The 144,179-nt window shown below is 43.4% G+C and overlaps 1 protein-coding gene across 3 annotated transcripts; it reads left to right on the plus strand.

Moving 5' to 3' along the window:
* The first annotated feature begins 7,295 nt into the window (after window positions 1-7,295).
* On the plus strand, window positions 7,296-73,761 carry EIF4G1 (eukaryotic translation initiation factor 4 gamma 1). Of its 3 annotated transcripts, none has more exons than XM_044292501.1 (31): window positions 7,296-7,402; window positions 32,042-32,138; window positions 33,938-34,024; window positions 43,841-44,008; window positions 44,128-44,224; window positions 45,719-45,843; window positions 50,582-50,674; window positions 52,304-52,367; window positions 54,095-54,958; window positions 55,703-55,791; window positions 56,547-56,724; window positions 58,718-58,851; window positions 58,927-59,046; window positions 59,136-59,309; window positions 59,631-59,828; window positions 60,977-61,123; window positions 61,270-61,506; window positions 62,234-62,338; window positions 63,499-63,753; window positions 64,293-64,395; window positions 64,475-64,577; window positions 66,347-66,597; window positions 66,984-67,111; window positions 67,189-67,361; window positions 69,437-69,562; window positions 69,656-69,737; window positions 69,830-69,928; window positions 70,036-70,170; window positions 71,038-71,119; window positions 71,223-71,363; window positions 72,457-73,761. In XM_044292501.1, exons 2-31 carry the CDS (start codon window positions 32,076-32,078, stop codon window positions 72,645-72,647), a joined length of 4,812 nt encoding a protein of 1,603 aa, XP_044148436.1. In that variant the 5' UTR covers window positions 7,296-7,402; window positions 32,042-32,075; the 3' UTR covers window positions 72,648-73,761. The 3 variants fall into 3 exon arrangements, with proteins under 3 accessions (XP_044148436.1, XP_044148437.1, XP_044148438.1); XM_044292502.1 differs by having other exon boundaries at window positions 7,338-7,465; XM_044292503.1 differs by having other exon boundaries at window positions 7,381-7,487.
* Window positions 73,762-144,179: the final 70,418 nt, after the last annotated feature.

Here is a 144,179-nt window from a genome sequence, read left to right on the forward strand (position 1 = left end):
GAGACCTAGAGATATAGTGTGGCATAGATGACAGGGCTCAGTGCTTGGAGAGCAGCAGGAGAACACAAGTCCGGAGACCTAGAGATATAGTGTGGCCTAGATCACAGGGCTCAGTGCTTGGAGAGCAGCAGGAGAACACAAGTGCGGAGACCTAGAGATATAGTGTGGCATAGATGACAGGGCTCAGTGCTTGGAGAGCAGTAGGAGAACACAAGTGCGGAGACCTAGAGATATAGTGTGGCCAAGATGACAGGGCTCAGTGCTTGGAGAGCAGCAAGAGGACCCAAGTGCGGAGACCTAGAGATATAGTGTGGCCTAGATGACAGGGCTCAGTGCTTGGAGAGCAGCAGGAGAACACAAGTGCGGAGACCTAGAGATATAGTGTGGCCTAGATGACAGGGCTCAGTGCTTGGAGAGCAGCAGGAGAACACAAGTGCGGAGACCTAGAGATATAGTGTGGCATAGATGACAGGGCTCAGTGCTTTGAGAGCAGCAGGAGAACACAAGTGCGGAGACCTAGAGATATAGTGTGGCCTAGATGACAGGGCTCAGTGCTTGGGGAGCAGCAAGAGGACCCAAGTGCGGAGACCTAGAGATATAGTGTGGCATAGATGACAGGGCTCAGTGCTTGGAGAGCAGCAGGAGAACACAAGTGCGGAGACCTAGAGATATAGTGTGGCCTAGATGACAGGGCTCAGTGCTTGGGGAGCAGCAAGAGGACCCAAGTGCAGAGACCTAGAGATATAGTGTGGCCTAGATGACAGGGCTCAGTGCTTGGGGAGCAGCAAGAGGACCCAAGTGCGGAGACCTAGAGATATAGTGTGGCATAGATGACAGGGCTCAGTGCTTGGAGAGCAGCAGGAGAACACAAGTGCGGAGACCTAGAGATATAGTGTGGCCTAGATGACAGGGCTCAGTGCTTGGGGAGCAGCAAGAGGACCCAAGTGCGGAGACCTAGAGATATAGTGTGGCATAGATGACAGGGCTCAGTGCTTGGAGAGCAGCAGGAGAACACAAGTGCGGAGACCTAGAGATATAGTGTGGCATAGATTACAGGGCTCAGTGCTTGGAGAACAGCAGGAGGACACAAGTCTGGAGACCTAGAGATGTAGTGTGGCATAGATGACAGGACTCAGTGCTTGGAGAGCAGCAGGAGAACACAAGTCTGGAGACCTAGAGATGTAGTGTGGCATAGATGACAGGACTCAGTGCTTGGAGAGCAGCAGGAGAACACAAGTGCGGAGACCTAGAGATATAGTGTGGCATAGAGGACAGGACTCAGTGCTTGGAGAGCAGCAGGAGAACACAAGTGCGGAGACCTAGAGATATAGTGTGGCATAGATGACAGGACTCAGTGCTTGGAGAGCAGCAGGAGAACACAAGTGCGGAGACCTAGAGATATAGTGTGGCATAGATGACAGGACTCAGTGCTTGGAGAGCAGCAGGAGAACACAAGTGCGGAGACCTAGAGATATAGTGTGGCATAGATTACAGGGCTCAGTGCTTGGAAAGCAGCAGGAGAACACAAGTGCAGAGACCTAGAGATATAGTGTGGCATAGATGACAGGACTCAGTGCTTGGAGAGCAGCAGGAGAACACAAGTGCGGAGACCTAGAGATATAGTGTGGCATAGATTACAGGGCTCAGTGCTTGGAAAGCAGCAGGAGAACACAAGTGCAGAGACCTAGAGATATAGTGTGGCATAGATGACAGGACTCAGTGCTTGGAGAGCAGCAGGAGAACACAAGTGCGGAGACCTAGAGATATAGTGTGGCATAGATGACAGGACTCAGTGCTTGGAGAGCAGCAAGAGGACCCAAGTGCGGAGACCTAGAGATATAGTGTGGCATAGATGACAGGGCTCAGTGCTTGGAGAGCAGCAGGAGAACACAAGTGCGGAGACCTAGAGATATAGTGTGGCATAGATGACAGGACTCAGTGCTTGGAGAGCAGCAGGAGAACACAAGTGCGGAGACCTAGAGATATAGTGTGGCATAGATGACAGGACTCAGTTCTTGGAGAGCAGCAGGAGAACACAAGTGCGGAGACCTAGAGATATAGTGTGGCATAGATGACAGGACTCAGTGCTTGGAGAGCAGCAGGAGAACACAAGTGCGGAGACCTAGAGATATAGTGTGGCATAGATTACAGGACTCAGTGCTTGGAGAGCAGCAGGAGAACACAAGTGCGGAGACCTAGAGATATAGTGTGGCATAGATTACAGGGCTCAGTGCTTGGAAAGCAGCAGGAGAACACAAGTGCAGAGACCTAGAGATATAGTGTGGCCTAGATGACAGGGCTCAGTGCTTGGAGAGCAGTAGGAGAACACAAGTGCGGAGACCTAGAGATATAGTGTGGCCTAGATGACAGGGCTCAGTGCTTGGAGAGCAGTAGGAGAACACAGAACAAGTGTTGAGACCAGGCACAGACACAAGAAGACATAGCTATACCTGATGTCTAGCACGGTAAATACAGGGGAAAGGGGGAGGGACTGAAGGTGAAAGGGTGTAACAAACTAGTGCTCCAAGGGCTCTGGCCAGCCTCTTGATGCTCCAGTTTGGTCACTAGGAGAGTTGAGCAAAGTTGCTTCATTTAAAGCTCTGACATAATACTGTATGGAGATTTGTCTCCATACAGTATTAGAATGTATGGGGTCCGATGAGCTGAAGTAAGTTATTCCCAAAGTCGCACGTGAATAACTTACTTTTGTTCATCGGAGCCCATACATTTTAATACTGTACGGAGACGAATCTCTGAACAGTAATATTCCGAAGTTTTGAATGAAGGGACTGCGAATTAAGCATCCGAAGCTTGCTTCACTCAACTCTAGTCACTAGCATATAAATACAACTGTGCATGTAAATAAAAAATCTTCTCAGCAATCGGGCCACGGATATTTATAATAAAATACTGTTTATCAACAGGATCAACCCTATCAGACTGTATGCCTGGTTTAATAGGACTAATCATGCGGACAAACGCTTTTTATAGGGTTTCTGTCATCAGAAAAATGGGTATTAAGCTGGCTGACATCAGCGATGTGCTAATGTCAGCTGAACATAACTATATTAGTCCCATGTCACTATGTGCCGCCCTTATTCAGAAAAACAAACTTTTATTATATGCAAATTTGCCTTTTAGGAGCGGAGCGGGGGGGGGGGGGGGCGTTGCACCTGCTCCTAGAGGCTCCGTTCGCTCATCTCTTTCCAGCGTTGGTCTCCTGTCTGCCAGAGAAATCTCGCACCTGCACCGTCCCGTTCAGTATTCTGGGCAGGCGCGGTGAGGGAAGGACGTTCGCTGGCAGCCGGCTTCCTCACTGCAACGTAATCAGCGCAGGGGCAGTGAGGAAGCCGGCTGTCGGCAAATGTGAAATAATAATCGTGTGAAAGCCCCCCGATTCCATTAATGGCAGCCTAGTATTTGGAAAAGTCCACTGTACTATTGGCCTATACAGTATCATCTGCATAACAGATACAGAGAACCTTTGTTAGGAGCTATTAGATAAACGACAAAATGGACATTTATCAAAAATTAGCAACCAATCAGATTCCACCTTTTATTTTCCAAAGGAGCTCTAATGGTCAGCAGTTCATCCATGAAGATTTCTGTGAAGAATCCGTGTCTGATCCGTGTGTCCATTTTTTGCCATCTGCGTGTCTGTGTTCCATGGATACCACAAAGCTGCAAACTAATTTTTAGAACATCTCCTTTTAATGGTCCATGAAACACGGATGACATCCGTGTTTTTCACGGATGCATAGACTATAATGGGCTTGACGGACAAAACAGGACATGATTCCGTGCAAAAACACTGATGTGTGAATACAGGTCCTTCTAAAAAAATTAGCATATTGTGATAAAGTTCATTATTTTCTGTAATGTACTGATAAACATTAGACTTTCATATATTTTAGATTCATTACACACAACTGAAGTAGTTCAAGCCTTTTATTGTTTTAATATTGATGATTTTGGCATACAGCTCATGAAAACCCAAATTTCCTATCTCAAAAAATTTGCATAATTTATCCGACCAATAAAGGAAGAGTGTTTTTAATACAAAAAAAGTCAACCTTCAAATAATTATGTTCAGTTCTGCACTCAATACTTGGTCCGGAATCCTTTTGCAGAAATGACTGCTTCAATGCGGCGTGGCATGGAGGCAATCAGCCTGTGGCACTGCTGAGGTGTTATGGAGGCCCAGGATGCTTCGATAGCGGCCTTAAGCTCATCCAGAGTGTTGGGTCTTGCGTCTCTCAACTTTCTCTTCCCAATATCCCACAGATTCTCTATGGGGTTCAGGTCAGGAGAGTTGGCAGGCCAATTGAGCACAGTAATACCATGGTCAGTAAACCATTTACCAGTGGTTTTGGCACTGGGAGCAGGTGCCAGGTCGTGCTGAAAAATGAAATCTTCATCTCCATAAAGCTTTTCAGCAGATGGAAGCATGAAGTGCTCCAAAATCTCCTGATAGCTAGCTGCATTGACCCTGCCCTTGATAAAACACAGTGGACCAACACCAGCAGCTGACATGGCACCCCAGACCATCACTGACTGTGGGTACTTGACACTGGACTTCAGGCATTTTGGCATTTCCCTCTCCCCAGTCTTCCTCCAGACTCAGGCGCTTCTGCCGCTGTTTCTGGTTCAAAAGTGGCTTGACCTGGGGAATGCGGCACCTGTAGCCCATTTCCTGCACACGCCTGTACACGGTGGCTCTGGATGTTTCTACTCCAGACTCAGTCCACTGCTTCCGCAGGTCCCCCAAGGTCTGGAATCGGTCCTTCTCCACAATCTTTCTCAGGGTCCGGTCACCTCTTCTCGTTGTGCAGCGTTTTCTGCCACACTTTTTCCTTCCCACAGACTTCCCACTGAGGTGCCTTGATACAGCACTCTGGGAACAGCCTATTCGTTCAGAAATGTCTTTCTGTGTCTTACCCTCTTGCTTGAGGGTGTCAATGATGGCCTTCTGGACAGCAGTCAGGTCGGCAGTCTTACCCATGATTGCGGTTTTGAGTAATGAACCAGGCTGGGAGTTTTTAAAAGCCTCAGGAATCTTTTGCAGGTGTTTAGAGTTAATTAGTTGATTCAGATGATTAGGTTAATAGCTCGTTTAGAGAACCTTTTCATGATATGCTAATTTTTTTAGATAGGAATTTTGGGTTTTCATGAGCTGTATGCCAAAATCATCAATATTAAAACAATAAAAGGCTTGAACTACTTCAGTTGTGTGTAATGAATCTAAAATATATGAAAGTCTAATGTTTATCAGTACATTACAGAAAATAATGAACTTTATCACAATATGCTAATTTTTTTAGAAGGACCTGTACACACATTAAAATGAATAGGTACGTGTGCTGTAACTAACGTGAATTAAGCCTTATTTACATGTCAGTGATTTCCATCAGTGATTGAGAGACAAAACCAGGATCGGAGCCGCCACAGACATACGATATAAGGCCTCTTTCACGTGAACCTGTGCGCTCCGTGGCCGTATTGCGGACCGCATTTGTGGATCCGCAATACATGGGCACTGTTTCGCTGGCATTCCGCAGCACCGATGCGGAACTATTCACTTGAATGGGTCCGCAAATCCGGAGATGCGGAATTGTGCGAAACAGAAACACGGAACGGAGCCCTATGGAAGCACTACGGAGTGCTTCTGTCCCGTACTTCCGTTCCGCAAAAAGATAGAACATGTCCTATCTTTTTGCGGAACGGGCGGATCACGTACCCATTAAAGTGAATGGGTCCGCGATCCGCTGCCCCACAGTTGGTGTTCATGCATTGCGGCTCTCAATTTGTGGCCCGCAGCACGGCCACGGGGCGCACAAGTTTGTGTGCAAGAGGCCTAAGGGAAATATCTGCTCTTGTTCTGGGTTTCGAGCCGCACGTGCACCTGGTTTTGGATCACAATCACTGATGGAAACCACTGACCGAACACTGACTGTGTAAATAAGGCATAAGGGCTCATTTCATATCCGCAAAACACGGATACCAGCTGAGAGCCTTCTGCCATTTTTTTTTTTCCTGCAGAAATGTTCTACCCTTGTCCACAAAACGGACAAGAACAGGACATCGGCTATTTTTTTGCAGGGCTATGAAAAGGACTTATGGGTGTGCTGTCCACATCTTTTGTGCCCCCCCCCCCCCTCCCATTGAGAATAGTAGGTCGGCATCTGCTCTGCAAAAACTGTGGATCAGATGCGGACCAAAACTACAGCCATGTGCATGAGCCCTAAGGCTTGTGTTCCATTTAAACAGAGCAATCCCTATGATCAGTGGGGTCCAACCTCTGAGACCCCTACCAGTCCTGAGAATGAAACCAGCCCTGTGTTTTTCCAGCACGATCTGATATTCATGAGCTATCCTGAGGATATGTCATCAATAGTAAAAAAAAAACGGACAACCCCATTCATAATTTATTTTTTATGTTGCACACAGGGCAATATAAATAGTAAGTTAGGATCGTTAGGACTGAAGCGATATCAAAGATATATATTTTTTTAATTGGCTTTTGCGTCCCTCCTCGGTAGGATTGGGCGATATATATCTGTATCTTTGATATACCGCGATATTAAGAAACGGATATCATTATTTCTTATGTACTACTGTATTTTAGTGACATCATAGGGGCAGTTGTGCGCTGACCGTTTGTAAAACAGCTGTAGGCTGTGCACTCACATGGTGCTGCGTGTGAGGCGGCTACATCACCGCTATATCTGTCCCCCATGCCGTCTCCTTTCTCGCTTCCTGTTCACCACTATCTATGGCAAAGACCATAAACTGCAGCAGCAGACAGGAAGAGAGATGGAAGCTGGCACTGTGCGCGCCGTCTCCTCATACAGCTGATTGGCAGGGGTGCCAGGTGACTTATGCTAAGGATGTCATCAATATTCAAAGCCCGGAGAACCCCTTTAAACTGGTGCAAATGGCTCAGTTGCCCATAGCAACTAAAGAACTTTGAAAAAGGTAAGATGGAATCTAAATGGTTGCTATGGGCAACTAAGCCAGTTTTCCATCACACCAGTTTTGATAAATCTACCCTCCTGGGCCTCATCACACGGTGTGGCAGGGTTTCCAATTGGATCGCTCCATCACTGCTGGTCTGCCCTAGCTGCACAGTGCACACATTCAGGCGCCTGCATCACTAGACATGCACTCAGTACTTCCGCCGGTTATTAGTCATGTGACAGCAATCACGCCCTCTACACGCTTATGTCGCACACTCATCACGTGCCCGGCAAGGAAGGCGACGCAGCGTTTCTGACGCTCCTCCCCTTCCGTTCATTTCGGTCACGTGGACAGTGTGTGCGCCTGCGTAGTTCGGCGCCGGGATCCGGAAATGGACCATCTGGCTGGTGCGGCTGCGCCCGGCTGCGCGGACTGAGGAGAGCAGGTGAGACCTGGTGGGGCCCTGCTCGCAATCCATCACCATCCTTCGTCTCGTACGTTCCCACAGGTCCGAGGCAGCTGTCCGCCTGGTATTGCTTGGTTATGTGCCCAGTCCGGCATGATATGTGTGTCTTTTGTCGGTTATGTCCACCTTGTGTGGTGCGGGCCCTCAGCCCTGCCAGCCCTCAGTGTGGCAGCCGGCGTTTGTGCCCGGCCCCGGTATAGTAACTGTCATCTTGGCCGTTTTTTTCCACGTGTGTGAATAGTCTCCGGTGTGACCTCTGTCGCGGTTGGCCCCACCGTATGGCAGTGCCTGGCCATGCCTGCCGCGAATGAATGACATCACACGTCCACCATGACGTCATATGTCACCGCCGGGCTCTCATGGCTCCGCGGCTCCCCTGCAGGCATTACTGTGATCCCCGGTGAGGGTGACAGGAGGAACAATGGGGGCACCACAGCCGGCGGCAGGTGACTGTCACCTCTGGTGGGGCTCGCCATCCTCGTCACGTCGCTTTCACTCCCGGGTGAGGCCTGGGTGGAGCACCGGGCAGTGGGTTTAGATAGAACATGGGCTACCTGCTTGGCATCCTTTGTTTATAGTGGTCTAGCTGACCACTACAGCTGCCATGTGATGTACCGGCATGCCTGGTGGTGAGGCTGCTCTCCATGGGCATTACTGGTGTGCTGCATGCCAGGGCATGTGACCTTTCACCTCCTGGGTGCCCTCAAGTATCGCATGGAACTGCCCTTTGTGTTCAGCGTATGATGTGGGCATGCATGTCGGGCTCAGTATGTCGCTGCCCCCTCCTAGGCTTGCAGTGTGTAAATATGGGGGAGGGGGTAGAGTGCATGAGGATCTTTTCATTCTTTCCCAATAGCTATGTCTCGCAGTGAACGATCAGGATGTCTGATGGGAGTTGTTACTCCCTGCGTCTGTACCCTAGTTTTGTGTTTACCAGCGGGCTTTCATGACGGGCTGCACTGGTTTTTGCTGTGGACATTTGGTGATATGGCGGTATATTGGTGGCGCTGACATGTATCTTGGCGACTGCTGCAGTGTATTTTCTTACATTTTCGTGTAAGGGTACTTTCACACTAGCGTTTTTCTTTTCCGGCACGGAGTTCCGTCACAGGGGCTCTATACCGGAAAATTAACTGATCCGTTATATCCCCATGCATTCTGAATAGAGGGCAAACCCTTCAAGATGTCTTCAGTTAAGTTTTTTTTGACTGTTGAGGATGGAGATAATACCGCAGCATGCTACTGTTTTATCTATGGGCAAAATTCCGGAAAACTTGCCTGAATTGCATTAATGCCATCCGGAAAACGGATTCTGGATGACAACCAGAGACAGATCCAATATTGCAATGCATTTGTGAGACGATCCGCATCGGGGTCCGTTTGCATCCAGATTGTCGGAATCCAGCGCCGCTAGTGTGAAAGTACCCTAAGCTTTTCTTCCAGTCTGGATAGAACTCATTGCACGCGGCTATGTGCAGTGTAATGTGCACTTTCTTTTTCCTCCTAGCCATGGCTCCCACGACAGAGAGAAACTGATGTATTCACGTTTATTTTTTAGCAGGCTATGAATAACCAGCCGTCAAAAAATTGGATTCTTCCTATTTTTGTCCATTTTGATGGACCCCCATAAGAATTCAAAAGGCTCGTTTTTAACGGCCATTATAATGTTATCTAAATGGTACATTTTTAACAGCAGTTTTTAGCTTTTTTTTTTTTTTCTCATAAAACAGCCATTAGAAATGGTTCTCTTGAATTGTATGGCGGCTCTCATGAAAATAGACAAAATACAACACATACTATTTTATTTTTATTTTTTCTGGCAGTTATTCACGGTCCGTAAAAAAAGTCATGTGCATAGAACCCTAGACTGCAACAGTTCTGGAAACTGCCGTTAAAAAAAGGCTGCTTTTTCACGGTTTAATGTTTTCAATGTAATGTGCAATGTAAGAATCTAAAAAAAAAAAATAAATAATGCCCCCAAAGATGTACAAAGCTAGAGGTTGATGCTTGCCTCCTGTTGATGGGATTCGGAGAGCGGCAGAGATGGTGGCCAGCCAGTGAGGTTTTCTGGCTTATCTTCTATATACGTTGGGCATTCAGTATAGTCTGGGTTTCACTCCTCTTACTAGCACAGTGGGGTGGCACGTGTCTAGGAGGATGGTGGAGACTACAGAGTGCATGGTCAGCGTTGTATGGTTATCACAGTACTGCTACTAGTCTGCTTTCACTGTTAACATAGGTGGTCAATATTTCTCTAGAAATGGCGTCTTTAAGGGGTTTTGGTAAAATGGCGGATTGCAGGGTCCTGGTTTCCAGCACTGCCACAAGATATCAGCAGTACCATTTATATAATGGTGTGTAGATTTATAAGTTGGGAACTTTAAAAGGTCCCATCTTAGGCTATTTTCACACTTGCGGCAGTGTGATCCGGCAAGCAGTTCCGTCGTCGGAACTGCCCACCGGATCCGCCGATCTGGATGTGACTGAAAGCATTTGAGACTCATCCGGATGCAGATCCGTCTCTCCGCTTGTCATGTGGAAAGATGGATCAGTCTTGAATCTTTTTTCACATTTTTACCGGTCTGCGCATGTGCAGACCGGAAGGAGGGATCCGGCGTTCCGGTATTTTGAAGGCTTGATCCGGCACTAATACATTCCTATGGGGAAAAATGCCAGATCCGACATTCCGGCAAGTCTTCATTTTTTTTTCGCCTGAGATAAAACAGTATCATGCTACTGTTTTATCTTTTGCCTGATCAGTCAAAAAGACTGAACTGAAGACATCCCGATGCATCCTGAACGGATTACTCTCCATTCAGAATGCATGGGGATATGCCTGATCAGTTCTTTTCCGATATAGAGCCACTGTGACGGAACTATATGCTGGAAAATTAAAAACACTAGTGTGAATATACCCTTTAAAGTGAGGACTTGGTCCTAGGATATGCTCCTTTATTATCATTGGGAGTTTTACCCCTTGGGATCCCACTGATCATGAAGTACCCCACGCACCCACAACCCCATTTTAACAAGCAAGACTGTAAAGGGGGCCCAGATGGGGCTGTAGTTTTTGTAATACGTCCTGAGTAGAAGTGAGTAAATTGCAGAAAATTTGGACTGATTCAGGTCTAGATCAATTCTACCTGAATCTTAAATTCACAAAAAAATCTGGATTCCTTTGGCATTTTAATGTCAGATTGAACTCAAATTGAGTCATTCACCTTTTAATCCCAGATTTTATTTATTGTATCCGCCTTCATCAGCAGGCAGAGCAGGACATCCCTTTGGGGTGGTTTCACATGTGGCATTTTTAGAAAAGTACCACTGTTGTTTTTGAAGCCACAGCCAGATGTGGATCCAGCAGAGGAGGAGAAGCTCTTCTTTCTCTTTATATTTTCCATTCCTCTCTTTAATCTACTTTGGCGTTTTGCCTCAAACTGCAGTGGCATTTAACAAAAAGTGTGAAATAACCCTTAGGTCCCTTTTACACGGGCAAGTATTCTGTCCGGGTGCAATGCGTGAGGTGAACACATTGCACCCGCACTGAATCCTGACCCATTCATTTCTATGGGGCTGTGCACATGAGCTGTGATTTTTCACGCATCACTTCTGCGTTTTGTGAAAATCGCAGCAAGCTCTATATTCTGCGTTTTTCACGCAACGCAGGCCCCATAGAAGTTAATGGGGCCGCGTGAAAATCGCAAGCAAGTGCGTATGTGGTGCTATTTTCACAAATGGTTGCTAGGTGACGATCGAGCTGAGGACCCGATCTGTATTATTTTCCCTTAACATAGTTATAAGGGAATATAATAGCATTCTGAATACAGAATGCAAAGTAAAATAGTGATGGAGGGGTAAAAAAATTAAAAATGAACTCGCAGAGTCTACTTGATCGTGTAGTTGCGGATCTGTCTTTCATGTTGAGCTGCCGGCTAAGGACATGTGGTGACGTCGCATCACATGGTCCCTTACCATGGTGATGAACCATGTGATTAGACCATGTGATGAGCACAGTGACGTCATCAAAGGTCCTATTCCTGTGCACAGCAAAGAAGACGACAGAAGAGATGTCGGCTGCGCGATCAAGTGGATTAAGGTGAGTTAAAAAAAATCTAATTTTTTTTTTAACCCCTCCAGCCCTATTTTAGTATGCATTCTTTATTAAGAATGCTATTATTTTCCCCTATAACCATGTTATAAGGGAAAATAATACCATCTACACAACACCTAGCCCGAACTTCTGTGAAGAAGTTTGGGTACCAAACATGACGATTTTTCTCACGCATGCAAAACGCATTACAATGTTTTGCACTTGCGTGGAAAGAAATCACGTATTTTCCCGCAACACACCTGCATCTTATCCGGGCAAAAAACATGACGTCCGTGTGAAAGATGCCTTAGAGTTAAATCTGCACAAGAAAAACACAATTGACATGTTGCGGATTTCAAAATCTGCACATCGGGTCAATTTCTGTACTTAAGACAAAAAGCTAAGTGTACATGAGATTTGTCTAATTTCACCCACTGTTAGCACTGTATTACACGCTGTATCAGTATCAACAACAAAAAATCTACTCGGTTTACATTACCACTTGTGTTTTCTTCAAGCAGGGCCAAAAAGCTGGATGTCTATGGGACAAAAGGGGCAAAAAAGTCTGCAGTTCAAAGAAAACAAAAACAAAACTATTGCCCTCAAAGAAATAAACCACTTCAGAGAAACAAGTTTGTACTGTGCTGACGTTAGTGTGAAAAGGCTAGAAAAAACCCTCAAAGCCCTCTAAATTGCTTGCGGTATTTATTGCGTTATTTCAAGGCAAATGTATGGATTGTTATTTTTCAGGCTATTTTCCACCATAAAGATATTTTTAAAAATTTAATTCAAATCCCTTCCCCCCCCCCCCCCCAAATGAACCGTATTTTTTCCCCCTATAATACGCATCGGCTTATAATACACACCTAGGTTTGAGGAGGACAATAAGAAAAAAAAATATTTTTCATTAGACCTTAAATAAGACCCTCAATCAGACCTCTGCTCAGATCCCCATTGTAAATAACCACCATTTAGACCTGAGATAAAAGCCCCAATATAAATAAGAACCCCATTCAGACCTCAGAGCAGTACCCCCTACATGCCGCAGTACATGCCCCCTTGCTCAGATCACATACAATAAAAAAAATAAATCAACTTGCCTCTCCTGCTCCAAATGTTTCCGCTCCTCACCTTCAGCGCTCTCCTTCCTGCTGCAGCTGTGCTGTGACCAGACGCCGCAAAGCGTGAGGTTGCAGAACGCCCTCATGCTGTGCTCGGCAGAGGACCAGGGAGCGCTGCATTCAACTTTTCCCGGTCTTCCAGTACTAATGATCGCCTCCATAATGTAATCGCTCATAAGTATTCACCCCATAAGACGCAGTGATGTTTTCCCCCCACTTTGGAGGGAAAAATGTGCATCTTATGGGGTAAAAAAATATATAACTGTATTTCCATGTGCAAAAACGCCCATACTTTTAAAATAAAGATATAAAGGCAGGGAAAAGGGAGAAAGTGTTAAACGTGTTCCATGTAGGATATACTGGGGTGTCTATGTGCCTATTTCTCCAGAGATGTAGAGCCTTGCAGAATCGCTCCAACACTAGAGGGGAGATGCAAACAATCGGTAGGAATACATCCAGCCCAGTATACAGCCTGCACTGCCTGGGGTGTATACATGTGGGCCAGGCCGCACCAGTATACAGCCTGCACTGCCTGGGGTGTATACATGTGGGCCAGGCCGCACCAGTATACAGCCTGCACTGCCTGGGGTGTATACATGTGGGCCAGGCCGCACCAGTATACAGCCTGCACTGCCTGGGGTGTATACATGTGGGCCAGGCCGCACCAGTATACAGCCTGCACTGCCTGGGGTGTATACATGTGGGCCAGGCCGCACCAGTATACAGCCTGCACTGCCTGGGGTGTATACATGTGGGCCAGGCCGCACCAGTATACAGCCTGCACTGCCTGGGGTGTATACATGTGGGCCAGGCCGCACCAGTATACAGCCTGCACTGCCTGGGGTGTATACATGTGGGCCAGGCCGCACCAGTATACAGCCTGCACTGCCTGGGGTGTATACATGTGGGCCAGGCCGCACCAGTATACAGCCTGCACTGCCTGGGGTGTATACATGTGGGCCAGGCCGCACCAGTATACAGCCTGCACTGCCTGGGGTGTATACATGTGGGCCAGGCCGCACCAGTATACAGCCTGCACTGCCTGGGGTGTATACATGTGGGCCAGGCCGCACCAGTATACAGCCTGCACTGCCTGGGGTATTTTAGAAAGCGCAGAACTGAAAATATGATCAAACCATTGGTATAACACCCGGTGCTATGCCATGAGTCGCGCCCCCCCAAATGTTCAATTTAAATCAAGGTTAAATGTTCAATTTATCGCCCTTTTTTTTTCCCCTCTCCACAGCGTGCTCTACCTGGTGTTTTGTCACATGGACATCCATTGATGTAGTAATTTATGTTCCTCAAACTGCTGTACAGAGGAATTTTATTCTGTTGCCTGTGAGCAGCCATTTCATGCTGAGGAGAGGCGGTATGTAGTGTAAGGGTGTATTACACAGGCAGATTGTCCGCCAGATCATCACTAATGTAGCATTTGTAGGGGCTTATGTCTTTTGGCCCAGTCATTTTCTTAAAATCCCTGGGGAGAACTTCCAGCATGACCCAGGCGCTGGAGTCTCGATGTTCATGAGATGTGGCTGCCTTCCTGGATAATTGAAGCTTGCTACCTATACTGTGAGGACTCCTGAGCTCGTGCAGTGTGGGGCTTGTGTAACTTCAGCTAATGGCATTTATCATGTAGAGAAAGTTAATACAAGGCACTTACTAAGGCCTCTTTCACACTTGCGTTGTCCGGATCCGGCGTGTACTCCACTTGCCGGAATTACACGCCGGATCCGGAAAAACGCAAGTGTACTGAAAGCATTTGAAGACGGATCCGTCTTCAAAATGCTTTCAGTGTTACTATGGCACCCAGGACGCTATTAAAGTCCTGGTTGCCATAGTAGGAGTGGGGGAGCGGTATACTTACCATCCGTGCGGCTCCCGGGGCGCTCCAGAGTGACGTCAGAGCGCCCCATGCGCATGGATGACGTGTCCATGTGATCACGTCATCCATGCGCCTGGGGCGCCCTGACGTCACTCTGGAGCTCCCCGGGAGCCGCACGCATAGTAAGTATGCTGCTCCCCGCTACACTTTACCATGGCTGCCAGGACTTTAGCGTCCCGGCAGCCATGGTAACCATTCTAAAAAAGCTAAACGTCGGATCTGGCAATGCGCCGAAACAACGTTTAGCTTAAGTCCGGATCAATGCCTTTCAATGGGCATTCATTCCGGATCCGGCCTTGCGGCAAGTCTTCAGGATTTTTGGCCGGAGCAAAAAGCGCAGCATGCTGCGGTATTTTCTCCGGCCAAAAAACGTTCTGGTCCGGAACTGAAGACATCCTGGTGCATCCTGAACGGATTTCACTCCATTCAGAATGCATTAGGATAATCCTGATCAGGATTCTTCCGGCATAGAGCCCCGACGACGGAACTCTATGCCGGAAGAAAAGAACGCAAGTGTGAAAGAGCCCTAATGTATTGTTGTAGTCCATATTGCTTCATTTATTCACAATATACAATGTTCATATCCAGGAGTTACAGTAACTCCGTACAGCTCAGATACAAGGTGTCCACCAGAGGTCAGTGCTTTTTCCTCTAGTGTGCAAGCACGACCACTGCTGCTACTGGATTGCAGGGTGGTCATAACTAGGGATGAGCGAATCGACTTATGATTCGCATATTACTTTGTTTGAATACTGCATGTATTGGCTCCAATGAGCCGAAGTTATTACTTTGCGAAGTCTTGCGAGAGCATTCGCATAATAACTTTAGAAATTGATTTATACTGTAAAAAAAAAATCACGAACTCTGGTTCGGTTTCAAGGTACCGCTCATCGGAGCCAATGGGAGGCAGACACCTCTTGGCCACCGGCTGAATTTTGGTGCAGTGTCTGCACCAAAATTCCGTTGGCAAATTCCACTGAGAGTGGGCTTTTTAGGCCTGGTCAACACTAGCTGATATTTAGGGGCTTCACTTTACACGTAAATTGAGATGGTTAGTTTATTCAGGTAAAAGTAGTGACCGATCCTCGGGCTAGGTCATCATTATCACATCGGCGAGGGTCCGAGCCCCGATCTGCTGTTCTGGGAACCTCTGCTGCTCACCGGAGAAATTGTAAGTGCAGCCAGCTCCCAGCAGCTTTCCAAGCACAGCGCCCTACATGGTATGTATAGTGGCTGTGCTTAGTATTGCAGCTCAGCCCCGTTCACATCATTGGGAGTGAGCTGTACCTAGGCCATGTGACTGATGTATGGTGACTCAGTGCCAGCCTCTTCTAAAAGCTTATATTGACGACCTATCCTATTCATGACTAGTTGTTTCTTGTAGCAGGCAATTCTTTAAGATGTCGGCCAAGACTACCACATAAGACGTATGCTGCCTCTTGACTTGCTAGTAAAATCCAACTGCTTATTTGCCCACTAACAGAATGTCGGCAGCTGCTTGGCATGCTTGGTGTATTCTCCCAGACAGTTGGAAGCCAGTGACTTTTGTGCCACCCACGTGGATATGTTGATGAATTTGGGAATTTTTGTCTCCGTTGTCAAAATGTGGTAGCTAATTAAGATACTTCAGTGGTGAAAGTGGCACTCTCCTAATGGGGTTTCACTAAATTTCCCTAGCCCCTTTTGTTTACATGAAATATTCTTAGTAAAGGGTCACTTTCCATGACTTTATGCACTTCTTTCCAGACCGTTTAGTACACAAGATTATTTTCAGTTTATTTATGCTCATGAGTGTATATACAGCATAAATCAGTGGCCAAGAAGATGTACAATGACCTCCAGGTTAGTAGGTGCAGCTGGGGGCAGTTTTATTTTCAGGGTGATGCCTGAATGTATGACCCAAGACTGCTGAGGCCAGTGATTGGCTGCAGTGGTAACGTGGACATACATGATGTCATCACTGCAGTACAGGTAAACAAAGGCCAGACACTTGGATTCCTACTAATTTTTTAGGACTTTTGGAAAATGAAAAGAAGTAGTTTGGTAGAGAAGTGCAGCTACTCATTTAACTTCTTGGGCTGCTGAAAGGGGTTGTGCAGTGGTTTAATATTGATGATCCATCCTCAGGATAGGCGATCAATATCGGATCGGATGGCGATCTGAATCCCCTGCTGATCAGCTGTATGAAGGGGTAGCACCGCTTGTGCTTCCTCTTCAAAATTACCTGGGTCTCCTTTGTAGGAGGTAGAGCAGCGTAATTTCAACTGTTTGTCCCATTCATCAGTATTAGGCCTCATGCACACGACCGTGTTTTATTTTATTTTCGGTCCGCAAACAACGAAAGCTGTCCGTGTGCCTTCTTGCAATTTGCGGAATGGGCGTCCCATTGTAAAAATGCCTATTGTCCGCAAAACGGACAAGAATAGGACATGCTATATATTTTTATCTTTTTGCAGGGCTTTGCAACGGATGCGGACAGCACATGGAGTGAATGGGTCTGCATCCGAGACGCAAAAACTGTGCATGAGGCCTTAAGCCTCTGCACAACCCCTTTAAAGGTCCCTTTACACAGGACGACAGAGCAGCAGATTGTCGGGAAGGAAGTGTTCCTTCCCGACAATCTGCTCGCTGGTGGAGGAGACCAGCTCATTTTACATGCAGCAATCTCCTCCAGAGAATGGGTTGGAGCGATCGCTAAGGCACGATATGCCGCTGGTAGAGATGAGCGAATTTCATATTTTGAAATTTGCTCACGCTTTGTTTACTGGTAAAAGGTGAGTTGTGTTATGGTCCGTGGTAACTGAATCCATAACGCAATTGTATGATGGCATGCATAAGGGAATGCCTTTAGAGATATTCCGTCATTCATTCCGTCATAATAGAAGTCTATGGGCTGCAAAACAGATCCGTCCCCTTTTCGTTATGTAGGGGAGTCCTCTCCTGCGCAACGGAAAGCGGACGGATCCGTTACGCAGGCCATAGACTTCCATTATGCATTCCGTCATAGAATTGCATTATGGTCCGTGGTAATGAAATCCATAACACAATTCACCTTTTACCAGCAAACTAATTTCATAACCGGAAATTCGCCTCCTGCAAATGCAGATTTTTGTGTCTGCACAAACAATCGGATTACCCGATGAAGAAGCGTTTTGCTTGTTCATTGGGTAATTGGTAGTACACTTACACCACCAGATATATTGCTAACAATTGTCCCTATGAATGCTCGTTAGAGATTCTTTGACTCGGCCCATGTAAAGGGCCCTTTAGGGTACTTTCACACTAGCGTTATTCTTTTCCGGTATTGAGTTCTGTCCTAGGGGCTTAATACCGGGAAAAAACTTTATCGTAATGCATTCTGAATTGTTCAGGATGTCTTCAGTACAGTCCCTCTTACAGTATTTGGCCGGAGAAAATACTGAAGCATGCTGCTGTATTTTCTCCGGCCAAAATTCCATAATGCCGAATTCGGCATTTCCATTGAAATAAATGCCGGATCCGGTACCTAGTGTTCTGGCAAAACTGATCTTTAAAAATGCGAAAAAATTGATACCAGATCAGTTTTTCCGGAGAGACTGATCCGGAATTTCAATGCATTTGTCAGACAGATCCCCAAGCTGCGGTATTATTTCTGTCCAAAATTCCCGATCAGTTGCTGGAATGCCTGGCCTGCATTAATTTACATGGAAATGTATTGGTGCCGGATCCGGCATTAAAAATACCGCAATGCGCACACTGGTAGAAATGTGAAGAAAAAAAATATATAATGGATCTGTTTCTCCGGATGAAATCTGGAGAGACAGATCAGTTCTTCCAATGCATTTGTAAAACGGATCCGCATCCGGATCAGTCTACAAATGCTGTCCGTTTGGATGCAGATTGCCGCATCCGGCAGGCATTTCCGGTGACGGAACTGCATGCCGGATCACTCTGCCGCAAGTGTGAAAGTTGCCTTAGGCTACCTGCACTCGGGTGTGTATGCACAAAGAGAATTTCTGTGTTTCTGCAACAAAACCTGCTGGTTTTACATGCGGATTTTGTGGGTTTGATGCGGATTTGCCCCAATTGCATTGCAAATGGTGACATCTGCACTAATGATTATAAGCCATTGACATGCTGTGGATTGCAGTGTATGCAAGATGAGTCAAATCTCATTCACTTTGCTGGTACGGTATTAAGCTGCAGTTTCTCCACATAATCTCTACATAATCCACAACGTGTGCAAGTAGCCTAAGGCTGTGTTCACATCTGGCAGATTGGTTTGCAGAAAATTTCTGCAACTGAATGAGACCTGCAGAAACCCATGTGCTTCCTGCCAAAACAACCCATTCGGATGAATGGAACTGATTTTTATTTATTTTTTTCTCAGTCAAAGTCGGCTGCTTGTGAAGACATAACGTTCTCGGAGGAAATGCCTTTGTAGTGTGACCGTCTGATCTACACCAAAATATGTAGAAAATGCTAATATTTGGAGCTGGGATAAGCGGTGTTTGTGTGAGATGGTCCGTGTGGTGCGGCCGGAGTACAATGCACGCCTATTGTCATGCAAGGCTTTCTGTCCTATGTAATAATAGCCTTCTGTTATGTGCTTCAGAACTTTCTTTTACAGCTATTGAAAGCTTTAGAAACTTCCACAAGCACAATCTAAACCCCTTCATGCTTAGCACACATTTGGGTGACTGCTTTCCCATTGGACCTGGCCCGTTCCTCTGAAGACGTGTAATGTGTGAATAATATAGTATGGGAGTCATTCACTAATCTGAAATGCTTCTAATTTAACAGATGTTTTACATTTAGAACTGGCGCTGGATGCGCCAAAGTTATGGAGAGGCCGACAACTCTTCATTACTTTGGCGGAACCACCTCCAGCTATGGGCGTCTAAAATGCGGGTCTTAATAAATGTGCCCGTGTGTGTGTGTGTGTAAAATATATATTCACACTCGCTCATGTAAGATGGCTTCCGCTATTGGGGTCAAATGGGTGGGCTCTGATGCCTTTCTACTGATTGCACAAATTGTAGTGGTTAATGTCCTTAGAGGTGTATGTCCACCCCCCAAAAAAAGGGGAATTCTACTATTCTGTATAGCTGGCTAAACACATCTAATAGCTGATGACTTTATGGCCGATCCGATTGTCAGGAAGGAACACTTCTTTCCCAAACACCTGCATTGTCGCCCCGTACCGTGTAGCTTTACCCTGCCTATCCAGGGACTCGCCCTAAAATCACTGGACTGCTCTGCTGCTTTCCATGGTAGCCATATTTTACAGCTCCTGCATGTCCCCCTGTAGCCCTTGCCTAATGGTCCCTTTATTCAGGAAGATGTACAAGCAGATTGTTGGGAAGGAAACGTTCCTTCCCGACAATCTGCTGATCGCTAACAGAGGAGACCATTGTATTTACCTGCACCAATCTCCAGAGTATGGGGAGGAGTGATCACTGATGACATCGCTCTTCCACGGCAGGAGATCAGGTTTACACACCTCGGTCCGCCACTGGGAAACTATCTTTTGTGCTGCACAAAAGATACAATTACCCAATGATGTTGCCGATAATCTGTTTAATTGTCAGCCCGTGTAAAGGGCCCTTAGAGTAGTAATGCTTACACCACCTACTACAATTTACATGAAACCTTTAGGCCTCCTTCACAAGAGCAGGTGTTCACATCTGGACTACACCGAGATTGGCATCATCCTAAGGCCTCTTTCACACGGGTGCCCCTGGCTTTGCTCCGGAAGCGTCGCACATCGTTTTGATTGGGTTGCGTTGTTCAGTTTTTATCGTGCAGGTGCAATGCGTTTTGCACGTGATAAAAAACTGAATGTGGTACCCAGACCCAAACCCGGACTTCTTCATTGAAGTTTGAGTTAGGTGTTCTGTAGATTTTATTTTCACTTTAGAACATATTATTATTTTTTTTATTTTTTTTTTGTCTTTCTAGAAATCTAGGCTTGATAGAAGATCGATTTGATTAAAATAGCAATCCGAACTGGGCTTTTGTCCTGGCTGGTACCTTGATACCAAAGCTCACTTCAGATTGCTATTTTAAATTTCTTTTAAATATGCACATGTGAATACAGTAGGAATTGACCAAAATCTCGCGTGACTTCGGAGAAGAGCGTTGGTTTCATTGAGCCAATACATTTTAATGCTGTACGGGAACGGCATTAAAATCAAAGTATTTGAACCAATCTCCTTCAGATCTATGAGCCGGTGGTCAATTTGCTCAATCCTAGCGAAACTTATGGAAAAATATTTTTTTTTCCCTGCTAAATTGCTGCTAAAAAGGTTCTTGTAAGACATTTTATTGGCCTGCGCATATCCTCAAGCAGTACAAGACTGCTTAAGCTTGTGAGTGGCTGCAGCGGTGCTTATGACAAGACTGGATGTCACACTAATGGTCCCCAGGGGACTGGACCTCTAGCGCTGGATGTAGTGCTGGTGAGCAGGTGAATAGCTTTCTTTGCTGACATTAAACACATGCGTGGGCTTAGTTGAGTTTAACATGGGGCAGACAACCCCTTTAAGTCTAACATGTCTGTCTTGAGATGTTACCTCGCTTCTGTTATCTCTTAAAGGGAAACTGACAGGCCGTTAGAGCATATAAAGTGACATATATTCTTCTATTGGTCTTAATATGCTTAATTAAACGATACCATTATCACCCCTCGCTGCCTTTCCGTTACTGATGAAAAGTGGTTTTATCAATATGCAAATTACCTTACTTTGTGCCCAAGGGGCTGTCCCTCATTCAGTTGTGTGCCCAGCCGCGCCCCAACTGCCGTCTCCTAGTGCCGCCCAGCTCATTAGTATTTAATGCACTGGGCGGCTTTTTTCTCCCGACACAGTGAAATCCCGTGCATGCCCAATACTAGCTTTTACTGGAGCTGGAGGGTGCCGGGGACCTTATCCGGCGCAAGCACGGAGAGACAAGATGAAGCTGATGCCAGGAAGATAGTACGGGGCACGCGCAAGATTTTGCCGCGTCGGGAGAAAAAAAAGCTGTTCAGTGAATACTAATGAGCTGGGTGCCACTAGAAGATGGCAGTTGGGGCGTGGCTGGGCACAGAACTGTGAGGGACAGCCCCTTGGGCACAAAGTAAGGTAATTTGCATATTGATAAAAACACTTTTTATAAGTAATGGAAAGGCAGCGAGGGGTGTTAATGGTATAGTTTAATTAAGCATATTAAGACCAATAGAAGAATATATGTCACTTTATATGCTCTAATGGCCTGTCAGTGTCCTTTTAAGGGCTCATGCACATGACTGTTGGCTATTTTGTGGTCTGTAAATTGAGGATGTGCAAAACATGGATGCCTGCCTTGTGCGTTCCGCAATTTGCAAAATGGCCGGCCCCAATAGAACAGTCCTATGCTTGTCCATAATGCAGAAAAGAATAGTGTGTGTTCTCTAATTTTGCGAATGGAACGGACAAACGGATGCAGACAGTACACTGTACTGTCCGCATCTTTTGCGGGCCCCATTGAAGTGATGATGTCTGGCCTTGTCAGTCAAGTAGAGGGGAGGGTGTCCAGGTATGCAGAGCAGAGGCGTTAGGGTGCACTGAATGGCTATGGCCTGCCCTCTTTGCACTTAAGCCCTAATTAGCATTTTGTTTAGAACCTTTATTTCCCCTTAGCGTCAAACTGAATAAATAAAGGTATGTATTTAAAGGGAACCTGTCATCAACTTTATGCTGCCCCCCCCCCCCCGCCCCACCCCTCAAACACATTCTTTCCATTAGGCCACACCTGAAGCAGTACAGGTATTGACAACTTGGCCACCATCCTGCATCGGCACAAGCCACTGCCTAGAAAGTAATACAACTACCAACCATGGCAGTTGACAGTTGTAGCACGTCCTGTGCTGTCTGCCAAGTAGCATTTGCTGGTTCTGCTCTGTGGTCCGATCGTCAAGAGCAAGTCAGGCTTAGCTGTGGCCTTGTGGGGGTGATCTGACTGGAGGTGTCCAATCACCTTTGACCGATTTCACACAGAAGATGGCAGTCATTTTTGTATATGACAGATCAATTTGTGAATTGGTTAATTATGATTACTGCAGCCTTTTTTGCTTTGTACTAGAAAATGTGTAATGTGTTTGTGCTTTAGGTGAGTGTCACATGGCTGTGAAGCACCTATATTATAAGGTTCTTTATTATTCCCGCACCACTTGGCACTCCACGTTTTCTACTTAGGCTACTTTCACACTAGCGTTCGTCGGTACCCGAACGCCTCCGTCCAGCCCTGATGCAGTCTGAATGGAGCGGATCCGCTCAGACTGCATCAGTCTGGCGGCGTTCAGCCTCGCCTCCGCACGGCCAGGCGGACAGCTGAACGCTGCTTGCATCGTTCAGCTGTCCGCCTGGCCGTGCGGAGGCGAGCGGATCCGTTCAGACTTACAATGTAAGTCAATGGGAACGGATCCGCTTGAAGATGACACCATATGGCTCAATCTTCAAGCGGATCCGTCCCCCATTGACTTTACATTGAAAGTCTGAACGGATCCGCTCAGGCATCTTGCGCACTTAGAAATTTTTCTAAGTTATTAATGCAGACGGATCCGTACTGAACGGAGCCTCTGTCTGCATTAATATGATCGGATCCGTTCAGAACGGATCCGATCAAGCGCTAGTGTGAAAGTAGCCTTAAAAGGGGTTTTCGATAGGACTAGGTCATCAGTATCTGGTTGCTGGAGGTCCGACACCCGGGACCCCTGCCAATCGGCTGTTTGATCTGCCTCTACCGATCAGCTTTTCCTAGGCCGCGTGATGTCATGTTTATCAGTCATATGGTGCATGGCCATTGTAGTGAATGGGGCTGGGCAGCGATACCAAACACAGCCGATGTACGGCACTGTGCTTGGCAAGTTGTGAAAAGGCTGTGGTGCTTCTGCGGGGGTGACTGGTGTCTGACCTCAGAAGTGTGCTGCAATGATACTGATAACCTTTCGGTATACGGACTCCCGGTATACCTGCTGATCGGCTGTTTGGAGATGCTGTGGTGCTGCATCATCCTGTGTTTGGGGCAGTGTGATTACAACTTTGTCCCGTTCATTTGACAGGGTCCCCAGTGATCTGATATTGATGACCTATCCTGAGGACGGTTCATCATTATCAAACACAACCTCTTTAACCAAACTTTGATCATTGTAGAGCCCTTGGATGGTCTTCAGCTCAATACCACTGTGAGGGATCCGGTTGTAGTGCTATGTCATTCGGGATTCCTGTTCTCCACATAGGTCCAGGTCCCCCAAAAAAAGGAACCCACATTTAAGGCATATCCTGTGGATATGAAGTTGGTAATCCAGGGTTATCTGCAGTTTCTGGAGAAGGAATGCTTGCTCCATGACTGTTTTCTTGGCCTGGATCTTCCATGAAATGTTTGTTTTTGGGATGGGGGTGGGAGCCGTCTGCATATCCTGCTGCCCCTTTCATATGTAATGTACTCTCCCTACTACTTCTCCTCCCAAGTGCAGGCTGGAGGGGACTGCCTGCTGGGGGAAGGGACAGGCCTATATCAGCTTTCAGTGGATGAGTGTGGCCATTGTGGCCTCAGTTACACCGTGTGGAAGGAAAGATCAGCCTGGAAATGTAAGTGTGGGCATTCTGTGTTTGCTTGATACATTTTGTATGTTCTTTCTCTCTCCCACATGGTGGACCTTGTATAGCCTTCATGCATGGAACAGCTGATGAGTCCAGACCCTTTTCTGTCTGATCTTAGAACCTTTCCAGCTGATATCTTGTGGGTTGTCGGGTCACGTATCTGAAATATGCTGCCATGTTATCCAGCAGGAGCTGGTGGCATAGTTTTTGCCTGGTTCCCATATGTTCGTATGTTTCAGGCTTATCATTGTAGGTGATGTCCTTGTTTGTCCCTATTCCGTTGATTACCAGGCTGTAACTGACTGACAAACATTTTAGGTGCTGCTAAAATACGTGTACATGTCTTAGAAGTGATAAAAAATTGAGATACTGCATTTTAGATGTGGGAAGATTTTTCTAAACTTCCTGTGAGTAATCCTAGTAATGACCATTAGACTAGCTAAACCCACTGACTTCAGGGGCTGATCCTTCTGGGAAAAAAGGATCAGACATGTTGAATTTTCAGCATACCCGTTTCCTTGTTCTCATGGGAGATAAGCCAGCACATGAATGGTCCAGTATCTGCTTACTCCCCTTCCACCCTTCAGGGCAGAGACATGCTCACCAGAGAGTGTATGGGGAAGGGAGAGTTCAGCCTACAGCCATGAATGTGTATGGCCACCTTCTGCATGGTCTGCACCCAGGGAACGAAGAGTTTACAGTCAGGAGACGAGGAACTTTGGTGTAATATTACCTTTTACAGCGTTTTGTTGCATCACGTTTTTATCTAATACCATGGACAGGTAAATGCAGAATTCTGGTGGTTTCTGATCAGAGCTGTGATTTGTGGGAGCGCAGATGCTTTATTTAAAGGGGTTTTCCTCAATTCATATTTTGATTACCTATTCCCTGTGGCCTCTTAAAACGGCTGATTTGTGGGGATGCCAGTAGTCAGGTTCCCCCGCCAATCAGATATTGCTGACCTGTCCTGAGGAAAGGTCTGTCATCGGTATAGGACAGGGGAGGGCAACCTGCGACATTCCAGCTGTTGTGAAAGTACAATTCCCAGCATGCTCCACTTATTTCTGAGCGTTCTGTGAAGGTCAGCGCAGGTATGCATGCTGGGAGTTGTAGTTTCACAACAGCTGGAGTGCTACAGGTTGCTCACCCCTGGTATGAATTCCGTAAAATCCCTTTAAAGAGAGGTTCCCAATTTATGGTCTGTTACACAGGCCTGCAAGTGGGCAGTGATCTGAAATGAAGTTCCCTCCTGATTCCTGCCCATCAGTTAGGTGCATTTCCATGCAGCAGTGAGGGGTGACTTATGGGGATCACTAATGCGATCATTCATCCTTGTATGTTGGCAGCACATCTCTATTTACCCAGGGCCATGTGCTGCTCACAAACAAGTGTTTTATGGTGCCACGGTAATGCGATTTCCCCCTCAAATAATCTGTGACACCTTTATATGAGCCAGATGCCAGGAATGAGTGTCCTTTTGCAAGTGATACTTTCCGGACTAAATAGTGTATGTGCTTGTCTCGGTGGCGGTTACAGAAATGGCTAGCAAAGTGAATGGATCTGGCGTGGTACATGTACGATTACAGTTTTCTAGTATTTGCTGTATGCCCAGCATTAGGACTTCTTTCTAAAGTGTGCAGCCATACAATTGCAGATATCTCGTCCTAAGGGTAGATTCACACGTGGCAGATTTGTTGCAGTGTCTTCTGCACCTGAAGATTTTTCCCATACATGTAAATGGACTTGTTTCTGCAGCAGGCACCTGCCCCATGTGAATGTTGGCTTATGCACTGTTATGAAGTGGCGTGCAGGTAGTAATTATTGGAATGCAGGTCAGTTTGGGCTCATTTGTCTTTGGCTGCCCGTTGCTGTATTGCGGACCTCATTTGCCGATCCGCAATACATGGGCACCGTTCCGTGTGCATTCTGCATCACGGATGCGGACCCATTCACTTCATTGGGTCTGCAAATCTGGAGATGGGGGACGGAAGCACAGAACAAAGCACTACAGAGTGCTTTTTTGGGTTCCATTCTGTGCTTCCGCACCGCAGAAAAGATTGGACTTGCTCTATCTTTTTGCGGAACGGACGGCTTGCAGACCCATTCAAGTGAATGGGTCTTCGATTTCCCCATGCGGCTGCCCCACAGACGGTGCTCGTGCATTGCGGACCGCAATTTGTGGTCCACAGCACGCGCTTCACATGGTCGTGGGAACAAGCCCTTATGTTTGGTAACCTAGGATCCATCTTGTTGGACTTCAATTTCAAGCATTTTCTCCCTCCTTTTTTTTTTTTTTTTGTAGACCGCCCCCTAGCCCATTGTTTTCTGTAGGGCCGAGCTCACATCTGTATTGTGTGTGGATTGGTGTGCTTATTTATCATATTATGGCACACACCACTTGTCTGCCACCGCCACTGGATTTTCCACATGTAAATCCACTGCAGTAAATATGTGGCATGTATGGTCATACCCTTCATATGTGTGGAGGTTACGGTCCCCATATGTTGATGAATCCGGTGCTGCTACGAAGCTGTGAAAGGTCTCCTGTGTCATAGCTCACGGCTAATTGTGTTAGGCTTTTACTGAATTTATTTAGTTTGCCTTTAAAACGCTGTGACCTTGACGGTTCATAGCAAAGCATTCAAGTCTACATATACAGTGCTTTGGTCTTGGGCATTTTTGTGGCGCCCTCTTTCCTGCAGCGTTTTTTCCCCCAAATTGGTTTTATACATAGGCTGTTTTATAAAACTTCAAAGATGCTGGAAAAAGCACACAATGCTACAAAAATGGGCTGTGGGATAAAAAAAAAGCATTTTAAAATGATGAGCAACTAGGGATGTGATGCAACCTGTTAAAAATAATACTGTATTAATCCTTTTATGAAGTCCATAAGTCTCCATAGGCACCCTCTTAGTATGGCTATCGGTGAAGGCCTGCTTACATGGGTTTGTTACTGAGCCTTTAGACAAATCTGTCCTCAGCTGGCAACTGCTGGAATTGTCCTTCTCATGTAAGGGTACTTTCACACGTGCGTTTTTCTTTTCCGGCATAGAGTTCCGTCCTAGGGGCTCTATACCGGAAAAGAACTGATCAGGCATATCCCCATGCATTCTGAATGGAGAGTAATCCGTTCAGGATGCATCAGGATGTCTTCAGTTCAGTCGTTTTGACTGCTCAGGCAAAAGAGAAAACCGCAGCATGCTACGGTTTTCTCTCCGGCGAACAAAACGGAATACTTGCCTGAATGCCGGATCCGGCCTGCGCATGCGCAGACCGGTAAAAATGTCCAAGACGGATCAGTCTGTCCGCATGACAAGCAGAGACGGATCCGTCCTTGCAATGCATTTGTGAGATGGATCCGTCTCCTAAATGCTTTCAGTCAGCGGCGGATCCGGCGGCCAGTTCAGACAGAACTGCCCGCCGAATCACACTGCCGCAAGTGTGAAAGTAGCCTAACTTGGCGGTCATGCACATGAGATGAACAACAGTATTACAGCAAAGTTTTATGCGAATCGACTTCGTATGAAGCAGCCGAAGTCGATTCACTCATCCCTAACAGCGATCATCTCACTGTGGATAAGCATTCGTGGCCAGGAGGAAATTATTTTTAGTCGTTTTAGGGTACTTTCACACTAGTGGCAGGACGGATCCGACAGGCTGTTCACTATACCATACTTGTGGACGGGGAGGAGCTCCGGGGCAGTTCGCAGTGAGAGGCCATGCAGTACTTTTAGGTGAACAGCCTGTCAGCTCCGTCCTGCCGCTGGTGTGAAAATAGCCTTATTGCTTGACGGTTTTCCAAGGGACGATAACTTGGGCATTTATCTGTAAGGAGCATTACAATAATTGCCCTTTGTAAAGGTGCCACCCTTCTCCAGCATTATTGATGTAGACGCCAAAATTGTTGTTTCTGGGCCCAAGTACGTTCTGTTTAAACAGGTATCTGCTTCCCAGAAACTGTGAATCTGTATGAGGATCATTCACTGTAGCAATCGCTAGTCTCCATACAGTGGGGGTGATGGCTGTATGTAAATACAGCTCTCACCTCTGCTCCTGATCAGGCAGTCATTGGGGCAAACTGGTCATTCTTGATTGCCTGTACAGTTGGTCCTTGAAAGACATTTATTAATGCATATTGATGGGATATCCTGAAAATGCCACCTTTTTCCAGAACGGGTTCCAGAAAACAATCTGCCCAAGTGCGGCTTTAATAAAGATGGATGGGATCTGCACCTATCGGTCATAAAGGGATATTTCTATCAGGGACATTTAACACCTTGTATGCCTTGCTTTGCGGTAAATGGGTCATATTGCGTTAATGTGATCTGCTGTCAGCTACTTTATTGCATGGAATTGGTAATGAGACGGAGAATGCTTTGGGATATGTCAGAAAGCCGCAGTGGAGCAGTACAAGAGGTTTCTACTATCTTGCGTTTTTTTATATATTTTTTTTACTTTGTCTATATTGTTGCTTTTGCGATTAAGTTAACCTTTGTTTGCAGATGCAAACCCTTCCCTTGTACAATAGCAGCGGGATGCCTTCCACAAATGTTGTGTTACCATTTGTATGGCTAGGTGAGATGTCTCCTGCTGGGCTTCAGTTAGTGGTCTCTGGGCGGATCTGCACGAGAATAGGCTCTTGGGGGAATCCCTGGTTTGCATGCACTGCTGTAGTCTAGCTCCACTTGCCTGTCCAGTCCTCTATTTCCATGAAGCGTGGCCCTTTGTATACACGCACACACTATTCTACCACGTGATTATTTGCCTCATGTCCAGTCGTGAAGGAGGCGTGCGGAAAACTATTTGCATAATACAATTATTTCATTTTGAGATCCAAACTACATTGTGGTTGCACGTTCCTTAGACCCTAGAAATTCTGAATATATGTCCTTGATTGACACCTCTTAATTTCAGCATTTTTAGCATTCCTCAAGATGATTACTGAACCAGTTGCATACCAATGTTTATAGCCTCCCTTGGTGATTGGATTTGGCTTCCTAAAGTATCTTGTGAGGTTGTTTAATTATTCAGGGTGGCTTTTAACCCCTCAATGACAGTCCTCTTTGACCAGTGTGTTTTTTTTTTTTTGCTTTTGTGTATTTCAGCATCAATTTTGTCTTGTCCATTAGTGTGGTCGTATTTTGGTTGTATGCAAGAGAAGTTACATTTTTGTAATTGTGTGTGTGTGTGTGTGTGTGTGTGGGGGGGGGGGGGGGGGGAACGGACATATTAACTACTATGTAATTTTGTATAGATTTATATGAATGTAGTGAAAAAACATTGTGCTCTTTTTACAACCGTCATGTCATTGTGGCCAACTTTAAAAAAAAATATAAATACAGTGGGCCCAGTGAAAATTGTGGGATGCACGTGGTCCAAATCTGTTATTTGTGGACCGCGAAACAGATACATTCATGGCGCCCATGCAAGCGCTGCTTACTCTTCAAAACTACCTTGGCGTTGGTGCCATAGTGTAATTATAAGTACTCCACTCCATTCAAGTGAATAGGACAAGCAGCCACTACAATTGAGACGACGCACGGGTAATGTCTGAAGAGGGAGCAGCGCTCGCTTGATCGGATGTCGCCAATATTACAAAACTGCACAACCCCTTTAACATCTTTATTTGAATTTGCTAATGTATTGGCATGCTGCAGCATTATGATCTGTCACTGACACTCTGTGTTAGTGTGCCCTAACAGGCTTAACGAGCAGCTTTGGGGTCCTTTCTAGGTCCCCCGATTGTGTCACCAGGAAGCCCTGCGACCTGATGAAGGGTGGGAGCCCTCTTTGTTCATGCTGTGGTCACTCTTAACTTCAGGGAGATAAAACAGTTGTAGAATAAGGGTACATTCACACGACCGTATGTGTTTTTTGCGGATCCGCAAAACACGGATACCGGCCGTGTGAATGTAGCCGACCCTATGATAGAAATGCCTATTGTCCGCGATTGCGGAAAAGAATAGGACATGCTCTCTTTTTTTGCGGGGCAACGGAATGGATCTACGGATACATTGAAATGAATGGGTCCGCACCCGTTCCACAAAATTGCGTAATGGACGCAGAGCCAAAAATACGGTTGTGTGAATGTACCCTAACTGAAAAGGTGTATTGGCATTAGTTAAAGGGTTAAATATATACTACTTGGACTTCTTAGAATAGCACCTGTGGGAAGAACATGTTGCTCCAGATTTACTAATGTCTGCCTGGAATCGGTGGGCGCAGCTAGGGTATCTGCAACCTTTTCAGAATTGCCATTTTGCATCACTAGGGGGTGGGTCCTAACATGCAGTTGTGCATTACAATTCTGGCATGAAATATGGTCTCAAAGTGAGCCAACCAATAGTAGTCTAGGTGCACCGCATTTCTCATCCAGCTTGAGCGCCTGTGATAAAGGTTGTGCATGTGTAGACAGCTGGGTGAAATTTACGCCATCAGTACTTACTGTAGATAAACAAGAAATGGGCCTATCTGGTGTAAATGGAACTCTAGGAGCAGGCAGGAGTGTGTTAAAAAAATCCCGTCTCTGCACCATGTTCAAGTACTGCACCTCATTGCAGCCGGTCCATGGCCTTGGCGGTTACATGTGCAAGGACGGCATGCCATTGCTCAGGCACAGCTGTCGCATGCCATTCTTCTGGGTCTGGACGATGCACTGGATGAGGCAGTTGGGTCATACAGAATGTATAACTCCCCCCAAAACCTTCATGATTGGTTGTATTTACATATATATCATATTTTGTGTTGATCTGTTAATGCTGGCAGTGCTTGAGTCCAGATTGCCACACTCCCAGTTCACACTTGGTCAATAGGCCAGAGTCCTTGAAGAGCTGTTAGCAGCCAGTAACGCAGTAAAACACATGCTTCAGTGCTTTTGCTGTTTCAGTGCCTTTCTTTCACCATTAGAATGGTAAAGGCTTGTGCTGCATGTGAATACTTTATCAAAGGACTCATGCACACGACCGTTTGCCCTCCGAGACATACGGTCCGTGAGCTGGCCATATGTCCCGGAGGAGCACACAGCGTCATAGGTTACGTTGATACTGTGCGCATCGGACCGCCCACGGGACTTGTTCTGTACTCAAATGATCTTATGAGTGCGGGACAATAGCCCCGTATGTCTCGGAGGGCATATGGTCGTGTGCATGAGCCCCAACTGGGATTTAAAGAGAATCGGTCATCATGAAATGCAATCTGTAGCATGTTATGGCGGTGCTGAGCAGATTGGTATTTAGTTTTATGGGAAAACATTCAATAAAACTTGTAATTTATCCATTTAAATCTCTACTTTCTGACTTCAGTGTACACGGTGGAGATATTATAGTGACTTACAGCTACCTATGTATACGCACACAGAATGTCACTGATAACACCTCCCCTATCTATGGATACACACTTACAGAGCATGCCATGTCTGTTCCTGGTATTGCAGCTAGGGTTCATTCACTTGAATGGGTTTGAGCTGTGCCTAGTCCATGTGACCGATGTAGAGTCATCACTAGCCTATGAAAAGGCTTACATGCTCACGGAGAGCTCTGGTCTCTTTGAACGGCTGATCGGTGGGGATGCTGGGACACGGACCTCCGCTGATCTGATATGGACCTATCCCGAGAATAGGCAATCAGTATAAAATTCCCAGATAACCCCCTTTAAAGAAATTGTAAACCTAGTATTGATTGCCTTGACAATCCGGTGTTTGTCAGTTTGCATTCTCTTGTAAGCAAGGCTTAGTATAGCTGGGTATCTCGCCCAGGCTTGGCGGTGGAAGTTTTGTGCTACAGTCATTTACCTTAGTCAGACAAGTCTCATTTGTTTTGTATATTTATCATGAGTTATGATATCAGTGTTTTTATAGGTCTTTTTAAAAAAAAAAAAAAATATGTAGCTGTATCTGACTGTGCTTTTTTTTTATTATAGACCTAGTGGGGGACCCTATGCAGCAGCACATGAGATGAGCAAAACCACACAGCCTATAGGAGGACCCCCTACAGCCCCTTCCCCTGGACTCCCACAGGTATGTGTCCCTAACTTTCAGCAGAAAAAAAAAACCTTAAAGGGGATGACCCAGTAAAACAACTTATCACATAGTACAGAAGGTAGGTTATTGATTTTGCAGCATAATGATGCCCCGGGGAAATGCATGCTTTCCTCCAAGAAAGGGGACAGTATTTTCGGACTGTTTGATCTGCGTTTTTTGCAGATTGCATGCAGATCCCTTCATTTTTATGGGTGAGCAAAAAATGCAGACAGCACATGAATGTCATCTGTGCGCCAGAGCCGCAAATAATAGAACATACCCTATTCTTGTCTGTTTTGTTGACAAGAGTAGTAATATTTTCAATGGGGCCTGCAAAATGTGCAATGCACACAGACCACATCTATATTTTGTAGATCCCGGACTTCAAAACCTGATAAGGTTGTGTGAATGCTTGTTGCATAGACAAGCCATACTAAATATGTACAATGTGGGTACTTCCAAGAGGTGGTGCTGGAGAGATGGTTCTCTTCCTTGGGAGATACCTCTTTGCATGGAGCACTTTCAGTAAGTCTTCTTACAGGGCTGGTCTCTTTAAAGTGTAAACTGCCTTCTCATTTTTTTTATATCCTAATGGTATAGTACACCCTGCTGTATAAATGCTTTTGTGCTTTAAAATGTAATCCTTTTCAGTTTACCTGATAAGAACTCCCACAAATGTGCACTACTTTCCTATTCTGCAGCCTCTTCTCACAGCATTGTCGTGTGCAGCCGTCTCCTCTGTATTATAAACAAGAGACGGGAGAGCACCCTGAGTGTCTGGGCTCGGGCAGAAAGTGGAGGGGGGAGGGCTGCTTTAGATGGTGATATCTCCTGAATGGTAGCGGCTAGAAACATGCAACTGGCAGCTAAAGTCCAATCAACAGAGGAGAAATCACTGTTAGAAATCGAGTCAGGAATAATCGCAGGTAAAATTTGCATTTATTTTCACTTTCTTCTTTGTTCACAGCATCCCGATTTTCTATCAGCGATATCTTCCTCTGTACTGAACATATTGCTCTCATTCTGGTATTGTCTGAAAGTTTAGAATGTCAGCTTCCCCATATCTCTAGCTGGTACCAAACTTAGAGATATAAGCAGTGTGGAGGAGAATAAGTGAGCAGCTGCAGAGCTGACAGGCTGCAGAAGTTGAGAAAAATATATGAAAATGTGACATCATCAATATAGTGACCCACATAATAAAATCACGTTATTTTTACCACACAGTGAAAGCTGTAATCTTTCCCCCCTAAAAATAAATGAAGTTATTTAATACTAAAATGGTTCCTAAAAAACTTTAAATCTGACTATTAAGAGGCTAAAACAAATTCTTACAGATTTTCATGTTATTGCAGGGCTTGTCTCTGGTTAGCTGTATGTGAGATGATGCACACTGCTCTGGGGTAGTGGGGGAGGTTATCTGCATTCTGATTGGTCCTGCTAGTTCATGTGAGGATAGCATGGGCTTATGGGAAGTGAGGGAAATACAGGATGGCATCAAGGACAGGGAAAAGTTCACCACAGGAAGTGCAGCAGAGGAAGTTGCTGAAATAGAGGCACAGAGAAATATTTCAAAGGGCTGAATGCAAACATCAGAAATATAAAATTAACTGAAAAATAAAGCTTCATGATCATCTTCCCTTCAGCATCACATATGTTAGGAATTTCATTTTTGGTAGTGAAATGGCAGTTACACTTTAAGGAGGTTCAGCACCGTGTTTAAGCATATGAGACAGGAAAGTACTTAATCTTGTGTGTAAATGTAATTTCTAATTCGTTTTTCTCTTGATTTGTCTCAGTCAGCATTCCCCTCTGCACCCACGGCCCCTGTGGTGTTTGGGCCTCCACAAACTCCACAAATGAATACACAGTCTCAACCTCGACAGGTAAGTAGTTTGACTCTGGGGGTAGAATATTTATTATTATTTTTTTCCTCTGTTCCTCATTCAAATGATGTGGTTGCAAAAAAAGCGATAGAAATGTGTTTGCCATATTGTCAAACCTCCCTTTGTCTTCTCTACCCATGCTTCGATGCCAAGTCAGCCTGGAGCTTACATTAAAACTGGAACTGAAATTTGAGCCCATCGTTGTCAGTACTGGTTATGAGCTGACCCTCCACGTGTAGAGGCAGTATTGATATCGGTAATCATTTGTTGAGGGCACCAAATCATTTGGGGTAAAAGCTGAAATGTTTCGAATTTTTTTTTTATTTTTATAATTTTATTTATTTTTATTTATTTATTTTCCCCCCTTAACCACTTAAGGACCACAGGTTTATACCCCCCTAGTGACCAGGCCCTTTTTTTACAAATCGGCACTCCACAACTTTAGCGGTTTATTGCTCGGTCATGCAACTTACCACCCAAATGAATTTTACCTCCTTTTCTTCTCACTAATAGAGCTTTCATTTGGTGGTATTTCATTGCCGCTGACATTTTTACTTTTTTTGTTATTAATCGAAATTTAACGATTTTTTTTTGCAAAAAAATGACATTTTTCACTTTCAGCTGTAAAATTTTGCAAAAAAAACGACATCCATATATACATTTTTCGCCAAATTTATTGTTCTACATGTCTTTGATTAAAAAAAAATGTTTGGGCAAAAAAAAAAATGGTTTGGGTAAAAGTTATAGCATTTACAAACTATGGTACAAAAATGTGAATTTCCGCTTTTTGAAACAGCTCTGACTTTCTGAGCACCTGTCATGATTCCTGAGGTTCTACAATGCCCAAACAGTAGAAAAACCCCACAAATGACCCCATTTCGGAAAGTAGACACCCTAAGGTATTCACTGATGGGCATAGTGAGTTCATAGAACTTTTTATTTTTTGTCACAAGTTAGCGGAAAATGATGATGATTTTATTTTTTTTATTTTTTCTTACAAAGTCTCATATTCCACTAACTTGCGACAAAAAATAAAAAATTCTAAAAACTTGCCATGCCCCTCACGGAATACCTTGGGGTGTCTTCTTTCCAAAATGGGGTCACTTGTGGCGTAGTTATACTGCCCTGGCAATTTAGGGGCCCAAATGTGTGAGAAGAACTTTGCAATCAAAATGTGTAAAAAATGACCGGTGAAATCCGAAAGGTGCACTTTGGAATATGTGCCCCTTTGCCCACCTTGGCAGCAAAAAAGTGTGACACATCTGGTATCGCCGTACTCAGGAGAAGTTGGGGAATGTGTTTTGGGGTGTCATTTTACATATACCCATGCTGGGTGAGAGAAATATCTTGGCAAAAGACAACTTTTCCCATTTTTTTATACAAAGTTGGCATTTGACCAAGATATTTTTCTCACCCAGCATGGGTATATGTAAAATGACACCCCAAAACACATTCCCCAACTTCTCCTGAGTACGGCGATACCAGATGTGTCACACTTTTTTGCTGCCAAGGTGGGCAAAGGGGCACATATTCCAAAGTGCACCTTTCGGATTTTGCAGGGCATTTTTTACACATTTTGATTGCAAAGTTCTTCTCACACATTTGGGCCCCTAAATTGCCAGGGCAGTATAACTACGCCACAAGTGACCCCATTTTGGAAAGAAGACACCCCAAGGTATTCCGTGAGGGGCATGGCGAGTTCCTAGAATTTTTTATTTTTTGTCGCAAGTTAGTGGAATATGAGACTTTGTAAGGAAAAAAGAAAAAAAAAGAAAAATCATCATTTTCCGCTAACTTGTGACAAAAAATAAAAAATTCTAGGAACTCGCCGTGCCCCTCACGGAATACCTTGGGGTGTCTTCTTTCCAAAATGGGGTCACTTGTGGCGTAGTTATACTGCCCTGGCAATTTAGGGGCCCAAATGTGTGAGAAGTACCTTGCAATCAAAATGTGTAAAAAATGGCCTGCGAAATCCGAAAGGTGCACTTTGGAATATGTGCCCCTTTGCCCACCTTGGCTGCAAAAAAGTGTGACACATCTGGTATCGCCGTACTCAGGAGAAGTTGGGCAATGTGTTTTGGGGTGTCATTTTACATATACCCATGCTGGGTGAGAGAAATATCTTGGCAAAAGACAACTTTTCCAATTTTTTTTTATACAAAGTTGGCATTTGACCAAGATATTTTTCTCACCCAGCATGGGTATATGTAAAATGACACCCCAAAACACATTCCCCAACTTCTCCTGAGTACGGCGATACCACATATGTGACACTTTTTTGCAGCCTAGATGCGCAAAGGGGCCCAAATTCCTTTTAGGAGGGCATTTTTAGACATTTGGATCCCAGACTTCTTCTCACACTTTCGGGCCCCTAAAAAGCCAGGGCAGTATAAATACCCCACATGTGACCCCACTTTGGAAAGAAGACACCCCAAGGTATTCAATGAGGGGCCTGGCGAGTTCCTAGAATTTTTTTTTTTTTTGCATAAGTTAGCGGATATTGATTTTTTTTTTTTTTTTTTTTTTCCTCACAAAGTCTCACTTTCCGCTAACTTAGGACAAAAATTTCAATCTTTCATGGACTCAATATGCCCCTCACGGAATACCTTGGGGTGTCTTCTTTCCGAAATGGGGTCACATGTGGGGTATTTATACTGCCCTGGCTTTTTAGGGGCCCTAAAGCGTGAGAAGAAGTCTGGAATATAAATGTCTAAAAATGTTTACGCATTTGGATTCCGTGAGGGGTATGGTGCGTCCATGGGAGATTTTATTTTTTGACACAAGTTAGTGGAATATGAGACTTAGTAAGAAAAAACTAAAACAAAAACAAACAAAAAATTTCCGCTAACTTGTGCCAAAAAAAAATGTCTGAATGGAGCCTTACCAGGGGGGGGGGGGGGGGGGGGGTGATCAATGACAGGGGGGTGATCACCCATATAGACTCCCTGATCACCCCCCTGTCATTGATCACCCCCCATGTAAGGCTCCATTCAGACATCCGCATGATTTTTTTACGGATCCATGGATACATGTATCGGATCCACAGAACGCAGGCGGACGGCTGAATGGAGCCTTACAGGGGGGTTATCAATGACAGGGGGTGATCAGGGTAATCAGGGTGATCACCCCCCTGTCACTGATCACCCCCCCTGTAAGGCTCCATTCAGACATCCGCATGATTTTTTACGGATCCATGGATACATGTATCGGATCCACAGAACGCATGCGGACGTCTGAATGGAGCCTTACAGGGGGGTTATCAATGACAGGGGGTGATCAGGGTGATCACCCCCCTGTCACTGATCACCCCCCCTGTAAGGCTCCATTCAGACATCCGCTTGATTTTTTACGGATCCATGGATACATGTATCGGATCCACAGAACGCATGCGGACGTCTGAATGGAGCCTTACAGGGGGGTTATCAATGACAGGGGGTGATCAGGGTAATCAGGGTGATCACCCCCCTGTCACTGATCACCCCCCCTGTAAGGCTCCATTCAGACATCCGCATGATTTTTTACGGATCCATGGATACATGGATCGGATCCACAAAACGCATGCGGACGTCTGAATGGAGCCTTACAGGGGGGTTATCAATGACAGGGGTGATCAGGGGAATCAGGGTGATCACCCCCCTGTCACTGATCACCCCCCCTGTAAGGCTCCATTCAGACATCCGCATGATTTTTTACGGATCCATGGATACATGTATCGGATCCACAAAACGCTTGCGGACGTCTGAATGGAGCCTTACAGGGGGGTTATCAATGACAGGGGGGTGATCAGGGAGTGTATATGGGTGATCACCCGCCTGTCATTGATCACCCCCTGTAAGGCTCCATTCAGACGTCCGCATGTGTTTTGCGGATCCTATCCATGGATCCGTAAAAATCATGCGGACGTCTGAATGGAGCCTTACAGGGGGGTGATCAATGACAGGGGGTGATCAGGGAGTGTATATGGGTGATCACCCGCCTGTCATTGATCACCCCCCTGTAAGGCTCCATTCAGATGTCCGTATGCTTTTTGCGGATCCGATCCATGTATCCGTGGATCCGTAAAAATCATACGGACGTCTGAACGGAGCCTGACAGGGCGGTGATCAATGACAGGGGGGTGATCAGGGAGTTTATATGGGGTGATCATGGGTGATCAGGGGTTTATAAGGGGTTAATAAGTGACGGGGGGGTGTAGTGTAGTGTGGTGTTTGGTGCGACTGTACTGACCTACCTGAGTCCTCTGGTGGTCGATCCTAACAAAAGGGACCACCAGAGGACCAGGTAGGAGGTATATTAGACGCTGTTATGAAAACAGCGTCTAATATACCTGTTAGGGGTTAAAAAATTCGGATCTCCAGCCTGCCAGCGAACGATCGCCGCTGGCATGCTGGAGATCCACTCGCTTACCTTCCGTTCCTGTGAGCGCGCGCGCCTGTGTGCGCGCGTTCACAGGAAATCTCGCGTCTCGCGAGATGACGCCTATTGGCGTTAGTGTGACCTGGGAGAGCCGCCGCGATGACGCCTTTCGGCGTTAGCGTGGCGGCAAGCGGTTAAACAAGTTGTCTGAGAATTAAAAATCTTGGTTACAACCCCTACGATGTCTTAAAAGAAAATGATAGTCTCCTGTTTCATCAGCGTCGTTCTCTGCAGCTCTGCTCTGGTGCTCCTGCTGCTGTTTTTCAGATGACTGAGGCATGCCTGACCACTGCAGCCCATCACTGTCCTCAACGTTGTACATATGAGGACCGATAAGTCACTGTGTACTTCACAGGCTGTCACGAGGTGGTCAGAGACTGCTTCCCTAGTGAAATGGCAGGTGCCATCGGGGGTTCCGTTCAGCTCCTTCATTGCATTTTGTCATTTTTGGTTGGGACATTAGCTCTCCAAGCAGCTGTGTATGGCCAGTAATGGTGAGAAAATTTATTTTAAAATGCATCCAGTATGGGATCTTTTTCGCTATCCAGTGGCATAACTACAGGTCTATGGGCCCCAGGGCAAACTTTGGATTGGGACCCCACCACTCACTCTGTGTATCTATATCATTTGGCCCCCAACTAGACTGTGTATTTTCTCAAACATTATACAATTACCACACTGGATATACAGAAAATGCATTACTATACTTATATATCCAGTAGATTACTTCTGTTTGTACAACTTCTGATCAACTGATACAAGTGACTTTACTGGTGACCAACTGATATTTTCAAGAACCTAATCCATTTTGTGGAGACAGGTTTTTTTACTTTTTACCTTTTTGCGCTTTACTTCTATTTTATATATTCGATTTGATGATCTATTTTTTTTATCTATATATTTTAACCATAATAAGGAAAATAAATGAACCTATATTTAATACAATCTGTCTGCTCTGTACTTGCTGCCAGATATAGTGTGCCAGTCTATTAATCAAGTTTATTTGTCTACACCCCCTGCTGACTGGGTGAGTCGGTCAGACTTTGAGCACCTAGCATGACTAGAGACTGGTTAGCACCTTTTACGGTTCATTCACACGTCTGCACCCGTTCCGCAATTTTGCAGAACTGGTGTGGACCCATTCATTCTTTATGGGCCCGGACGTGAAGAGAGTGTGGCCCCGAACTTCCGGGTTTCGGACCCGAACTTCCGGTCCGCAGCTCTGCAAAAGATAAAGCATGTCCTCCTATTGTTTGCAGCTGCGGACAAGAATAGGCATTTCTATAGGGGGTGCCGGCAGGGTGTGTTGCAGTTCTGCAATTTGCGGGTCTGTAACACACCACGGATGTGTGAATGGACCCTTAAACAGTTTATTTATTTTATTTATTTTCTTTCATTTGGCCCCCACCCAGACTGTGTATATATTTTATTTGGCCTCTGTATATAATTGAATGATTGGCTGCTCCTGCCCCCCTCACTCTGTATAGATTATATATATTTTTTGTGGGCCCCCTCTTATATGGCTGGTGCGGGGCCCCCCTTTCTAAATTCACTTCATAGGGCCCCTGCCAGGTGCCACCCTCTGTATAGATTTTATTTTCTTTGTAACCACCCCTTCCTTTCCAAATTCAATTCATCGTGTCGGGTGCCCCCAGTATGGTGCGCAGCAGGTTCATACCTTTAAAAAAAAAAAAAAAAAAAAAATGAAAAAACACCCTTTGTCAGCCCGTCTCACTGGCAGCATCTTCCCGCGAGACCCGTGACCTCCAGCGCCTGGTCTCGCCAACATTGAGCAGAAAGGGTGTATGTATGGGGAAGCCACTTACTTTTTAAATAGACAAAGCGGAGGAAGACTGGGCTGGCTAAAAGCTAGCTTGCATGTGTTTTTCTCAGGGGAATAAGTTCAAGAAAAAACTGGTTTTATAGCCTTCCCCTTCCTGCCTCTTCCTATCCGTGTGGCCGTCATGCTCTCATTCTGTGCACAGTACTTTGATTTTATCCTTTGTTCTTGAAATGGTTGTTTCCTTCCCATTGTGATAAAAAAAATATGCCTTTTCCCAATATATGTTAATTCTTTACTCTAGGACCCCTGATTTAGTGCTTTGTCCCCTTGGAAGTTTTTCATGGCGTTCCTGGCTATGCAGGGAACTACAATACACCACCATTCACTTGAATGGGGCTATGCTGCAGTTGGGCGTCCTGTGGGTGGTTAGGGCGCACTGCTGTCCTGTAGGGCTGGTGAAGGAGACACTATGCTAAACCAGCAATGTGGCCACCTTTATTTTCTGGTCATGTGGAGGCTCAACACTCGCAGATCATACAGCGATGGCGTATCCCAGCAATATGCCATCACTTTATCAGATGGAAACATCCCTTTAATTTGTGTATTGAGTCTAAAATCCTGGCTGCTTGCATTCTTATCCCATGGCATCTCCACTGTTCCCTTTTTACTTATGTCTTCTGATTGCCCCTTTTTGTGTAGATATTCATGTTTGTCTCCTTCCACCCTTTGCTTCTTCCTTTTTTCCGCTGCTGCTTCTAACAGGCAGGATTCAGATCTATTCAGGTAATGCTGTGATTTCTCTTCTGCTGTTCTCATTTAAGCCAAGTCATGGATATTTTATGTAGAGACTTTTGTCTATTGAGTTCGACGCTGTTCCCACCACCAATATGTTTATGGTGGATGAGAATTGTTTAGAAGCTCATCCAATTAGTTGCTACTCTACCATGCTGCAGGTTTGAATGCAGTTGTGAGAACATACCCTAAGGGTGGATTCACCCATGATGCAAAGCAAATGGTGGATTACTGCATCCAAATATTCTGGGGTTGATCTGTGAAAAACTATGCCATGTGGGAATCCATTCTTGCTATTAACAAAGTTCCGATATCCTTCCAGTGAAATATTTTTAATAGCTTGCCGTATGGCATTTTAAAGGGAACCTGCCATCAACTTTATGCTGATCTCACTGAGGGCAGCATAATTTAGTGACAGAAATGCTGATTTCAGTGGTGTCATTTTGGAGCTAAAAGTCATTGCCGAGAACCAATCATTGCAGCCCGGGCCTGGGAAAGAGTCAGATCTACCTAAGAAGAATCCTGGTTATTCCTAATCTGCTCTCCTCGCCCATCTGCTGATGGTTGGCAGTTCTCTCCTAGAGAGAAAGGGAGAAAACTAGGTAGAAGCTGCCAGTCATCAGCAGGAGAGCAGGAATTCATGACTAACCAGGACTCTTCTCAGGTGGCCGGGACTCTTTTCCAGGCCCGGTCTGCAATGATTGTGATGTTGGTTCTCGGCAACCACTTTTACCTTTTATAAATGACAGACCGCTGATATCAACTCGCCTCTCTACTTTATGCTGCCCATACTAACGGCAGAATAAAGTTGATGACGGGTTCCCTTTAAATTAAATACCATTAAAGGGGGTTGTCAAATTTTCAAGTTAACCCCTTTCCACAGGACATGTTCGGTGCTAGTCCAACCACTAGGACACCCACCCGTTCCCCTGTCCTCAGGGAGAGGCAGGCCACTCCATTCATTCTGTTTGACCCCCAGAGATAGCCAAGCGCTGTACTCTGGTCGATTGGGACCCTCCGTGCTCGGGGTCAGAGGGTCCCAGCAGTCAGACTCACTGATCAGTCATTTAGCCCTGATCCTGTGAATAGGGAGTAACTTGAAAATGTGGCACAGTAGGTCATGTTCCTTTGTGGCAAAATTACTTCCTGAATTTGAATGGCATCTGCACGAAAAACTCTACGGTGTAAGTGCAGTGTATAATGCATATGAATGCCTTTTCCACTGCACCTTTCAACTGTTTTTTTTTTTTTTTTACTTCAGTGATACCAGACCATTAACAGACGTCTGATCCAGTGTGTCAGCTTATGTCCATCCCATGCTTCTTGCTATATACAGTACTGTGCAAAACTTTTAGACAGGCTTGGAAAAATGCTCCAAAGTAAGAATACTTTCAAAAATAGAAGTGTTAAAAATTTATTTTTTAGTAACACAATGCAAAGAGATTGAACAAGACATGTATATCGGATCAATACTTGGTGTGAACACCCTTTGCCTTCAAAACAGCATCAATTCTTCTAGGCATACTTACACAGTTGAAGGAACTTCGCATGGAGGTTGTTGCAAACATCTTGGAGAACGAACTAGATTTTTGTGGATTTTTGGTTTGCTCAGATCCTTCTGTCTCTGTGTAATCCCAGACAGACTGGATGATGAGATCAGGTGTCTATAGGGGCCACATCATCACTTCCAAGACTCCTTGTTCTTCTTTACACTGAAGATAACTTGGGCCTCATGCACATGACCGTATGTATTTTGCGGTCTGCAAAAAAATGCAGATGACGTCCTTGTGCATTTGTTTTTTTTTTTCGGAACGGAACAGCTGGCTCCTAATAGAACAGTATTATCCTTGTCTGTGATGCGGACAATAATAGGACATGTTCTATATATTTTTTTTTTTTGCGGAATGGAAACAGAATGCACATTGAGTTACGTATACGGTCTGCAAAAAAAAACTGACAGGGAAAGAAAATGTTTGTGTGCATCAGGCCTTAATGACATTGGCTGTATGTTTGGGGTCATTGTCTTGCTGTGGAATAAATAACAATTTTAACTAATAACACAAATATTTTTGATGCCAGGCTGCAAAGCAAGAATTTCTCCACAGCTGCTTAATACTTTTGCACAGTACTGTACATTTAGAAAAAAAAGTAGGAAGAAGATGGAATGGAGTATTGACTGCATGCTCAGACTGCATTTGTCTTCTGGAGACTCATAGGTCTGCAGAAGACGCAAAATGGTTTTATTAAGAACATTTGTGAAATTGACCCTTTTATTTGAATTCATTTGGACTTAGTTGTCATCTGCAACATGCCCTATGCAATTGTGAAGGCATGACCCGAAGCTGTGGCTTGGCTATGTGCGGCCTGCCACGCGGTCAGGCGGTACCTTAGGACTGAAATCTTGATTGCCTTGCTACAAATAGGCTCTTAATTCATCCTCAGCAAATCTACGTATGTTTGGAAGTATAAGCCTGCTGTCCTGGAATATTTTTTTTTTTTTTTTTTTTTTTTTTGTGGCATTGTTTAATAACCATGTAGTAAAAAAATGTGAATTACCCGCATATCGTTATTTAGTGTTTTTTTTTATTTTTTTATTTGTGGGTTGGATGTCTCAGGCATCCTTGGCTTCTCCATGCTAGACAGAGGCCAGTGTATCACCAGTGGCAGCCATGATGTGGTGTAGGTTGCCACAGATGTTTAGCTTGTACATTTGCCCTGATTTCAGTTTATAGAGATGTTACCAGGTAATTAACACTCCTTTGCAGTCAATGTGATTTCTCCTTTATCTGGTGAATCTTTTCTGATTTTTCTACTCTCTTGCTCAGCATTATTATCCAAGCAGGACACAACCTCCGAGCACTGCTACTAGAGTTCAGACTGGATCTACAGCTCGTCCAGTGCCTCCTGCCCATGTGTACCCCGCTGGTTCCCAGGTGATGATGATACCCTCGCAATTGTCCTATGCCTCCCAGGGCTACTATATTCAAGGACAGGTTAGTCCACTACCTTTTTTTTTTTTTTTTTTTTTTTTTTTTTTTTTTTTTTTATATATACTTAATTCCTTAAGGGTTACCACATTAAGTTAATCTGAATCCTATTTCATTTCTCACAGGGTCGTTCTTATGTGATGCCCACACAACAATACCCTGTACAACCAGGTGCCCCCGGATTCTTTCCTAGTGCCAGCCCCACAGAGTTCAGCCCTTACGGTGAGTGTTACACATAGGCTTTGATTTTGGAGCCTAAAACTATACAAAATAGTTAATTTTTTTCCCTCTGGGTTGGAGACGTGTGTATATATATTTTTTTATTACAAATTGACTACTGTTCTGATTGTTTTTCATTTTTTGTGTTTTTAAACAATCATAGTAAGGAGGGTTCCTTCACTATTCATATTGTATCAGACCATGTAACGGGGCCCGTGAAAGGGTTTTAGATAGGTCATCAGTATCTGATCGGTAGGGATTTGACTGCCAGGACCCCAGCCAATCAGCTGTTTGAGAAGGCATCGGTGCTGTTGTGCGTGCTACGGCCTCCTTGCAGATCTACATTGTACAGCGCCTGTGCTTGGAATTGCAGAATAGGACTGAGCTGTGCCAAGGGCACATGGCTGATGAACGTGCTGCCACTGGCCTAGGAAAATCTGCAAGAAGACTGTTGCACTCCCTGGACTACCGGTGCATTCTTAATCAGCTGATCAGTGGGTTCCTGGGTTTCGTACCCCACTGATCAAATGCTGATCACCCCATCCAGCGGATAAGTCATTGGTATTTAAGTCTTGGAAAACCACGTTAAGTTGCCTATACCCCTGGCCAAGCACTCGTTTGGCTGGAAGCTCTCTCTCCCAAATTCCCTATACATATACACATTCTGTCATGCGTGTTTTCAATCGGGAGATGAGAAAGCCGCTGCCAGTCTCCTGGCAGCACCGTATCTATCGAGAGTACAAAAGGATCGGATGTAACTCGTCTTGTTAATGCTTAGTGCAATTACCTGTATTATGTATACCCCTGTACTCATATGTACAGTGCCATGGAATGAATGGGGCTTTAATAATAAGTAATGTTTAAATTTCAATATGCCCTATTCTCTGGAGAGAGTTTGGAGATCCACATACACATAAGATTGTTAGCAGATCCCACCGACTACTGTAGACTGCAGCCTAATGTTTATGGGGCCTTTAGTGATTTTTTAAATAAGTAATATAATACAAATAATAATCTGTTTACCAAATTGGCTATCTTTCTCTGCTTGCAACGATCCAAATTCTTGCCTTTGCTTGAAAAATATGCAGCACTCTGAGCTTCTGTAATCTGGCATCTGAAAATGAAGGGATTCTACTATTTTAGTTCTGTTTAGTTAGCTATTAGCCCAAAACTTTATTTGGGGGCTTACCCATTGTGTTTGCGCTTTTAGCTGTGCTCAACACCTCCCCTTTCATGATGTTTATATGATCAAGCGTCGACTATATTTAGTTCAGTGTAGCTGGATGTAGGAGAGCTTGCAATGTTTAGTGGGGGAAGTGATGCAAGTGACTTACTGGATGTAAGTTTGCCAGCTAGCAGATAGGCTATGGGCTTTCGTCTCATCTGGTGAGGGTGGAAACTTGTTGGAATCGGGGCATGTCCATTTTATTTTTTATTTTTACTCTTCTGTGTTTGATTTTTTTAATTTGCCTTTTTCCTTCTGGTCTTTTGATGTAGCTGGTGCATATTACCCAGCTCAGCAGCAGTTTCCTCCCGGGGTGCCAGGAGCTCAAGTGATGATTAATCAACAACAACAACAACAGCAACAGCAAGCGATTCCTCCAAAGAGAGAGCGAAAGACGGTAAATTTAAGGGGTTTCAGAGCTTTATGGGCAAAGTCTCTGTCTTTTGGTTGCAGGCCATCCTGCTCCGAATTGTGTACATATGCACTGCAGTGACACGTACTATATTAATATATTCAATTGCATTTATCAGTGATAAACTTTATTTGCCCAAGCCTCCAATCTATCCCAATCCCTCTGTAGTGGTATACTGTTCTCTTCAGTGTCAATTACTTTACACAGTTTAGTGTCATTGCCCAAAAATATTTTTTATTATGCAAGCCTTCTACAAGATCATTAATATATATTGAGGAGAATAGGGCCCAATACTGACCCCTGTGGTACCCCACTAGTGACAGTGACCCAATCTGAGTATGTGCCGTTAATAACCACCCTCTGTTTCCTATCATTGAGCCAGTTACTTACCCACATACAGACCTTTTCTCCCAGTCTGAGCATTCTCATTTTATATACTAACCTTTTATGTGGTACAGTGTCAAATGCTTTAGAGAAGTCCAGATATATGAACTATATTATATCAGACTCTGATGTAATGTATTCTATGGTGGCTGCGCAAGAGCAAGACTTCCATTGCAGTGATTTCCAACCTTGGTTCCCTGGGATCTACACCGAGAACGGATCGGGGAAGGCTACGTAGGGCGCACTAGACATGCACAGCAGTCCTCCATTCATTTCAATGGGGGCACTGAAAATAGCCAAGCACTGGCTCAGCTTTTTCTGTTGGCTCCATAGAAATTAATTGGAGCGGTGGCCGTGCATGTGCAGTGCGCTCTCATTCACTAGAATGGGAGAGTGCTTGGCGATGGGGTGCTCCAGCCGTCCCTTTTATTTATTTTATTATTTTGGGCAGGCCCATTGTAATGAATGGGTAACTGCGTAAAATGCAGTCGTGTGTCTGAGTTCTAAAAGATGCAGGAAAATTGTAATTTGCTTCATACTCATTATCCCTGAAGACCACAATACTGGTCCTCATGGAATCCAAACTTCCTTAGTTTTTTACCAAATTGAACTTTTTTTTATTATAAAGAATTTTTATTATAAAGATAATATATCTGTTTAACTATCCTTTTATTTCCAAAGATTAAATGTATGTTTCTATGTATACATATGTATATATACCTTCATATATACATATTTAAATTCTTTTAAATATCCATTTACATTTAAATATATTTGTATTTACGGTAATTATTAAATAACTCATATCGGCAAGTCCAACACCCACTCCACCTACTATACTAAATACTATTTAAGTAGTTAATGATTTAAATGATAATTTGCTGCTATTTAATGAATAGTATGTTGACGTGTGTATAATATGTGTATATAATGTATGTATATGTAATATGATAGCGACAGATTATCCACAATTACTATAGTCAACAATCAAAATCCTACTAAACTGACGAAACCAATGAAACTGTAAAAGTTTTGTTAATAGATCATTCACATTAATGAAAATGCCTGTAATTTAAAAATGCATTAAAAATCAATAAATTACTGTTGAAAACAAATGCAGGAGAATACATGGAATTTCCAGGTATTTCATTTCCACATGAAGACTGTAACCTGCTTCTGGCAGAATCATTTAGAAAAATGTCCAGTAGCTTCCATAACTTCTACTAACCCAATGGAGAACATAGAATTATTCATAAGTCTGCTTCACACTGGTCTGCAGAAGTCTGCCAAGACTGAAGTGGATTCCCAGTTCCTCCCCCTCTCCATCTTGGCGGCCTGCGCTGGTAGCCTTGATCCATACCCGACAGACTACTTCTAATAAGATGTGGTGGCTGAGGAGTAGAGAAATGGTTGCATGACTCCAATGCCAGCCATGCTTACTCTTGTCAAGCTCTTCTTAGATCTGTTCGGTGTCCTGCATTAGTATGCTCTGGTGGCTGCATTGCTGCCAGGAATAAATTCTAGTGGGGGTGGTACCACAAACACTGATTTAGACCCCAAACTAGACCCAAAAATGAATAAAGTCCCCAATATCTAACCACTAAATACAGACCTGTCCCTAATGCAAGTCACATTGCCCTCTAAGCTAACATGTACCTCATACTAGATTACAAAACGTAGTCACCTCTAGTCATACTCCAAAGTTAATTCAGAAGATGCCAGGGCCCACAATAAATGCAGACCCCAGATAAAAAATAAATAAAAAATTCTTACCCCAGATGCAGCTTTTAGTTTGACGTTAAGAACCAGTGTGGCAGCTCCAAGTGGAGAGAAGGAGCCCTAAGGTGGATTGCAGCACACCTGTTGTGTGTTCACGGCAGGTTTCCTTCAGTGACTAGGGAGCTCCTAGTCTGTAGCTTTAAAGGCTAGGCAATCCATATCCAGTCGCTTGGTCTTTGAGTCCTGGCACCCCCAGCAGTTTGAAGGGACTGCGGTGCTTGTGCGAGAGCTGCAGTCTCTACAATGCTTACCTGTATGCTGCCTACATAGTAGTAGTGGTGGCTTAGGGTAACTACAGCTTCTATATATGTTAGATAGGCAATCAAAAATGTGAAGCTGGAATAGCCCTTTAAAGGCATTCTCATTTAAACAGCTTTCATATGCCCTAGTAGACCATGTGTATGTCATAGAAAATGGATTCTGGCTTGTTCTACTACAGTACACATCCCCTGCTTTTAAAATGGGTGGTGAACCAGAGCTTCTTTCACTTGCAGTTCAGCATCAGTATAGAAAATGATTGCTGGCATGTTGGGAGCCCTTTTTAAAAGGATTCTGTACCCTTGTACCAACCTCATAAACTGCAGTAAAGCATTAACAGTATAGGGCTACTTTCACACTAGCGTTTTAGCGGATACGTCATGGATCTGCAAAAACGCTTCCGTTCCAGCAATACAACAGCATGCATCCGTCATGAACGGATCCGGTTGTATTGTCTCTTCTATAGCCTTGACTCATCCGTCTTGAACTCCCATTGAAAGTCAATTCTATTGTCAGAGAAAACTGATCCGTCCCCATTGACTTACATTGTGTGCCAGCACCACATGGCGGACAGAGTAACTCTGCGAGCAGCGTTCTCATGTCTGCCTCCAGCGTGGAATAGAGACTGAACGGAGACAAACTGATGCATTCTGAGCGGATTCTTATCCATTCAGAATGCATTAGGGCAAAACTGATCTGTTGTGGACCGTTTGTGAGAGCCCTGAACGGATCTCACAAATGGAAAGCCAAACCGTGAGTGTGAATGTAGCCTAAAGAGCACTATGTTCAGATCAGTAAATTTTTTCCTAGTCCTCTCCATTTTGTGTGTGCGCGCGCTCAGGAGTCCTCTAAGCATCTTGGTGAATGTGCAGGTGCATAGTGGGGGAGCAGCAGGGAGTATAAATGTAAAATGGACTGGTTTGAACACAGTCTCTTAGGTTATTTATACATTACTGTAATTCATGTGGTGGTCCAAGGCATCAGAGTACCTTTTAGGCTCTGGTCATTTTTGTGCCATATTTGCTCCTTTACTTTTGCACACTAGGATTAATGCACAAGGCAGCGACCAATACGATGTTGCCATCATGTTCCTAGATGGTGTGAAGATGAGGTGTGTACATTTGTGACAGATTCTCCTTCAGGAATTGCTTACAATGAAGTGAATAGATTAAAGGAAAGATTAAGGCTACTTTCACACTTGCGGCAGGACGGATCCGACAGGCTGTTCACCATGTCGAATCCGTCCTGCGGCTATTTCGCCGGACCGCGGCTCCGTCCTCATTGACTATAATGGGGGCGGAGCTCCGGCGCAGCACGGCGAAAGGCCGCCGGACTAAAATTACTGCATGTCAGGCTTTTTAGTCCGGCGGCTTTTGCCGTGCAGGCACAGCGAAATAGCCGCAGGATGGATCCGACATGGTGAGCAGCCTGTCGGATCCGTCCTGCCGCAAGTGTGAAAGTACCCTTAGACTGCTTGATTTTATAATCCTTACCACTGTGAAGGTGTGAAGATCTCTGATGCGAATGTCACGCTTATATAGATATCACATACCGTAGACCAGGTACGGATGAATTGCATTATGCTGACACATTACTATTTGGTCAGGACAAATCTATTTTTTGAGTCTAGCTTTCTGGGTGTGACCGTATCCAGCATTACTTAGACTTGTAAAGGTGACCTCAAAATAACTACTCAGGACAGGGGAATTTACAAGGAGAAGCTGTACTAATGACAGCCGACACTCCGCCTCATAGCATCCTAGACGCTGTTCATGCATAGATACTTGCTTCAGCCGAGGGTGAGTGTAATGTGCTTTTTTTTACTTACTAAGGAGCCTTTTTACTTGACATCTGCAGCCCTCTTGCTTTGTACTGGTTACTGATGGTTGGATTGTTTATGCTGGGACAGGGAGTAGTGTGCTCTGCTTCTCTGACACTGTCAGTGCACAGTGACGGGAAACTGCTATATAACGTTTTGCTCTGGGTTTGTTTCACACTGCCGTCCTGTGCCTGAGCTTGGGATCTGGCAGCTCTCCAGAGAGACTTGGCTTCTGTTCATCCCCCTTACAGTATGTGGCAAAGTTTTCAGTCCACGTGGCCGTTGCTGGGTCCCGGAAGTTTTTCTAAATCTGCTTGACCTTTAACCTGCCTTGTTAAAAGCCACATAAAAAAGTGGCATCGCAAAGAAGGTTATGTGGTTTGGTTAATTTAACATATTATCAAGAGATGGCTTCATAGGGCATATATGTAGTATGGTAAAGCTGGCACGGCTTTAATAGATTTATTTTTATCTATGAATCAGATAAGGATTCGAGATCCCAACCAAGGAGGAAAAGACGTCACAGATGAAATTTTGTCAGGAGGACGGACTTCATCGACACCCACGCCTCCACAGGTAATCCTGAACTACTCATAAAAGCTGCATCATAGACATGCCGTGCTTAAAGGAGTTGTCTCGCTTTAGTAAATGGCATTTATCATGTTAATACAGGCCACTTACTAATGTATTGTGATTGTCCATATTGCCTCCTTTGCTGGCTGGATTTATTTTTCCATTGCATTATACACTGCTCGGGGTTACAGCCACCGCTGCAGAGCAATATGCAAGGTGGCCGGATCTGCCTGTGTGCCCGACTGTTCTGGGCACCAGAGAGGCTGGTGCTTTTTCCTATAGTGTGGAAGTACCACTACCGCTGTACGATTTGCCGGGTAGTTGTAATCCCTGGATACGATCAGTTTATGTAATGGAAAAATGAATGAATCCAGCAAAGGAGGCAATATGGACAATCGCATTACATTAGTAAGTGCCTTGTATTAACTTTTTCCCCATAAGAGCTATTTGCTGAGGTGAGACGACCCCTTTTAACTATCCACCCTGTTTAGGATCATTCAGAACATACTTTCAAATGTAGTCGTCATGGAACGTTAGGCTTTAATATTTATCATGGAGCATCAAGATGCCAATATGCATAGTCAATCCCCAAAGTGCTAATGGGTTTTTGAGACTTAAAGGCTATGTGCATATTTGGGGGCAATTGGACGCTGCTATCTGGCAGGCCATGGATGTAGAGGATGGATAAAGGCGACTGTTTAGTTCACTGACATTGGGGTAGCTGGGGGCCTGCATTAGGACAGGGGAGACAGTATACAGTCATGTATGGATCATACATGACTATGACATTTTACAAAAATTGCACTGGAAATTTCCCAACCCCTTTTAATATTAGCTTCTCCGCCTCCTTCTTCATTCTGCTTGTCTCACTTTGCAACTCACTCATGCTCCCCTCCCTTCTCCATTCTGTAGGCGTTTTTAATCTGATATTTCATTGAGCTGACAGCTCATCTTGGTCTCTAAAGACAGCTTGATCATAGAATTCGCAGTGACTGTTTGGGCGGAGCTGATAACTGGAGAGCGAGGCATTTGTTAGTTTCTTATTTCTAACGCTGTTTGAAAAGTAGTGACCATTTGAGTATTTGGCCATCAATATCAGTGTGAGTGGAGGTTTGATTCCCTGTGGCCCCACAACCAGCTGTTTGAGGGGGCTGCACTTCTTGTGTGTGGTACTGCAGATTCGTCTTGGTACAGAACTGCATGAAGTGCAACACACGGCTACTTCAGAGTTTACAGCACAGCTATGGTCACCAGGCTGCCTCAGTCCTTTTAAGAAAGTTGTCGTGGGGATGCTGGGAATTGACTCCTCACTAATCTGATTTTGATGCACATAGCCTAAAGGTCCCTTTTACACAGGACGATGTATGACTGATTGTCGGGAAGGAGGCGTTCCTTGCTGACGGTCTGCTGATCGCTAACGGAGGAGACCAGTGCATTTACATGCAGCGATCTCCTCCAGAGTACGTGGAGGAACGATCACTAATGACAGTATTGTTCTCCATACAGACTAGTCTCCCGGCAGCAGAAAGTGTTTACACCGCCAGATCATTGCTAACTTTACTTATGAATGCTCATTAGCGATAATCTGTTGTATAGACAATCGGTATTCAAATTTTTCACTTTATTTTTTAGTCTGTAGGCTCTGAAGTGCAGGCGAATGGAGAAAGTGTCCATGTGCCTATTGTAGTACGCCCAGGTAAGCATAAGAGTAGTGTTCAACTACTTATGGATGCAGGTGATTTGTGTATGTTGGTTTTTCTTTTAACCCCTTAATGACCAGGCCAGTAAAGGCCTTAATGACCTGTACATTTTATTTATTTTATTTTTGACTCTGCATTTCAGCAGCCTTTTTTTTTTTTTTTTTTTTTTTTAATTGATGTGGCTGAAGGGTATGATACCTTGTATGTGGGAAAAATGTTACAATATTTTGGTGCTCTTTGGGAGTACATATAAATTGCTGAGCTACTCTTATTTTAACCATGAAAGGCTGTGTTTGGAATAACCCGTTACACCCCACCCCTTTGTCTAAGTCCTTACCCTTGGTTCTCTACATGATTTTTTACAAGACTGTCATTAAATGCATTTCTTTAGAGAATAGGATGTTGAGCAATTTCAAATGTTGTTCAGACTTCTATATCCATACAGTAGCCACTCTAAAGGAAAACAAAGGGTACAGCCCATTTTAGTCCAGTAATTTTTATCCATAAGAGTGCTGAATAGTACTAAACATGGTGTCATTCATTTGACCAGGCTTTGTTAGCTGCCCAGAATAGTAATGTATTGTGGGGCAACATAATGTACAGTTACTACCTGCAGCAGCACCTCAACATCAGGTCTGTCAGTGTCCATGTAGAAACCGATCCGTTTGGCTCTGCATCGTCAGGTGGACACAAACGCTGCAAGCAGCATTTTGGGGTCTGCCTCCAGAGTGGAATGGACGTGCAACGGAGCCAAACTGATGCCTTCTGAGCGGATCCTTATCCATTCAGAATGCATTGGGGCTAAACTGATCCGTTTTATGTGGGCTCTGAAACGGATCTCGCAAGCGGACCCAGAAACGCCAGTGTGAAGTAGCCTAAGCTGTAAGTTTGTGCAAATTAAGGAAGTAGCATGTGTCTTTTTTTTTTTTTTTCCAAGCACCTAGCTAGTCTGTGGCATGTGGGAGGGGCATAAAAGCTTTTTTTTTTTTTTTTTTTTTTTTTTTTTTTTTTTCACGTGATGCTTTTATTGATGCTGTGATTTACATGATTCTACAGCTTTATCTTCTTGCTGGTGCTATTTGTGTTGCATGTATTTAGCAATATTTGCAAGGTGCCCCACTGGTGATCGATTTGACAGTTTCTCCCTGAATGTTTTTTTTTTCTTTCCTCCTAACCTTTAAAGGCATATTCCCCCCGAGGCTAGCATCAGAGCATCTCATGCTCCGATGCACTCCCTTGCCCTGCACTAAATCGCGCAGGGCAAGGTTTTTTTTGTTTTCAGTAACACACTGCCGCGCAGAAACTTCCGCCCGGCAGTGTGTTCAGTGACGTCACAAGCTCTGATGGGTGGGCTTTAGCGATGCCCTAGCCGTTTTACTAGTTGGGGCAGTGCTAAATCCCACCCATGAGTGCCGGTGAAGTCACCGGGCTTCCTGGCAGCCACATGGAGAGCCGCGGTACATCACCGGATCTCTAAAAAAAAAAATGCCTTTTCCCTACGCGATTTGGCGCAGGGCAAAGGAGAGCATCTGAGCATGAACTGCTCCAATGCTCCTGTCAGGGGGGCTGCCGGGGTGAAAATGGAGGGAAGTCCGGGTTCAGCTCTGAACCCGAACAACCCCTTTAAGGTGGAATTAATCTCCCCATTACTTTGGACTGTACTAGGCCTAGATTTGTGTCTACTTAACATTTGTTTTATATACATTTCTGTATTTTCTTAAAGATGATGGCTCAAAGCCCACCCAAGTGCTGACCAGATCATCAGATAGTCCCTCACCCTCTCCTCCTGCAGAAGCAAGTTTGAACATGGCAGTTGTTTGTGAGCAAGACTTGACACTTGTTAACACTACACCTGAGCTGTCTGTACCTTTGCCAGGGACTCTTAATTCACAGGAAGTGCCCTTGCTAGAAAACCCGTCAACTCAGGTATCCATGCTGCCAGAGGCTCCTACAGCTATTCAGGAGGACCCCGATTCTGCTGAAGTAAGCATTGCAGACATAACTGTTACACAAATGGAGCCGGTCTCTGAAGCTCCAATCATTCAACCTCAGCCGGAGCTTTTAATCCCTCCCCAGACTGCTGTGTCTGATTTACAGGAATCTCCTTTACCACAGGAGGAAACGTTTTCAGTTTCAGAGGTAGACTTTCCCTCACAGGCTCCTCCATCCCAAAGTTCAGCAGAGCCTAGTTCTGTAGAGGCAAATGAACCTGATACAGAAGCTACACAAGAGCAAAGTCCTCTGGAGAGTTTGCCCTCTGAAGATCCTCAACCTAGTAATGGCCTGTCTGAAGAAGCGACTGTGCCACCCGCACAGCCAGAGCCATCTGAAGTTTGCCATTCTGTGCCCTCCTTGGATTCTCCAATTGCTCAACCAGAGGAGCTTCTAACAAATGGAGAGGAATCTTCTGACCCACAGGAACCTGAGGTGCAGGACACACACGAGTCTCATGTTAGCCCGATCACAGAGCCAGAAGAGAAGCCAGTTGATCCTACACCAGAAGTTGAGGATGTTCGAAAGGAACCCCCTCCTGAGCCAGAGCCAGTTGCTTCACAGACTGCAAAGCCAGCAGATGTTCCTGTGGCAGGTAATTAAATCTTCATATGGCTTACTTAAAAATGATTAAAAAAGAAGTTTAAGAGGAAATGGGTATAAAGGTATAGTTGGATAACAACTAATTTTGTGTGAGAAGAAAGTGCTTCACACTAGTATATTTGAATTAATACATGCACATTATCTCCAGATACCGGTGCCAGTCCTGACACCTTCATTTCCGACTTGGTCTCGACACAGAGTTTCTTGTTGTGTGAAGGAGGCTAGCTGACTGGCTCAGTAGCTAAGCCAGCCCTTCTGTTAATGTATTGGCCGTTAGAGTAGCTTCCTTCACACAACCGCAATTAGCACTGGTCACATGCTGACATGGAGAAAGCTCTGTGAAGCTTACAGGCCTGGAGCTGATCTCTTATGTTACCAAAGAGCAGAGGGGAAGGGGTTGAGGAGCCCAGGACACTTCACAGGAAGGGAGGGCCCAGTGGACCCTGTACATTGTGACACAAGGCAGGATAAAGCTTCTTGGTCATACAGCTAGTATGGCAATCCACCAAGATATGTTTTAACTACTTTATACCTCAGCCATGTAGCACTGTCGGCATTTTGGAGGGGGTCTATTCTGCAATGAGGTCCAATGACATGTTTTCAGAGTGTGGGCGGAAAGCCTTGCAAGCACAACCGCTTGCAGTGTCCATAGAACTTTTGGCCTGGTTGGATTTGAATCAAAGTCTTATTTGTTTCCGTTGCAAATTTGCTAGAGTTTAGTTTTTTTCACTTCCAGTTGCCGTATCTGCACCAAAGAAGAGGAGGAAAATGAAGGATTTAAACAGGAAAGATATAGGCGGAGATCTGTTGGATGCATTTAAGGAGGTAAGAGAAGTCTGCAGTCGTATTTGGAAGTATTTCACCTTAAATAACCCTTTGGTTTTATTTGTTTCTAGTCCACCCCTTGCACTAAAGGCGTAAAAGGATTTTTCAGTCCTAGAATGCCATAAGTCTCAGACTGCCACCTCGTTGTCCAGACCTATTTAGGGGCATTTATTAGTGTTTATGCCATTATTTTAGCATAAGAGTCGCAAATTATGGTGCATGCCATATTAGCACTATAATTTGCGACTTTTCACTTGCCACCTTTTAATAGTGGGAGGGGCATGGCCTCCTGTTACCAGCCAAATTTACTATCCTTTATGCCAGAAACCGGAGCAAATAATAGTTTTAAATGTACGCCAGCTCATATCTGACGTGAATTGGTATGTCTTATGCACGAACTGCCTGGAAATGTGCCCCTGCCCCTTAATACATTTGGCACATTTTGAGCCAATCCATTTGGTGGTTGACCATGTGTGATGCCAGCCTTGGTACATCTCTCCCAGTGGACCCTTGTTTCACACATTGTGGTGACGACATCCTGGAGAGAGGTAAGTGGGCTATGGCCATACGTGGGTATAACCTTTTAGCCTAGATCCATTTCACTAGGCAGAATAGTGGTCCGGTGACCCCTGTTCTCATAAAGTGAGGGCCCTAGAGGTAGGACCCCCACTTATCAGACATTTGTGTAGCAGTTCTATGGCGGCACAACCACATTAATTTGCTAAACTACAATGTTTACACTCTGTCCCCCTTAGCAGACTGATGGTACTACTGATGTCACGGAGCCGCCTGCTAACCCACCTGCTGCTGCTCCTGAAGTTGAGCAGACCCCCAGTGTCCCTGTAGAGGAGCAGGATGAGACGTGGGAAGAGAAAGAGGACAAGCTGGATGAAAATATAAAGCCAGGAGATCTGAAGTACAAATACAAAGAGGGTAAGGCACATTTTATTAGGGGATATGAGGAACATTTTTCTTGAGTAAATGTTGGAGTACTTTATGCCATATTTATCAAATGTCTCGTTACTTGATGAATTTGTCTTATACACCTAACACCTTTTTGTCCAGAGAAGCTACTCCAGTTTTCCTACTCCACCCTCCTCGTGTGAGATTGCAACTTTATTTTTATTTTTTCAAGTCTTTAAATCTGGGGTGAAACTCATTTACATAGCTAACCACACTCTTTTCCATCCACATTACAAAACTGGAGTGAGTGGTGTGAAAATGCAAAAAGTCAAAATTTTTGCAAAATCCCTATATTTTATTTTGTATTTTTTTAAACACCAGAACCTTGCTTAGGCTACTTTCACACTAGCGTTCGGCTGTCTGCTCGTGAGCTCCGTTTGAAGGGGCTCACGAGCGGACCCGAACGCTTCCGTCCAGCCCTGATGCAGTCTGAATGGATGCGGATCCGCTCAGACTGCATCAGTCTGGCGGCGTTCAGCCTCCGCTCTGCTCAGCAGGCGGACACCTGAACGCTGCTTGCAGCGTTCGGGTGTCCGCCTGGCCGTGCGGATCCGTCCAGACTTACAATCTAAGTCAATGGGGACGGATCCGTTTGAAGGTGCCACAATATGGCTCAATCTTCAAGCGGATCCGTCCCCCATTGACTTTCAATGTAAAAGTCTGGACGGATCCGCTCAGGCTAATTTCACACTTAGCTTTTTTTTTTTGCCAATTTAATGCAGACGGATCCGTTCTGAACTGGAGCCTCCGTCTGCATTAATATGATCGGATCCGTTCGAACGCTAGTGTGAAAGTAGCCTTACATGATTTAATGACTCTTCTAGTAGATCTCCTGTCACAATTTTATTTTTATTTTTTTAAGCATTGAGAGATTTATCAAACTGGTGCAAAGGAAAGCTGGCTTAGTTGCCCATAGCAAGCAATCGGATTCCATCTTTAATTTTTCAGAGCTCCTGTGAAAAATGAAAATCTGGTTGCTTGCTGTTGCCAACTAAGGGCTCTTTCACACCTGCTTTCTTTTCTTCCGGCATAGAGTTCCGTCGTCGGGGCTCTATGCCAGAAGAATCCTGATCAGTTTTATCCTAATGCATTCTGAATGGAGAGGAATCCGTTCAGGATGCATCAGGATGTCTTCAGTTCAGGACCGGAACGTTTTTTGGCGGAGAAAATACTGCAGCATGCTGCGCTTTTTGCTCCGGCTAAAAATCCTGAACACTTGCTGCAAGGCCGGATCCGGAATTAATGCCCATTGAAAGGCATTAATCCGGATCCGGCCTTAAGCTAAACGTCGTTTCGGCGCATTGCTGGATCCGACGTTTAGCTTTTTCTGAATGGTTACAATGGCTGCCAGGACGCTAAAGTCCTGGCAGCCATGGTAAAGTGTAGTGGGGAGCAGTATACTTACTGCCCGTGCGGCTCCCGGGGCGCTCCAGAATGACGCCAGAGCGCCCCACGCGCATGGATGACGTGATTGCATGGCACGTCATCCATGTGCATGGGGCGCTCTGGCGTCATTCTGGAGCGCCCCGGGAGCCACACGGACTGTAAGTATACCGCTCCCCACTACTACTATGGCAACCAGGACTTTAATAGCGTGCTGGCTGCCATAGTAACACTGAACGCATTTTGAAGACGGATCCGTCTTCAAATGCTTTCAGTTCACTTGCGTTTTTCCGGATCCGGCGTGTAATTCCGGCAAATGGCGTACATGCCGGATCCGGACAACGCAAGTGTGAAAGCCCTAAGCCAGCTTTCCTCTGCACCCGACTTGATGAATCTCCCCATATGGCTTCTGCACTAGTAGTAACCAACACAATCTCTTCATCCTGGGAGCGAAAGACCTGATCGTGGCATGCAAGCAGCAGTTGGTGCTCTACCAATGAAACGGCTTGACTGACACTTTTAAAGTTTTTGGACTATCAGATTATAGGCATTTCACAATGTTTTTTTTATCTCTCTTCAGAACAGTGGAAACCTCTAAATCCTGAGGAAAAGAAAAGTTATGACCGTGAATTCTTACTTGGCTTTCAGTTTATAGTGGCAAGCATGCAAAAACCAGAGGGTCTCCCTCAGATTACTGATGTAGTGTTAGAAAAGGTAGGTATTTTTTTTTTTTTTTTTTTTTTAACACTAGTATCTTCAGTTGTTGACTACCGTTGTTTGTTCTTGCAGGTCAACAAAGCTCCCCTCAGACCATTAGATACCGCAAGATTAACTGGTATGAACTCTGGGCCAGACTTTACACCATCATTTGCCAATTTAGGCCGACCTACTATGGGAAACCGTGGTCCAGTAAGTATCTTTAAAAAAAAATTAAAATTATTGTAAAATACCTGAAATTCATCTTTATTTGTGTTTACACTATTTGTTACTGTTTGCAGCAAGCAAATCTTGGTCCTCGACGATCTCAACAGGGACCCAGGAAAGAGCCACGCAAAATCATTGCAGCAGTGTCATTAAATGAAAACGTACAGTTAAACAAAGCAGAGAAGGCCTGGAAGCCGACCCAAAAGCGAGCCAGCGAAGAAGATGAACCAGAAAATATTAAGACGCAGGTGGGTTGGTGTTTGAAGGGTCCCTTGGGAAGGCATACATGGTGTGACATTCCCATATGTAGAACTGTACCAGTGTTAAATTATACATTTTATTCCATATTTCACCTAATGCTATAACATCATACAGGAGTGCAGTCCTAAAAGGCCCAGTGCATGGGTAATATGTTACTGTGATCATTGTAGCAAATAATTTATCTTAAGGCACAGCATTGGAAATTTCCCATTTGTACTCTTGTTACCTTTTTTTTTCCCTAAATTTCTTCCTATATGTATGCTGGATGTCTTGGCCCTGATTAGCACTGACATGTCGTCCCTTTACAGGAGTTGTTCCGCAGAGTGCGCAGTATCCTCAACAAGCTGACCCCACAGATGTTCCAACAGCTGATGAAGCAAGTCCAGGACTTGCCCATAGACACAGAGGATAGACTGAAGGGTGTTATTGACCTAATATTTGAAAAGGCCATTTCTGAGCCAAATTTCTCTGTTGCATATGCCAATATGTGCCGCTGCCTTATGGGGGTAAGTCTGCTTTGCTTAGAAACATTCGTCTGTATGTACTATTAGAGCCAGGTTAGATAGCTGCTCAGTTGAAGCATCTTTTACAAATTTGGCCGATCATGTAACGCATGGTTGGCTTAATCATTTGCTTGGCTGGGTGTAGGATTCCCTGGCAGAACCTGCAGTTTGTCCTGGGTCCAGTTCTTAGCTCCCCAATAATTTGCTGATTATTCTGGTTCCTGCGTTCTGAAAGGAGTTCTGACGGGACATCACATTTAGGCTACATGCACATGAACGTTTTTTGTTTCCGTGTCAGTTTTTTTTTTTCTTTTTTTTTTTTTTTTCTTCCAGATGGGATGCGGACCAATTCATTTCAATAGTTCTGCAAGAAATGTGGACAGCACACTGTGTGCTGTCCGCATCAGTATGTCCGTTCTGTAGCCCCGCAATTTTATTTTATTTTTTAAATAGAACATGTCCTATTCTTGTCTGTTTTAGTCAGAGGGCCCCCATTCTCATGATCGATGAGGGTTCCAGCGGTAGAACCCCCACTGATCTAATAGTTAGTCCTGAGGATAAAGGTCTATTGTACAAACAGCTTGGGCTACTTTCACACTAGCGTTAATATTTTCCGGTATTGACATCAGTCATTGGGTCTCAATACTGGAAAAAATTGCTTCCGTTTTGAACAGAACTGAATGCTCCAAAATGCATTTCGTTCCTGAGAGCAAACTGCAGCATGCTGTGGTTTGATTTCCGCCCTGAGATGCGGAGCAAAACAGATCCGTTATGACCCACAATGCAAGTCAATAGGAACGGATATGTTTTCTGACGCAATAGAAAACGGATCCGTCCCCCATTTACTTTCAGTGGAGTTCATGAAGGATCCGTCTTGGCTATGTTAAAGATAATACAACCGGATCCGTTTTATAACGAATGCAGATGGTTGTGTTATCAGTAACGGAAGCGTTTTTGCAGAGCCCTGCCGGATCCAGCAAATCGCTGGTGTGAAAGTAGCCTTGGGTAAAATACATCATGCATGGTCTGATCTTGCTGCTCTTTTCTTTTTTTTTCTTTTTTTTTTTTTTTAGGAGATGTCTATTTGGACTCTTGCTTAGTCTGATTTTTCTCCCCATTTCACCCTTTGAAATTTCTTTTTCATTTTCCAGCTTAAGGTCCCAACTACAGACAAGCCGGGAGTGACTGTCAATTTCCGCAAGCTGCTACTGAACCGCTGCCAGAAGGAATTTGAGAAGGACAAAGATGATGATGAGGTGTTTGAAAGGAAACAGAAAGAGATGGATGCTGCTACAACGGTACTAGTTTAGCTTGTTTTCTATATTTTTTTTGATGCTGTGCTACCAGCCTAGTATCTGAAAGTTTGTTTTATTGCTATATGCTGTCGTATTGTAACTGTTCAGTAGCATATATATAATTTTTTTTTTTTTTCTCCACTCTTAAGCCAGAGGAAAAGACACGACTTAACGACGCATTGGTAGAAGCCAGGGATAGTGCTAGGCGCAGATCCCTTGGTAATATTAAATTTATTGGTGAGCTTTTCAAGTTGAAAATGTTGACTGAAGCCATTATGCACGACTGCGTAGTAAAGTTACTAAAGAACCACGATGAGGAGTCTTTGGAGTGTCTATGTCGGTTGTTGTCCACGATTGGGAAGGACTTGGACTTTGAAAGGGCCAAGGTAAGAGTGGTTCTGTGTGTAAAGGAAGAGGAAGGGGTTTGTGGTTATTTTTATACTATAGTATAGTGAGGAGATCTAATCGCCACCTGCACCTAGTCAGGCCATTTATCAACTAGTTTAACTGCTTTTGGATCTTTAAAATATTATAGTTCTAGAGACTATAATATATTAATGTATGAACTCTGAGCTTGAACTTTTTTTTTTTTTTTTAAGGTATTGTACATTTTAGGCACTGCCATGATTTTTTTTATTTATGGATACAGCCACATAGGATAGATGGACTATAGATTTGCAGCCTTGGATATACAACATTTTACAGTGCATTTATGCAGACATACAATGACAAATCTGTATGTAACAAATTTCAGATTTTGCTAAGGAAATTCTGCCCCATGTGGCCATACTCTGCATTATTTAATTATTTTTTTTTACAAAAATATACATGACACAAAATAGCTTGGAGGTGTCTTGCTGTAAAATGTTTTCAGTATGCCAGGTTTCTACTTTCTGAAAATATGAATTGGGATGTAATGACTGTTCACTAAATGTAATAATAGTCTAGGCAGCAAAAGAGTTAACATCTAGATTGACCTTTGTACATCATATTCTTCCCTCTATAGCATAACCTATCTGATGTTTTGGCAGTAATATGGTAACTTTACAGTGCATCTAAATTTCCAGTCATTTCATGGTTTGGTAATTAATGGAAATGTTTAATATTCAACAGCCTCGCATGGATCAGTATTTTAACCAAATGGATAAAATTATTAAAGAAAGGAAAACATCTTCTCGTATCCGCTTCATGATTCAAGATGTAATAGATCTGCGAATGGTAAGGGTTTTCCTTGGTTGTCATTTTATACATGTATGCTTTTTTCTTTATTGTGCATGGCAAAAGAAACGTGTATGTAGCGTATCACATGATATGGGAACATACTAATATTCATGTACCGTCAGAATAATTTGCAGCACTTTACAGGTCTGTAAATTGCAGTGCAGCTCACTATATAGTGTGTAGAAATGGTGACTTTACCCCCAGAAAATGATTATGCAATAAAACATGAAAGTAAATGACTGGCTCTGAATAGATACTTTTAATAATAAGAGTAGGGCTGATCAAATCCCATATATGATAAAAATCCATTGAACATGCAGTTGGAATCAGTGAAGTACATGAAAACACCTCTAGTTTATTACAGAATGTGCAATATAAATGTACAATGGAAACTAATCGGTAAAATAAGGAGTAATAAAAAAGGTAAAGATGCAGTTATAAGTGCAGTGTACAGTCCTAGTCCAGACAGTAGCTTTACATGGACCCTCAGCTATAGGCCCAGTGGCAGGTATATATAATTTTTTATTTATATTTCCTGTACTTTGTTATGGGGGCGGCTATCTTTCTGCTGTTAACAGCATTTCGAGATATGCTTTACAGCAGTGACGTAGGTCATAGACACAGTGGACAGGAGGGGACCTCATTGACTTCTATGGGAGAGTTCTCTGTGCATGCTCTGTGATTTGTGCAGCAGTCAAGAGGGAGCAGATAAGCTGTGACAATCAGTTTTTTGTAAAAGGTGGATCCTGCTTTTTCTATTCAGAGGTGCTGTCGCATTCTAATCCTGCCTCTAATGATAAGGAGATAACTACTGTAAAGTGATTTGCATAGAGCAAGAATTGGCACCTACTAGTGGCCAGTGCTAAAACTGAAAAAAATATACATTAAGTTTATATTGACATACAAATTTCAAAATCAATTTTTTTTAGAATCGTTCAACATATAAATATTAGCCAATAGGTTATTTTCTGTTGACACATTACCATTGATATATTATAACAAGAGACATTACTAGGGTTGCAGGTGACTTAAAAATATTCACGCACTGTGTATTTGTGTGTGTGTGTATATGTATATATATATATATATATGTATATATGTATATATATATATATATATATATGATATATAATATAATTTTTCATTTCCTTTTGTAGTGTAACTGGGTACCTCGTCGTGCAGATCAGGGCCCAAAGACTATAGATCAGATCCACAAAGAGGCAGAGCTAGAAAAGCAACGCGAGCAGGTGAAGGTGCAGCATCTAATGTCTAAACAAGACAAGAGACGAGAGCCACAAGGACGACCTGCGGGTGGACGTGGCAGTCAGACAAATGATGATGGCTGGAATACTGTGCCCATTAGTAAAGGAAGCCGTCCTATTGACACAAGTCGAATCAGCAAGATAACAAAGGTAAGCATTTGACTGAAATGCTATGCACAGATATTGTAGCACCCACCAGTAACTACTATCCTGTTTACCTTGGAAAGCCTGTCTTGTTTTGATTTATTTTTTCCTCCCATATTAATTTTTAAATTAGAAACCTTAACACTTCCCTTGCCTTTAAAAGGGTATTTTTATTTTTTTTGATATTGATAACCTATGCTCAGAGTAGGTCATGAATATCAGTGCGGTCTGACACCAGCCGTTCTTGCTAATCAGCTGTTTTTGGACAGGCTCTGGAATCTAAACGGTGGATGGAGCCAGATGCACAAGGACCCCCTCCTATTCAAGTGAATGGAAGCTGAGCTGCAGCATGAAGTGCAGAATAGGTCATCACTATCAAAAAGCTGCCATACCCCTTTAAAGAAATAGACAATTCTTAGCCCGATCTATATTTTTTACTGAGATTTGACTGTATTCACTGCTTAGTCACACAATACGGAGTTGGTGTGTTTTGTATATGTGTATATTGTTTGTATAGTAAATTGCACCTTTTCTTCTCCTGTAAGCTTGGTGCAATAGATTCTAACCAGTTGCTGGCACCTGGAGGCCGGTTGAGTTGGGGTAAAGGGAGCAGTGGAGGAACTGGAGCAAAGCCTGCTGTTGAATCCGGTAAGTTTGTGTTTGTAATATAACGTAAAGAATAGTCATTTATCTGTGTGTGATAAATCTGAAACTTGTTTCCATCTAGCACCAGAATCTGGCCGGCCGGCAACCAGCACGCTTAATAGGTTCTCTGCCCTGCAGCAGTCTGCCTCTGCGGAGAGTCAGGATGCTAGACGAACGGTGCAGAGGTAAGCAGATTGTTAGCACATATTAACTCTGTATGGGTAACGTGCACCAGGTTAATTCATGGTGTGATATCTTCTGAAATTGGTTCCACCTAAAACCACACAAGAAATTCAACTTGCAAGAAGAGTCCAAGACACAGCTAAATTGTAGCACTTCAGCCAAAAAAGCACACAGTTTTCATCAAAAAGGACGTTCTCAAGTCTACATTGCTCTAATCTGTGCCCAATTTGTCAGATGTTGCACCTTGATAAAATTTGTACTTTTGAGACGTAGTGCAGTGTAATCAAGAGGAAGCAGCGCTCACACGGAGTGCTGCCTCCTCTTCAAATAGCTGGATATCTGACTGGTGGGGGTTCAACTCACGGCACCCCTGCCCGTCAGATATTGATTACCTATCCGGACTACAGGTAATGCATATAAACAGCTGGACAACCCCTTTAAGATGAGTAGCTAGTGGCGGTGACTCCACTATATTATGGATATTAGTAAATTACAGTTGCAAGAAAAAGTATGTGAACCCTTTGGAATGATATGGCTTTCTGCACAAATTGGTCATAAAATGTGATCTGATCTTCATCTAAGTCACAACAATGGACAATCACAGTCTGCTTAAACTAATAACACACACAGAATTAAATGTTACCATGTTTTTATTGAACACGCCATGTAAACATTCACAGTGCAGGTGGAAGAAGTATGTGAACCCCTAGACTAATGACATCTCCAAGAGCTAATTGGAGTAAGGGTGTCGGCCAACTGGAGTCCAATCAATGAGATGAGATTGGAGGTGTTGGTTACAGCTGCCCTGCCCTATAAAAAAACACACACCAGTTCTGGGTTTGCTTTTCACAAGAAGCATTGCCTGATGTGACTGATGCCTCGCACAAATGAGCTCTCAGAAAACCTACGGTTAAAAATTGTTGACTTGCATAAATCTGGAAAGGGTTATTAAAGTATCTCCAGAAGCCTTACTGTTCATCAGGTTGAAGGCTTCTCTTAATGCATCTGTCCCTGTATGCTTACTGTCAGTAATAGTTTTGCAGCCCGGGTCAGAAATATTGTAGAGAAGCAGGGGCTGAGGTAGGGAGATAAGAGGCAGGCTGCGATAGCGGTCTTCAGCATATAGTAGATGCCAAGATTTAGCACAGTGCACCACAATTCTGTTAAGGGGTGGGGGACTGTGGAGTTCACTGTTAAAGGGGCAGGGTGCTGTAGATGTCACTGTTATGGGGAATACTCTATCTTTTAATGACACACAAACATTAAATGAAATAGATGAAATATACCCGTGCGAAGCTGGGTCCTTTTTGCTAGTTAAAAAAAAATATAAATTTAAAAAAATTAAAATGACTGACCGTATACAGTATTAAACAATTGAAATGGGTTGAGCTAAACACAGCGCTATGCTCTAGAGGCCTGTCAAAATGTGTGCCTTTTCTGGCACAAGTGAAATAATTCCCTCGTTATCTGTTAAATTGTTGCGCCATTTTCTCACGTCAGCGTGTTTTGGTGTATTTGTTGCTGTTTCTTAGATTTTATCCTAGATGAAGAAATGTAATACTCTTCTTACCTGTACTTTTTGCAGGCTCTACAGTTAAGATGCCCTATACTTGTTAACCTTCTTATTGTCTTAAGTAATAAGGCTTTAAACAGGATGAACCCTTGTTTACCTGAAAATTTCGAACAGAACATTGTTCAGTACTATATAGAAATGCCTATTAACGTGAGTGCCTCCACTGTTTGCAATTTAACACCTTCTGTTCTGTTACAGAGGAAGTTCAAGCCGTGACCGCTCTGAGAGAGACAGGGGAGGAGAGAGATTTGACAGAGGCGAAAGGTATGACAAAGGGGACCTTTTTGAACGTTCTGGCCGCCCCGATCGGGCAAGGACTGTGCTGACCAAGAGGAGTTTCAGCAAGGAGACGGATGACCACAGCAGAGAACGAGAGAGACAGATTCCACAGGAAGCAGTGAGGAAAGTAGCAAGTATGACTGAGCCAAGAGACCGCAGCAAAGACAGCAGTAAGTGTTAATGTGCAGCCATCCTTAAAGGGAATCTGTCAGGTCCCTCATGTGCTATAAGGTATAGTACTACATGAATAGTATTGCTGCTGACTCGATCGCTAATTTGTGTATGGATATTCCCCCTGCTGGAATATGTTGAAAGGACTCCTGAAATGCAGCTAATGGAGAGCACTGCACTCAAGGAGAGGTCCTCCCAATGTATTCCAGCATCAGTTTGCAGAAGGAGCAAGGTGAGTATCCACATGTAAATTAAGCGATCTCAAGTCAGTGGCAGAAGTACTGTACTTAATAGGGCTTTGGAAGGTGACTGATTCACATCAAATGTTTATGCTCTCCTTATAGCCTGGGCACAATATCTTCATACCTTACTCTTTACTTTTCAGTTAAGCATGAGCCCCCAACAGCTGCTGCTGCCCCGGTTGCATCCTCTAAACCTACCATGTCAGAGGAAGAATTAGAAAGAAAATCCAAATCTATCATAGAGGAATATCTACATATTAATGATATGAAGGTGAGGTATTTTTTTTTCAAAAGTTATGTTTCTGTGACCCAGTTCATTGTTCCTCTGACAGTCGTTTGTCTCTACAGGAGGCACTTCAGTGTGTGCAGGAGCTTAACTGCGGGTCACTGCTGTTCATCTTTGTACGAAACGTTATTGAATCCACATTAGAGAGGAGCACCATTGCCCGGGAACACACGGGTCTTCTTCTGTACTCACTGGTGAAGAATGGCACACTACCTAAGGAACAGTATTACAAGGGGTATTCATAATTTATTTTGCTTTGAGCGAAGATTTATTTTTATTTTAGAGAATTCTCCCAATCTATTATTGTAATCAATTAAAACTCGTTATTACGGTATCTGCATTTATGTTGTGGTGGGTACTCAACCAATTCACAACATTAGGAGTACTTGTTTGTCCCCAGTGCTGGGTCTTTAAAGATGGCTCCCACTTGGCAGCTGAGCAGGCGCCAGACATTTGGAGGGATAAGTCCATGTTCGCCAATAACACAATCTGAGCTTTTAACCCCAGATGCCGTAGTCCATTTCGACCACAGCATATGAGTTTAATTTCTGGGAGCGCTTCACTCCGAATACTGAACAGATACCCCCTTGTGAAATCAAGGGAGCCATTCAGTTGCTGTGACAGCCTCAGGCCCTCTAAAGGCTCAAAGGCCTGCCACAGCAAAGTTATTTTTGATTGAAGTGATAAGGTGATCACATGTTAAAGGGGGGGACTTAAAATTGGTAAAAAAATATGAAAAAAAAAATATACCTAATTTATATTAAAATCGCCCGCTTATCCATTTTAAAAATAAACAATGGAAAAATTACTGTAAATCGCTAGTATCGCCATGTCCCAAAACACCCAATATAAATCCATTTATACTGTACAGTAAATGCCGTAACAGGAAAAAAAAAATCAAAATGGCTCTTACCCAGCTTTTTATAAAAAGTTAAGTTTTTATTTTATAGTATTAAACACAACAAAAACTGTACATAGTATTGCTGTAATCGTACTGACCCAGAAAATATCAGTTTTACAGCCTAGAGAAACCCAAAGAACTGCTCATATGGAAAGTTTTTCTAGCTTCATACTAAATTATATACAATATTAAATGGTGTCCTTAGAAAGTAAATCTTGTCCAGCCAAAAACAAACCTTTTTAATCTGGCTATGTGAATGGAAAAATAAAGTTATGGCTTTGAGAAGGGAGAAAAAACAAAAAACTGGAAAAGTTGCTGTAGCATGAAGGGGTTAAGGGAACACTAAAATTAATGGTAAAATATTGTTTCCCACACTAATTTGCCAGTCTGAACATTTCTTGCATGGTCCTGAAACAAACAGTATTGTAGAAATACTGGAGGGTTGGCTGAGGGGTTGGGACTTCAAGAGGACCTTTCACTAGAATAAAAAATCTAAACTAAGCATACAGGCATGGAGAGCGGCGCCCAGGGATCTCCCTGCACTTAGTATTATCCCTGGGCGCCGCTCCGTTTTCCCGGTATAGGCTCCGGTATCTTCATATGTTCGGCTCAACTGGGTGGAGTCTGCCTGCGTCTCCTTCTCCCAGGCTGTAGCGCGGGAGAAATAAAACCTTTCAGGCTATGAGCTGAGCGCTGCGATTGGCCAGCGCTACAGCTTGGGAGAAGGAGACGCCGGCAGACTCCACCCAGTTGAGCTGAACATATGAAGTTACCGGAGCCTATACAGGGAGAACGGAGCGCGTGCAGGGAGATCCCTGGGTGCCGCTCTCAATGTCTATGTATGCTTAGTTTAGATTTTTTATTCTAGTGAAAGGTCCTCTTTAAGGACATGAGGCTTAATTTATGGCTGAGATCAGAATACCTGTCAAGCAGGCTGTCTCACTGTTTCCATAGAAGTATATGGGAGTTACGGAGGAATTTGCGTGTGTTCAGTGTTCTTTTTAAAGGGTTTCCGTCACCAGTTTTATGGTGCCACATAAACTGACCCCCTTTAGCAAAATGCTGGGTCATTTTCTTTAACGCAATTGTTTTGCAGAAATCTTGTACAAGACAGCTCCAGCGCATGGCAATGAGTCCCCATATTCATGAGCTCCTGGCTGTCCCCGCCCACCTGCTGCTGATTCATATGGGGGGAAAAACTGTCAGAGGCAGGTGGGTGGGGAGAGCCGTGAGCTCATGACTATGGGGACTCATTGGCATGTGCTGGAGCTGTTAGAACCTAGCAGCATAAAACTGCTGACAGATTCCCCCTAAGTACAGGTGTTAAGTGTTCTCTAGGCTAGTGTTTCTTAAAGTCTGACACATATTTTAATTTGATTTAAATAGTTTTCTTTTTCTTCCCCCCCCAGAGTCCTAGAAGTACTTGAAGTAGCTGATGATATGGAGATTGACATTCCACATATCTGGCTATATTTAGCTGAACTTATTAGTCCAGTCTTAACAGAGGAAGGAATTCCCATGGGAGAGTTGTTCAGGTAGAAAGCAAACCCATTTTCTTGGCCGGTGATTATTACTGTTGGAGAATTTCTGGCTGATGTAGATATTGAAATGCAATTCTTTTCATTTAGAGAGTTGACGAAACCTCTGACTCCCATTGGGAAGGCTGGTGTACTGTTAGCGGAAATCCTAGGTTTGCAATGTAAAGACATGGTGAGTTTTGTGCTGCTATGATTTGAACACATTACATTAGGTGATCTTTGAAGCCGCTCTGACTCATGTGACCACCTTGCTTCTGTTTGCAGTCTCACAAGAAAGCAGGTGCTCTTTGGCAAGAATCCAGACTGAGCTGGAAAGAGTTCTTGTCTAAGGATCAGGATATGAACAAGTTTATCAGTGACAACGTAAGTTTCTAGAAAACGAGCACTTTTACCTCTGCTGCTGTCCTTTTTATGCTGTTACTTAGTATGGAGTTTGTACACCGTGACATCATTGCTTTTTCTCATTGCAGAAACTTGAGTACACACTGGGCGATGAGTCGGAGACGCCCAGTAAGACAGACCTCTCCCCCGCCGAGCTGGACAAAATGCTCACTAAGCTTTTGAAAGAGAACTCTAGTAACCAGAAGATATTTGATTGTATTGAAGTAAGAACATATGGGGTGGGGATTGAAACATTTTTTTTTTTTTTTGGTCCCCAATTCAGTGAAGAGCAGAAGGAAAGATCAATGATCTCTTCGCTTTAGACCTGAAATGGCTGTGATTTCAGCACTCCTAATCTGTGACCATTTACAGTCAAACACGCGTAGATAGGATTTAGAGAAGCCCATCTGCATGTAGTATAAAAATATTCATGGTTGTAAGCATGCTGCAAAGTTTCACATTCACAGCATGCTCACTATGTTGCTGACAAGCCACAAGCCATGCTTCACTGGCGTACATCCGCAGAGAAACTGGTCCACCACATCTGGACCCAGTCTTCTGGCCGTACCAAATTATTCCCCATAAAACTATATCAATCTCTGCTCCTTCTGGTCTGTAGCTAGGACTACATTTCATGGTGGACAGGTTTTCTTTTAGTGTGCAATAGGGACAAATACTTTTCACTTAATTTCATGCATGCTTCTTTTTAAATGATTACTTAAGCAAATTTCACACAAGCATGCTGGGAGTTGTAGTTTTGCAACAGCTGGAGAGCCGCAGGTTGGCCTTCCCTGCTGTATAGCCTCTCGTGCTGGTACACAGTCCAGTTGGTAAACAATCTAGGAAAAAGATGTCCAACACTGAGATGAAAATAAAATCTTCAGTCTTTACTTGGCTTCATGTAAAAATATACCTCCACATGGAAAGCAGTAATGCAACCAACGTGTGAACTCACAGCATCTTAAAGCTTTATAATGCTGAGAGTTCAGGTCATAGCAGCAGTGTTCAGTGTTCCCCAGATTGAACACGCTTGTGTGAAATTAGCCTTAAGGAGCGATAAGAGACCCTAAGTACTACTCTTTTTCCCATAGGGCATCTTGACTGACCAGCAGCTGTCGTCCAATCAGTTTGTCAGAACTCTCATGAACTGTGTGTGCAACTCTGCCATTATCTGTAAGTATTTGGGACCTTTCATACCTGCTTCATTTTCTTGGTTCACAGATCTTTTCCTGGAAGCTTCTCAAACTGACTTGGTTTTTCTTTTGTTACCTTGTAGTGGAGAATCCTTGCCGAGTTGATGTTAATGTGATCAAGAACAGAGCTAAGCTGCTTGCAAAATACCTGAATAACGAAACAAAAGAACTACAGGCTCTGTATGCTTTGCAGGCCCTTGTTGTGAAACTTGATCAGCCCCCAAGTAAGTTGTGTTTTTTGTGTTTTTATGTTTGGTTAAGTGGCTGGAAAAGATTTAAACGTCCGAATTTTTCCCTGCCACTGGAAGCATCATAAAGCATATTGGACATGCAACGCTAGATGTTTACCTGCCTGTTGTCGACTTTGCAGCAGTCGTGCCATGTAATTACAGCTGCTCCTTCCTTTTCTCATGAATGGGACGGAGCGGCTGTATTTACATTGCTTGCCCCTTCAATGTAGATGGTGAGCAGGTAAACTGTGAAGAGAACACAATGCTCGCAGGAGCAGCCGATCGCTGGGGAGCTGATCTGATATTGATGAGCTATCCTGAGTATAGGTTATCAATATAAAATCAGACAACCCTTTTAAATAGGTTCCACAGAATTAGAAAAACATTCTTCCAGAAACGGTACCCTCATGGACAGGTGTGGTTATATTTATAGAAGAAAGCTTCCATTTTTTTTTTTCCTTAACTTTTTCAACACCTTCAAGTCACTTACTGTTGAATAGCCAGGATGGCAAGTTCTTAAAGGAATACTAGTCCTAGAAATGAATACTAAAGGCTGTCATCCTAGAATATGCACTCGACATTTTGCAGAGAACACAAGAGTTAATCTCCTGCTGATCTCTTCCGCTTTCCAGGCCAGCAGGGGAAACATGGCATAGTAGTCTTTTCCCTATTGTAGAGAGGGCAGTGCAGGGTAGCTCCAGCCAGATAGCAGGTGAACCTGGCTGAGCACCTGGAACAGCGAAGATTTCCTTATCTATTTCTCAGTTTAGCTGTCATATGACTCCTCTCCCAACATTATCAGTATTGTTAAATTACCCCACTCATTGTATTTTTTTTTTTTTTTTTATCAACCTGGTGTAAAGTAGAACTGACTTAGTTGCCCATAGCAACCAATCAGATTCCACGTTTCATTTTCTAAAGGAGCTGTCAAAAATGAAAGGTGGAATCTGATTGGTTGCTATGGGCAACTAAGCCAGTTATACTTTACAACAGTTTTATAAATGACCCCATTAGGAGTATTGTGAACACATTTTCTGTAGGGATTACACTTGTGAAATCTGCTAACCAGTGTCGTGTTTCTTCATAGATCTGTTAAGAATGTTCTTTGATGCGCTATATGACGAAGATGTGATTAAGGAAGAACCATTTTACAAGTGGGAATCTAGCAAGGACCCAGCAGAGCAGCAAGGAAAAGGTGTCGCCCTGAAATCTGTCACCGCCTTCTTTACATGGTTGCGGGAAGCAGAGGATGAATCTGATACTGATCACAAGGACTAGAAATTCGCCTTTTATGCTTGCTCTTGTTTTCTTTGGGGCTTCCAGTTTTTGTTTTTTCTTTATTTTATTTTTTCTTCCCCTGCAGACTTTTTAACAAAGAAACACATGAATCCCAATGATTTTGCATTTGTGAGAATGTATTGACTCTTGCTGAATGATGAAGCCTGACAAAGGGTGGGAGGTAGCCTGGCACAAAAAAATTGAAAGTCAAAATGCCTAGTATAGGCAATTGCTAGAAAAAAGCCTTGGCACATGTGCAGGCGGCAGTGGTTGTTGGATGTTTTTTTTTTCCCCCCCTCCCCTGATTAATGCAACAGTCTCTCTTGAGGTTTCACTTCATAAGAGAACTTGAGGTATTTTGGGACTGCTGAAAGAAGGATGGAAAGCTGTGTCCCACTTTCTTTTCCTCATCACAAAAGTGGAACACACAGACCTTTCACTTGTGCAGACTTTTTGGTTTTTTCTTCTTTTTTTTTTTCCCCCCAAAGAGCAGTTGGAGCCTATATGCTTCAGTGGGACGGAGCATTTGAGCTTCTCTATTGCTCTTTATGGCTGAAATATAGATATATAAATAAATATATATATAAATATATATAATTATTACAAATTGTTTTTGGTTTGAAGATGGCAGCAAGCCATTTTTGAATCGTGTTTTTGCTCTCTGGCGCATACCTGGAGTTCAAGACACTGTCCTAATAGTTTTTTTTTTTTTTTAAACTAAAACAATGAACTTCTAATCTGTAATAATTCATGTTGTTGGATGCTCTGCCAGCAACTGGATCTTTCCCCCCTTTTTTTGTTTTTTTTTTTGTTTTTGTTTTTTCACAGATCTCCCTTCTCAGCGGAGTAGAGAATTTTATTTCTATTCAGATCACCATGTGTTGGAAAGAGGCATCTCTCAACCCTAGCAAATTCTGTATTTATAGAGAAAGCAAAGCCTTTTTGGTTATTTGTCCTTCCAAAATGTTTTGGAGGTTCTTGTAATTATTAAACCAAGTAAGAATGAAATTTGTAAATACTTTTTGCTTTCTTTATTAAGTATTTAATGATTCTGGCATACAAAGTTTCCCCAAAACCTCTTTTCACAGAAACTGGAAATAAATGAGAACCTTAAGTAATGTGTCGTGTTTTGTATACTCTAAATTGGCATCAGCCTCCCATGTTAATACATGGAAACTGAACACAAACTTGGCTTGAAATTTTCAGATTCTGTTCATGTATTACCCTTTAGTAATTTACTTTATGCTTTGATGCAGCCATCATTTCAGGGGAAATGACGACTAAGAATAGTTTTTCTGAAATATCTACAGTATTTTATAATGTATGTCTTGGACGTTGTGGAATGTAGATTTTGAAGATTGTCTGTCAGCTCTCCTCATATGCCCTCTTTTGTGTGGAAACTTATGCCCCGAAGAAATAATTCAGGAATATCTTTTCTTTAAACTATGCATTGTGCTATTCCTGTGTTTATTCCTCCTTAAAATGAATTATTAAATTGAATACAGGGCATCACCTCTACCCAGTCTATGTAGCATCGTAGAGGGGGAAAAAAGACAAGTCTCCGACCGGGTGTTGCTAGGGTCTGAAAACATCCGGGGCACAAGCTCACTGTTGAAATTGCACATTAAAGGCATGCTTAAAGGGGGTGTTCTGGTTTACGTAAATTAAGTGCAATACTGCAGTCATTATATAATACAACATTCGTTAACTTTCCTATATCTGTTATGTTTCATTTCCTCACCACTGCAGAAATGTTTGCTTGGGCCCTTTAATATTTATGGGAGTGGACCCTGGGCAACTCCATAGATCACTCCCCCCCCCCACTCCCCTTGTACTTGTTCTGCTACTTGCGGGCTGCGTGGGCATGAGTTCAGTCACTTTGGTGCGCAATCCTGTCCTGCGGCGCAAGACCAGTTACCTCCCGCAGCGGGTCTCATGGGATCATGTGCCGCAGGACAGGATTGTGCACTGAAGTGACTGAACTCATGCCCGCGCAGCCTGCAAGTAGCGGAACAAGTACAAGGGGGTTGGATGATCTGTGGTGGGTTGCCCAGGTCCAATCAATATTAAAGGGGCCTGGAATAGCCAAATAAAAATGCTACCAGCATAACATTCGGGGCACTGGACAAAACATCCGGGGCTCAAGCCCTGAATGTTTTGACCTAACACCCTTGCTGATCGATGTAACACAGAAACTAGTAACTTTGGTCAAGTAGACTCTTTTGTCTCGGCCCGCATGCATAGCTGCTGTGACTAATGTATAACAGCACAAAAGATGAGCACCTATTGTTACTAACGGTATAATTGGCAAGTGTTACCGTACTACCCTGTATGGCACTTCTTTCTAATAGTTATCTCGGCACAGCCTGACACTGTTAGCTCTGACTGGACAGTATGAGAAGGTGGAGACCCCACCCACCAAACTGGTATCATGAAATCTATTATGGGCAGTACAATTATTTACTAAAAAGGACAACTCTGGAGAGCTCTTCAGACCTCTTTAACCACCTAAGGCTGGGTTCACACTTGAGCGTTGCGCAAACGCGCGTTTTTGACGCGCATTTTTGACGCGCATTTTTATGCGCGTTTTTGTAATAGTAAACGCGCGTTTGACGCGCGTTTGTGTGATTCACTACAGTGTCCTATGGCCACAAACGCCCCAAAAGTCGCTCATGTACTTTTTGGAGCGTCGGGCGTTTTACAGCGCGATCGTACGCGCTGTAAAACGCCCAAGTGTGAACCATTCCCATAGGGAATCATTGGTTTCTCCTTGTTGAGCGTTTTACAGCGCGTAGGAACGCGCTGTAAAACGCTCAGGTGTGAACCCAGCCTAACTGTTTTGCCCCAGTCCAGCTTGGGCAGTGGGAAAAGTAGCTAATTGGAGAGGGAAGGGCTGCTTTAGATGCTATATCTTCTGAATGATAGCAGCTGGAAACATGCAAATGGTTTTGTTTTGAAGCCGACATTCCAGGCTTTCATACATGAAAATGACAGCTAAAGTCCAAGCAACAGAGGAGAAATCACTGTTAGAAATCGAGTCGTGAATAATGGGTTGTAGAAGTTGCTTTTACTTTCAGCTGCATTCACCACATCCCAATTTCTATCAGTGATATCTTCCCCTGCACTGAACATATTGCTGCCATTCTGGTATTGTCTGAAAGCTGGACTTGGGCAAAACATGTGGGTTGAAAGCCCCTCTGTAGGGGTTGTTATAGATTTTTAATAATCTCAGACAACCCCTTTTAAAATGTCTTTAAAATACAACTCCACTAGCAAAAAAGTTGGGACACTGTGTGAAATGTAAATAAAAGCCGAATGTAATCTGTAAATCTCGGACCCGTGTTTTATTCACATTGCATGTTGAAAGTGAGACCTTTAACCATTTTGTAGAAACAATGTAACTTATTTAGAATTTGATGGCAACATAAAAGTTGTGACAGGGCAACCGAAGACTGGAAAAGTCGTACAAAATAAAAAGCAACTGGAGGAGCAATTTGCTACTAAGGAATATGACTGGATATAAGAAGCAAAGATCGGCAGAGGTTCACCAATCTGTGGAAAACTGCATGTAGAAATTGTTGATCAAAATTACCCTCAACTTAAAATTGTGAAGATCTGACCATCTACAGTACATAATATCAAGATTCAGAGACTCCAGAGAAGCTTGTGTGTGCAAAGGACAAGGCAGTATTGGATGCTTGTGATCTACGAGCTCTCCGCACCGAAAGCAGACGTAATTCTGTACTGGAAATCACTGCATGGACACAGGAACACTTCCAGAAATGATTATGTTAACAGTTCAATGTGCAATCCACAAATGTAAGTTAAACCTCTATCATGCAAAAAACAAGCATATGTGAAAACAATACAGAAATGCCACCATTTTCTCTGGACCAAACTTCTTTAAAAGGGCTGAACCAAAATGGGAAAATGTAATCAGATTTTTTTAAACTACGGACACTGTCCTGCAAACTGGAGAAGAGCGGGATCACCCAGCTTAATATAAAACTGTTCAAAAGGCTGCATCTGATGGTATGGGGTTGTTACACATCTGAAAAGGCACTATCAATGCTGAACAGTAGTATATAGAGGTTATGGAGTAACATATGCCCCCACCCAGACAACATCCCTTTCAGGGAAGGCCTTGCATATTTCAGCAAAACAATACTAAACCATGCACAACATCCATCACAACAGCATGGCTTTAGAGAAGAGCCTGCCTGTAGTCCACATCTTTCACCAATGGAAAACCTCGCTTACATTATGGAACAAAGACCCAGGCCTGTGGAGCACCTAGAATCCTAGATCAGACCATAATGGGACAACATTCCTCTCCCAGCAATTCCTCACTTAGACTGTTTACCACACAATGGCCCTGTCGCAACTTTCTTTGAGATGCGTTGCTGCCATCAAGTTCTAAATTAGTTAATTTTGTAAGAAATGGTAAAATATTTCACTTTAAACATCTGATATGAGTTCTACCATCTATTGTGAATAAAATATGGGTCTGAGATTAGTAAATCAGTTTATTGTTTTTATTTACATTTTAGAATGCCCCAACTTTTTGGGCATTGGGGCTGTAAATAAAACTCATCATATATCGCCCCTTACTCCAACACTGTTCTCTACAGTGCTCATCCGGTACTCCCACTGCTGTGTTTTCAAATAGCAGCGGTGACCTGCCTCGAAACAGCATGTGACCACCTAAGCCAGTGATTGCTAACCTCTGGCACTCCAGCTGTGGTGAAACTACGACTCCCAGCATGCTCCATTCATTTCTATGGAGTTCTGAGAACAGCCAAGCAACTGCATCTTGGGAGTTGTAGTTTTACCACAGCTGCAGTTCCGGACGTTGGCCATCACAGACCTAAGCCAATCGCTGTCTTCAGAGGTCTAGAGCTGAGGACAGTGGCTGCAGCAGTGACGTTCTGAATTCAAGCACATCACAATAGTTGGTGACTTATATAGTCATGTGCCTGGATCTGGCACCTCGCTGCTGCGGGCGGTGATTGGCTGAGGCAGTCACATGCCATATGCAGGCACATCACTACAGATGGAGTGCCACAAAGAACGGCACTGGAGTAAGGCTACTTTCACACTTGTGTTTTTGTCATGGACGGATCCGTCTTGAACACCATTGAAAGTCAATGGAGGACGGATCAGTTTTCTATTGTCAGATTGTGTCATAGAAAACGGATCCGTTCCCATCGACTTACATTGTGTGCCAGGATGGATCCGTTTGGCTCAGTTTCATCAGACGGATACAAACGCTGGTGTCTGTCTCCAAAGCGGAATGGAGACGCGACGGATGCAAACTGATGCATTCTGAGCGAATCCTTTTCCATTCAGAATGCATTAGAATGCAAACTGATCTGTTTTGGACCGCTTGTGAGCCCTGAACGGATCTCCCAAACGGAAAGCCAAGACGCGAGTGTGAAAGTAGACTATGGCATGAGTACTTGATGTTTATTTAAGACATTCTAAGGAATTGTCTGAAACTTTACTCGGTCAAGGGTTTCTGTTACCCAAATTTTCGCTATTATATTATATATCACATTATAGATGTGAAAATGTAACTTGAATTTAACTTCCTTTTTTTTTTTAAGTATGTCCCCGTTTTCATATAATTTTAACTTTAGTTATATGCAAATAAGCCTCTAGGGGGGAGGGGGCAGCGTTGCAACTGCTCTTAGAGGCTCCATTCGCCGACTTCATTTCCACGCCCTTCTGTCTTGATTGACAGGGCCAGGCCAGCGTTGGTTCTCCTACTGGCCCCATCTTCCGTGTAAATCTCACGCCTGCACCGTCCCGTTCAGTATTCAGCGCAGGTGCGAGATTTACACGGCAGTCTGGGCCAGCAGGAGAACCAACGCTGGCCTGGCCCTGTCAATCAAGACAGAAGGGCGTGGAAATGAGGTGGGCAAATAAAGCCTCTAAGAGCACTTGCAACGCCTCCCCCCTGCTCCTAGAGGCTCATTTGCATATCTAAAAGTTAAGAGTGCCCCCGTTTTCGTGTAATTTTAAGTAAAATTCAGGTTACATTTTCACATCTATGTCAACCTGTTTAATAGCAAAAAGTAGGGTGACAGAAACCCTTTAAGCTTAATCATATTTAGTGATGATCTAGTAAATTGAGTTTTTTTTTCTTTTCAGGACATTTATTTATTTTATGTTAAAATTAGGGCATGTCCCAGCCTCTTTGCAAGTCCCCCCAAAGCTATTGTATCCTAGGTGTGCACTTCCACTTGTCTGACTCTGATGCCTGTAAGTTGTCAAAATGATTGCAAAAGAATTTTTGAAGGTTATATTTAATTTTCCATGTCAATATCTATATTTAAACAAAAACCCAAATCTCCTACAGTTTTTGCACTGGCCGCTATTAGGCACCGCTTCTTGGTCTGTACTGATCACTTTACTGCAGTTATATACTGTTCTAACCATGCCTGTAATGATAAGGAGATATCGCCTCTGCATCTGGCTGAATGAAGGCTTGTTTCTTTTGCAGGATGATTTGCATTTTGGATGCATATAATTTATCAACTCTTGCTTGAACAGGATAAACTAATCTGGCCCCACACCTTTTAAAACCAGTTTCTTTGGATGTTTGCTATGGAGAGTTGAGTGGTCATTTTGCATTATACTACCGTAGTAATGCTGCCTCGCAACAGGAGATGTCACTGCAGGGTTACAGAGGAAGAAACCTCATCTCTGGTTGATGAGTGACCTAGCTACACAATACTACTTATTGCATTAACTAGGGTTCTTTAGCTTGTTTATTCAGTGCTGCTTAGGTTGCCCGAACAGGTTTGTGGCAATTTTTTTCAGCATGTATATGTTAGAGGACCTACTGCCACAAAATGCAGTGCAGTCTGCAGGCAGTATGTTTTTAGCAGGATAAGCTGAGTAGATTTGTGGGAAACGACTGAGTAAAACCTGTAATTTACATCTCTGCACTTTGTATACTTGAGCCCGCCCCCATGTACAGCTATCAGTGATGAGGGCTATCTCTGTATACACACGTAAATTATACCACCTTCTCCAATGTATGGCTGAAGTCGGAGGAAAAAAAGATACATGTATAAATTGCAACTTCATATTTGATTGTATACTTGCCAAAAGGGGTATTCCCACCTCAGACAATGGGGGCATATTGCTAGGATATGCCTCTATTGTTTGAGTGTGGGTCCCACCTCTGGAACCCCACCTACATCAAGAAAGGATCCCTGAAAGTTGTGGAGGGCGCACTGTGCATGCGCTGCCGCCCTCTGTTAATGTCTATGGGGCTGCCCAAAAATATTTCCGTCTGCCCCATACAAATTTATGGGAGTGATGGCCGCTGAAGTGCGGTATGCTCCCATTCACTTCTATAGGGATAGTGCTTGACTGTGGCTGGACCCTGGAAAACCTGGGGTCCCCCCACCCACCACCTTCCCTGCTGTGTTCTCGGTGTAGGATCTGGTTTCTCCCGCCAATGCCCCACCCCCCGGGATCCACACCTATCAGACAATGGGGCATATACTAGCGATATGCCCCCATTGTGTAAGATGGGAATGCCCCTTTAATGCTTTCGCTACGGCCCTGGAGCGATGCTTAAACAAGACGGCCACCAGCTCGTACGTGCAGCGGGGCCAAAGCCGGCAGGTCTCTGCTGTTTCAAATAATGATCACATTATTGCCTTTTTTAGCTGATGTGATCATGGCATCTTAAGGCCTCATGCACACGACCGTTGTTCTGGTCCGCATCCGAACCGCAGTTTTTGCGGCTCGGGTGTGGACCCATTCACTTCAATGGGGCCGGAAAAGATGCGGACAGCACTCTGTGTGCTGTCCGCATCCGTTGCTCCGTTCCATGGCCCTGCAAAAAAAAAAAAATATGTCTTGTTCTTGTCTGTTTTGCGGACAAGAATAGGCATTTCTACAATGGGCCGTCTGTTCCGTTCCACAAATTGTGGAAGGCACACAGGTGGCTTCTGTGTTTTGCGGATGCGCAATTTGCGGAACGGTTGTGTGCATGAGGCCTAAGGGTGAAAAACCCAGAAGTGCTTCTTGGTTAATACTGGCATCCCTGTGTGGCGATTGGGGATGCCAGTAATTAATTCTAGTAGGCTGGATCTCTCTGAAGAGACCCAGTATATTAGAAGTGCAGTTCCTATTTTGGCCAAATCAGTAATCCATGTAATACTATACACTCTGGGTGTATATAAATAATCTATTAAAAAAAAAAGTACTGAACAGTAGCCTTCTAGACTGGCTACAAAAACATTATAAAAAATGTATATAAATTTAAATCGCCCCCTTAGAATAAAAAAGAAAAAAAAAATATATAAATAGCGTGGGCATCACCATGTCCGAAAACGCGCATACTACTAAAATATAAAAATGTTTTTCCAATACAGCATAAGGTTAAAAAAAAGTATCAAAATGGCTGATTCCCCATTTTTCCTTTGCTTCTTACCCCAAAAAAGTTATATGGTATCAATTAAATCTACAGATTGTCCTGTAACAAAATGAGCCCCCACACAGCTCAGTAGACATAACTATAAGAAAGTTATGGGGGTCCAAATATGTGATGTAAAAAAACTTTGCACCTCATTCTGTCATGAGATAGGTCAAAATGAAATCTTACCTTAGATGTGCGCTTGACAATTTAACATCATGGTCTTGGTCCCATCTCCCTCCTTCAGAAAATTGATGTTCTATTACAGGGATGCTCAACCTGTGGCAAAACTACAACTCCCAGCATGCCCGGAAATCCTACAGCTATCAGCCTACAGCCTAGCATAATGGGAGTTGTAGTTTTACAACAGCTGGAGGGCCGCAGGTTGAGCATCCCTGTTCTATTACATCCAAATTAGCTCCTAGGAGCAACAAGGGCAGTGCCATTGCACCTTGCTGCTCCCTGTGCCTCCACTCACTGCCCTTCAGGCTGCGGCCCTACCACTGACTGAAGTCTCTCTTGTTCAGTGCGAACGCTGTACAGGCATGGAGGCACTTGTCATTTACTTTTTTTTTTTTTTTTAAATAAAGGGAACTTGTCATCAACTTTATGCTGACTGTACCGAGGGCAGGATAAAGTAGTGAAAGAAATGCTTGGGGGGGGGGGGGGCGGCGCGTGGCCGGAAGCTGACATGAGCGGACGCACTTAGCTGAGCTCCGGACCCAAACCCTTAACTTCACAGTAGTCCTGTACTTTAACTGCCTCAAAAATTTCATTCAGATAGGGTAGGAGGTCGGGAAGGACCCGTAGTGCAACTATGGCTCGTAACAGAGCACAGTCAGCCGCGGAACGACTCCGGAAGTTTGCCCGCGTTGAAGACAAAGATGGCGCCGGTCCTCGTTCACCAACTCTGGATGGGATTAGAGACGGCCCTGCACATGAAGAGGCGGTAAACGCAGCCACAGAGCCGTCCCTGAAGCAGGTCACTGAGCAACTGCTGCAAGCGATTGCTACCTGCCTCTCCTCAATGGTGGGTAAGCTGGAGGAGGTGAAGGTGGATATTGGCTTGCTACGCCATGCGTGAACGCATTGAAGAGACCTAAAACAGGATCTTAGAGATAGAGGATCGTGTAACACCGCTCCCCGCAAAAATTCATGAGCTGGAACAGAAAGTAAACTTCCGGCAGCAAAAATGTGACGACTGAGAATCGCACAAGGTGCAATAATTTGGTCTACCTGAAAAGTCAGAGGGTAATAACCTCTGTGCATTTGTCACTACTTGGCTCCGTAATACCTTCCCAGAGGCAACGTTTTCGACAGCCTTCATTGTTGAACGCGCACATCGTGTTCCCGACAAACCCCTTCGACTGGGGGCTCCTCCAAGACCTCTACTGGCGAGATTGTTAAACTCTACGGACAGAGATCATGTGCTGCAAATGGCGCTCAACAAACAGGAGCTGAAGTATGGGTAACGCCATCATGATCTTCCCAGACTTTTCGGCAGAATTGCAGAAACGCAGGGCAACTTTCAGCACGGTGAAAAGACTACTCCGGGAGATGAACTTATCCTACTCTATGGCTTACCCGGCTCGATTAAGAGTGGTGGATGGGGACACAAGCCGGTTCTTCAACACTCTTGAGGAGGCCACAGGCTGGCTAGATGGCAGGGGCCAGACCTCCACGATGAGAATCCACGTAGTTCCTCACTACCAGCTGCTAGAGTGGGATGTTCAAACCTGGACTTCTGGGGACCTGCATGGACATTTGCACTAAGTATCCACATTTTTTAAGGTCTTTTATTTACCATAGATCTCACTTCCCAACTAATCCCCATGTGGGATGAAGTGATCGAGCTCATAGTCAGAGCGGGAAAGCTGAGATTGGCAGGGAATTGTACATGAGGTCACTGCTACTACTTAGGCATTGTTGAAACAGTGTGAATGTATGTAATGATTCTGATAGTTTGCATGTTCAGGTTCCAGATCTGGATGCTATTAGAAGTTAGGAATTGGGTCCTTCGTTACTCGTAAGATATGAGTTATATGGTGCTATTGGTAATTCACCATTCGCACACCCTGTTTTCTTGAAGTGCTACACAATCGGTGAAGCGTCTTGTCTTTAGCAGTCAAGAGTGTTACAGGTGTTTTAGTGTTAAACCATGCAGACGCTTTTCACCCATACCAAGTTACACTTGATTGTTCAAATGTTGTGCATTATGTGCCAGATCGGGAGGGATAGGTTACAGAGAGGGAGACGGGGGCAACAAGGTCATTATTATAAGATTATCATGTCTGAAATACGTATAATGTCTTGGAACATTAGGGGACTGGGCAGTACCAGAAAACACACCATGGTCTTTTCTGCAATCAGAAGATTCAATCCACATATACTCTGTTTGCAGGAAACCAACCTAACGGCAGATACTACTAGATGTACCCAGAAACCCTATGGGCTCAACATTCATGTTATTCCAGCTTGTCTAGAGGGGTATCACTGCTGGTGCATAAGTTTCTTAGATGGGAAATGGAGGCCAGCCAGATTGACCCGGCTGGGAGATTTGTGTTTGTAGCTGCCTATATTTACTGTGTACTGTATGTCATTCTGGGTGTATACATACTGCCGCCCTTCTGACCAGTTGAAAGTCTTTATAGAGGGGCATGGAGATGTCACAGACTACTCATTACTTTGGGAGACTATGAAAGCATACCTTAGGGGATGCCTGAGATCCACCATATCTTTCATCAAATAATCAGCAGCTAGACAGGAAGAAAGACTGGCAGCGGAATGCTCTAGAGTCTAGACTAGCAGCAGCATATATTGCTGACCCCAATGATTTGAATAGGGAATCTTGGTTATCTCTGGGGAGTCAGTATCTGACCCTGCTTAAAGAGAAAGCCCAATGTAAAATGTTCTTCACAAAACAAACATACTTCGAAATGGGCAATCAATCTAGTAAATTGCTCGCTCATATAATCAGACAAAATCGGGCATCCCTGACGGTACTACGTATCAAGGCCTCAGATGGTCAGATGTTATCAGACCCTGAACCTATAGCTGGTAGGTTTCAAGAGTACTATAAAGATTTATATGAGACTAAAGTAAACTATGAGACTAATGAGGTCACACAGTATTTTGATGATCTGGTATTCCCCACACTGCCACAGGAGGCAGTAGGTGGCTTAGAAGCCCCTATATCCCCTCAGGAATAAGCGGATGCTATAACACAACTAGCTAAGGGTAAATCACCCAGCCCTGACGGACTGCCTCTAGAGGTTTATGTTAAATATGCTGCTCACATCAACCCATTGCTAATCCGTATGTATGAGGACGCGTTTCATAAAGGCTACTTGCCACCATAGTGGTTCTTCTTAAACCGAGCAAGGATCCAGATGAGTTTGGATCGTATCGACCGATATCTTTATTGAATATCGATTATAAAATCATAGCAAAGATTCTGGCCATGCGCCTTGGAAAAGTGGCTAGCATGTTAGTTCATCCGGATCAGTCTGGATTCTTGCCCGGTAGAGCGACCACTGATAATATCAGACGGGTACAGGTAGTAACTCAAATTGGATTACAGAAGGGGGGCATTAGCGTCTCTCGACACCGCAAAGGCATTCGACTTCGTTGAGTGGCCCTATATATTTCAGGTTCTTCAAAAATTTGGATTCGGTCCTAATTTTATCCAATGGATAGCTATGTTATACAAACATCCCAAGGCAGGTATATTGGTTGATGTCTGATAGCTTCAGCTTGGGACGAGGTACGCGACAGGGATGTCCTCTGTCGCCGCTACTGTTCGCCTTGGCCATAGAGCCGTTGGCTATGCGAATCAGAATAGACCCACAATTTCATGGAATCTGCATAGGAGAGCAGGAGGATAGAGTTGGCTTATATGTTGATGACATGGTGTTATTGTCCACATTCCCGATAATTGGAGTCATATGCTCTCAAGGCCCATGTGGCTTAATATCGGCACTTTACACCCATCTCCTATGTGTCAAACTAAGAGGTAACCCGATGCAAGCACTGTCAAAATGGAGGATAGTAATCTCAGATTTGTCTGATGAAGACAATGAGGAAATTCTAGAATCTCCCACACTAGTATCGCCAGCCATAAACAATAAATTCATACAACTATGCATATTACATCAGAGCTATTTATCCCCACTGAGGCTGCACAGGATGGGCAGGCTTGCCCACTCCAGGTACCATAGATGTGCATCAGAAAATGCTGATTTTTGGCAACTTATGTGGGCTTGCCCATATGTAAATAAATTTTGGTGGGGAGGTGGTGACTCTACTCACAGACCTGTTGAGGTGTACAGTACCACTTCACCCCAAGGTTTGCCTCTTTGGTATACTGGACGAGATCCTATACTCCCATCATACCAGAATATTTTTGAGAGAAACCCTATTTTTGGCACGAAAGGTGATAGATGGATGGGAGACAGAGCACCCACACTAACACAATGGAAACTGTTGGTCAACACTGTAATCCCGTATGAGAACATAGTGTTCAAAAACAGAGGCTGTATACCTAAATTCCAAAAGGTGTGGGGGATATGGTGTTTATCGACACAAAAAGTTTACTCTTCTCGCAGATTGACAGAGGCATTGCAAGCGGAACAGACTAGACACTTGTAATGTTTGACAGGATAGAAGAGATGGGAATTAACAGACCTAGATGTACCACCTCTGTTATCATTGCTACCACTATTTTTGTGATATGATCCTCCCCTCTAGAGATAGGAATGAATCTCCCGAGACGGCACAGGTGTTGAAGGTTTTTTTTATTTCCTGTTCATTTTTTCTTATACAACTTTTTTTTTTTTTTTATGCTGATGTACATAAGGTTATATTTGAACCTGAAAGACATTGGATTTAACTTTTGTGTTCAATAAAGCGAATAAAAAAAAAAAGTTGTGACAGAAATGCTAATTTCAACGGTGTGTCAGTCATGAGCTAAAAGTAAGTGGTTGCTGAGAACCAGCATCATAATTATTGCAGCCCAGGCCTTGACAAGAGTCCTGGCCACCTGAGAAGAGTCTTGGTTAGTCATGAATTCCTGCTCTCCTGCCCACCTGCTGATAACTGGCAGCTTCTACCTAGTTTTCTCCCTTTCTCTCTAGGAGAGAACTGCCAACCATCAGCAGATGGGCGAGGAGAGCAGGAGATTAGGAATAACCAGGACTCTTCTCAGGTAGATCTGACTCTTTTGAGGCCTGGGCTGCAATGATTATGATGTTGGTTCTCAGCAACCACTTACTTTTAGCTCATCAGTGACACACCGCTGAGATCTGCATTTCTGTCACTATTTTATCCTGCCCTCAGTGAGGTCAGCATAAAGTTGATGACAGGTTCCCTTTAAATGTGTAGGAACGGTGATTATGATATAACTTTTGTAAGGTATATAATAATGGGCCCCTTATCAACACTGTAGAGCAGTGTTCTTTAACTCCAGTACTTGGCATCAACCTGCCATTCATGATTTGAGAATATCCCACAGAATAAATAGCTACCAGTGTAAGTCCTGATGCATTGACACTAACTCATCTGCCCAATACTAAGGAAATCCTGAACAAAAAAAAAATCACTGACACGCGGGTCCTGAGGACTGGAGTTGAGGAACAATGCTCTAGAGCAGGGATGGCCAACCTGAGGCTCTCCAGCTGTTGCAAAACTACAACTCCCATCATGCCTGGAGAGTCTACAGCTATCAGCCTACAGCAGGGCATGGTGGGAGTTGTAGTTTTACAACAGCTGGAGAGCCGCACGTTGGCCATGCCTGCTCTAGAGCAGGCATGCTCAACCTGTGGCCCTCCAGCTGTTGCCAAACTACAACTCCCAGCATGCCCGAACAGCCTACAGCAGGGCATTTTGGGAGTTGTAGTTTTACAACAGCTGGAGGGCCGCAGGTTGAGCATGCCTGCTCTAGAGTGTTGCTAAGGAGAATCTATCTTCAGCTCATTTTGTACCCTGATGATGGCTAAATGAAATATGCCGAGGCAGGCTTCTCAGTCTGCCTTATCTCTCCCTGTCAGCCTCCCTATACTGTATATACACTATCGGTAAACGAAAAATAGGAGACCTGTAAAATCTAGTGCGATTGAGCTGAAATGAACAAAGTATAAACTGCTAGTGGTGTTTGGTGAATGACCTGTAGTTCAGTGTCGTGGTTGTTGTTGGCTTTTGTACATGGGAGATCCGTCACCCCTTCCAGGCTGACATTTTCACTGGGGGAGAGATATAAAGATCGAGCTGGCCAGGGGAGCTGCTGGATACCCTGAAGAGTACATTGTATAGCGTGGGTAGGCGTTATTTTGTTAAAACACCACTGGGGTCATTTATGAAACTGGTGTAAAGTAGAATTTGCTTAGTTGCCCATAGCAACCAATCAGATTCCACCTTTTGTTTTCCAAAGGAGCTGTCAAAAATGAATCTGGTTAGTTGCTAAGGGCAACTAAGCCAGTTCCACTTTACACCAGTTTTAAAAATGACCCCACATTTCTCCTAACAGGGTAAAAAAAAAGGCAGTAGGACTGGCACCACAATGTTCTGGACATACCAAAGGCTGGTCAGTGTTTCCTCCTGAAATACCAGATGTGAATGTCGGTTAATGGCACCCACACCATGACATCTAGTTGTTGGTCCAGTGTGTCTCTACACTCTGATGCAGCCATCATTGGTAAGAAGACAAGACCTGCTCTCATGATTGAACAGCATTGTTTGCCACTGATGGCTGCATTGGATTTTGCTGGAATGTTGGAGAGCCCTATTGCCATCATGCATTGTGTGGAGACATGCAGGGCCAACACCACGAGTGAAATTGAAGCAGCATTGTGAAGAAAATACTTAAAACAAGGGTGCAAGTTTCAAGGGATCCAACTCAAAATCTCAATCATCCAAACAATAGGCAAAGAGGAAGCTATATATCCCCACTGAGGCTGCACAGGATGGGCAGGCTTGCCCACTCCAGGTGCCATAGATGTGCATCAGAAAATGCTGATTTTTGGCATCTTAAAATGGCTGCCTGGAGCAGCTGAAACATTGCATTGTGGCTGAATAAACACCATTGACACTTTACTGTAGTGCTGCTCACTCTCAGGACTAACTCCAGGTGTCATGGTATAGGGCGCCATTAGATACCCTGGGTTTTCCTGTCTGGTATTCGTGGAGGTAACATTAACCAGCCTTCGGCATGCCAGGATATCATGGAACCAATCTTAGTGTTTTTTTTCTTTTTTTTTTTGTGAGGACTAGGGACATGTGGTGTTTCAACAAGATAAGACCCACAAATGGCACCACTACACAATGTGCTCTTCAGGCTATCCAGAAGTTCCTCTGACATGGTACCCTCACAGTTGAGCCCTATTCAGTGGGGCCAGGGGAGTAAATACCATAGTGGCGGCCCGGGGCAAGAGTGGGCCCAGTCTTGGGATTATCTCTTCTTCTACTGGAGGTGAAAATTTGGTCAGGACTCTACCCTCTAAAGCAGTGGTGCTCAACTCCAGTCCTCAGGACCCACCTGCCAGTCATGTTTTCAGGATTTCCTTAGTATTGAGCAGGTGATATAATGCATCAGGACTAGAGATGAGCGAATTTCCGGTTATGAAATAAGTTTGCGATTCGTTTACTGGTAAAAGGTGAATTTCATTATGGATTCCGTTACCATGGACCATAACGCAATTCTATGACTGAATGCATAATGGAATTCCTTTAGAGTCTATGGGCTGCATAACGGATCCGTCCCGTTTCCGTTATGCATTCCATCACAGAATTGCATTATGGTCCGTGGTAACAGAATCCATAACGAAATTCACCTTTTGCCAGTAAACGAGGCGTGAACGAATTTCAAAAATATGAAATTTGCTCATCTCTAATCAGGACTTCCCACAGGTATTCACTCTGTGGGATATTCTCAAATCAGGACTGGTAGGCGGGTCCCGAGGACTGGAGTTGAGAACCACTACTCTAAAGGAACAACTTTAAGCAAATGAGGCAGGGTCATTGAAAAGAGTTTAGGCAGAAACCCATCTGTGCTGTGTAGGGGGCCCGGTTTGATCCTTGCTATGGGGTCCTTATATGTACGCCACTGAGTGGGGCTAAACCTCAAGCAGATCTGCAGCATTCAAATTGAAAAAGGGCAGCAGAAACCAGAGTGCTTTCTGCTTTGGAATACACAGCTTTCTGCCTTTGCAAAATCCACCATGTGAACTGGCCCTAAGGATGGACTCACGCATGCAGATTTTATGTCTGTTTTCAGTGACGTTTTTAGAGCCATAGCCAGGAGTGAGTCCACCGTAGAAACAAAGTAATAGGTCCAGCACTTGGGTCTTGAATAAAACCATCAATTTTTTTTATTTCAAATATTTTAAAAATGGCACACAGCAGGACATCTCCCCACACCAGTCAATGCATTAGCCAGGAGTGGATACAGAAGAAAGAACAGTTTCAGTTTAATATATTTTTTATCCTCTTTTGGCGTGGTCTCATAAAACTGCAACTACTTATTGCGTAATCCCAAGGCTTCTCCACCATCATTTCAATATAATTTTCTTACTTTTAAATGTTCAGTGAAAGATTTCATTGTGTACCTATAGATATGTTGTACCTTTTTTTTTTTCTTTTTCTAATCCTAAACTAGATTTCTGCAGAATTGTTACACGGCTAATAGCAGATGTAGTGCATAGTAAAACACAATCTCTCCAGTTTTCTCATGCATATTATACAGCTCACTTTAGAAAGCAGATGGTTCTTAGATGTCACTTCAACAGATGACAAGTACCTTCAGCCCGCATAATGCTTCAGCACTGCGTTATCAGCAGGCAGCCTGTCAACTTGGCATCAGTTGTAGTAAGTGACAAGTTATCACTATTACTTATGGTCTTTGAATGACATCTAGGTGCTCTGGGTGCACCCCAAAGCAATGCCCATGAGATACCAGCAAGACAAGGGTAAAGGGCCCTCAAAGTGTGGCAGTTCTTCTCTGTGACGTGAAGGCGTGCTCTCTCTCTCTCTAAATAAGGTTTCTTGAAATTGGATGGAATTTGTTTAATTATAAACTGCAATATTTAGTATTTGGCTGGCGCTGTGTAACGGAGTGTTATGTCTGAATGTTCATGTGAAATCCCGCTATTATTAGTTCCTTAACATGCCCAAAGCTAAGCGAAACTGGTTCCTAAATAAACTTGGATATGATCTTATGTGACCCATTAAATGCGCCTGATTCCAAATTTAGGCAATTCACAGATTGGTTTGTGATGCCGTCAGGAATCGGCTCGGCAGGTTTCAGAGTTGTTTTATGTAAGGGTGAGAAGGCAAATTGTAAAGACAATTCTACCCTTGAATTCTGTGGAATGCTTCAGTCATCTCTAGAAGCATAAAGCTGGCCATACATGAGGGATCTCAGTCGGCTGTTGTCTTTCACGGTTGTATTGGATGTCATTGCCATACATTAAAACACCGATCAGTTTCTGCTGTGAGATGGAAGGCATGAAGATGTCCTCCAGCATGTTAGACGTTTCGACAGACAACTGCCATGCATGTTCGGGCCCTGAAGGTTGACCAACAATGGTCTATTAAGACATCTGGAACACAGGGTCTGCCATGTGAAAAAGCAATACTATTAAAGCAAAAATCTAGAAGATACAGTTGCAACACTCCAGTATATGCCCATGTTAAAGGAGTTGTCCCATGAAGACAAGTTATCCCCTATCCTGTGTCTGATCAGTGGGGGTCCCACTGCTAGAGCCCCTGCCAGTCACAAGAGTAGGGCCTGTTCTATCTGTTCAACCATGCATGTCTTCTGCTCCATTCAACTCTATGGGACTGCCCTCAGCTATCTCCAGCAGCCCCAAGGAGCTGAATGGAGTGGTAGTGCACATGTGGGTAGTGTTCCATTTAAATAGGGGAGAACAGACCCCCCCCCCCCCCCCCCATTCTCATGACTGATGGGAGGAGTGTCCAGAGGCTGGACCCCTGCTGATCACTCTAATCCCCTGTATTCTGTTTAGCCATTGATGTAACATTGTTCTGGATACTTTCCTGGCTGCCCAGGCCTAGTATTACCACACAGCTTATTAAGATATATTCATGTTTAGGAGGATAGGCTCAATGAATACACACCATGTGGTTCATCTGCTGTCTGTGTGGTTGCTATGGGAAACAGTCTTTCCTTCAGATAGTTTTTAAAAATCTCAATTTTGTGGGGATCGGAACAGCCATAATGGGAAGATTCTGGGAGCCCTCCATTGACACAATACAGGCTTCTGTAAATGGTGTTTTATACTACTGGCATTTTGAGAGTAATTATAGGGAATATGAATAACGTAAATGTTTAACCCTTTCAAGACGGGGTAATTTTCCGATTTTCATTCTTTACTCCCAGCCTTCCCAAAGCCATAACTTTTTTATTTTTTCATTCACATAGCCATATGAGAGCTTATTTTTGCAAGACAATATGTAATGTCTAATGACATTTACAGTTGCATAATATAATGGTGGGAAGCGGGAGAAAAATTCCAGATGGGGTGGAATTATAAAAATAAAAAAAAACACCATTCAGCCACAGTTTTATGTTTTACACCGTTTCCTCTGCGGTAAAACTGACTTGTTTTTTTATTCTCCGAGTTACTATGATTACAACAATCCCCCACATGTAGTTTTTCTTGATTTAATACTGAAAAAAAAAATTACAAAAAAAATTTAAAACTTGAATTAAATAAAAATGAATTTTTCTTTTGCGTTGCCATATTCTGACCCCCATAACGGAGCTGTGTGAGAGCTCTTTTTTGTGAGACGATCTGTACTTTTCACCGATACCATTCTGGGAGGTGTATGACTTTTTGATCACTTTTTGGGGCAATTTGACTTTTTTTGCCGATTGCCGTATGAGATAAAAAAAATGATGTTAATTTTTTATTTTATTATTTATGTACTTTAATTTAGGGGAAAGGGGGATGATTTGAATTTTTCTCTTTTTTTTTTTACACTCTTTAATAGTTTCCATAGGGAACTATAACAGGCAATCATTAGATTGCTTCTCTGTGCTATTTTTGGCTGTTTTCACAACCAGACAGACCCTATTGAAATCAAAGGGGCTGTTTTTAACGGCCATTTAGACAGGAGTGCACCTGTCTAACGGCCGTTAAGAATGGGTACACTATGTATAAACAGGCCCTTTCAGGGGTTAAAATAAAGAATAAAATACTCACCTCACCACTGGAGGCAGAAGGATCTGATGCTCCCAGTCTGGTGATATCACATGATTATTCTGGCACTACTGGGGGTTGGTGGGCAGTACAAGTAATGGTCGCCAGGGCACTGGCGACCATTACTTATACTGGGTATACAAAGGGAGCCATCACGTGTAGTGAGGGGTACTATGGGGGCATTAAGTACACTGGGGACACTGCAGGGGTTGAGATAAAAAAAAAAAGACTATGAAATTCATTCATTTTTACAACCGTTGAAAACTGATAAAAAAATGGCCATTAAAATTGAAAAAAAGGCCATAAAATGATAAATGTATTCATCTTTAATGGCCGTTATTTTCCATGTGTGATTGTACCCTATAAGTGATGTCCTGCAGTCAGTGAAGTGCATCTTCTCTCTGCTTCTCCATCTTTGGCTGAAGAGCGCACAGGCAGACAGGAAGTTTAGGGTAGGGGTGGGGCTTAACACTGCGTTCACTTCAATAGACACAGCACTGTGAAAGAGGCGGAAGCTGCAAAACTTCAGCAGATTCTTACAAAACCTCTTTTTTTTTTTTTAACTTCTTTTTATTGAAGTGGAAGAATGCATGCAATACATATACCATACAGGAAGTGATGACAGACTTAGTAGGCTACATTGCACAAGCAAATATCATTGATCATCTCTCACACAAAACCTCCTTTGTATGTGTGCACTATACTAGACAGAACCACTGACACTACAGAAAGTGCTACCCAGCTTTCCCAGGCGCCTCAGAGTCAAGTTTGTCTGTATAGGATTGAGGGTTTGCTCAAGGTCTGTCCAGACATTGTGGATCTGTACACATTGACCATATAATGTTACCCTTACGTGGTGCAAGTAACCCAGCTTTCCCAGGACCCTGAAAGCCAAATCTGCCTGGCTATGGCACTATTTAGGAATGAGGAGGGGGCTTTATCTTAGATTTAGTATTCTGAATACTCTGTTACAGCTCCACATGGTGGTAACCCAGCTTTTCTTGGACCCTGAAAGGCAAACCTGCCTAACTGTGGCACTACTTAGGAGTAAGTAGAGCGATTCATTTATGTAGACCTATTATTTAGTGGTGCCTATTACAGGTCTGCAGCATGAGAGAACAATGCACTACTTTTCTAGTGGTCACATAACATTGCGTTACATTTTTGTTGGTTAATATTTTTTCTTTGGTTGGATTCTGAGTTTAGTGGCCCTTCAAAGGAACACTGCAGACATACCGTGTACATTATGTTATGTTATGCCTAGTAAAGTGTCTGAGGGGATGGTGCATCACACAGTTATGGGTCCCTGGTGCAAGGATTTTTGTCAACGCAAACGAATCTACATTTTGGTGGCGCCCCCCCCCCCCCCCCCCCCATCATTTCACATTTCTGCCCCTCATGATTCATGAATCTGAGCTGCTGTTAACCTGCTATTTCTGAGGCTGGGGACTCGGATGAACTTATCCTCCGCAGCAGAGGTGACTCTTGGTCTTCCTTTCCTGGGGCGGTCCGCATGTGAGCCAGTTTCTTTGTAGTGCTTCATGGTTTTTGTGACTGCACTTGGGGACACTTTCAAAGTTTTCCCAATTTTTCGGACTCACTGACCTTCATTTCTTAAAGTAATGATGGCCACTCGTTTTTCTTGACTTAGCTGCTTTTTTCTTGCCATAATACAAATTCTAACAGTCTATTCAGTAGGACTATCAGCTGTGTATCCACCTCACCTCTCCACAATGCAACTGATGGTCCCAACCCCATTTATAAGGCAAGAAATCCCACTTATTAAACCTGACAGGGCACACCTGTGAAGTGAAAACCATTTCAGGTGACTACCCCTTGAAGCTCATCAAGAGAATGCCAAGAGTGTGCAAAGCAGTAATCAAAGCAAAAGGTGGCTACTTTGAAGAACCTAGAATATGACATATTTTCAGTTGTTTCACACTTTTTTGTTATGTATATAATTCCACATGTGTTAATTCATAGTTTTGATGCCTTCAGTGCGAATCTACAATTTTCATAGTCATGAAAATAAAGAAAACTATTTGAATGAGAAGGTGTGTCCAAACTTTTGGTCTGTACTGTAAAATCTACAGTAGAAAGTTATAAAATATATATATATAAATATATATATTTTTTTAAATAAAGTAACTGGCTATACAGCCGTCATAGCTGTGTGGGTAAATGCCTTGCCTCTGATGTGAAAGGTCGTGAGTTCGAATCCCAGGAGAAACTTTTCTGAAAGACATGCTAAATGAGATTTTAAATACACCAGGGTCTCGTACCTCAGAGTGCTGCTGCCTCAGCCTGTCAGCTGCGTGCCGCTCTGTGACTGTGATAGTTAGTGAGTGAGGGCGGCCGGTGCTGCTCGGCACACAGGCTCAGCGAGGTAAATGTAAGTTAGCAAGTTAATTGTTTGCCGCGCCCTCAAGCAGCTGCTTGGGCTGCCTGTGTCATGCTCCACCCTCTCATGCCCTGTTCCAGGTATAATACTACAAGTGTATACTAGTTTTGCCTAAAGTATTCCTTTAAAGACTTTAGAGAAGGGGAACCTGAGCATAACGGTTAGATGAGGCCTGTAATGCTTGTTCTGTCTGATGCAACTACTTAGCTGCCAGCAGCCTTTCCTTCTATGACTAGCATTAAGGTTGCTTGATAATATTTAACACTGCCAGCTGTATCCGTTAAACCTGGTATTTTGTGGAGTGTTCATTTGGTTGTTATAGCAGTCAGTGAGCTAGCACATCAGCGTTAGAAGTCAGTCTAATCGCCATCTAGCTATATATTCGTTCAGTAACTAGGAGCAGAAAGACTGCCCACTGAGTTATTAACCATCTGGGATCCTCCACAAGTCTTTCTGGTGTAATGCATGCTGTAGTCAACTTTGTGGAGATGGTTGGGCTATTTTTTATGAAATGAAGTTTAACCCCTTAATGAAAGCTTTTTTTTTATGGCAGTCATTAAGCGGTCTTTTACTGCAGCTTAGTCTTTTTCACTGCTCGGCTCTGTTATGAAAACTGGGCTCCTGCTCTAAGGGCTTATGCACACGGCCGTTGCCGTATTGCCGCCTGCATACGGCGGGTCCGCAATACATGGGCACCGGCCGCGTGCACCCCCCATCACGGATGCGGACCCATTTACTTGAATGGGTCCGCAATCCGAGAGATGCAGTGCGGAACGGAAGCACGGATCAGAAACCACCGCACCTCAAAAAAATAGAACATGTTCTATTTTTTTACAGTGCGGACGGATCACAGACCCATTCAAGTTGAATGGGTCTCGATCCATCCTGGTCGCTGCACGGATGTTGCCAGTGCATTGGGGACCGCAAATTGCGGTCCCCAATGCACACGACGGCCCTGTGCATGAGCCCTAATGGCCTGGATAGTCAGAGGCTGATCCCGGCTGTATAACCCCCTTAGATGCCACAATTGATAGTGCCCATGGCATCTAAGTGATTTCTGAGGGAGGGGGCACCCTCTGTCATCCATTGGGACAGCTGCATTTGAGATTGCAGGGTGCCAATGTCTTCACTGCAGCCAGGGGTCCAATGATGGCCCTCAAGTCTGGCCTCTGTCTATGTCTATTAGGCCTAGTTCACACGATCGTTTTTTTTGCGAGTGTACGGCCCGTTTTTTGTGGTCCGTATACAGAACCATTCATTTCAATGGTTCCGCATTAAAAACGGAATGTACTCCGTATGCATTCCGTTTACGTATTTCCGTTCCGTTGAAGGGTAGAACATGTCCTATTATTGCCCGCAAATCACGTTCCGTGGCTCCATTCAAGTCAATTGGTCCGCAAAAAAACTGAACACATACAGAAATGCATCCGTATGTCTTCCGTATCCGTTCCAGTTTTTGCAGAACCATCTATTGAAAATATTATGCCCAGCCCAATTTTTTCTATGTAATTACTGTATATGGCATACGGAAAAATGGAAAGGAAACGGAACCACAACAGAAACAAAAAACGGAACAACGGATCTGTAAAAAACGGACTGCAAAACACAGAAAAAGCCATACGGTCGTGTGAACTAGGCCTTAGGCTGTGCCAGTCAGTATCTACATAAGTAGTACCATGTACTATGTGAGCAATAAATGGATTGCATGCTAAATTCCCTTTCTAGGACGTGGTTCAATAATTCATTGAATAAAAGTGTAAAAAAATAAATCCAGGTAAAAAAAATAAAAAATTCCATGACAAATTTCTTTTCAATGGGAAAAAAAAAAAAATCAAAAAATTAAATCCCATGTGCATATTTGGTATTGCCACATCCATAATCACCCTAACTATTTTTTGTTTATCTGCTAACAAAAAGATGGAATAGAAAGCAATCAAAAAGACTTCGGGTGCTTTCACACGCTGCGGTAATCGCACTGAACCAGAGAATAACATGCCACAAAATAACCAACGCAAAATTTACAACAAATAAAGGCAATGACTGCATTGCAGATTTTTTTCTATTCCTCCCTATAAAGAGTTAATAAAAGTTAATCAATGATTATGTGTACCCTGAAACTGGTGCCATTAAAGGGGTTGTCTCATTTCAGACAATGGGGGCATATCGCTATAGCGCTCGGCTATTTTCGGAGGGCTCATAGAAATGAATGGATGGCAGCTGCGCATGTACAGTGCGCTCGCCATCAATTTTTGGCCTCAGTTCTCGATATAGGTGCGGGTCCTAGCGATATGCTTCCATTGTCTGAGACAACCCCTTTAGGAGGCTCTCCAAGTAAAAACAGATTAGTAAATGCGAAAATATAAATGCAAAAGTGTGATTTCATTAAAGGGAACCTGTCACTGGGATTTTGTGTATAGAGCTAAGGACATGGGTTGCTAGATGGCCTCTAGCACATCCGCAATCCCCAGTCCCCATAGCTCTGTGTGCTTTTATTGTGTAAAAAAAAAAAAAAATTTGATACATATGCAAAGTAACCTAAGATGAGTCCAAGGCCTGAAATATCTCGCTTTGCCTGTAATGAGTCTCTCATATGTTAGCTTCACCTTTTAAGTTGCATTACTGAAATAAATGGACTTTGCACGATATTCTAATTTTTCGAGTTTCACCTGTATTTGGTGGAGGGTTATATACAATCTATAGTCATAGTTGCTCTTTCGCGTTAGGCGCCATTCTCCAGTTTGCCATATGCGACCAGCCAGTAACACATGACTACATGGTTTGTGGTCTGTTACCATGGAGACACATAGGTATGAAAAGAGCTGTAGACATAAAACGTAGGATATTTTTTGCAAAGTTTGCAGTAAAGCACAGTACCCCTACCCAGTGGGCACAGTAACTGAACATATGACTCCCTTGTTGCCCACATCTTGCCAACTTTCTCTCTTACAAGGGAGGCAGGTAGAGGGCCAGGGGGTTGAGAGGAATAGGAACACCAGGTGGAGGGGCCCCATTATCAGATTGTGCCCTCCTGACCCACTATATCTCGGGTAATTAGCAGCCATGCAGTGAGGTGAACACATCATGGAGATGTACTGGCCCCTCATTATCACAGGCTTCACACTGGCCTGTTCTCCAGGAGACGCCATCGTCTGCTCTCTCCGTGAGGAGCCTCCTCGTCGTGCTCCCTGCTGTGTCCAGCCATCGCCTCTCCTCTAATTACCCCAATCCCCCCCTCACTGGCAGGCCCCTCTCTGCCGCCCTGACAATAAGGCGGCAGCAGGGTGTTGCTGTGTGGAGGGGCGGTGACGTCACAGTCTCCGCTCATCAGCAGCTGCAGCTCCGGGGAACATAACGGGAGCAGGGACGCGGCAGTCACCCGGTTATCCAGACCCGACGCCTCCCTGGTGCCATTCCTATAGCGCCCGCCCGGCTCCTGTGCACTGTCGGGATGCGCCCGGACTGCTGAGGATGACTATGGGCTGTATCGGGAGCCGGAGCAGCGGGACCGGTGAGAGGAGCAGGGATATGTGTATGTATTCTGCTGTGTGTGGGGGGCACCTGTGTTCTGCATGTCTGCGGGGCTGTGCTGCTGTATAGCCCGGGGATACACCTGATGAGCGGGTCCTCGTAACCAGCTGCCTCCGCAGTGCTCCCTATACCGCTCTGCCTGCACTACTAGGCAATGCTCTGCCTGCACTACTAGGCAATGCTCTGCAGGCTCTGGCTATGCTCTGCCTGCACTACTAGGCAATGCTCTGCTCTGCCTGCACTACTAGGCAATGCTCTGCAGGCTCTGGCTATGCTCTGCCTGCACTATTAGGCAATGCTCTGTATGCTCTGCTCTGCCTGCACTACTAGGCAATGCTCTGCAGGCTGTGGCTCTGCCTGCACTACTAGCAATGCTCTGCAGGCTGTGGCTCTGCCTGCACTACTAGGCAATGCTCTGCAGGCTGTGGCTCTGCCTGCTCTACTAGGCAATGCTCTGCAGGCTGTGGCTCTGCCTGCACTACTAGGCAATGCTCTGCAGGCTGTGGCTCTGCCTGCACTACTAGGCAATGCTCTGCAGGCTGTGGCTCTGCCTGCACTACTAGGCAATGCTCTGCTCTGCTCTGCCTGCACTACTAGGCAATGCTCTGCAGGCTCTGGCTATGCTCTGCCTACACTGTTAGGTAATACCCTGCAGGCTCTGGCTACGCTCTGCTGGCATTATTAGGTAATACCCTGCAGGCTCTGGCTACGCTCTGCTTGCATTATTAGGTAATACCCTGCAGGCTCTGGCTACGCTCTGCTGGCATTATTAGGTAATACCCTGCAGGCTCTGGCTTCGCTCTGCTGGCATTATTAGGTAATACCCTGCAGGCTCTGGCTTCGCTCTGCTGGCATTATTAGGTAATACCCTGCAGGCTCTGGCTACGCTCTGCTGGCATTATTAGGTAATACCCTGCAGGCTCTGGCTATGCTCTGCTTGCATTATTAGGTAATACCCTGCAGGCTCTGTCTATGCTCTGCCTACACTGTTAGGCAGTATCCTGCAGGCTCTGGCTATGCTCTGCCTACACTGTTAGGCAGTATTCTGTAGGCTCTGGCTACGCTCTGCTTGCATTATTAGGTAATACCCTGCAGGCTCTGGCTATGCTCTGCCTACACTGTTAGGCAGTATTCTGTAGGCTATGGCTATGCTCTGCTTGCACTATTAGGTAATACCCTGCAGGGTCTGTCAATGCTCTGCCTACACTTTTAGGCAGTACTCTGCAGGCTCTGGTTATGCTCTGCCTACACTTTTAGGCAGTACTCTGCAGGCTCTGGCTATGCTCTGCTTGCACTACTAGGCAAAGCTCTGTGTAGCATGCCCCTTTCAGTGGGTGAGGAGCATGTTACTTCAGACCATATAAATAACATGTAGGATCACTCCTGGTATGGTTACCATTCTCATAGATATCTAGTAGTTGCTGGGCTGCAGAATAAAGGGTAGATATTCTGGGGAATTAGGAAAGGGTTAACTTTACAGGTGACATAGCACCAAGACGTTTTGGTCCATTCCAGTAAACAGTTAAAGTACAGTACTGAGGAGGAATGTCCTGGTGGAATAGGACCAGTCATGGCCAGAGCTCCAGCAATGTGTGGGTAGATGCAGGGTGGACTTTGAGCTCTGTCACAGCTGTGCCTTCCTGAGTTTCCATGGAACAGACAGAACAGGTTTTATCACTTGAGCCAGTGGAGGGGTAGCCACCAGAGGTGAGCGAATTTCCGGTTATGAAATTCGTTTGCGATTCGTTAACTGATAAAAGGTGAGTTGGGTTATGGATTCTGTTACCACGGACCATAACGCAATTCTATGACGGAATGTATAACGGAATGCCTTTAGAGGCATTCCGTCATAATAGAAGTCTATGGGCTGCAAAACGATCCCATTTCCGTTATGAAGGGGACAACCGTTTTGCAGCCCATAGACTTTTATTATGACGGAATGAATAACGGAATATCTCTAAAGGCTTTCCGTCATAGAATTGTGTTATGGGCCGTGGTAACAGAATCCATAATGCAATTCACCTTTTACCAGTGAACTAATTGCAAACTACTTTCATAACCTGAAATTCGCTCATCTCTAATAGCTATATAATATACAGTATATTACAAGTATACAGCCATACTATGCACGAAATACAGTATATTACAAGTATACAGCTATACTATACAGTATATTACAGGTATACAGCTATATACTATCCGGTATATTACAGGTATACAGCTATACTATACAGTATATTACAGGTATACAGCTATACTATGCACTATATACAGTATATTACAGGTATACAGCTATACTATACACTATATAATATACAGCTATACTATGCACTATATACAGTATATTACAGGTATACAGCTATACACTATATAATATACAGTATATTACAGGTATACAGCTATACTATGCACTATATAATATACAGCTATACTATGCACTATATACAGTATATTACAGGTATACAGCTATACTATGCACTATATAATATACAATGTATTACAAGTATACAGCTATACTATACACTATATGCTATACAGTATATTACAGGTATACAGCTATACTATATACTATACAGTATATTACAGGTATACAGCTATACTATACAGTATATTACAGGTATACAGCTATACTATGCACTGTATAATATACAGCTATACTATGTAATATACAGCTATACTATGCACTATATAATATACAGTGTATTACAAGTATACAGCTATACTATGCACTATATACAGTATATTACAGGTATACAGCTATACTATGCACTATATAATATACAGCTATACTATGCACTATATAATATACAGTGTATTACAGGTATACAGCTATAATATACAGTATATTACAGGTATACAGCTATACTATGCACTATATAATATACAGCTATACTATGTAATATACAGCTATACTATGCACTATATAATATACAGCTATACTATGTAATATACAGCTATACTATGCACTATATAATATACAGCTATACTATGTAATATACAGCTATACTATGCACTATATAATATACAGTGTATTACAGGTATACAGCTATACTATGCACTATATACAGTATATTACAGGTATATAGCTATACTATGCACTATATAATATACAGCTATACTATGCACTATATACTATACAGTATATTACAGGTATACAGCTATACTATACAGTATATTACAGGTATACAGCTATACTATACAGTATATTACAGGCATACAGCTATACTATACACTATATAATATACAGTATATTACAGGTATACAGCTATACTATACAGTATATTACAGGTATACAGCTATACTATACACTATATAATATACAGTGTATTACAAGTATACAGCTATACTATACAGTATATTACAGGTATACAGCTATACTATATAATATACAGTGTATTACAGGTATACAGCTATACTATGCACTATATACAGTATATTACAGGTATATAGCTATACTATGCACTATATAATATACAGCTATACTATGCACTATATACTATACAGTATATTACAGGTATACAGCTATACTATACAGTATATTACAGGTATACAGCTATACTATACAGTATATTACAGGTATACAGCTATACTATACACTATATAATATACAGTGTATTACAAGTATACAGCTATACTATACAGTATATTACAGGTATACAGCTATACTATACAGAAAATAATATATCACAAGTCTATAGCAGGTGTGCATCCTATGTTAGTATATAAGCAGTGGCGGTGAACCCTTACAACCAATCCTCTCGGATGGACATGGTAATTGGACCCTGACCACCACAGAGGTCTTGCACAAATGATTTCATGGTAGATCTTGCTGCATTTAACCCTGGCTGAGCTGGGTGCGAGTCTTGTGCTGCTATACAATGGGGCTAGTACTCTGCAGGCTGTGGCAATGTGTAGTAACTGCTCTGGCTGAACAGGAATTGGCTTTTTAAGCTGGGTATGCTTTGCAGGCTTTGGCCCTAGCATGGGAGGGGTTAATGCAGTGCTGCAGCAGTGGGCATAACAGGGTGCTGGCAGTGGCAGGGGTGGAGTATATGCTGTGTAGGTACAGGCAGGATGTGATACGGTGAATGGCGCACACATGGCTTGTGGTAGTAACAGCAGGGTCTTTTCTCGTTATTTTCCTCCTTGCCCACCCGGGTCCTTATGCTTTAAATATTTCACTTTTACAGACTCCTTTCTGCTCATTAGGTAGACTATTGCTGAGTGATGTAACATTTCTGGCCTCAGTCGCCCTCACCCCCTGTTGCCCCCAGTCTCCTTGCCCATAGCTTATATAGGGGCCTGTATTTCTTCAGCTTCAGTTACCTTTTAATCGGCTGACGCCCGGGGCCTTTGCTGCCCTCTTCTCCTGGGGCCTTCGTCTCTCTCATGTCTCCTGGGACCTTTTTTGTCTGCACTACAGTAGCGAGGAGGATGGCTGCTTATGTTTGCTCCCAGACTTCAGGCGTGGATACCGATTTTCATGCAAGTCCAGGTGATAAGGGCCAGATTAAGGCCTCTTGCACACGACCGTATGTATTTTGTGATCCGCATTCCGTATTTTGCGGAACGGAACAGCTGGCCCCTAATAGAACAGTACTATCCTTTTCCGTAATGCGGACAATAGTAGGACATGTTCTATTTTTTTGTGTAACGGACATACGGAAACAGAATGCACACAGAGTAACTTCTTTTTTTTTTTTGCGGGCCCATTAAAGTGAATGGTTCTGCATACAGTTCGCAAAAAAATCGTAACGGACGTAGAAAGAAAATATGTTCGTGTGCATGAGCCCTAATGGAAATGCACACGGAAGCTATCCTTTTTTAAAGCGTTTTTGCAAGAATGTGTGATGTGTGTCTGATCTGATTTGACATCACTCCCCTTACGTTATCACCATGGCCAGTGATTGGCTGTGGCGATGTCAAACTGGATGTGTACATTGAGGCAGCCTGGCGGAGCATCGCAGGAGGCAGTCCAGTAAACCCCTTTTATGGATCACATATATGAAGCCTTGTTAGGAACTCTGGAGGGTGCAGACCAGGTAGACTTCGAAGCTTGTGTTACTTAAAGGGGATGTCTCATCTCTAGGATACACCCCCATTGTCTTATAGGGGCGCATCCCACTGCTGGGACCCGCACCTATATCGGGAACAGAGCCCCGCAAGGTGGTGGCTGGAGGACTCCGGTCCAGCCACCATCAAGTCAGCTCCCCATAGAAGTGAAGGGCAGTGCTCCCATTCACTTCTATGGGCTCGACGAAAATAGCCGATCCAGCGCTTGGCTATTTTTGCCGGCCCCATAAAAAAAGAATGAAGGACGGTTGCGCATATGCAATGTGCCCCCTTCACTTTCATGGCTCCATTCTCTATATAGGTGCGGGTCCCAGCGGTGGGACCTACACCTATAAGACAATGAGGGCATATCCTAGTGATATGCCCCCATTGTCCATGATGAGACAACCCCTTTAAAGGGGTATTCCGATAGGTAAAAGTTAGCTCCTCTCCACAGAATAGGGGTTAGCTTTCAGATCGGTGGGGGTAATACCACTGGGATCCCCACCGATCACGAGAACAGTGGCCCTGTGCCCCCTGCTGGTCCCCTGAAATGACCGGAGCGGCCGGTCGCACATGAGCACGGCTGCACCATTTATTTTTATGGCAGTTTTGGATATAGTTGAGAGGTAGCAGATCGCTGTACTCAAACTCCCATAGAAAGGAATGGAGCGGCCGTGATCATGTGCTACTTGCCGCTCCGGTCATTTGAGGGGATCAGCAGGGGGTACGGGGCCCCCGTGATCGTTGGGGATCCCAGAGGTAGGACCCCCATCGATCAGATAGTTAATGTTGTAGAGGCCGAAGTTCTTTTTTGCTCCACACAGCGCATACATCTTAATGCTGTTTGGAGACGGGTCTCCGTACAGCATTAAATCTTTAATCCGAAGCACGATTCTCTAACCCTAGCCCTGACCTTTCACCCCTCTAGGCAGCTCTGCAAGTGGAAGCAACCAGTCCTACTCATATTCTAGTACAGGTTGCTGGCAGCCATATTAAATTATTCCTATAACCCATGTAAAGAGGTTGTCCCATTGCGCTGTTTCCATGGCAAGACATGGGACTAATCTCCAGCCCCAGATGGCCGAGCTTACAGAAACTGCCGAGTGGGCTGCTGCTTCGCCGTTTCTGTAGCTCGGGAGTTACAGATATAGCGGATCACCGGCCTGCTCAGCAGTTTCTGTAAGCCCGACCTCCCGGGGCTGTAGCTTAGTCCCATCTCGCTGGGATGGGACAGTCCCTGTAGGTTGGCTATACGTGCTGTTGCAAAGATTTGCTAAAAATATAAAAATGCAGCATTTTTTTTTCCGACGCGCACCTGTCACACCTCCTAAAGGATCTTTTGCAGCAATTTGTAATTTTTTCTTTTCTTTTTTTGTGAATGCGCCGCCAGCAACTGCACCTAGGAATTCATTTCCATTACGCTTTCTCTCTTGGTCCCTAATGCACGTCTGTAGCTACATTCATTGCCGATCCCTGTCCATGGGCAGCTTCTGGTTATTATAGGACATCTCTGCACTCTCAACTTGCTGCAGTTCCTGCCTCTGTGAGGTTTGCAGTACTTCTGCATGGTTTCCCTGGCTTCCGTCTCGCAGATTTTCAGGAGTCTTTTGAAGCTATTGTTTCTAAGCACCATTACATGGGGTTCCTCTACGTGTGCAGCTTTGTGACCTGTTTGTATGGGATGGCGGTAGAGATTTGTAGAGGATGCCTCTGCCTGGGGTGCGGTGCGTCTGTAAGCTTGGTGCAGGGTGGCGTGCATTCACAAGGTTTTTCTGCAGCTCTTTACAGCTCCAGGATACCATGCACAAAATCTACGCTGTTTGCTATACATTTATGTCCCAGCATAGATTAACCGCCCAGAATGTATCATGTATGTTTAATTTGCCTTTGCAGGCGATATATAAAAATCAAGCTTTCATAATGTACACCAAGCAATAGAACCGCTCCATAGTAATGCTGCCACACCTTTATTAGCAGCATCTCCGAATGGGATTTGGCTTAGGTCCTGTAGTGTAATCACAGGGCCAAGAAATATTCTCCTGCTCTTCTGCCTCATGCACAGGATCCGATAAAAAAACAGCACCCATACGGCTCGCTGCTCATGTATGCCCCTTCTTCTAACCACCCATAGTATTGCTTTGAACCAGTATATTCCAGTCTTAAATATAAGCATTTAAAAAAAATCATAGTACAGGTACATTCACACAGAGTTTTTCGGAGCGGATTGTGCTCCCAAAACCACACCCAGAATTCTGGCAAATCGGCTCCATTCTTGACACAGATTCCACATGGTATTTGCATCCAGATTCATGTTAAAATGGGCAGGATTTAAAAACTGCATTATATAAAACAAATTGCATTGAAATAAAACAAACTGCTGCCAAAATCCATGTGGAATACTGAAGCTGAATCTGCATCAGTTTTTTCTGCACAGGAAAAAAAAACCTCTTAGGCCTCATGCACACGGGCGTCGTGCGGCCGTTCCGTGCATTGGGGACCGCAATTTGCGGTCCCCAATGCACGGGCAGCGTCCGTGCGGCGGCCGGAACGGATCGATCCGTGATCCATCCGCACTGCAAAAAAAGTTCTATTTTTTTGCGGTGCAGAGGCACTGACAGAAACACCATGGAAGCACTCTGTAGTGCTTCCGTGGGGTTCTGTGCCTCCGTTCCGCACCGCAGCTCCGGATTGCGGACCCATTCAAGTAAATGGGTCCGCATCCGTGATGCAAGGAACACACGGCCGGTGCCCGCATATTGCGGAACGGTTATTATTGATTGTTTTGCGGTGCGGACGGATCATGGACCCATTCAAGCTGAATGCGTCTCAAAGCGTCCTGGCCGCCGCACGTAAGTTGCCCATGCATTAGGGACCGTAAATTGCTGTCCCCAATGTACGGAACGGATGCACAACGTTCATGCGCAAGAGGCCTTAGTCCTCTTTCACATGCCAGTGAATCCAATGTATTTATTTTAGACAGAGACATGCACTGGTTTGGCTTGTGATGTGGACCGAGCACCCCCATTGAACTCTGTGGGTCCATGAAAACCACTGACAAAACAGACATCTGTGATTTTCATGGACTATTGGTAGGAGATGCGCTGGAAATACATTTTCAGCCTAGCAGTGTACGGATGACACATGAAGGGCCAAAAACGGACACACAGACCAAACGCGGATCCTTCATGGACATCTTCATGGATGAACCACTGACTGTCCTGTCACAGGTGTCATCTTGGACATGTGAATAAGAGGCCTTGGGCTGTTTTTACATCTGTGGCGGATGTTAGGGGCCTCCCTTGCAAGTTCAGACAAAAGTGCTGGACAAAATACCTTTCCAGCAGAATGATGGACACCATAACGGAAACCTGCAGACCCCAGCAGAAAATATGCCAGCCTAGCCTTAGATCTTATTGTAAGGCTTCATGTACCAGACTGTGTCCATTTTGCTGTCCACAAACCGCGAATCCGCAAAATACGGGTGCAGTCTGTGTGCCGTCCCTATTATTATTATTATTATTATTATTATTATTATTATTATTTATTTAGTAGACCCATTGATTTCATCTATGTGGTTTCTGCATCCATATGCCCGTTCCACAAAAACATAGACCATGTCCTATACTTAGCCGGCAAACACGAACCCATTGAAGTCAACGGGTCCGTAGAAATGTGGAAGCAACATGAACGGTATCTATCTTTTGCGGATCCACAGTTTGCATGTGCATGAGGCCTAAATGTGAGAATGGGTCTCTTTTAAAAGGCTTATCCAGCCCAATGAAGGTTTTTTTGTTTTGTTTTTTTGCAAACAGTTTATAATACTGTAAAATAAGAAAAGGAGTGACATACTAGTCCCCTACCACTCCTGGACTGGTGCCTCCCAGGTCCATCACCGGTCTCTGCTCACTGGACGCACTGATGATGTGTGGACACAACATATGACATATGTTGACACCACTGAGGTCAACTCTGTTGTTCCGTTCCATGGCCCCTCAAAAAAGATAGAGCATGTCCTATTCTTCTCTGCACCCGCGGGCAAGCTTAGGCATTCTCTATATAGCGCTGGCCATGTGCGGTCCGTAAATTGCGGTACGCACACGGCTGGTATCCGTGTTTTGTGGATCTGCAATTTGCGGACCGCAGAACACTTACAGTTGTGTGAATGCACCCTTATCATCATGCCCCAGTGCCACAAGCTCCCCCATGCCATCAGTTCCCCCTCCTTTTTGCCATAAATCTCTCCCGCAGTGCCACCGACTCCCCCTCCCCAGTGTCACCAGCTCCTCCTACTGCCATGAACTCACCCATGCTATCAGTTCCCCACCAGTGCCACCGGCTTCCCCCCCCAGTGTCACCAGCTCCTCCCACTGCCATGAACTCCCCCATGCTATCAGTTCCCCACCAGTGCCACCGGCTCCCCCCCCCCCCCCCCCCCAGTGTCACCAGCTCCTCCCACTGCCATGAACTCCCCCATGCTATCAGTTTTTTTGTGTCGAGTTACTCGATTTAATTTGAGTAATCGCTTCAGCCCTAGTTACTACTGTTATCTTTATCATTGTAAGCTGTGGGCCTGGTCAGCCCCGTTATCTTGTGCACACGTGATACATTGGACGTGTGTTCATGCTACCACCGTAGCTTCCAGTCCTATCATGGCGACCATGACGTATTCATTTTATGATAGATCCCTTCACTTGTAATATAGGGGTTTTTTTTGTTTGTGAAAGAGACTTTTGCAAAAGCGTTGCGATGATTTGACTATTTTTAATGTTAGAATATTTGTACATGAAAATGCTTTTTCGGTTTTGACAAGGGGGCTGTCTAGCAAGAGATGCAAATATACTTAATCGCAGCGAGCACAGCACGGCCTGCCCATATTATTTTTATCCATCCTACATTACTTGGCACTGTCACTTCCTGTCACATAGACCTCGGTGGCTATGGAAGAGCTTGAGAGCAGCTGGTCAATTAATGGCTACAGGCATGAGCACGACGACCTGACTGTGATTATTATTATTATTGAAGGTCTGCGCCATGAAAACATGCAGTCATCCCTATGCCCTTATTGCACTGCATTACACAGGCTTTCTATTCTCATATGCAATGTCCTTTCCTTTTCCATTAACGCATACAGACTTCACTTTGCTTTCATACAATTGCCAGCCTTTCCTGATCCATGTTTACTAATCTGAAGAGCAAGTGTCATCTCCCCCTTAGGCCTCCGCAATTTGCGGTCCCCAATGCACGGGCAACATCCATGCGGCGGCTGGGACGGATCGAGACCCATTTAACTTGAATGGGTCAGTGATCCGTCCGCACCGTAAAAAAATAGAACATCTATTTTTTTTGTGGTGCGGAGGCACCGAACAGAAACACCACGGAAGCATACTAAGTGAATGAGTCCGCATCCGTGATGCGGGGTACACACGGCTAGTGCCCGTGTATTGTGGCAATACGGCCATGGACGGGCAACAGCAGTGTGCATGAGACCTAAGCACAAGAATTATTTTTTTTGTCATCTCCATTTTTTTTGCTGTGTTTTTATTTTATTATTATTTTTTTTTTATTGCTTTTATTTTGCACAAAGGCATACCACAAGCCAGTCTTTATATCTGCTGCGCTGCCAGAGGAGGCACCATATATTAGGCACATCCTCCGCCAGTTCGTGCTCATAAGCTGAAATCTGCGGTAGCTCCGAGCTGCTGTAGATTTCTGTCTTCGTAAAAACTGGCATAAACGAAGAAAATTGTGCCCGCACACCATGCCCTCTTTTCAGAAAGTTGCAAGGGCGGCATAAAAACATGGGTTTTGCGACTTTCCCTGCAAGAAAACTAGCATAGAGAGAATAGTAACTCTCCCCCCATTATGTCTTAGCACTAGCCGTTTTCTTTAAGCCGGTTTTTCCCTATAGAGAAGATGTTGGCAAAACAACTGAAGAAATGCCAAGAGCAAGAAAGTATAAAAAAAATAAAAAGGAATTTCCATGACCTGCGTTTCAGATTTCCCATAGACCTTCGGCTAACGTCTGCACAAAAAGTGATCCAAAAAACGTGACTAAAGCCCCTTGCAGACGAGCTTGAGCAGATTAGGTCCGGATGCGTTGCGGATGCGTTTAGTGTAAAATGCGTGATTTCGCAAGCAAGTTCATTCAGTTTTGTATGCGATCGCGTTTAGATTTTATTGCGAGGGTGCAATGCGCATTGATGCGTTTTTAACGTGTGTGATTAAAAAAAACGGAAGGTTTACAGACATCTCTTACCAACCATCAGTGAAAAACACATTGCACCCGCACTTGCTTGCAGATGCGATTTTCACGCAGCCCCATTCACTTCTATGGGGCAAGCGTTGCGTGAAAAACGCAGAATATAGAACATGCTGCGATTTTCACACAAAGCACAAGTGATGTGTGAAAACCAACGCTCATGTACACAGACCCATTGAAATGAATGGGTCCGGATTCAGTGCGGGCGCAATACGTTCGCATCACGCATTGCACCCGCATGGAATACTCGCTCGTGTGAAAGGGGCCTAAAAGTGCAGAAAAACGCCACTAAAAGACTTCATGTGAACGCAGCCTAAGGCCTTATGCAAAAGGCCATTGCTGTTTTTTGCAGTCCTTAAATTGCGGATCCGCAAAACACAGATGCCAGCCATGTGCGTTCCTCATTTTGTGGCTCACTACATCCTGCCCTCTGTTAGAACTGCCTATTATTGTCTATTTTACTTTTAAAAAAATTGTGGGGCCGCAGAACGGACTTGCGGATGCAGACAGAAAACAGTGTGCTGTCCGCATCTTTTGCGCCCCATTGAAATGAATGCGTCTGCATTGGATCTGCAAAAAATGTGTGCATGAGACCTATGGCTGGTGTCGCAGGTTTTTTTTTTTTTTACAAAAACACAAGATCTAGATGTTAGGCTACTTTAACACTTGTGTTTTGGCTTTCCGTTTATGAGATCAGTCATGGGCTCTCACAAGCGGTCCAAAACGGATCAGTTTTGCCCTAATGCCTTCTGAATGGAAAAGGATCCACTCACCATTGCACTCTGGAGGCGGACACCAAAACGCTGCAGCGTTTTGCTGTCTGCTTGAAGAATCTGAGCCAACCGTCCTGGCACACAATGTAAGTCAATAGGGATGGATCCGTTTTCTCTGGAACAATAGAAAATTCTAAGTGTGAAAGTAGCTTCAGACGGATCTGTCCAGACTTTACATTGAAAGTCAATGGGGGACGGATCCGTTTGAAAATTGAGACATATTGTGTCAAATTCAAACGGATCCGTCCCCATTGACTTGCATTGTAAGTCTGGACGGATCTGTTTGCCTCCGCACGGCCAGGCGGACACCCAAACGCTGCCAGACTGATGCATTCTGAGCGGATCCGCGTCCACTTAGAATGCATTAGGGCTGGACGGATGCGTTTGGGGCTGCTTGTGAGAGCCTTCAAACGGAACTCACAAGCGGAGCCCCGAACGCTAATGTGAAAGTAGCCTTAGATGTGTGGCATCAGTCTAACTCTGGCTATGCAGGTGGTCATACACTTCCTACAGCTATTCCACCTGATCTCCTCATACACATGCATTCATGGTTTGGCTGAGCGTGCATGTCTTGTCAATAATGAGATGGGATTAAAAGTGGCCATGTCGGAACCCACCAATTTCTGTGGAACTTGCTGACTAGGTAATTTGTATTATATTTTCAGCTGTCGTTTGTTCTGCAGAGGTTGGCTGGGAGAAGGATTGGGCATGTTGAGATTCAAAATGCCTGATCCTCGTGTTTCTTAGGCCTCATGCACATGAACGTATATTCTTTTTGTGTCCGTTTTTTTTGCGGACCGTATACGGAGCCATTTATTTTAATGGGTCCGCAAAAAAAAATTGAAGTTACTCCGTTCCGCAAAAAGATAAAACATGTCCGTATTGCGGACAAGGATAGTGCTGTTCCGTTCTGCAAAATACGGAATGCACACAGACGTCATCCGATTTTTGTGGACCGCAAAATACATGTGTTCGTGTGCATGAGGCCTAAGGGACAGCATTTTTGTTTGACAGCAACTTACTCCTGACTCCTTATTAGACCATGTGCTCACTCGGCAGGAAGGAGAGTGCATGTGTATGGGAAGATACACGTTTGCTTGACAGCTTTTGAAGATGCTTGGTGCCTTGCGCCACTACCAGACACCCCTGGTTGCAGCTTATCTCACTTGAGAAAAAAAGTATCGGGCATGTCTGATCCCTTTTTTTTTTTTTCCTTCTCCTGACTTCTGCCAAATGAACACCCGCTGAATATGTAATACACGTTAGATGGTCGAACAGCCTTGCCAAAATAGAGGGCTTCGGCAAGCCTTAGGCCTCATGCACACGAAGAACGTATTTTGTTTCCATGTCCGTTCCTTTTTTTTTTTTTTCGGATAGGATGCGGACCCATTCATTTCAACGGTGTGCGGTCCGCGTCAGTATGTCCGTTTCGTAGCCCTGCAAAAAAAATAAATAAATAGAACATGTCCTATTCTTGTCCGTTTTGTGTACAAGGATAGGCATTGTTACAATGGATCGGCAAAAAAAAGTATGCCATCGTTTTTGGGTTTTTTTTTGCGGATCCATTGTAACAATGCTTAAAACAATGTGGTTTTTTTTTTGTTTTGTTTTTTGCAGGGCTACGGAACGGACATACGGATGCGGACAGCACACCGTGTGCTGTTTGCATTTTTTGCTGACCCAGTGAAATGAATGGGTCTGCATCCTATCTGCAAAAAAAAACGGAACGAACTCGGAAACAAACAATGTTCGTGTGCATGAGGCCTTAGTCTAATTTGTATGGCCAGCTTTAGGCTAGGACTACATGACCACAATTGTGGACTTGCAAGGCACTTTGAACATTGCAGGTAGGGATGAGTGAATAGACTTCGGATGGAACATCCGAAGTCGATTCGCATTAAACTTCGTTCTAATACTGTATGGAGCAGGAGCTCTGTACAGTATTAGAATGTATTGGCTCCGATGAGCTGAAGTTATTGCTTCAATAACTCCAGCTCCGTACAGTAGTACAACAAAGTTTTATGCGAATCGACTTTGGATGTTCCATCCGAAGTCGATTCGCTCATCCCTAATTGCAGGTAAAAATTGCCTATAGAGTCATGGTGTTGAAAGTATACTTCTGTGAATCTGTGATGTCTCCTTGTAAATGATGTGCCAGATCACCATTTGAAAGGGAAGCTTCACATCAAGAGGTTTTCTGAGGATTTTAAAACCGGCCCTTGAGCAGGGGGGGGAGGGGGGGGGCGGGGCTATGTAAACTTAATTAAAAGCATACCTGCTCTTTAACTGCCCCGCTGGTCCAAATATGACTGTTGCACATGTCTTCCACATCCAATCACTGGCCTTAGTAGTTATGTGTAAATGAATGACTGCTGAGGCCAGTGATTGGCTGCAGCTGTCATGTGAACGATGAACAGCATATGACTGTTGCAGGGACTTTTCGTAGCCCTATGTTTTTAAACTTCTTGAACAACCCTTAAATATTTTGTAGATCTTTGAACTCATAAAAAAAAATTATATATAATTATATATTTTTTTTTACAGTATAGATCAGCTTTTGCAGTTTTTGTTAACAAGTTGATAGCCTCCTTCAGTTCTTCAGGGTAGTACATTGGTCACTGTAGTAGCAAATTTCTACATAAAATAATTGGCATTTGGGAATTTTCCAGCACTGGGTATCAATGCATAAATAGTCACTAACTTTTCACACAAATTTGCATAAATCAATAGTACAAGACTGACTCAATGACCATAAAAATGGCTCTCTTTCCACTTATCAGCTCTCCCCAGCTAACATTTTACTTCCCCCTCACCAGCAATTTTAGAGACCATTTACGTGGGCTGATGCACAGGGTAGTTATCGGGAGCAAGCCATTTCTGATTATTGCCCACTTAATTAGCTATATTTACATGCAGAAATTGTCCCCTCTCCATGGGGATGATCTATTGCTACTACAATCATTCATTCACATGCAGATTCATTGTCTGTCTGTGCTACCTCCATGCATAACAGGGTGACATGCTGCTGACAAATGCCAATTTTCGGTGCTGCGTGAAAGATGCGATCACCTGGCCAATGACCGTTTGCTCTTTTGTCTGTTGGTCTGCGGCACCTTTTCGTGGGACACTTACTGAAGTATGAATGTTTGCCCCAAAAATTATCCTAATCCTTGGTCCATGTGAAAGGGCCTTTAATTTAGGAAGGGGAGAGTAAAAGAGCTGATAAGTGGAAAAAGAGGCATTTTTCTTTGATAAGCTATATTACAAAAATAGTTAGGCCCTTCTACACTGGCCGAACTTTAAATCAATTATTGGAAACCAACGCTCCGGCAGATGCTTGTTCTTGATAACTGGCCCTTGTAAGGGTGGTGTGCCGATCACCCGACAAATTAGAAAAATGCTTCTTTGTCAGGTGAGTGCATCTTGTTGTTTGCCGTCAAAACTATGCAAAGCGAATGAGGGGCAAACCATCATAATAATGATCGATCCTCTTCCTTTCTCTGCATTGAGCTGTGTGGAAAACCTTTTTAATGTATCTTTATGTTTTAATGACTTAGTAGTGACCGTTAAATGACTGCAAAAAGAAAATCATATTGATTTGTACAGTGATATTTTGCCGACGTTCCTGATTCCATGAGTTACATTGTAAAAATGACACTATAGTTATTTCTCCGAATCCTGGTAAGCATTGCCTGCCTAGTCGTAATGCAAGCAGTTGTCCATTTTCTTTGCAAACAATACTGTTGCTAAGCTGCTTTTATCACTTACCTCATTTTTCTTGACAACGTATGAAGAAGATATTATTTTTATGTGTTATACATTATGCAAGCTGAAAAGGATTTTGCCTCTTTTTCCATGACACTTGCAATAATCATAAAAATGGCAGTATTTTATAGTTAAGTCTTAAGTAGAGTCTAGCTAGACAAAATCCAGTCGCCGTGATGAAAAGGAAATTGTCTTTGGAAACCTGGTCTTGCTGCCAGCTCTGTATACGTTACACCCCCTGCAGAATACAGGGGCGCTGGGCTGTCACTGACAGCATCCAACTGCTTTGCTATCTATTAACAGAGTGATGCATTAACATTCAGCAGCCAGGAAAGGGTAATAGGCAGCTCTCATGTAGCTTCCTGCCAGCTGACTGCTGTTTCAGAGAGGTAGAGTGGGGGAGGGGTGCTGTGCTGTACTTAATGCCAGCAGATTGCAGCTGATTGCTGGGGGTCCCAGCAAGGGGTACACTACGTGATCAGGCTTTGGCCAAGGGACCTCTCTAGCAAATAGAAGTTGTACAAACTATAGGAAGATACTATGATAACTATTGTTACGGGGGGGGGGGGGGGGGTGTTACATTGCACATAAAATGTTGTGTAACCCTATGTAAATTTGCAGTACCCCAGACCATGGGGTATCTGCAAATGTCTTGTATATAGTTATATTATTGTAATGTGTTGTAATTTTATGTATTGGAAGTGCATTCCATCAGAGGAGGAGTGGATGGCAAATGTTGGCAGGGACAGGGTTAACCTCCCAGTTCCTCCCCTCTTGGTAGGAGTGGTCTGATCCTACTGGTCCTGGAGTTGCTGAGTAGCTTCTTACAGGAGATGAAGCACACTGCTGAGCTCCTGTACCTTGGCAGGATTCTCCAGAGAGACCAACTCTATTCAGTCTTAGGCCCCTTTGACACGGGCGAGTATTCCGCGCGGATGCGATCCGTGAGTTGAACGCATTGCACCCGCACTGAATACCGACCCATTCAGTTCTATGGGGCTGTTCACATGAGCGGTGATTTTCACGCATCACTTGTGCGTTGCGTGAAAATCGCAGCATGCTCTATATTCTGCGTTTTTCACGTAATGCAGGCCCCATAGAAATAAATGGGGTTGTGTGAAAACCGCAAGCAAGTGCGGATGCGGTGCGATTTTCACGCACGGTTGCTAGGAGACGATTGGGATGGAGACCCGATCATTATTATTTTCCCTTATAACATGGTTATAAGGGAAAATAATAGAATTCTGAATACAGAATGCATAGTTAAATAGCGCTGGAGGGGTTAAAAAATAAAATAAAAAATTATTTAACTCGCCTTAGTTCACTTGTTCGCGTAGCCCGGCATCTCCTTTTGTCTTCATCTTAGCTTTTTGTAGCAACAAGGACCTTTGGTGACGTCAGTCATCACATGATCCATCACCATAGTAAAAGATCATGTGATGACCGGAGTGACGTCATCACAGGTCCTGTTCAAGTAATTAATGCTCACCCCAGGTCCTGTTCAGCAAAGGAGACAGAAGGAGATGCCGGGCTTCGCGAACAAGTGGACTAAGGTGAGTTACATAATTTTTTTTTTTTTTTTGTGCAGGGTTTTGTTTTTGTTTTTATTACATTTTTGGGTGTGTTCTTTCTCTTTTCGGTATACTTTTTCTAGCACATAACATTTCATGATCAATTTATATCAGCTATTTTTGCAAAACAGTTTTTGGGGACTTTTGAACACCAAAGACCAAGCATAGGGAGATGGTAAATCTCCCCCCTAATGCCTCACAGCGGCTTAATCTCCTCTCCCCTTGGGGGGAAAAACATGCACACTCAGCCAAGTCAAGTATGCATGTGTATGGGTTATTGGGAAAAGTAACTGATGCCGATTGAGTGTTTATCCATCATCTGTTGCAGGTTCACTTCTGTACTTGATCCTTGAAAGATCTGGTAGGAAGCTCTAGATAAGGACCCTCATTTGACTCTCTTCTTCGCTAACGATGCACTGTTAGGCTACTTTCACACTTGCGTTCAAAGCGGATCCGTCCAGACTTTACATTGAAAGTCAATGGGGGGTGGATCCGTTTGAAAATTGAGCCATATTGTGTCAAATTCAAACGGATCCGCCCCCATTGACTTCCATTGTAAGTCTGGACGGATCCGTTTGCCTCCGCATGGCCAGGCGGATACCTGAACGCTGCTTGCTGAGCGGAGCCCAAACGCTGCTAGACTGATACATTCTGAGCGGATCCGCATCCACTCAGAATGCATTAGGGCTGGACGGATCCGTTCAGGGCCGCTTGTGAGAGCCAATAAACGGAACTCACAAGCGGAGCCCCGAACGCAAATGTGAAAGTAGCCTTAGACTGATAGTCAACCACATCTCTCTGATATTTTTCAACTTTCTTGCAGTAATTTCCTTCTTCCACATGATAAAATAATGTTCAATTTTGTGTAATTTTTCTGCTGTTTAATTCTTTTTCCATTTGTCTTTGTATATCTGTTGAAGGTGTATGGGCCCCTTTATGCCAGACCACATACAATACAAACACTGTTTCCTAGAAACTTGATGTTTGAGGAACGTTATATCTGATATGTTACATAAGTAGGCATGCAGTGTATTAGACCATGGTTTCTGGTAGCATTGTCAGGATGAAGAGCAGCAGAGGACTGCTGAGACCTTCAGGAATATGGGAGAAGGCTGCAATGTCCTCCTTACCATTGCTGAATGGTCATATTCTGTATTTCTTGGTTTGCCTCCCATGTTTCCTTCGTAGGAATGAGTGTTGGTAGCAGCGTGTCCTGTTTGACATCCTTTCATCATGCTATATTGATGGACCTCCACTTGCAGCTAAGGACACACACACTCTTTCGTGTAGTGCTGATTAAGTGGTTGTCAGCACAACAAACCAGTGAAGAACATTTGGCCACCCTGCAGTCTGGGGCTTTGTGCCTTAACCCTGGGTTCACACCTGAGCGTTCCTCAAACGCGCGTTTTACGCGCGTTTTTGTCGCACGTTTTTATGCGCGTTCTTTGTAATAGTAAACGCGCGTTTGACGCGCGTTTGTGTCATTGACTGCAGTGTCCTATGGCCACAAACGCGCGTCAAAACGCCCCAAAGAAGCTCAAGTACTTGTTTGAGCGTCGGGCGTTTTACAGCGCGTTCGTACGCGCTGTAAAACGCCCAGGTGTGAACCCTTCCCATAGGGAAGCATTGGTTTTCATGTCTTAAGCGTTTTACAGCGCGTTTGAACGCGCTGTAAAACGCTCAGGTGTGAACCCAGGGTAAGAGAGTATATCCAATACAAAGGGCCTCCAAAGGCACAAATGAGAAGAAAAACAGGATACTGTATCTCATCACAGGCTTTGTGTTGGGATGTTACAGTGCCCTGACAGGTGGCTTATAAAAGATTTTGGTCCTACAAGTAATTAATAGCTGTCTGTGAAGAGTGGCAGCTATATGCAGTCACATACAGAGTATTTTAATGCCAAAGGGGACTTACTGGTAAAAGACATGAGGAACACATTAGTCACTGCGATAATCACTGCGATCCCAGGAGAATCGAGAGGACAGACAGCTGCAGTTATATGGTACTTTCCTTTTTTTCTGACAGGTTCTGTGGCATCTCCAGCTTTGAGTTGGGACACAGCCATCATTGTATGTTGCATTTAGGTGAAGACGATTACTGTACACCCCATAAGAATTAATTATAGGGAAGGGAAAGGTTTCCGCTTCTGCTTTATATTGGAAAGTCTGTCATTTAAAAAACAGCTTTTGGTTGGTGGGGTCCGGATGTGGACACACTCACAATGACTAAAGCAAGGAGGCAAAATGGCTCAGCGGAGAACAGTCTTTCCTGGCTAGCTGAGGATGGACACATAGACCTTCTACTGAGCCTGTCTTCAGCTGGCGAGAGGCAGTGCTTGTCTGAGTGTGTCTACCTCCTCATTTTAGAGATCAGCCTGTCCGTTACACTTTAATCTTGTTCATACCAGTGTTATCTGCCCAAATCAAACAGTACATCATGCTCTCCATACTAACTGTTCTTTAACACGCCAATGTGGCCAGCAGCCCGATCCGATAGGTTAGAATAATCCAGTTTTAATAAATAAAGCAGCAATATTGCGTTGATATCGGGTAAATCCACCTGTCCGCTGACATTTATAGCAGCATATCCCAAAAATGTGTTCTTTAGGATTTGTATGGTTATGTAGTTAATATCTTCGATACAAATCTTCATCGCATTTAGAAGATATAATACGTGTTACAGTATCCAAATTTATCCTTCGTGGGTCTCTGCAGAAAAATTCTGTATTGCTATAGTAACTATATATTTCTGCTCTATTTGAACAGTAATTGTACAGTGGGACATATTTATCTAGATAAGACTAATGCACAGTAATAGGGAAGCTGAATGCCCCGTGTATCTAACACAATTTAACCCATAAAGCATTTAAGGGGTTTTTCCACTACTTGCTAGAAAGGTTCCTTAATAATCAGTTCATAAATTGTCTCTGTTGTAACCTTCCTCAGTAATCGGCTGTGGAGAAACTGGGAAGGAGGTTTTCAGTATCCCTGCAGCGCCCCCACAGGGCATGTTAAACATTACACATGCCCATTTAAACAGATGGGCAGTCTGGGTAATGCAGGACAGGTCCTCCAGGGTGAGAGATGTTTTTTGTAACTATTCTGGCCAGAAGATGAGGGACTTTATCCCCCATCTACAGGGACCCCCACTGATCCCAAGAACGGGGTCCCATTTCCCCAACCTGATGAAGCTGCAGGGCGAGCATGCACTCTTGCACTCAATAATGGACTGCCAGAGATAACCGAGTACGGCGTTCAACTATTTCAGGCAGTCCCATAAAGAATGAATTGAGGGGCAGGGCGCATGCTCGGCCTGCCACTCCATAGGGATGGGAACATGCACAGTTAGTTATTTTCTATCTGGTGGATTGGAGATAACTTTTATACTTGGCACAGCCTCTTTAGGGTTCATGCACATGGCCGTAGCCTATAGAACAGTCCTATCCTTGTCCGTAAAACAAGTATGCAGATCGGATGCAGACAAAAAATATGGTCATGTGCATGAGCCCGAAGACCCCCACCTATTAACTCAGAATTCTATAACCCTTGATATGAAAATATGTTTTTAAACTAGACAGCCCCTTTAAGATTAGAGTAATGTTTTCTCTATAAGGTTGAATTCTCAAGTTTTTAGTCTTTAGCTCTTCCGCACAGAGCGATATATACTGGCACCCAGATCACATGTTGTGTTTGAATTCATTCATTCTGTCCAGCGTATTAAAAATGGTACCTACCTAGTAACTAGAGAAGAGACCTTGCTGGCATGCTGCTTGTCCACTGATGAGATCTAAGGAAGCTGCATACCTTTTTCTATACTGTTTGCATTGGTCCCTGGCTCACAGCCCAACGTGATGTTTATAACCTAAAATTCAGTCCAGGTGAAGTATAGTGTAGTTTGGCACTGTTTGTTTAATATGGAAACCCCAGTTTAAATGTAAAAGGTGGGTGTCATTGTTGTAGTGCAGCTATTTTTATCATAATTTGTGGCACTGGAGAGCAGAACGGGCTAAGTGCTAATCTTAATGTCACCATGGCTTCCCAGCTTGTACTTACTTTCCTTTTGTCATGTAATGGTCAGCCGGTATTTATCTGTACAGTCAACTAACTTCTCTTATTCAAGTTAGCATTATTACTAAGTCCTGCATTTTTTTCTTTTATAGCTTTTCGGTAGTGTATTGTTACAGGGGTTATCCCATGCTTAATGTAAAAAATGAAAATCGGACTTCGTATAGTACACGACAAGCTCTTTCTAATACAGCTAGAACCAGCCCTGTACCTCGCATGGATAAAAAGATCTCCCCATTCAATGCTCTGCTAGATTTATATCAAGCTGACAGCTCAGGGGAGTGTCTTTTCTGCTGCAGCTCAGGGGGCGTGTCTCAGCTCTACCTATCACAGCTCAGGAGGCAGTTGAAGGATGAGACTGAGCATGTGCGGCCATGTCAGTGAGCAGGACAAAGAAATAAGAGAAAAAAAGTCTTTCTTTTTCTTTTTTTCTTTTCTGAATAATACATTTTTTAGGAGGCTGAGAGGTATTGGTTTTAAAGTGGCTCTCTGGAATTTTTTTTATAGTGATGGCGGGGGTCTGACTCCTGGCACCCTTGCTGATTAGCAAAGCAGCATTACCCCCCCAAGAGCCAAGCACAGCACCGTCCATTGGATAGTGGCTATGCTTGATATTGCAGCTCAACCCTATTCCCTTGAATGGGACTGAACCGCGCCTAGGCCACATTACAGATGAACCCTAGAAAGAGGTCTAAGCACTCATGGAGCATCATGGCCAATTCATACAGCTAATTGGCAAGGGTGCCAAGAGTCGGACCCCTGCCGATCCTGTATTGATGGTCTGTTCTGGGGATAGGTCCTCAATATAAAAATCCTAGAAAACCCCCTTAGTGTGCACATGAGTCCTTAACGTATTTTTTCTTTCTGTGTCTTTTTTTTTTTGCGGAACAATTTATTTCAATGGCATTCCGTTTCCATATGTCCATATTTCCGTTCCGCAAAAAAATAGAACATATCCTATTATTGTCCGCATTACAGACAAGCATAGGACCGTTCTATTAGGGGCCAGCTGTTCCGTTCCGCAAAATACGGAATGCACACTGACATTATCCGTATTTTTTTTGTGGATCCGTTTTTTGCGGTCCACAAAATACATACTGTTGTGTGAACTCCTCCTTCATTATTTATTATGCCAGAGAGCAAACCAAATAGGATGGAGTTTTGCTATACAATGCTGTGGTCAACTGCAGTTTTAGATTGTTGGCAAAAAAACAAACCGCAAATAGCCCTGATACGTAAATTAATTTATCCTTAAATAGGTCCTGCCACCACCCTACATTGCTAGTAGCAATAACTGAGGAACACAACAATGTAGAGTTACATGAATAGATGCTCCAGAATCATTGCACGGGGTAAAAAATGATTTAATACGGACATGTCAGGGGTAGTGGTAGTCCTCTATAAAATTCATTTAAGCTACATGCACACGACAGTGAAAAAAAAGTCCGTTAAAAATGGATCAACTGCCAATTTTTAACGCGTGTTTTTTTCACTTCTGAGAAACGGACGTTAAACAGATCCATTCAATTGTATGGGGGCAGTCGGTCAGTAAAATATACATGTTCTATTGCTTTGTGAATAACTCCATAGACTACGACTGGTTTAAAAGCAGACGTGTGAAGGCTGTTAAAAAAAAAAAAAAAAAAAAGTCTGTTTTTCACTGTCATGTGCATGTAGCCTACCGTTTGCTGTGTTGCTGTTCTCCATTTTCTCAGCCTGGTCTCTTTCACTCTGGTGCATAAGGTCAGTATGGAGATAATTGTGTACTGGCAGGACCGGAGTAGGCAATGCCTCTAGGCAGCCCCAAGGGAATGGTCAGCTGGCAGAGGGAAAGCTTTGTATGAGAACACACCTGGGCACGGTGCACTCACAATGTAAGTCATGTGTAAACATATGTCAATTACACAAGGAGGACCTCCAGCGAGGAAACGCCATTTACACTGCTAGATGATACTTTACCAAGTTTTAGGTGTAATTCCTTTGCAAAGACTACATTTACCTTTCCCCACAATTGGCACAGTTCAGTCCCGGCACCATATTCCTCAATAGACGTGCAGAGTTTAATGGAAAACTGTGCTCACTGTCACTGCACGCTGTCATACCGCTCACTTCTATGCGACCAGCGCGCACATCGGTCTGGGGTGGACTGGGAGCTTACAGTGGCGCTGGAAAAAAACAAAAAACTAATAGTGGCCCCAATGTTGTAGGTGGGTCCAAATTGACAGAAGGTGGGGCAACATAAGTAGATGGGGCCAATACAAGTGGCAGGGTCAGTAATACCACAGTGTAGCACAAAATACCTCCCAGAAGCTGTCACATTGTGGCGGCCATCAATAGCTGTCAAGTTCTTTACTCTTACAACTCCTCCAGTTGTCTCTAATCCAGATATGAAGCAGGGGGCTTAAGAGGCAAGATGCGGGCCACAGCACCAGCCCTACCTTCAGCATGCTGCCTAATAATGACCCCCTATAGTGCCCCCCAGTGGTATTTACCCAGCCAGCAACAGTGAGGGGTTCTCAGGTGGCCCTGCTGCTGTTCCTTCACTTCAGTGCATGGCACAATGCTGTCCAATCGAATGTGGCTGTGCCTGGTGCTGTTCACTTACATGGGCCTGGCTGCAGTACCAGGTACGGCTAAGTTCATGTGGATGTCGCTGTGTCAGGTACATAAGGCTACTTTCACATCTGCGTTTTTAATTCAGGTTTTGAGATTCGGCAGAGGATCTCAAAACCTGAATTAAACTGATCAGTTTTGTCCCCATTATTGTCAGGTTGCATCAGTTCAGTTTGGTTTTGGGGATGGACACAAAACAGCTGCTCCATATCGTTACAGAAAAAAAACGGATCAGGCACCAATTGAATTACAATGATTTTCATGCCTTGTTGCCTCAGACGTGTTCAGTTTTGATATACCGGATCTGGCTGAAACTGAGCCATCAGGATGTATTAAATGGAACAGATCCTTTTAATTCGGGTTTTGCAATCCTCTGCCGGATCTCAAAACCTGAATTAAAAACGCAGATGTGCAAGTAGCCTAAGCTTTGTTCTGCTGATCTGTGGGGGTCATGGAGATGTACAGGAAACCCCATGCTGCCTCCATAAGAGCAGATAGTAAAGCTGGCGAGTGTTGTACTAACTGGGGTATTTTGACTGGCACTTGGAGCATGCTGAAAGTTGTAGTGTCTCAACAGCAGGCGAGCCTCCATTGACGCTCCTCTGTTATATAAGCTGTTGAGTACCAATAGATCTGTATCTGTAGAGGTCCTCATAATGTGGCAGCTACTGTATAATTAGCTTTCAGGGTATTCAGGGATAGCTTAGAGCTGTAGGTTATATAGAGCTTCCTGGAATAAAAGCGGTTAATATTATTTGGCTTTGTTGCTTAGCCATACCATGACGGATTACAATTCCACACGAGCTGAGTAAGCATAGTTTTATTGACTATTTTGTACAGTTATTCCCAGTCATATACCTCTAGACTATCTGAGAGACTGTGCTTTTCAGATATTCTGAATTACCAGATGGTTATAGAAAAACATGTAACTTGGTATAAGTATATATTATGTTGTGAGACTTGGTCCTCATGCCAGAGAAAAAGTAGATTCATAGTTTCGTTAAGGGGGTTGACTGACATCCATTAAAATTTAGAGGGTGGGTGGACGGCGTTTAAAACAACAACAAAAAAGCACTTGCCGTTTCACCGTCGTACTTTCCCAATGCTGCAGCCCCCATCCATACCATTTCTAATCCCTGTCAGGGTTTTTAAAGACTCTCCAGCCACCCTCTAAAATTGTATAGATGTTGGACAGCCCCTTTAAAATTCTTCCACATTTAATACCCCAAGAATCTTTAAGCTGGCTATACGCAACTGGTGTTGACTTCACCATAAACAACTCCAAGCCGCGCACGCATATTTATATCAACAGGTAGATGGGGGTGGGGAAATGGCGCTGTACCCCACTGGAACAAAGAGCATGTCGAAATCCAGCATGCTTAATCTTTCTGGCAATAAGAAGTGTCACAAACCTAAGATTGTCAACCACTCATTCCAAAATCAGCAGACAACTTGCATCTTCATGTGTATTGCTAGCTTGCTCTACAATACACCAGGAAGTCTTAAGGTGGCGTTACGCACTAGATAGAGGTAAATGGAATAACCAGTGAATGAACAGGATCCCCTGGCGAAGAATTCTTAGCAGCGACCTAGCCATGCACATTGTAGTCCATATTGGTCTTTACATTAGATGAAACTATTCATGGCCGACTTCTTTCTAGACGATGATGGTCTCATCTGTGGGCTAAAACGTTCATTCACTGATAAATTTCATCCACAATTGTTTTGGTTGAAATTGTCCTTTTTGATTATATATAGACTGAACTGAACGGGCAACATTAGTGGTTTGGAGGTTACTAGTGTTGGGTGAGCATGCTCGGCCGAACACCAGTTCGGCCGAGCATCGCTATGCTCTGCCGAATATCGTGTGTGCTCGAGCGCAATGCTATTTAAATCTAGTGTATTTAAATCTAATTTGGCCTCTATTTCGGAAAAGTTTCTGGCGGGATTCGAACTCGCAGCCTTCTACATTGCAGCCAAGAATGTTAACCACAATATATATTCATACTTCTGATATATATGAATGCATAATATGTGGGAAACTACTACTGATATTTTAGCCATAATATATTTACATATATTATATTATAATATAATATATATTATGGCAAAGAACTTAGATATGTTTAAATTCAATTTAGCCTCTATTTCTGAAAAGTTTCGGACCGGGATTCAAACTCACAACCTTCTACATTACAGCCAAGAATGTTAACCACTACACTATAGAGCTGCATGAGTTACTAAAAAAATTATAAAAAATGAGACTTCTGCTGTATAGGTATTAAAATATATATATATTATATTATATTATAATATAATTTATTTTTATTTTTTATAAAGTAACTGGCCAGGCAGCTCTATAGTGTAGTGGTTAACATTCTGGGCTGTAATGTAGAAGGTTGTGAGTTCAAAACAAACAGAAATCTTTTAGGTAGAGGGATGAAAAAATATAAAAATAAAATAATATGGTTGCATAGGAGTGCACACCCGTAAACTAATACTTTGTTGAAGCACCTTTTTGATTTATTTATTTTTTACAGCACTCAGTCTTTTTGGGTATGAGTCTATCAGCATGGCATATTTTGACTTGGCAAGATTTACCCACTCTTTGCAAAAATACTCCAAATCTGTCAGATTACGAGGGCATCTCCTGTGCACAGTCCTCTTCAGATCACCCCACAGATTTTCAATCGGATTCAGGTCTGGGCTCTGGCTGGGCCATTCCAAAACTTGAATCTTCTTCTGGTGAAGCCATTCCTTTGTTGATTTGGATGTATGCTTTGGGTCGTTGTCATGCTGAAAGATGAAGTTCCTCATAACACCTTTTTCCCACATGCTTTTGAGAGACTTCAGATGTGTTTTTGCAAAATGTAGCCTGGCTTGGATGTAGACATATGACGAATACGGGGGATTGTTGTCACAGGTACCACACAGCCAGTACTTTCTAGATATTTCTGCAGCTCCTTTAATGTTGCTGTAGGCCTCTTAGTGGCCTCCCAGACCAGTTTTCTTCTCATCTTTTCATCAATTTTGGAGGGACGTCCAGTTCTTGGTAATGTCACTGTTGTGCCATATTTTCTCCACTTGATGATCACTGTGTTCCATGGGATATCTAATGCCTTGGAAATTCTTCTGTACCCTTCTCCTGACTGATACCTTTTTAACAATGAGATCCCTCTGATGCTTTAGAAGCTCTCTGTGGACCATGGCTTTTGCTGTGGGATGCGACTAAGAAAATTTCAGGAAAGACCAACTAGAGCAGCTTAACTTTATTTGGGGTTAATCAGAGTCACTTTAAATAATGGCAGGTGTATGCTGACTCCTATTTAACTTGATTTTGAATGCGATTTGCTTAATTCTGAACACAGCTACATCCCCAGTTATAAGAGGGTGTGCACACTTATGCAACCACATTATTGACTTCCATTGTGCTCGGATGCTTGTAGAGCACCCGAGCATTGGGAAGACAAGCACTTTGGTGCTCGACCAACACTAGAGGTTGCATAAAGTATATCTAACATTGCTTCACAAAACCTTCCCTAGCCTTGGTTTACAGCCTGTAATACAGTCCAGAGCTACATTCAAAAAAGATTATCTAACTTTATAGTCCCAATCTTCCAGCATTCCTTAATTGCTCATGTCAGTTGCATTTTGGGAAGTGTAGCCTTTATACCAATCAGTGTATAGTAATCTGATGTCTGAAAACTTACTGGCCCAAGGTATTCTAGAACAGGGGTAGGCAACCTCCGCACTCAGGCTGTTGTGAAACTACAACTCCCAACATGCATACCTTCTCTGCTCTTCTAAGAACTCTCATAGAAAGGAATGGAGCATGCTGGGAATTGTAGTTTCACAACAGCTGGAGTGCTGATGGTTGCTGACCCCCTATTGTACAAGTTCGGCTAAGCTGTTAGAGATGCGTCTATCAACAAGCCTGTCGACCGTTTCCAATTACAACCAGGAGATTTGTGAATGCAGCTTTGCCCTATTACAGACATTGGAAACCAGAAGGATTATAAGATAAGTAATGCAGTGAATATCATAAAGAACTTCTCATAATTGTATGTGCTGACAAATGGCGTTCAAAGCTCCTTTGGCACGGTTATGAACAATTAACTGTAATGTTTTCTTACGAGTGACTGGATACACATTATAGACTAGTTGTTAGCATCACCTCCACCACACAATCGTTTTATGTTCAATGGATTGAATTAGAATATTGAAAATATTAATATTCTGTTGCCATTCTGGTTCCCTGATACTGTATCAGATGTAATATCGTTTAACAGGCGCTTGAATGGTGAGTTTTACTAGGACATATTGACGAAAGGGAATTAAGTTGTGCTAATTAGTTTCTATGCATGATATGATAATTATCTTAGAGTTGTCCAGGATTTTAATATTGATGGCCTATTACTTCAATGGCAGCAGCACTGCCGTTACCAGCGAAATCCACTACACAATGGATGGAGCTGTGTCTGGCACCAGAGCTACAAGGTAACCACTGATCAGCGGAGTGTCGGAACCCAGCCAATCTGATATTGAAGGCCATCAGTTTCAGAACCCTGGACAACCACTTTAAAGTGCATATACTCATTAGATGAACGACAGATGATGAACCTACCAATTTTGGCAGGAGCAGCTGGCCGTCTAATGTGTATTAGGGTTTTGGAACTTGATGTCTGTCGGCAGTTTAATCACCTCTCCATCAAGAACACATACATGCTTGGAGGAGAGGCGATTGGGAGGAATAACTCTTTTGTCCAACATCTATCTAAAGTGCATAGCCCCCTTTAGGCATAGGTTTTTTGTTTACCTTTGTTTGTGTTTGCATTTTGTGTATACAGCTATGTGGTATTTTAGTTTGATTGGCTTTGCACACTATTCTACCACAAATTGCAGTGGTTTTACCCTATTTTGGCCTTAAAGAGAACCTGTCACCACAAAATGCAGTGCAGTCTGCGGGCAACTTGCTAATCGGCTGCTCCTATGTATACCTAGCTGTTTCCCTTACTCCTGGCCTGAGCAATTGGTCTCTACAGATCTTGCTAGGTCTTTCTAGCTTGCTAGAGCTCGTTCATCATGCTGACCCTGCCCTGACCTCTGGACTCATCGGATTTGCACTTATTTTGTCCGCCCTGAACTTGGCATGTTTCCTGACTATGAGTATTGCCTTATCCTTTGGTGTTCTCCACCAGTGTCTCTGACTCCCCTGGGTCAGCTGCCAACTACACCGGAACTATTCCAATAGGTGCCTCTTCCACTCATGGCACTAGCTGCTTTCCAGAATAGGGCCCCTAGAGTGAATGGAGAGCAGACACACATTTACTGCCGCCCTCCATTCAACGCTATGGGTGTTCTGAAAATAGCCAAGTGCTGGCTCAACTATTTGTGAATGGAGAGGGTGCCGCATTGCCATGGTGCTCTCTATTCACCACTATAAGACATGGAGAAGATAGGAAAGCACGCTTGTTTAACTATTTTCATAATTCCCAAAGTGATGAGCTCTCTTTCACTTTAGGGGCAATGTTCTAGAGGTAGGAGCGGGTCCGAGAGGCAGACATCAACCTATAATATGAGCCAATCCCTTCAACCCCTTCCCAACATCTGCCATACAAGTACGGCGGATGTTAAATCTTTGAAGGTGGCTTCTGCTCTGGAGCAGAGTGAGCACCAGAGCCGCCAAATGCCTGCTTGGGCTAATGTCTATGATCAGCAATAATACCGATCACAGACATGTAACCCCCTAAGATGCCCTGTTCAAATGTGAGCTAAAAAACACGGGAGCGTGCGTTTCCCAGCCCAGAATGCATTTCCATTGGTGAGATCAGGGAAGGGGCTCCTTAGTGGTAATAGGCCTGAGTCTTTACAAGGCTTCTAGGCCTATTACTGGTATAGTCCAATGGAGGTGACGGCACTGAATTTTCTATTCAGTAATGGAATAAATGTATTACTCAATAGAAATGGCAGTCTAATTAGTGCATGTTGGGGTCCCTATGGCAGCCTAAAAAAAAGTAAGAAAAAAAAAAAGTTTTTAAACAACAAGAAAATAAACATCTTGGGCAGCACTGTGTCCAAAATGCCCATACTATTAAAATATAAAAATAGTTATCCCATATGCCAGGAAAAAAAAAAATAATCACAGTTTTTCCATCGCTTGACCTTCCCAAAGAAATTAAGTAAAAATTGATCAAAAAGTAACACACTCCGCAAAAAATTAATGAGCCCTCATGAGAATATGGCGATGAAAATAAAACATTAATTTTTTCCAAACTTAAAACACAAGAAAAACTAATATATATATATATATATATATATATATATATATATATATATATATATATATATATACACACACACTGTATATGTGCATATATTAGGCTTGAACTTTGTATCTAATTATCAAAACCCAATAGATACTTTTGTACCCAGATCGACTGCGAAGCCTAGTATCAGAGAACATGGCGCTTGCTGCTCTCAGTGCACCATGTTCTCCTCAGCAGCACAGTGGAGAATGAGGCAGTCCGTCCCTCCCCACTGTGCCGCTGCTGCCACTGCCACCAATGAGAAGAGAGAGGGGAAGAGTAGAGGAGGGGCTGTGGCAACTGCACCACCAATGAAGATAACTAACCCATTAATTAAAATATAGGCGCTACCTGAGGGGTTAATTGGCACGGATCGCAGCGCCTTGTCATAGAGGTCGTGTGCCGGGTATGTGATTCTGCTGCTGGCACCTGCCACCTATATTTGTATTAAAAGGTTAGTTATCTTCATTCGTGGCTCAGTGCGCCCCCCCCCCCCCCCCATCCCGGTATTCTAAATTATAATCAATGGTGGCGCACTGCACCCCCACCCACAAACCCCCAGGTTTAATAATTATTGGTGGTAGTGGCAGGGGTAGCTGCCTCATTGGCAGTGCAGTAGCAGTGGGAGCCCCAGCAGTGAGATCTCAGGGCTCCGATCAATTACCATGGCAGCCCAGATGCTACTGAAGCCCTGGCTGCCATGGTAAGCTCCCTGCTGCTGTGTACACAAAGCACAGGGCAGCAGGGACAGGGTGAAGTCCTATTCATCCTAATAGAGCTTTATTAGGGTGAATAGGATAAGGGCTCTTTCACACTTGCGTTTTTGTCTTCCGGCTAGAGTTCCGTCATCGGGGCTCTGTGCCGGAAGAATCCTGATCAGGATTATCCTAATGCATTCTGAATGGAGTGAAATCCGTTCAGGATGCATCAGGATGTCTTCAGTTCTGGAACGGAACGTTTTTTGGCCGGAGAAAATACCCCAGCATGCTGCGCTTTTTGCTCCGGCCAAAAATCCTGAAGACTTGCCGCAAGGCCGGATCCGGAATGAATGCCCATTGAAAGGCATTGATCCGGATCCGGCCTTAAGCTAAACGTCGTTTTGGCACATTGCCGGAACCGACGTTTAGCTTTTTTAGAGTGGTTACCATGGCTGCCGGGACACACACACACACACACGTCACTTAAGTTACAATATTAATTGGTTCCAGGACGATCATTGTATGTTGAAACCATTTGTAAGTTGAGTAATCAGTTCCAAAGCCCCAAAATGTCATTGAAGATTTAAGAAAAATAAGCAGATAACTAAGACAGATGAAACAGTTACCGTATTTTCTGGCGTATAAAATGACCGTGCGTATAAGGCGACCCCCAACCTTTCCATTTAAAATAAAGGTTTTGGGCTATACTCGCTGTATAAGACTACCCCTGAATGCCCAGCCCTCCCTGTCTTCAAGACTATCTTCTCCAGGGAACTGACTGGGATCTGTGGATGGCACTGTTATGGGGAGGGGGATCTGTGGATGGCACTGTTATGGGGAGGGGGGATCTGTGGACCATGGCTTTTGCTGTGGGATGCGACTAAAAAAATTTCAGGAAAGACCAACTAGAGCAGCTGAACTTTATTTGGGGTTAATCAGAGGCACTTTAAATGACGGCAGGTGTATGCTGACTCCTATTTAACATGATTTTGAATGTGATTGCTTAATTCTGAACACAGCTACATCCCCAGTTATAAGAGGGTGTGTACACTTATGCAACCACATTATGTAATGTATTTATTTTTTGTTTTGTTTTCTTCCCTCCACCTAAAAGATTTCAGTTTGTTTTTCAATTGAGTGGTACAGTTTATAGGTCACATTAAAGGTGGAAAACATTCAGAAATATTTTCTTTGTCAAATTTTTTTTATATCACAGAAACCTGACATTTTAACAGGGATGTGTAGACTTTTTATATCCACTGTATGTGTGTGTGTGTGTGTGTGTGTGTATATGTATATATGTGTATATATATATATATATATATATATATATATATATATATATATATATAATCTTGCATAGTAGAAACCACCCAAAAATGACCCCATTTTAGAAACTAAACTGATTTTACAAACTTTAACCCTTTAGGTGTTCCACAAGAATTAATGGAAAATAAAGATTAAATTTCAGAATTTCACTTTTTTGGCAGATTTTACATTTTAATCCATTTTTTTCCAGTAGCAAAGCAAGGGTTAACAACCAAACAAAACAAAATATTTATTACCCTGATTCTGCTGTTTACAAAAAACACCCCACATGTGGTCGTAAACTGCTGTATGGCCACACGGCAGGACGCAGAAGGAAAGGAGCGCCATATGGTTTTTGGAAGGCAGATTTAGCTGAACTGGTTTTTAGATACCATGTCACATTTGAAGCCCCCCTGATGCACCCCTACAGTAGAAACTCAAAAAAGTGAACACATTTTGGAAACTACGGTATAAGGTGCCAGTTTTCTTGGTACTATTTTGGGGTACATATGATTTTTAATTGCTCTATTTTACGTTTTTTATGAGGCAAGGTAACCCAAAAAATTGATGTTTTGGCACCATTTATATTTTTATATTATTTTTAACAACATTCTTCTGACAGGTTAGATCATGCGCTATTTTTTATAGAGCAGGTTGTTAGGGACGCAATGATATCAAATATGTCTACTTTCTATGTTTGTTTGTTTCAGTTTTACATAATAAAGCATTTTTGTATCTCCATTTTCTGAACGCCCTGTTTTTTTAAATTTTTCTGCCAATCGTCGATCGATCTGCCGGGGCTCTGTTTTTGCAGGAAGAGTTGAAGTTTTTATTGGTACCGTTTTTGGGTACATATGATTTTTTGATCATTCATTATTGTTTTAGCGCAGTTTTTATTTATTTTTACAGCGTTTACCTGAGGGGTTAGGTCATGTGACTTTTTTTTATAGTGCAGATCATTACGGATGTGGCAATACCTAATATGTCTACTTTTTCTTATTTAAGTTTTACACAATAATAGCATTTTTGAAACCGAAATAATGATGTTTTAGTGTATTCATAGTGTGAGAGACATAGCTTTTTTTATTTTTTGACCGATTGTCTTAGGTAAGATTTCATTTTTAGCGGGATGAGGTGACGGTTTGGTACTATTTTGTGGGGTATATGCCTTTTTGATCGCTTTGATTGCAACAATTGTTGTGCTGTAAGGTTACCAAAATGGCATTTATTTATTTTTATTTTTATTTTTTACACCTCTCTCTTCATATTTTAGTGTCTCCATTGTCTGAGAGTGATAGCTTTTTTTTATTTTTTGACCAATTGTCTTAAGTAGGGTATCTTTTTTTGCGGGACGAGGTGAAGGTTTGATTGGTACTATTTTGGGGGCATACGCCATTTTGAGCTCTTGCTGTTGCAATTTTTGTGATGTAAGGTGACAAAAATAGCTTTATTTAAAAGGTTTTTATTTTTTTTACGGTGTTCACCTGAGGGGTTAGGTCATATGATATTTTTATAGAGCTGGTTGTTACGGACGTGGCGATGCCTAATATGTAGATTTATTTTTTATGTAGTTCACTTTAGCACAAGAATAGCCGTTTTGAAACAAAAAAAAAGATGTTTTAATGTCTCCATGTTCTGAGAGCAATAGTTTTTTTTAAATATATTTTTTGGCCGATTGTCTTAAGTAGGTGCTCATTTTTTGTGGGATGAGGTGACTTTTATTGATACCATTTTGTGGGACATACACCTTTTTGATCGCTTGATGTTGCACTTTTTGTGATGTACATTTATGGTGTTTATTGGACAGGGGGGATCATGTAATATATTTATAGAGCTGGTCATTACGGACGGCCCTAATAGTGTTTTTTTTTTTTTTTTTTTTAATTATAAAATAAGGGGAAAGGGGCTTTTCTTTTCTTTTTTTTTACTTAAAAACGTTATTAATTTTATTAAATACTTTTTTCTTAACTTTATTTCTGACGTTCACTTTTAGGGGTCTGATCCCCTCTGCAATGCATTACAATACGTCTGTATTGTAATGCATTGCCTGTTCGTGTACTACAGTGAGTAGTACACTAACAGTTTGCCTAGGAGACCCAGCCTGAGGCTGGATCTCCTCGGCACCCGTAGAAGGCAGGTCCCGATGCCGTGCAAGGCATTGGGCAGCCTCTGCACGGCATCCGGCTGCCTTCTGACACAACGAGTACATACCACAGCAGCGCGGGGACTCGATGCGCTCCCTCTCCCAACACAAACCCCTTCTATGTCGCGGTTCCCAATGCACGTAACACACGTAACGGACGCACAACGGCCTTGTGCATGTGGTTTAATACTGTACGGAGTTAGGGATGAGTCGATTCGCTCATCCCTAGTTGTAATCATACTGGGAATACTGTGAAAACAAAACCCATAAAACTGTGGAATTTTTTTGTTTGCTTTTTGTTTTTCTTCCAATTCCACCCCATTTGGAATACTAAATGGTGCCATTCAAAGGTACAATTTGTCCCGCAAAAAACAAGCCCTCATACGTGTATGCGAACAGTAAAATAAAAAAAAGTTATACTGGTAGTTCTGGGAAAGCATGTAGTAAAAAACGAAAAAGTAAAATTGTCATGTCAGAAAGGGGTTAATCAGTTACTGAGAATCACCTGTGCCAGCTTCTGAGCTTTTGCACCCTGCGGTAAAACTACAGCACCGCCCACACTGTTTGAATGCATATCGGCGCTATTGTGTGTGTGTGTTTGAGTGGTGTATGTGTCTATGGTATGTGCAGCATGTGTCCCGTGTATAAGCGGAGTGTATATTCCATGTGGCATGTGTCCAATACGTGACAGCCGTGTATATGTACATTCTGTGTACTACAGTTGGCAGCCAAATGATGAAGGGCTATCATATATTACCAGAGTATTCTCATGCCATGTCGCACTTGCAATAAGAAAACATTATAACACTAATGACAAGTGTATACCCAGTCTATAGACTCATTAAAATACATGTAGGTAAATATTTAATTAGGAGGAGGTCCACACAACAGTAGGTAAGTACAGTTCATGTGAGGGGCAGACACTTAAGTAGAAGCAAGCATAACGGGGGTGGGGGAGGTCAAGAAAAGGCATCCAAACGAGGACTGCAATAGAATAAAGTGCAATGTGCAAATATAGACCCCAGTTCTAGGTGTAATATACTGTATATGGCAAAACGCGTTGAGGACCCTCATGCCGACTATTTTTGTTCTTTCTTCTGTTGAGCTGAGCCTCTTGGCCAAATTTGCCTGGGGCATTTTCTGGTATTTACTTTGGCCGTTTTTTGCATCGCACCTAGAACTGGAGGCTATATTTGCACATTGCACTTTATTCTATTGCAGTCCTTGTTTTGATGCCTTTTCTTGACCCCCCCCCCCCCAAATACCAGCTTTTGTATGTCACGTAGTAATGCTTGTTTCCACTTAATTGTCTGCCCTGAGGCTGCCCATCATATGAACTGTACTTAAATACTGTTGTGTGGACTTCCCATTTTAATATTTTGCCTACATGTATTTTAATGAATTTGAATAAATGACTTACTTTTTTATAGTTGATGGTGATTTTTTTTATTTTTTTTTGTGGGCATTAACACCAGTATTTCTTCTTGTATCTCTTGGTGTGCCTTATCATGAGGTCTAGTTGTTGATTGGCTATCCAGTCTATAAAGTACATACAGGATGTGAAGAAATAGATCTGAGATGTACTCATCAGGAACCCATTCATTGGATTTCTAAAAAATGTGACTTGTTCCTGACAAAATATTAACCATGAGATTTTAAGAAACATGTTTTCCTCTTCTGGTTTTCTGTGACTTCTGCATAAACATGATGGCAAGTTCTTTCTAGCAAGTGAGCTCTTGTATTTAACACTCATATCTATGCTCTCCAGATGGCCTCATGGTCACTTGGAGTACATTCATATGGTACAGCTAGTAACGTCCCCTGGTATTGCGGAAACGGCACCATTTTGCTGCATTTTTGTGGTAAAGGCAGAAGAAACACCGTTCTGACCACACCATGTCAATGTACCCTTGGGGATCTTATCTGCGGCATAGAATTTTGAAGCTGTGAAGATTATTTTCAGAGAACTTGCACCATTAAAAGACATCTTTTAAACAATTGTATATCTTACCATAATCTATGGTGTCAAGAAAAAACATAACGATGACTTATTCATATAAGAATATTTAAACATGCAGTGCTAATTTTTATCTTTTTTTATTTACTCCTTTTTCATGTTTTTCTCATGCTAATTGAAATACAGCCAGGTATATGGTTTGCCTCCCACTAGGAACACAAATATACAACTATTACAACAATGATAAGACTATAATAATGCAAGCAAGAGATAGTTATATCTTTTCGATTTGCTGTTCATTGTATGTAGTTATGTTGATTTTGATTTTTATATCCAGTAAACTATTATTTTTAACTGTGAATATAAACAAAAAAAATTGGTAATCCACAATAAAATGTGCCAATAAATCCTGTATTTTGCCCTAATCATACACATCAGCCAAGTCTTGTTTCTTTTTGGAACAACTTTTTAAGGACGTTAACAGGTGCATGGGTATTTTTTCATTTGTGGCCTCCATTTGATTCTCCTGAAAAATTAATCTGTTATAAAGAAAGTTATGATCTGGGATAGTGTTTTTTGTCCACTCAAACAGATTTAAAGAGGACCTTTTACCGCTCCTGACATGCCTATTTTAATAGCTTTATGCATTCCCCACGTAATAACAGTTCTGGAACATCTATTCTTATGGCTCTATGTTGTGCTATTCCTTTATTATTCCTGCTAGAAGTTATGAATGAATTGCTGTCAGTCTGCAGTAAGGGTACAGAGGGGTGGTAACAACTTGGGGGGGGGGGGGGGTGTACCTGCACAGACTGACAATGGAAGCACTGATTGGATAGTCAGACTTTCCAGGTACACCCCCCCCCAACTTGTTAATAATAAAGGAATGGTACAACATGGAGCCATAAGACTAGATTCTCCGGAATTATTACATGGGGAATACATGAAGCTATTAAAACAGTCATGTCAGGAGTGGTGATAGGTGCTCTTTAACCCATATTTACTCTTACACATAAGAATCCAAAGATACAAAAGAGTAATAGTAATTATGTCTTGTGGTACAGAGTGAGTTGGTGCATAGAGGGTTATTTGCAAAACTTATACTTTTAACTTAACTGATTTGATATTGTGATTATATAAAACTTTTTTTTATTTTGTTACAATAATGCTTCATATGCTTCAACTGTAACACTTAAAGGAGGTTCCAAGGTAATACAAAATGTAGAAAAAAAAAGTTGGCGTCTGAATGCTCACCAAGTGATGCCACTACAGAAAGTTATTTTTTCATTTTTGTTATCTTGCCCAGCTCTGTGCCGCACCTTTTTGTTTTAATGCTGCTAGAACTTTCAGTAGACAGGATTGGTAGAATGGTTTTTATAGGATATCCAAGCAAACTTCAGTTAATATTTACACTCATATAAGCCCAAGAAGCTAAGAGATAGAGAGACTAAAAAAGTGCCCAACTGAAGAGATTTGTGATTTCCTAACCCAGAAGCAGGTAAAAAAAAAAAAAATCTATGTTTAACTACTTTTGACTTTTTTTAAAATTTGATAGTGCAGCGACTAGGAAGCAAGAGTCACCGAATCCCAGTTGGACCCACACCTATGATGCATTTATAGTAATTGCGTGGATATGCCATAAATTTGTAAGATGGGAATATGCCTTTAAAGAAGACTTCCACTTTCAAACAACTACACTAAATTTACAAAAAAACATGGAGTAACTTTTCTATGCTAATTTTGTTCTAATATTGTATATGCATTGGTGTTTGCATAGATGCACATAAATTCTGAAGAATATTACAGATACAGGTCTGCCCAGACAATATTGTACAGTTTGGCTAATAGACGTGATCAATGAATACAGTGGATTTATAGTTAGGAGTCCACTGTATTCATGAAGGGAGCGCCTTCTCTGCTGCCCCTCTCTGCGACGCCATGTATATGCATAGAAGGAATCTGTATCTGTAATAACTTACCCCTACATAGGGCAGTATGTTTAGCCGACGAATCGGCTTTATAACTCTCTCATTTAATGGAGTCTATAAAGATTGATAGCAGCAGTAAACAATAGCGGCTTAGATTGTAGATCAATTAGTCATGCTCCTAGGACTGCTTCTATGGAAACCACATCATGGTGACAGCTTTTACATGCCATGTTTCTGCAGCAACTGCTATACTTAGGGCATGCTGTGCTGTAGTTCAAGAAAAAATGTGCGCACTTCTGCCTTATTTTGTGAATGCGGGTTTATACCGTGGTGTTTGCAGTGACGAAACCGCGGCAAAAAAGGAAAAAAGAAACTAGCTTTCAATTTGCAAAAAAAAAAGGACCTGACTACATCTCTGAAAAAAAAATTCATCAACCACATCTAGCCTGCTCTGGTGTAATATTAACCCATTTACTGGACCATTTAATCATATCAGAACATAAAGGTAAAGTGCAGTCGGAAGATAGTCTCAGCTGAGTGCCATCAGAATTTAACTCCTTAATGGCAGGACCAATTTTTGTTGCTGCGCTTTAACTTTTTCCTTCCCGCTTCACATAGCCATATATGAGAGCTTATTTTTTGGCAGGATGAGTTCTATTTTTCAATAGCACCATTACTGTTATCATATCTTGTATTGGAAAAGGGGGGGGGGGATCTTTGTGGGGTGAAACTGAGCACTAAAAATGACATGATGACCCTATTCTGTGGGTTGGTTTGATTACTGCGGTACCATATTTATATAGGTTTTATTATGTTTTACTACTTTTAAACAAAATGAAAACCCTTGCAAAAATTTCTTTGCTTCACCGTATTCTGGCATCCTTAACTTTTTTTATATATTTCCATCTACAAAGTTGTGTGAGGGTTACTTTTTGCAGGGCAAGCTGTAGTTATTATTAGTATCATATTGGGGTACTTACAATTTTTTTTTATAACTATTCAATTTTTTTTGGTGGTGAGGTGACCAAAAAGCAGCAAATTCGCTATTTTGATGTTTTTTTCTATTACGGTGCTCATTGCTCATATTTTTATATTTTATTTTAGTATAAAGACATAATGGGCAGCTTACCATTGTAGGCCTGGGGGCCTTCACAGTGCCCCAAGCTGTTGTTATAACCAATTGGAACCTCACAATGATGCTGCTTCCCCCCTCCCTCTGTCTAACCTTTCAGAAGCTACGGGTGCTGTTGACTGTGATATCTGAAGGGTTAAATGACTGGGATTGGAGTCATCTCCGATCCCAGTAATTGCACCTGGGTGCCTGCTGTATAAAAATAACTGACGCCCACCATGCATGGAGCAAGTTCAGCTCGTGAACTCCCCTCCATACATACCCAGCACACACGTGAAAGATATCAGTCTTGTGTAAGGGGTAAAATTCACGATGCAGACTAGCCACAGGATCCTCATGTGAATAACGTCTAATTGGCTGCTCTGCTCTTGCCCAGCAGTCGTATCCGCGTGCAGCTTTACCCCTAAATTGTATTTGTGTAGTGTTTGGCACGCTCTTAGGATGGATTTCCACATTCAGGTTTTTTAATACTATGTTGGAAGCCAAAGCCAGGAGTGGATTCAAAAGGAGGAAAATACTTAAAGGGGTTGTCTCACTTCAGTAAGTTGCATTTACCATGTAGAAAAAGTTAATACAAGGCACTTACTAATATATTGTTATTATCCATATTGCTTCCTTTGCTGGCTGGATTCATTTTTCCATCAAATTATACACTGCTCATTTCCATGGTTACAGACCACCCTGCAATCTATCAGTGGTGGTCGTACTTGCACACTATAGGAAAAAGCATCTGCCTCTCTGTTGGCCGGGACCATGGGAGCTCACATAGGCAAGTGCTTTTTCCGATATTGTGCAAGCACGACCACTACTAATTGATTGCAGGGTGGTCTGTAGCCATGGAAACGAGCAGTGTATAATGTGATGGAAAAATGAATCCAGCCAGCAAAGGAAGCAATATGGACAATCACAATACATTAGTAAGTGCCTTGTATTAACTTTCTCTACATGATAAATGCCACTTACTGAAGTGAGACAACTCCTTTAATAAAGTCTTCCCTTTATACATTTATGATCTGTGTATATGATTCAGTATTTCCTTCATACATTTTATATATTCCTCAACACAATGAATAAAGTACCCATATACCCATTTTATATATGATTCCTTTATACATCTATGATCCGTTCCTGGTTTTGGCTTTAGAAAGTCCATAAAAAAGCCTGAACCTGGAAACCTACCTGTGAAATGGGCTTTCCAGACTGAACAGTTGATACTATTTTATTGTGTATCATTGTAATAAAGTGAACTGAATATGTAGCCTGAAAACGGCAAGCCTACTTTCCCACTTAAAGCAAAGAGAAGACTCAAATAGTGACTCTGAGTCATTTTACTTGGGCAGAGTCTTGTTTTCAAACCCATTATATACAGTCCTATTTTTTTCTTTAGGGTGGTACTTTTATTTTTAGGGTACTTTTACACTAGCGTTTTTCTTTTCCGATATTGGGTTCCGTCCTAGCTGCTCAATACCAGAGAAAAACGGATCAGTTTTATCCAAATGCATTCTGAATGGAGAGCATTCTGTTCAGGATGCATCAGTTCAGTCCCTCTTACGTTTTTTTGACTGAGAAAATACCGCAGCATGCTGCAGTTTTCTCTCCGGCCAAAAATACTGATCACTTGCTGGAATGCCGGCATTAATTTACATTGAAGTGTATTGGTGCCGGATCGGGCATTAAGTGTTCTGGCAACAGACCTTTAAAAATGCAAAAAAATAAATAAATGAATACCGGATCCGTTTTTCCAGATGACACCGGAGAGACTGATCCGGTATTTCAATGCATTTGTCAGACGGATCCGGATTGCCGAAATCCTCTGCCACAAGTGTGAAAGTACCCTTACACGTCCGTTCACTTCTTGATGCATGCCTAACCTCCCAGTACTTCTAGTGTTGACTTTGCATAGGACAGTGTAAAGTTGAGTAACTGGTCACTGCCATCTGGTGTCTGACGTATAATATTGTCATGGCTGCACATTTCTATTTGTAGTAAGCACTGCAGCCAGTAATACCTAGGATTTCACCTTTTTGTTTTGTAAAAAAAATGAATTGTTGGCATGCTCCTTCGCCTTTGCATCTCCAAGTATTTGCTGAGAGTACCAATTCAAAAAAAGCCTATTTCTTACACAGAAAGTTCTATAGATAATTCTGTTGCAGAAAGCGGGTTAGAAATTTGTCTGTTTTCTTTTTTTTTTTTACTAATTATTTTCCTTCTCTTCTTGTGTGTTATTTTTCTTCTCATGTCATGGCTGTAGGTCATACGCAAGGGTGCACCACCAATGAGGCGAGGTAAGGCGATTGCCTCAGGCAGCACCAGGTAGGGGCAAGAGGGGAGCAGTGGAAAGTGGATTATCTGTTTCTTCAGTATAGTATTGGGTAGCACAGTGGGCATAGTATGTGGCGCTGTATTACCCTGTATGTTTTGTAGCGCTGTATGTAATGTTTTCCAAGTATGTCTTTAACAGTAGGGCTGGAGGGAAGGGGTTAGGTTGAGAAGTTGGCATTGGGGGGTTAGGGCCTCGCCTCAGGCAGCAGAAAGGCTAGGTGCACCCCTGGTCATACGGCAGTTGCAAGCAAACGTACATATTACGTTACTCAATAGCACTTTTCCATTGTTGCCAAGAGTTTATGTTGAATTTAATACGTGCATCTATCTGTCTTGTCTAGATTTCCTTTTGCACCAATCACATTTTTCTAAAGTTGTCAGAAATTCAGGGGGAGACACCAATGGGGGAGTGAGTGCATACCGCCAATACATTTATCTGTGCATGTATGTCCGTTTTCTCCTCTAACTGTCCTTTATGTTAAATGTATCTCTGTCTTCTCCAAAAGACCCTGCTTTGCTACTTGTGAATAGTTCTTCAGCCATTCACAATCTGAGTGTCCGCATCACTGCATGCCAGTACCACCAGCACCAGGTCATGCGGTTCTACCTACCCCATGATGGTTGTTGTTGTTCTATCTGCTTGTCCTCACTAATTCCTGCGTGTTCCCATCCAGTGGATGCTCTGCAAGTGGAGTGGCGTGAGGGGAGGTGCAGTGCTGCTTTTTATCCTCAGAAAAGGCCGTACCTTGTACGAAGGTTTAATCTACGAGTCCCGTCGGAGAGCCAGGAGTACCTAGAGGTGACACATGCTTTGCCTTGCTGTGACACATGCCCTCTGTTACAATGCACTGACAACTTCAGCACCTGTAATCCCAGCAATTGTCTGCATGAGCAAGCATGTTTAATTCATCTAGGGCTTACTGCCATGTGACAAGTGACAATGTCACCTCCGCATGATTCATGTTATCGCTCTTAATACTGTAATGTTTTATAGCAGCAGTGACACGTTTAAAGTGCCTCATTAACGTCGTCATGTAGGTAGGGGCCTACAAATTGTTTATCTCATTTCAGCAGCCATCATGTAAAAAGGCCTACTTAGTCTGCGGCAGTCAGACCTGATCACTCGGCTCCTGTCTACGTAGATATGCAGTAGCCATGACAAGAATTGGACAACTGTAATAACTGCCGATGTGTTTCAGCATAATTAGGCTTGTAGATATTCACGCGGCTGGAGAGAGACCTGGTTGCGTATAAAAAGGATTTTAACAGAGATGGACAAGATTCTGTATGTTATGAGCCAGATTCATCCATAGTTGCCTGGCACTAAGGCCTTAATTTATCAAGACTTGGGTCTTGATAGAGCTTGTGCCGCTGGAAGAGACATTTAAGTCATAAATTAGATTCCTCCTCTGGCTGAAATGTACTCCAGCTTATAACTGGTGTAAATTTCAGTTATTATTTACAACCAGTTTCTGGCATAAATAATGAATATGCCGAGGCTGATGGTCCCGTCCACACCCCCTTTTCAGAAACTGGTGAGGGTACAGGGTAACCATTCCCACCAAAATTGAAGTGAGTGATCTAAAAATATAACATTTTTGAGCAAATAAGCACTTTTTTTTTTAGACTTTATGAAACCAGAACTGTGGAATTCAGGGCCTCCAGAAATGCAACTGCGGTCAAGTATACTTCTGGTCAAGTATTTCAGTCATTGATAGAATTCCCGCAAAAATGTTTATTCTCGGACCTGGCACATGATGTAATCTGTAGTGAATGTAATCTTCTCATCAGTGACTATATTTGTGAGTTATAACCTCCCTTCTGATCCTTGGCTGTGCCATGTAACCAACTCTCTGACCTCCAACTGACACAGGACAGGAAGTCAGTTACTTCTCTATTCATTGCTATGAGACTGAGAGTCAGGCTCCCATAGAAATACATAGAGAAACTGACTTCCTGTCCACACATAAGATGCTGTGTCAGTTGGAGAGTCTGATTGCTGGTCACATGACACAGCTGAGAAGCATTAGGGAGGTTATAACTCGCAAATACAGCCACTGGTAAGAAAATGACATGCACTACCGATTACATCATGTACCTTTCTAACAGGTCAGAGAATAACATTTTTTGCGGGAGTTCTTCTTTAAGGGCTAAAAAAGTATGTGTATCTGTAAAATAAGATGGCAGAACGTGACTGGAATTGACTTTTCTATGTTCCAGTTGGACGATGGGGAGTAGTAGTTTACATTTCTGGGGTTAGGCCTGAGTCGAGTTCAGTAACAAAGAATCTTTTTTTTGCCTGCAGTATCTTGTGTACCTTCAGCTCTAGAGAGGAGAGCCACTGCTTGTACTTTCACTGCATTGTTTTCTTTATTTTCTGCATTCACCACATGGAAGACATTGATTTTTATGATGTTGGAACAAAGCTGCTGTAGCTCATATTAATCATTTAACAAAAATGATTAATATGAGTAGAGAAGAGCGAATTTCATATTTTTAAATTTGTTTGCTAAAAGCAGAATTGTGTTATGGATTCCGTTACCACGGACTAAAACGCAATTCTATGACCAAATGCATAACGGAATACCTTTAGAGGCATTCCGTTATTCATTCGGTCATAATAGAAGTCTGTGGGCTGCAAAACGGATCCGTCCCGTTTCTGTTACGCAGGAGCGGACTCCAGCCCTCGATATCATTCTGTGCGGCCCCCAACCACCTGGTGACAGACATGTATGTCTATGTCTTGTGGCTGGTCACACGCATTTTACATGTATTCTCCCATTAGATGGGAATCCTGTAGGTGTAACCAGACATCTATAGTATATACTGTTTATACAATACGCCATAATTACAGTATTTCAGTTAGTAATACTTTTATTTTCGGCCCTTGGGATTCCTTCAGTCTGACAACGTGGCCCCCAATGAGAAAAGCTTGCGCACCCCTGTTTTAAATAGCACTAAGCTCATATTAAGTGAACTTTAAAGGGTTTCTCAAAGCTTTTCATAAAATGCCAGCATTTTATGTGCTGTATAGGAAAGATGGTATACTTTCCTGTCTGTTGCACCGCCAATGCCGCCATCTCCATAGCACTCACACTGGCTGTGATCTTTTTTGCTTGGTTGTTCCAGACCGGCTGTGTGTCCGAGTCTTTCTGTTCAGCTGCATATGCAGACAGTAAGACTCAGGAAAACATCTGGTTGGGACCCATGCGGAAAAAGACCTCAACCACACTGAGCACAGTGGAGACGGTGACGTGACAAACGGGTAAATACTGACAAAACTATCTTTCCTACACTGGACAGAAGATGCTACGATTTTATAAAAAGCCTGGAGAAACCCTTTAAATGCCATGGACACCATTGGAGCCATTTTTGTATTATTAATTTACATATATTTTAGGCTAAAAAACACTTAAATATTTTTGGAATAGGTGTTCGTTAAAAACTCTGCATCTTTTGGCGTCTTCAGCCTCTGTTTCACTGTACTTAGCAGCTGCAGAATAATGTTGGGTGTCGAAAAGCTTGTTCTCTAGCTCCTCTCTGGCCTCTGCTGAACGATTTATGGCCAAATCAAAGCTTATATATAAACATTCATACATGGGTCACATGCAGCACACATTACATTTATACATAGTTCACATGTGAACACACACCATTTGTACATAGGGCATATGCAACAATGGCATGCAAATATTTTGTCAAAATTACGGTTACTGTGAACAGTTAAAGGGGTTTTCTCACTTCAGCAAATGGCATTTATTATGTACAGGAAGTTAATACAAGGCACTTCCTGCAATATTGTTATTATCCATATTGCTTCCTTTGCTGGCTGGATTCATTTTTCCATCACATTATACACTGCTTGTTTCTATGGTTATGACCACCCTGGAATCCATCGGTGTTTGGTTGTGCTTGCACACCATAGGAAAAAACGCCTGCCTCTCTGGTGGCTGGAACTGTGGGACAGCACATAGACTAGCCCTTTTTCTTCTAGTGTACAAGCGCGGCCACTGATGCTGGATTGCAGGGTGGTCGTAACCATGGAAACAAGCAGTGTAT

Source organism: Bufo gargarizans, chromosome 4 (genome assembly GCF_014858855.1).
Source record: "Bufo gargarizans isolate SCDJY-AF-19 chromosome 4, ASM1485885v1, whole genome shotgun sequence".
NCBI classification, from domain to species: domain Eukaryota; kingdom Metazoa; phylum Chordata; class Amphibia; order Anura; family Bufonidae; genus Bufo; species Bufo gargarizans.

Excerpts from the sequence above, each read along its gene's own strand:
- EIF4G1 (XM_044292501.1), top strand. The coding sequence starts at position 32,076 with ATGAGCAAAACCACACAGCCTATAGGAGGACCCCCTACAGCCCCTTCC. Across the intron at positions 55,792-56,546 it reads TGTTGGATGCATTTAAGGAG|CAGACTGATGGTACTACTGA; the intron begins GTAAGAGAAGTC and ends TGTCCCCCTTAG. Across the intron at positions 62,339-63,498 it reads ATGTAATAGATCTGCGAATG|TGTAACTGGGTACCTCGTCG; the intron begins GTAAGGGTTTTC and ends TTCCTTTTGTAG.